This window comes from Tursiops truncatus, chromosome 11 (genome assembly GCF_011762595.2).
Source record: "Tursiops truncatus isolate mTurTru1 chromosome 11, mTurTru1.mat.Y, whole genome shotgun sequence".
Classification (NCBI taxonomy): domain Eukaryota; kingdom Metazoa; phylum Chordata; class Mammalia; order Artiodactyla; family Delphinidae; genus Tursiops; species Tursiops truncatus.
In genome coordinates, this window is record NC_047044.1 from 97007206 (window position 1) to 97150997 (window position 143792).

The following is a 143792-nucleotide window of genomic DNA, read 5'->3' on the forward strand; positions in this document are numbered from 1 at the left end:
CCAAGGGGCAGTGAAGCTCGTTGGCTGGGTCGGCCGAGGAGCCAGAGGAGCCCAGAGGCCCCCTGCTCCCCCTCCCCGGGTCTGGGGTCTGTGCCTTCACCACTGCCCAGCCCACCTTCCCTGGGGCGGTGCAGCCCTCCCGCCCGGCCTCTCCTCTCACCACCCCCTTCTGGCTCTCCAAGAACCTGGTGATGTTCCTGAGTGTCCTTGTGGATTGGGTGATCCCTGACATCCCCACCGACATCAGTGACCAGATCAAGAGGGAGAAGAGCCTGTTTGTGGACTTCTTCCTGAAAGAGGAGCAGGAGACGCTCAGGCCGACGGAGGAGCCTGCCTGGAGGAGCCAGGGCGCCGGCCGTCGCAGTGGGGGCAGCCCGGCAGCCAGCCCGGTGCCCTCGGGCCGGAGCCAGCTGGGCAGCAGCTCGTCCCTGGGGTCCCAGCACACCAGTGTGTGAGCAGCTGAGACCAGCCCGGGGCTGCGCACCCGCATGGGTGCGGTGTCCGTCCTTCCGCAGGATCTGGCCTGAGGGACTCTTGAAAAGGGCGTGTGTGTGCGTGTGTGTGTGTGTGTGTGTGTGTGTGTGCGCGTGTGGACAGAGGTTAGAGACAGGAGGCAGAGGATGGGCGCAGGAGGGAAGAGAATGACGCTGCTTCTCAGAAACTTCAAGCTTGGGTTTCTTTTAGGTCCTCTTTTGAGCTGTATCCTTTGGGCGATTGGTACCCCCTTTTGCATCCATTGGTGAAAGAATTGGGTCTCTCCAGCCCAGAGTCCCAGGCACCGCGAGCCCTGCCCTGTGCCCCCTCGGATACCGTCCCTGAATTTCGGTGGCCGCGGGCCATGAGAAGCACAGTCCGGGCCCTGTTTCAGCCCCATCATAAGTGATCACCACCCCCACTTCCTACCATCACCCTGAGAAAACCCTCTGCATCACTGTCACAGCCTCAGTGGATGCAAATTAAGTTCCGTGGCTGATTGCTGTGGCCTCTGGACCTAATGGTGAGCAAAGGTCCAGACCTGGGCTTGTCTCCCGTTCATGTCATGGGGATGCTTTGAGCTGAATGCAGCTAGCCATCATTTTATGCAGGTTCAGGTTTAAAATAATAAATGGAAACATTCTTTATAAAGATGCATCTCCTTGTCTGCGGTTCTCTCTCTCCTGCTTCCTACTGATATTTTTGGAGCCCCTACTGGGTGCCAGGCATCGTCCTCAGACCAGAGATGCAGCAGAGGACAAAAGACAAAATCCCACTGCGCCGAGTTATGTTCTGGGGACGGTTCCATCAGACAGCTGATGAATGCACAGCATTTCAGGCGATCGTAAGAAATATAAAACAGGATAAGGGAGACAGGAAATGTGAGGGCATGGGAGGAAGGGTTTGCCACTTTATACATGAATTAATGACAAACCCAGGATGGTTCGGAGATCACCGCTTGCAAAGCTATCGTCATGGATCGGTAGCGGCCTCCCGAGCTCTGCGGGGAGATTTTCTAGTTGGAAGCAAAGGCCAGACGTCATTTATCATTGCCTTTCACACACCTCCACCCACCTGCTGACAAGAACCAGTGCACTGGCCCTTCCCTGGGGACCTGGCCCCAGTTCCCTGCAGGTCAGTCTGACTAGCGTACAACTTGGTCACAGTGGAAGCTGCCAGGAAGGCCACACCCCAGAGGAGGTGTTGGTTACTTTAAGGACATGCTGAAGTTTTAGGTGGGTTTTCCAGTTTTTGATTTTCACGCCCACCATCTTTTCTCAACATTTTCCCTCCTTGTCCAAATCCTTTATACTTTAGGAACATGCTCTTCCCGAATAATACGTTACTCTCCCCCCACCCCTCCATCCATTTATAATCTACGGTGTTTGAATCCATCAGCTTCTAAACTCTTATATGAATCTGTCACGGATAATCTGGAAGAGAGGTGAAGGCTCCCACCAGCCCCCTGTAAGCTTACTCTCTTGAATTTCCTGTGCTGCTGAAGGCTGTACCTTTTCCTGTAGTGTGTGTTTTCTGAGATAAATTTCTTGCTGGTAAATGAAGTTGGACTGGGTTTTCTGGGATACATTTTTTGCTAGTAACTGAGGTTGGACTCGTCCATTCCTCCCCTGACAAGTACAGTTCTGCAGCTCCCAACAGCACGGCACAAATGAAGGGTATGGCTCAGTGTGGATGACTGAGCTTACCTTCCACGGATCCATTCTACTCACCTTTTGCACGGTTGGCCCTGGGCAACCGTGCCTCGGATCTCCTAAACCCCTTCAGCCCAGGTAAGCGGTGTCCACATTTCCACTCCTGCCCCGACCCACGGGGGTATCCGCTCTGCTCCTCCACAGCAGAGGGCGCCAGAGAGCAGAGCCCACCCTTCAAGGCTGAGCCACGCGTTCTGGAAAACAAAGCAGATGTTTCTTACACACGCAGCCCTGTTTGCACATCTGGCTCCCCTCCTACTCCCCTTCCTCCTCTGCCCTGTCCCCTGCACAGCAGCAGATGGCAGTGCCCGCAAAGCCACCTCCCTTCAGGACCAGCCGAGAAGACGTTCTGCCCAGGACTCTCACCCAGACACAGTGGATCCCACCGACCCTTCCGGCCTCCCCGGGGCTCCTGCAGTTTTATCTGCAGAAAGGAAGTGCAAGGCGAAAGCCAGATGGGAATTCCAAAAGACAGCTCCGCATACGAGTTCAGGAACCTTCATGTTTCATGAAGCTTCTTTCTCTCCCTTCCTCACGGAGGCCCGAGGCTTCCCAGCCAGGATGTCTTCCTCAATTAGGGGGATGAAGCCACAGGCCGTAAGGGAAAGAGGCAGACTTTTGACATGGGTCCCACATCATAACCTGCTCTTCGTTTTCCCCCAGCACAGTGGACGCTGGTTGGCCTGTCTCAGGTTCCTCAGAGAGTATGTGTCATCTTCTATCAAGAACCACATCTGCCTGGTCTGAGTGAGGCTGCGTGTTGGGGAACAGGTGAGGCCCCTGAAATAGGCCTTGTCAGCCCTGTCCCCCGGGCCACCTTCCTGCTACGCTCTCAAGAACTTTGCTGGGTGTCTCCCTTATCAACTTCAAACTTGGTTTTCTCAGCTGTCAACCCCAGGCTTTCCTCCACCTGCCTCTTCTGATTCTTTTCTTCTTGCTTCCATTAATGGCCCACTGTCTTTTCACGGGGCTGAGTTTTTCCATTTTATCTGTCTTCTCAGTGGCCCCTATCTCTTTTCAGAAACCCCTCGGAAGCTCCTCTCCACGTAACTGGGCCACATATGTGCAGTACTTTTCCATATCATTATGTCAAAAGCAGGTGGTGTTATTAACATGGGCAGATCCTGGCTTTGTGGGACCATAAGCTTCTACAATTTTAGGGACCCTCTTTAAGAAAAAAGTACCCCAGATTATGAAAGAAACTTAGGTACAAAGGTGACTATTTATTTAGCATGAAGAGAGAAATCATTAAAAAATTATACATTTTAGGCTAACACGAGAAACACCACAAAAGGGACTTCCCTGGGAGCCCAGTGGTTGAGACTTCGCCTTCCAGTGCAGGGGGTACGGGTTCGATCCCCGGTCGGGAGCTAAGATCCCACATGCCTCGTGGCCAAAAAACCAAAACATAAAACAGAAGCAATATTGTAACAAATTCAATAAAGACTTTTAAAAAAATGGTCCACAGCAAAGAATCTTTAAAAAAAATCTTAAAAAAAACCCCAAACACCACAAAAGCTGTAACAAATAACTTCATTTTTTATTAACTAACCAACTCGCTCACCCTTATAATAATACTGCTCCCTCCACACCATTGGCTGCAGGTTCTTTAATTGCCTTTTCATACCAATATTTCCAATAAGGAGAAGAGAAAGGAATCCAGTCTTTTCCTCTAGCAAGTTTGATATACACTTACTTTCTATTTTGGTTAGAAACTTAAACATTTTTCTTTCAGTTCCACAACTCACTGTTGGTCATTTCATGTGAATTTTAAGATTACGGTCAAATTTGGGAAAGCGTCTATCAAGTTCCTTTCATCGATAAGCTCTAAGATTGAAAAAATGTTCCAGACATTTTGAAAGCAGGTCCACCTCTATTCTCTGTACATCCTTCTAGTGCTGGGCACCCGTGGAAGGGGCCTTGGAGCTAAACTTGCATTAGCTTTCATGTCAGTGTGCCTCTCATCATTAGCCCTGTTTTGATAGCCACTGAAACTGAAGCCTGCAGTTCACACAGCTGTAAGGACTTCAGCACCAGGGTACAGGCTTCTGTTTCTTGGATATCATGACCACTCGCTCAGAGGCCCACTGCCCCTGGGTGCTCTCCCGGCGGCCCATGGCCTAAGGCCAGTGACAGGACCAGTACTAGTAATGATATAAGGACAGTCACCACCCACAGAGCAATTACTAGGAGCTAGTTCTTCTGCTAAGAACTGAACACTCTTCACAGTCTTTAATCCGCACAACCTCCTGCGAAGTGTCTTTAGTGCCTGTCTTACTAAAGAGCCCTACCACCAGCTTGGATTGCAGGCCCTCCTTTTCCTGTGAATGACTGGAGCGCCCACATGCTGATCAAGGAAGCTGGATCAAGATGCCATCGGCGTCTCCTTCTTGAGGCCTCCTGCCTTGGGTTCCCCCAAGTTCTCCAGGGCCTACCCATCCCAAGGGGGCTTCCAGAGACCCCCTGAGGAGACAGCGGGGGGTATTCTGTGCTCTTTGGCGAGTGTCACACGTGTGCTAGAGGGGTCATCTGCCACTGCACCTGGACACCCTCGCTGACCTGACTTGTGACCCCAGCAAAGTCGTGTGTCCCACACGTGGGCTCCACGATTATCCCCCGGGGATCTCGGCCTCACCACACAAGTACCAAATTCAGCCCCTCCTTGGAACTCCCAGATCTTTGTATCAAGCCAGTTTCCCCAGCCTGAACCCAGCTTCCAGGTGGGGACCTCCGTTCTGAGGCCTGGGGGTCTCTCCCGTCACACTGACCCACTCGCATAGATACTGATTTGGGATTATGAGCTGGGGGTCTCCGAGTGTCGAGAAGAATCGGTCCACTCCCTTCCCTCCAGACCAAGCTGAATCTAAGCGTTTGCCTCCCAAGCTGCAGAAGCTTCCGTGCTTACCCTGCTCTGGGCAATCCCTCATTTACCCAGAAGGAAAGCTCTGTGTCAATCTTCCCTGAGCCCAGCGCCTCTAAGCTCACTGGGCAGAGCTGGCGAGAGCAGTGGGGCAAGGGGTGCTAACACACACAGGAACACGGGGCTCCAAGAAGCTCTGTCTCTGCTCAGCTAGGAGGAGGCTGCACCTGCCTCGCCCCCGAGCCTGTGCCTTCACCTCTCCCTGGAGAAAAGGAAAAGGCACATTCCTGAGCTGTCTGTTTGGGTACAGCCTCATGGGACAGTGACCCCCACTGTTTGGACAGGAGCGTTGCTCCAGGCTAGCTGCGGCTCCCAGCTGCCCAGCCCCAGCCCGACCCTTCTCCTCGCCTTCTCCTTCATTGCCACTCCACAGTTCCCTCTTCTCAGTTCTCATGCCCAGGACTCCTCCTGCAAGCTTCCATCAGCCTGGCCCCTTGTCCCTGGGCATGCCCTTCTGTGATGCTTGTCAGGACAGAGAGGGAGACTCCTGGCCCACCGGGGTCATGCCCCCTGGGCTCAGGCTTAGAGATCTACCAGCTCCCTCCCAGTTCCCTCTTTTGTTCCGCAAGGGGAACCGCATATACATTGTGAGTCTGGGCTTGGAAGGGGTGTGGAGAGTGAGGGACATGGACATGTAGGCATGTAACGGCCGCTCATGGGGACCTGTTTCAGACCAGACGCATCATCTTCGTTATCTGTGATCCTTACAATGACCTGTAACAATGAGCCCATTTCCTGTATGAAAACTTGGTGCTTTAAGATAGTCTCCAAGCTGCTCAAGGACACCTAGCAAATCCATTCACGAGCCAAAGGTGAAACCTCGGTCTGTCCCGGAGGCCATGCTGTTTCCTCTATGCCAGCCTGCCATCCATCTTCCCCCCAGCCTTTCCTCCCGTGACTAAGTTATATAAACTCTCTACTTCTCCAGACTTATTCGTTGTCATCTCTTCTGTATTCCCGTGTTCCTTTCCTGGGCTTTTGCTACATCAGGATGCTCGTTTCTGGTTTGCCACCAGAAAACCCATGGTCTTACCCTTGCCCTCTGGTTCCTGCTCAAGGCGACACACCTTGACCAGCCAGCCTTTTCTTCCTGCTGTATTTCATGGATGCAATCCACTCTCCCACGCCCAGGTCCTCACTCTTCCATCACCAAACCCCTGCACCTCTGCTGGAGACTGGCAGGCTTAATGTTTGAGGACCCACCCCACGGAAAGGTACGCACGCTCGCCCGTGAGGACACACCAGCGAGGGCCAGGCCAGAGATGAAAATATTAAAATAACTTTTTTTGTTTGTTTTTTAACGAAAAAGAAACTAATATAAGTGACAGTAGCATTGCTATTTTCCAGAAAAATATCAAGGCCAAAGATATAAACAGACAACTGATAGAAAGAGACTAAAAACATACAAAGGAGTAAAGCTCACTTTTGCTGGTATTTGTAACAAACTTGAGGCATTGACACCATTTAGTTTGGCAAAATATTTTACAGTGTGGCTAAAACTGTTGTATAAACCTTTTTTTCTATGATATATCAGCTTTATTAAAATATATATATATATATATATATATATATGTATATCTGTTCTTTGCCCCCAGTTCCTGGGGAAAAAAAATTGAAGTGTAGTTGACTTACAATGTTGTGTTAGTTTCAGATATACAGCAAAGTGATTCAGTTATACATATATGTATATATATATTCTTTTTCAGATTCTTTTCCCTTATAGGTTATTACAAAATATTGAGTATAGTTCCCTGTGCTGTAATATTGAAATAACTTTGGACTCGATTATTAATAACCACTGCTCCCCCCAAGTTCCCCAGGTGTCCTTTCAGGCCACCCCAGTACTTCCTCCAGGCCCCCTGGTCTTTACGGTGATCCTGGAAGTAAATAAAAGAGAGACGCTTGTCACAGCAGGGCACCTGGGGACCCTGTAATCGGTAGGCATCCAGGCTGTACCGTGTGGAAAACGTCCAAATATGTCTGCATAAAATCACCAATTCCTGAATGCCTAATCCTGGAAGTCTCTTCAGTTCCTGCTCGCCTGCCATCCTACCCACCCAGAGATTCCCCTTCAGCAGCTTAGAATCCTTGGATTTGCTCAGAGCCTCTGACTGAAGGTTGCCCTCTCTTGTCTCAAGGCTCTTAAGCCACAGCGGGCGGCCAACGGAAACAAACCCAAGAGCAACTGGCTGAGTTCACACCAAAGGAGACAAGCTGGGTAGCTGCCTACCCTTGCCTTGATTCCAGAACACAATCTAGATTCAAGATGGGAAAAGCTTTGGCGTCCGTCACTTTGGCTTCTCTGTGGAAATCTCATCACAAATTTTTGGACCTTCCAGATTTCCTGACAAGTCTGTAGCAAAGGCAAAGATGTGCATGTCTCCAGTTCCCTAGGTACCCCCTTCTTCCTCCTCCCCACCTCCCCCAATCCTAGTCTCTTCCTGAAGGAGAGGTGATTATCATTTCTAATCTGATCCCGAGGGAATATATTAATCACAGCCAACCCTTTTCCACATCCCCAAAGCCCTGGAGATCCTCTGCCTTTATTATGTTCTGGTGAATATACTCTGAGCCATTTTGGGGGCCTTTCCAGTTGGCTCAGAGTGTGGGGTCTAAGACCCATCTTCACTAAGGTAGCTTATGTTTTCTCAACAACATTATGATGGGCTAAAGTACCAAGAAGCCCATGTTCATGAACACCTACTGTCTTCTCCCTGCGACACATCTTTTCCAGGAGAGAGGGAACAGTGCTCACTATTTTCCCTGCCTACATTTAATTCAAGTCCATCCCCTCTCTCCCTCCTGCTGAAAAAGGACTCCAAGATGCAAAAATGTACCAAACTCTGGTCCCGATGGTGGTGACATGACTCAGAGACACACTGATAACCCCTGTGGCTTGCGGGTCCCTCCAGAGGTCACCTCACTCATCCCACTGCCTCCAGGCCAGGAACCATATCAAACTCATCCCAGACTGTATGCCAAAGACCAAATGGGCAAATGAACCCGGGTCCTGGAATCAGTCGGAGATGAAAGGAAACCATGTTCCGGGAAAAAGAGAGAATGGCAACTGGGGCAGTCATGCAGACCAGCCTTCCAATGCCATATTGCCCATGGCCAGAGGTGGCCACAGGCCAGTATCTTTGCAGCCTAGGTCACCATTGATTGGCGTACGGAACACGCAAGAGGGGGCAATGGATTAATTAAGGAGGAATTAAATGTGGAATTTATCTAATTCAAAGTTGCTTTTAGGGAGTGGAATTGCACAGTCACTGGGAAGGATGCCCCAGTGACCTGGGGTGGCTTTGGTGGGAATTTTGAGGAGTGGGTTCCTGGGGGTGGGGGGCAGCTCCACAGCTTCAATCTTTTCTCACCCGAGGCCTCTGTGCTTGAGGTTCCTTTGCCTGAGGTTCTCATATCATTAGTTCCCTCTCTTTGAGTCTCTGCTCAAATATTACTTCTTCAGAGTGGCCTTCCCTCACCATCTCCCAGGGGTGCCTCTGGACTTGGGGTGGGCACACCCATGTGGTGTGGTCTGCTGTTGGGAGGACAGACCCAGGAAAGGACACACCCAGCTCTGGGAATGGCCTTGGGCCACTTGGTCAGAAAACTCTGGGGTCCCAACATCTGCAAGGTGGTCTAGAGGGGGTGCTCCTCACTGAATGGGGAGGGGCGAGGCTGGGAGACCACGGAGCAGACCCAAGTCTCCTCCTGACAGATGGAGAGGATGGCATTGCTTCTCTCCTCAAGGCCACAGAGCTGCAAGATGGCCTCTGCTCCAGCCATCACTTCGTTCTAGGGCAAAAGGAGGGAGGGGAGGTAACAAAGACCCAGCAACATAGCCTCCCTGTACCTGCAGTGTGCACATTGCTGCCTGGCACTTACTCACAGGCCACCCTATCTGAAGGGGAGCCTGGGAGATGCGGTTTTCTTTGCTGGCACATTGCCCACCTCCCACCAGAGTCAGGGTTCCACTGGTCATGGAAAAGAGGAAAGTATTTCTGCACAGGTTGTTAGTACTCTCTGCCCCGCCCTTCCACATGCTCCTCCTGGGCCTTTGAATAAGGAAGGAGAAGGTCTAGCTTGAAGCTGAGAGTGACCCATGGACCCTCATCCGGGTCTCCCACCCCCCCCCCCTTCCCTTCCTCTCCCCTCTCCTCCCATTTCTATGGGGTGAGGTCGGGAGGGTATGGCTGAGGATAGCTCTATGTTGACCTCATCCCAATTTTGTGACCGCAGAAGGAAGCGGAAGTCATTTTCCTGGCATTTATACATGAAAACCAGGGGAAAACTCTGGTTGGGTGACAAGCCTATCCCTGGGCCACTGCCAGCCATCATGGGCATGATTTTCTATATTAGTCAAGTCTGGTCACAGAGGGATTCAGTCTGGCCCACAGGAAGCTGGCATGTGGTCCCCAAGCGTTGCATTTCTTCCAGGTGGCCTGAGGGTCCTCATGTAAGCTTGGTTCCTGGTGGCCGTTCCTGACAGCCCCAAGTTCCACAGGCAGAGATGCACCACGGCCCTCTGCAACCCCAGCCCATGACCCCACGTGCTCAGAAATGAGATGTGCTTCATCTAGAAAATGAGGAGGTGGTTCCAGATTGACCTTTCAGGTGCCTCCTGACATTCACAATCTGTGGATTCAGGATGCTGAAATCTTGGGGAGAGTAGGTTACAATAATCCCAGGTATTAGCTTGGAATATGCTTAGTATAAAGCCCCTTGCTGGCAAGCCTGATCACTGCATCCTGGAAGCAGCCGCCCTCCAGGCTTCTCTGGATCCAGTGGTGGCAGAAAGTCATCATCTCCATTTTATAGATGAGGTGCAGAGACTAACTTCGTTCTAGTAGGTGGGAAGTTGGCCCCCTAGACCAGCACGTCCAGTGTTTTCTCCTCTCCAGCACATGGGCTCATGCTCTTAGCCAGGTGGCTACAGCATCCAGCAAAGGGCTCTTGCTGACTAGCTAAGATCCCTGGAGAAGGGGGTCAGCCCTCTCCCCAACCTCAGAGACACCCATCCTGGGGTCAGCTGGTTTCCTCTGACACTTAAGATTGGGTGTAGCATGAGGGCTCTTTCCTCAGATCTCTCCCATTTACACACACACACACACACACACACACATACACACACACACACACACACATGAGCTCATGCCGTGGGGATCATAAATTCCTTCTTCCCAATGTTCTCTCTCCTCCTGTTCTTTCCTGGGTTGTACTTGTGATGACAAGAGGGAGATAAAGGGAGTGCGATGGAGATAAAATTACCTTCTAATCTTGTTGTCTGTGCTGCCTGGATGTGTCAGAAGAGTTCCACTTTTGTTGAGTTCCCTGCTGATGCAGGCATGTAGGGGATCACTGGTCCGGGGGATACTTTTTCATGAGTGTTGGAATCTCATCTCGCTAACCTATTAGTTGACAAGTCTGCACTGAGCATCTGCTCTGTGCGTGGTTTGGAGCAAAGTGTTAAGGGGGTACAGAGGCATGAAGGTACTGGAATTTAGATGGGCAGTTAGACAGATGCATTTGAGGTGGCAACATTATCAGGGAGCAACACCAAGTGCTCAATTTGTGAATAAGAAAAATCTTGGTGGGCAAGGAAAGTTTAGCTGTTGAGGTGCCATTTGAACTGAGCTAAGGAGGGTGACTGGATTTTCTACAGATGGAAAAGTGGTGGGAAGTTTCCAGCTGCCCATCCAGCTAGCTGGGCCGGGTGGGGCAGTAACTGTGGAGGCAGAGAGGGAGCTGTAGATAGACAATGAATAAGATATGAATTAGGGCTTGGTGCTTTGTAAAACTCTAGAAATCTCCGAGAAAGGGCTGTAAATCAACCAACCAATCAGTTGGCATTTACAGAGTCCCACCATGTGCTAGTTGCTGGTGGTTGAGAAATGTGTAAGACGTGATCTGGGCTCTGATATGAAAAATAGAGTCATTGGAGAGGACATTTGGCATAATGAAGCGAATCTGGATAAATCAAATGGGAAGCTGTGAGCCTTGGTGTTGAAATGTCTGTGGTAGACCAAGCCATGCTCCCCCCTTACCCCACTTGCAGTCAGGTGAGGCTAAATAACAAATTTTCCTTAGTGGATTAACGTGAGTGACTCCCAGGTCAAGGTTTTAAAAGGAGGGTGTGCCTTCTCCACTTGGATATAGGGCCACAAGCAGAAGGAGGCTGACTCCCCGAGTTGGAGTCCCGCTGTAATCAGGAGCGCCTTTGCTGGACTGTTACGAGACTCAGAGATATGGTTCTATTGTGTCCAGCTACTGAAGTCTTAGGGTTGATTTATTAGAGCAGCTAGTACTTTCTTAGCTCTTTTCATTACGCACCACCTGCAAGGAGATCAGACAATCCCTTCGCAGCATTTTCTGGGACCCTGTTCTAGGGCTGAGGACACACAAATGGGCTGACGTGACAAGTGTGTGGAGAATCGGAGCTTAGGTTGAAATGACTGCATCTGTCTCTCAGGGCGTTCTGACTCTTCCCTGCTCCCTCCCATGTGCCCAGGGGGGAACGCACGCTCCTGCCCATCTCTTTCCCCTTAGCGCTCAGAATAACCCAGACAGATCACGTGTTCCTCCTCCTGTTTCCCACACACCTGCTCATGGGAGAGTCTGGTCGATTACAGAAGGAGAGTCTCTAATCTTTTATTTTCTGCCAGTTGACTATTAGAAGATCCTTGATTATGTATAAATTTACTACCGGGTCATAAATACACTGAATACAGTTTCATAATTTAAGATGCTACTTGCACTATGCAGCTTTCCGAAACGATTTGCGCCATTTCCCAAAACGGACATAATGAATGAATTATGATGATTAATTATTACTAATTATTCATAATTAATGAACCAGAAGTAGACCACAAGGAGAAGGGAAATAAAGGATGTGGGTGAGTGAGTAGAGGGTGAGTGTGCTCAGGCTTGAAGGGCCTTCCCTACCCCACAGGCAGAGGGTCTGCGGGCCTCTCTGCGGGGCCAGCCTTGGTGGAATGGGGCAGCGTGTCTCTGGTACCCTTTCCCTTCCCCATCCCAAGCAACCCTCTGGACCATCCCTGGTCCAGCTGCTCCCCACTGCCACCCAGAGCCCATAATATCCTATTCCTGGTCCCAGGTAAGTATGCTGACGATGGTAACTGTCCCAGGCTTAAATTATTTCTTTTCTCAAGATGAAAAAAGTTGTGTATAAAAGGGCCTTGTGAATTCTGAAAAATAGGTAAGGCTCAAAAGAAGGAACTACTGTATAATTCAACAGTGTGATTTAATACAACATAAAATGGTATAACCACTTTAGGAAATTGTGCACTGTTGGTTCAAAAGCTAAAATACACATTCCCTAGGGGTCACTCCTAAGAGTCCACTCCTCAGAATATACCCAACAGATATGCATATATTTGTGCAACAAAAGACAGTTAAAAGAACACTCGTACCAGCATGATTCATAATAACCCTGAACTGGAAACAAACCTCGTGTCCATCAACAGTACATGGATAAATAAACTGTGGTAAACTCGCCAATGGAATACTATACAGCAAAGAAAAATACAAACTCTGATACATGCAACAACAGGGATGAATCCCTTGGGTGTGACACTGAGCAAAACAAGACAGACATGCTAGATATTTACAGTTTAATTCCATTTACAACAAGATCAAAGACGGTAAAAAAAATATTTTTATGAAAAACAAGAGTACTGGCTATTTTTGGAGGTCAGTGACTGGGAGAGCAGGAGGGATGCTTCTGAGGGCATGCAGGTGTATTCTCGGGGCCCAGAATGTTCTATGCCCCTGACTTGGGGGGTGGTTTCATGTGCTTCAGATTAATGTACCTTATTGTATGTATGTTGTATGTATTATAATTTTTCAATGTTAAGATAAAAGAAAGTTTTGATAGTAGGGTTGCAGTCACTGTGGTGGGGGCGGCTGAGGGATCTCAGGGCTGGGGGTCACCAGTGGAGCAGCAGACACTGGTCTGCACGCTGAGCTCTGGGCCCATGCAGCAGCTGGGGGCTCCATCATCCTAGTCTTCAAGGAGCTTTGCACACCACATGAGAAGCTCTATGCTTTACCCTCTGTTCCTTCTGTGTGAGAACTCACCACATCTCCAAAGGAACCAGATGTGTGAAGACTTGGACCAGCCCATCCCGGACAGGGTGGCTGTGCTGTTTGCCTGATGTATTCTCCTGGTCCATTCACTCTCCCACTTTGCTGAGTAACTATTTTATTTTCTCTTTTTTCCCCTCAAACCTTCAGTGGCTGCTCCCTCATCCTCACCCTCCTTCACTGAGAAGGTAGGAGCCATTGGAGGATAACCTCTACCCCACTCCTGCCCCACATCCTCCAGCCCCGGGCCTCCAGCACTCTCCCAGCTGGTCACACCCCTTCATACCAGACCCCACCCTCTCTTCTGCTCAAGTGGGCAATTGCTTAGATGAAAAGCGTTTCCTTTTCTCAACCCTCGAGTACCTTTCTCAGTCCAAAGAGTCCGTCTTTTATCCAAATGCCGGGCAAAGACTGAAAGGCCACCCACAGCCTTTCTCATCTCTGCTGATGGAAACACCATCTTCCCAGTTACTCAGATCAAAAACTTTGGCCTCGTCCTTACCTCCTCTCTTTCTTTCATGATCCACATTTGCACCATCAGCAAATACCGTCAGCTCTACTTTCCAGAACCTGCTCGCTTCTTGCCAGCTCTGCCACTTCTAAACCGCTGTCCCCTCTGCAGGATTGTGACAACAGCCTCCCAGGCTCCCTGCTTCGGTGCATTCTCCCCCTCGCAGCTGGATCAGGCATTTAAACCTGGAAACTGTCCATGCCTTTCCTCTGCTCAGAACTTCCAAGGGGCCTCCCTTCTCATTCAAAGTGAAGAACAAAGTCCTTACCGCCAGATCTGGAACCTGCTTCCTCTCTGACTTTGTCTGCTGCACAGGGTGATATTCAGAATGCTAAATAGCACAAAAGATACCACGTGGGCACTAACTAACCTGAACAGGTGCCCACCACAGGGCTGGAGGAAGGACCAGAAGGTGTCCTGCTCTGCCGGCCCCCATAGCGGCTGGATATGGGCATTCCAAGGGGGAGGGCTTTGTTTCTAAGGTCGTGGTGGGTGGTATTTAAGAGTTTGGAAAAGCGGCCATTTAACCAACCAGTCTGGAAGGTTTTCAATATTTGAATGATCAGGACTCCTGTATATAGGTGCACGCTGGCTGAATATCAGCTTTGCGGCTCCCATTTTCTTCTCTTGGCTGTGCTCCTGCCCCGCTGGCCTCCTTCCTGCCATGTGCCAAGCATCTGTGTGTGGGATGCTCTTCTGCACGTGTCTCTCCCCTCAGTCCTGCAGACCTCTGCTCAAATTTCATCTCCCTGGTCAGTATCGTTCTCCAGAGTTTTCTCCACAACCTGATCTGCCCTCTATCTACTTGCTTATTTTTTATTTTCTGTCTTCTGCACTGGAATGTGGATTTCTGGAGAGAAGGAGCTTTGTCTTTCTGCTGCAGCTCTAGTGCCTGCTCCATAGGAGGTACTCAATAAAATTGTTGAAGAATGAATAAACGATCACTCTGTCATTAAATAAAACTAATCATCAGTACCAACTGTCCCTCTTGCTAGGTAGGCTAAAGCTCGGAACAAGGAAGAACTTCTTGAGAATCGGAGCTACCCACAGGTGGCATGAGCAGTTTCAAAGAGATGGTGTGCTTACAGTTTTGGGAATCTGTGCGTTAAGTTGGGAAATCGGGCTTCACCCATCTGGGCTTCAAGTGATGCAGCTTAAACTCTCGGGGCCTCTGTGGCCACATCTGCAAGATGGGGGAATAACCCCTGTCAAAGGGTTGCGGTGACAGGGTGTGCTAAGCCCATATCATAATGTCGCACACGTATTAGATGTGTACAGTTTGTTCCTTTCCTCTTCCTTCTCCAATCCTTGCAGGGGTGTGGTGGTCCTCGGGTGGACATATCCTTGCTTCAAGGATGCGAGGGTAGGTGGGGGAAGTGGAGTCAGGCAGGGGCTGGAGACGGGGGTGGGAGCAGGGGTTGGTACCATGGCTCCTGCTGGGATGGCTTCCAGGCCTGCTGAGTCGGAGGACACAGAGCCTTCTGTGATGATCTGGGAGAAGTGACAAGCACGACCCCAGATCACGCACATTCAAAGCCCGCTCTGGTTCCCTGGCACAACAGGGCAGAACAACCCAGCAGGTAACAGCTTGGGTCCTTGAGTCAAGCACAGAGTAACTGGGTCGTTTAGGTCTGAAATGATGGGGATCCCAAACACTACATCTTTTCTTTGAATTCAGGTGAACTGTCTCTAAACAAAGGGTTCTTATCCAGGGTTCCATGACTCCCAAGGTATGTTTGAATAGAACTCACCGAAGAACTTGGATGGGAAAAATACTTCTTTCTTTTACTAACCTCTAGCTGAATTGGAGCACATCCTTCTATTTTGAGTCCAGGCAACAATCCACATTACTGTTAGTGGTACTGGTGACTATGTCACCAACAGAATTCAGTTCCATGTCACACTCTAGTTGTTGCAACTGTCACAAAGTATCAACATACTCATCATTACTTTGAAACAATGATAGTTTTTAGAACTGTTATTTAATGCATTACTAAAGACATTGTTTATCATATTTTTTTTTTATGGTACGCGGCCCTCTCACAGTTGTGGCCTCTCCCGTTGCGGAGCACAGGCTCCGGACGCGCAGACTCAGCGGCCATGGCTCACGGGCCCAGCCGCTCCGCGGCATGTGGGATCTTCCCGGACCGGGGCATGAACCCGCATCCCCTGCATCGGCAGGCGGACTCTCAACCGCTGTGCCACCAGGGAAGCCCTATCATATTTTTTCATCATATCTTGGTAACTGCGTTTCAATATCTTTGGTTTCATTTGTAATCCTTTGTGTTTCATTATATTCTTTGTTTTGTAAAAGGTCTACTCTGAGAAGTGTCTGTGGATTTCAAGACACTGCCAGAATGATCTATAGCTCAGAACCCTTCTCTAAACCATCTGGAAGAGATGGATGTATGTTGTGCCAAGTCGTGTGTGTGGGTGTCCATGTACCACATTCACACATAGATGTGTTTGTGTTCCTGACTCAGAATCAACCTTCAATCTAATTTCAGAACTTTGATCCTTTCCTTCTGACACAAAAACAGGTTGCCCTGACAGCAGGCCTGGAGAAGAGCTACCTGGTCTTCCCCTTACCACGATGAAGTCACCTGGAGCCATCTCCTCTTGCAGGTGATTGGCTGGGTCAATGGACCCCTTATTCCTGAGCCCCATTTCCCTGCCATCATCCATCCACCCAGGACCCCACTGGCACTGATGATCTTCCTGAGCTGTCTCCTCTTCCCCCATCTGTTATTCACAGAAGGTTTGAACTTCTATTTAGGTTCCAAAACTTCTAAGAAAAACAGAACACAGTACCCTTAGCTGAGAATTAGTGAATTGTCAGGCCCCCATATAAAGAGGCGGGAGCTTCAGAGGAGCCTAGAAAACTGCTGTCGCACACGTATTAGATGTATACATTTACAACAAGATCAAAGATGGTAAAAAAAAAAAAGAAGTATTTTTATGAAAAACAAGAGTACTGGCTGTTTTTGGAGGTCAGTGACTGGGAGAGCAGGAGGGATGCTTCTGACTTTATCAAAATTGCAGCAAAAACTAGAATTAGCTTTAAGTAAAGATTCATAAGATCTTTATGTAGATAAGTTAAAAACTCAAATAATAAGAAAGCATTGAAATAAATGAAGAAATGTATTTTATTCATGAATGATCAACCTAACTTTGTAAATATGTCAATTCTCTCTAAAATAATCTATAAATTTACTGCAATCCCAGTTTAAATGACATAAGGATTTTTTTGAGGAACATAAGCTTATTCCAAATATGTATCAAATAAGATAGACCCACAAATAGCTAATTAAATTTTGTGTAAGAAAAATAACTCAGGAGAGTCATTATACTCAATAGGAAAATATGAAAATACTACAAACCCACAGTAATGTAATAATAAAAGAAATATAGTTTTGGTTCAGAGATAGGCAAAGGGACCAACACAGTAGAGTTCAATTCTAAAAAAGCCTGATCACATTCATATTGTATATTCTTTTCCTAAATATATAGGTATGAATCACCACAAAATCTTAAAGAAAACAATAACATTGGAGAAAAATAAAATTGTATGCCTATCTCACCAAGAGTAAATGTGAACTTTTGAAGATTAATGATATACATTTGAGAAGTAAAATTACAACACCATAAAAGAAATATATAATATATTTATTCTTTTATTTTTATTCTTTTATTTTATGCTTTTATTTTTTTAATTAATTTTATTGGCGGATAGATGTAGAGTTGCTTTACAATGTTGTTATAATATATTTATAGTTTTGGGGTGGGGAAGGATATATTAAATAACACTTCCAAAGCACAAACTACAAGGAAATAAGAAAAGGCAAATTTGACTTTGTCAGAATTTTGTTTAATCAGAGGCATCACTGTCAAAGATAACAAACCAGTAACAGACTGGGAGAAGATATATGAAACAATAAAAAAATAAACATGAGATTAGTATCTAGGTTGTTCAAAAAACACAAATCAGCAACAAAAACACGGGTGCCCAATGGAATAATGGGAAAAAGATATGAATAAGCAATCCACAACGGGGAAAACCCAAATGGCCAACGAGTATATGAAGAGATGTTAAACCTCTGTAGAAGTGGTAGTACTAGTAGCCGCAGCAGCAAGTAATACTATTACTAGTAGTAATAGTAGTAGAAGTAACTACTAAACAAATATGCACCACACCTCATTAGTTTATTTACTCCTCATGATAACCCCATGAGGTAATTATATTATTACTCCCATTTTATAAATGCAAAAACAGGCACAGAGAAGTGTCTTACCCAAGGTCATATAGCTAGTAAGTGTTGGAGTGAAGATCTGAACCCACAATCTTAACTACCACAAAACCCAATGACAATTTGCTTTCATCAGATTGTCAAGGATGCTGGTGAGGACCAGGGAACAGAAAACTTTGACACTTCATGCACTGCTGGCAGGACGGTAGACCAGGGCAGGGACTCTGCAGAGAAATCTGGGAATAGTGAGCACAAAGTATGCTTTTACCTAATGACTCAAGCCCTGGTCACAGGAGGGATGGAGTCCAGATCTACATCCCCAGGGGCCTGGACCAGTGAAAAGGGTGGGGCACCATGGAACACAATGCCGTGGTAGTCAGAACCAAGACTTGAAAGGACATACAGCATCCCGGGCAGATCTTTTTTTTTTTTTTTTTTGGTGGTATGCGGGCCTCTCACTGTTGTGGCCTCTCCCGTTGCGGAGCACAGGCTCCGGACGCGCAGGCTCAGTGGCCGTGGCTCACGGGTCCAGCCGCTGCAGGGCATGTGGGATCTTCCCGGACCAGGGCACGAACCTGCGTCCCCTGCATCGGCAGGCGGACTCTCAACCACTGCACCACCAGGGAAGCCCAAGTGTGGCATTTTTTGACGTCCTCTTAATTTTTTTTTTAATTTATTTATTTTATTTATTTATTTTTGGCTGCATTGGGTCTTCGTTGCTGTGCAAGGGGTTTCTCTAGTTGCGGCGAGCAGGGGCTACTCTTTGTTGCAGTGCTTCTCATTGTGGTGGCTTCTTTTATTGCAGAGCACGGGCTCTAGAACGCAGGCCCAGTAGTTGTGGCGCACGGGCTTAGTTGCTCCGCGGCATGAGGGATCTTCCCCGACCAGGGCGCGAACCCGTGTCCCCTGCATTGGCAGGCAGATTCTTAACCACAGTGCCACCAGGGAAGCCCAGATATTGGGGGGGTTTTTTGGTTTTTTTTTTTGCGCTACGCGGGCCTCTCACTATTGTGGACTCTCCCGTTGGGGAGCACAGGCTCCGGACGCGCAGGCTCAGTGGCCATGGCTTATGGGCCCAGCCGCTCCGCGGCATGTGGGATCTTCCTGGACCGGGGCACGAACCCGCGTCCCCTGCATCGGCAGGCGGACTCTCAACCACTGTGCCACCAGGGAAGCCCCAGATATTGGGGCTTAAGAGACCCTGAAAAATAAAATTACATCATGTAGGCACTTGCATGTGTGCCTTGATGTATACTTACAGGAGGGAGGTTGTATTTTTAAGAAATAATTAGGCAGTGCAGAATTAGGAAGGGCAGGCCATGGGCAAGGGTGCTCCAGGGTGCAAGATAAGGGAGGGCTGGGATGCCATGGGGGAAGACACAGGGAATTTCATCAGCCAGCTACTGCTGTGTAACAAGCAGCCCAAGAACAACCACTTAGCATCCCTCACAAGTTTGTGGGGTGATGCACTGTTCTGCTGGTCTGATCCAGGCTTGACTGATCGTGGCTGAGCTGTTGGCTGATCTAGAATGGCCTTGGCTGGCCCGCTCGCACTGTGCCATGTGTCCCATCCTCCAACAGGCTAGCCTAGGGCTACCTTCATGTCAGTGACAGGGACCTAAGAAGGAGAAAGGATTGTGCAAGGCCTTTTGTAACCCGGGCTCCAGATCCACACATTGATACCTCGAGAGCATCCTTTTGACCAAAGGCACCACCAAGCCGGTCCAAATTTAAGGAGTAGGAGGCTAGGCTCCACCTCTTGAAATAGGTGTGTGAATTTATAGTACATTGCAAAGGACTTGGATACAGGATTGGGTGAACTGGGGCTGTTTTTGCAGTCAATCTACCTTGGGCGGTAACTCTGTTTTTCCTCACTTGTCAAACAGGGTCCTCATGATGTGTTGTAGCAACAGGGGATGGACTAGCCCCAGGGGACAAGCAGGGGCCTGGACACCAGGAAGAAGGCCCTCTGCTTCCTGTAATTCCTGAGGGTGCTGTGTCCTGGGGCTTCTCCTCCCTTTGTGGATGTTCCCTGGGCGTGGGCATGAGAAACTCACAGCCCTCTGGATGGACTCTGGACACCAGCCAGCAGCGTCTCCTCGCTTTACAGAAAACTGAGGCCCAGAGAAGGGAAGTGAGTTGATCAAGGTCACACAGCTACTGTTCCCTGCAGGAGAACCTAGAGATTTTTGGAGGGATGGGAAGTCTCTTCTTTTTGACTTTTTTTTGTTTGTTTTTGTTTCTTTTGCGGTATGCGGGCCTCTCACTGCTGTGGCCTCTCCCGTTGCAGAGCACAGGCTCCGGCCACACAGGCTCAGCGGCCATGGCTCACGGGCCCAGCCGCTCCGTGGCATGTGGGATCTTCCCGGACCGGGGCACGAACCCATGTCCCCTGCATCGGCAGGCGGACTGTCAACCACTGCGCACCAGGGAAGCCCTCTTTTTGACTTGTAAAGTGACACCCCCTTACAAAGTGAGGAAGGAAGTCAAACTTACTAGGTTGTAGGAAAACATTTTAGAAATGAGGCACAGATTTCAGGACTGCATAGGGTACGGATGTGATTTACAAAGGGAGAGAAAACTAAGGTCACGGATGTTGGGAGCCCATCCCAGTGTCCCCGAGCTACCTGCCTGGCAGGAACCCTAATGGCATCTGATCTCAAAGTACTTATTTTTCAGCAGGTTATACTTGAAGGAAAAAAATGGCATGATTTTTCTTTCCTGATCCAGGTCCCTTCCTTAAGGCCCCCCTCCACTCCACCATGTTACATTTTCTCCATCTCTTCCTCAAAGAAAATACACAGCCCAGGTCTTCAACATCATTCATTTGTTCAACATAATAAAACGTATTTATTGAACGCCTGCGATGTGCTGGACAGTCTTCGAGGTGCTGGTAATAATGCGGCCAAAAGAGCAGACACAGTCCCTGTTCCCAAAGTGCCTGCATTGTCACCGGCAGAAAGATATCGGAAGGGGGAACAGCGGGACGGTGGCAGTGACATTGGGTGGTCAGGGAAGCCCCCAGGGGAAGGTGACCTTGAAAGGTGCAATCTGAAAGACAGGAAGGAGATGGCTCCGTGGAAATCCGAGGAGAGAGATTCCAGGTGGACAGACCAGCCAGCGCCCGCCTCCCTAACAAACCCAGGAGGGGAAGATTCCATCCGCATCTCAGCCTAACCTGTCACCTCTAACACGGAGCAGGTTTTGCTCTCCAAACAAAGAGGTGTTTTTTTTTTTTTTTCAACTTTGCCCTATATGAAAACAGACTGTCAGAATTGGCTTCGAAACCATTTGCTAGGCTCATGGGCATTAAATAGAAGGTCCCGGTGTCCTGATGGCCGTGAGTGGGGCCAGCGCCCTGGTGTGTGGGGCAAGAACGAGTTGGGACCTGGGACCGCATCTAATTTCCCCTCCACCCCAGTAACAAGATCTCAGCTACTTGACAAGCGGTCCCTCTCCCCGCCCCATCGTCCCTGCCCCATGGAATTCTTGGGCAGAACAGCTGCGCTGGGGTCTCAGTTTTCAATGAAACCATAAAATACTCCTGCGGGTCCTTAAGAGGATGGCATTTATGACTGGGGTGGGCCAGCTTCCCTGCTCAGACACCCCCTCCCCAATTCCCAGGCTCACCAGACGCCCACGTGTCCCCCAGCCTGCTCTTAAACCTCTGGGAACGGCAGCATGGGTGCCTCAGAAAGTCCGAGCCCAGAGCACGCTGGCGGAGGAAAATGACAGGCAGATCCAGGGAATAGGAGGACCTTTGCCAAGAAGCACAAGAAGCCATCCAGCAGGGCACCCGCTTTTGTCCTGCACCTCAACTAGAACGCCCACCACCTACCCCAGGCACACAGCTGCCTCGGGGAGGCTGCTCTCTGGCTTGAGGACGGGAGAGCCCTCACTGGCTCTAAGAGGGGGAGCGGGTGTGACCCACGTTCCTCTCACCCTCCCTGCCCCTGCCCTGGGCTCTTCTTTTAACGGAGCCTTCAACCTTGGCCAGGGCTGATTTACCAGGAAGCTAAGACGCTTCAAATCCCCTCACTTGCTCCAGCCCCTTCCAAAGGTTGAGAGGGGCCTTAGCAAATGATTGACGTGTTACATGGTTTCAAAAACCTTGTAAAAGTAAGATGAAAATTATTCGGATATTAAGAAACAAAGAGTAACAAAAAATTTCAGATCACACTAAAGTATTAATTCATTAAGAGGAAGAAATAAATTTCCAATAGAAATGATACATTTCCTATAGAAGTGATGAGTAGGCTCTTAGATTGTTATATAATCCAATTAAAGGAAAGGAATTAATTATATGTTCATATTGGAAAAAGGATTTTCCTTCTTTTGCTGATTCAACATAAACTGCTATCACTGATAAAGATAACATAATCTTACAGTAGGAACAACGATGGCAGACTGGTTAATGAGCATTTAAGATTAATCACCACATTAAAAAAAAAAAAAGAGACATCCTGACATTTTTCAGCTGCTATGTGGAAGAACCTTAAGAGAGGTTTTCCTAAATTTGGTAACAATTCTGAAAATGTACTGTTATTACCAAGGATACAACCTGAAAAGAACTTTCCTGAAATATTAATATTAAAAAACAAATTTTGATCAGTCATGTTACAGGAGAAGCTCAATTCTCTTTCTCTCTATAGAAAAGAATATTATAAAACTATTGTCAGATATGAAGAATATGCAGACAAAAAATAGGGGAAATAAAGTATTATAGATGTATTGCCAGGCAGTTAATGAAACTCTTAGTATTTGGTTTTCTATATTTTCTGATTTTTAATTGTACCTGTAAGATTTTAACATTTATAATTTCTCTGATTTATTTTTCTTCAAGTACCTGTATTCATTTGCTAAGGCTGCCATAACAAAGGGCTTGACTTGGGGGCTTAATTTAGGGAATGTATTGTTTTACAATCCTGGAGGCTAGAAGCCCAAGATCAACGTGTTGACTGGGTTGGTTTCTTCTAAGGGCCATGAGGGAAGGATGAGGCCTTTCTCCTTGGCTTGTAGACGGCTGCTTTCCCCCCATGTCTTTAAATGGTTCATTCCCTCTCTCTCTCTCTCTCTCTCTCTCTCTCTCTTAACTTCCTCTTCTTATAAGGGTACCACTCAGATTGGATTAGGGCCCACACTAATAACCTCATTTTAACTAAATCACTTCTTTAAAGACCCTATGTCCAAATACAGTCTCATCCTGAAGTACAGGGCGTTAGGACTTGAACACTTGAAATAGAGGAGGGGGCACAGTTCAGTCCAGAACAGTAATCCCATCTTGTGTTATTTATTCAGGGGAATCCACATATTTTTCTCAAGTTTTAAGCACCAGAAAAATCTGGATCCAGACACATGGGTGTCTCTTGTTCTTAGAATCACCTCTTCTGAAGTTCATAACCTCTTGCATACGAGAAGTCTTTGCAATTCAACAGACATTGTTGAGGACCGAACACTGCTCACACTGTGACCTCAGCAAGGATGGCCACGCCCTGTTTCCCCAATGCCCAGGTGTGCTGAGTGCAGGAGCCGGGTCAGCTTCACAGGAGCGGGACATGGGCGGTGACACCGGGCCCTGCATGCAGGAGGGCTCTGCACTTGGGGTTTAAGGTTTGCTGTCACCATCTTGAAATTCTTAATTATTTGCCTTTTGCATGGGTCCCTGCAAATTCTGCAGCCAATCCTGGGGCAGGAAACTTCTGCAGCTTCTGGTTACAGCCAGGTTAGCTCTAGAAGGCTGGTTAGGGTTTTCCCTTGCAAAAAAGTAGGAAATGAGCACCCTAGGAAGGAGAATCAGCGTGTGCCAAGACATGGGCAAGAGCCAGAGAGCACTGCGTGTGTAATCTAGAGTCCTCCCTCCTCGTGGGTCAGAGGAAACGAGCTGTGTGTGGAGAGCGTTCTGGTTTGAGTGCCTGCGTTCACTCTCCCCGGGGTTCAGCATCTTCCTCTGCCAAAGGGGGAAATTCACAAATCCAAGAGTCCAGACGTCACACACGCCTTCTCTTCTTTTCTGGCATCACTTTCGAGTCAGAGCAGGGAGAGATCCTGTGTGTGATGAAGGTTGTGGTCAGGGAAGGATCCAGAAGGGCAGGGGAGCAGAAGGGCGTGGAGGTGAGCAGGTCTGAGAAATAGGAATTCCATCAGTGGGGCCGCCCTCAGCGTTCCCGAGAGAGGGACGTGGCCAGAAAAGGGGTTGTGGGACACTGTCAATGACCCCAAGTACCCAGCCAGAGGGCTTGGGACTCTGAACAGTGGGGGCTCCTGGAAGCATATGGGTGGGACCTGATGAAAGTGGCATCTGATGAAAATTCGTGTCTGGGAGAACTCCCACACAGCTCCTTTCAAGGCTGGATCACAGAGAGGAAAGCCAGCTCCGCTGAGGGCTCCTTAGGGTGGGGTGAGACCCTGCCTCATCTGCCCCTGAGCACAGGACACACCATGCAGAGGAATCCACGGGGAGCCAGGAGCCTCATGCTCCCAAGGCCACCGGAGCCGAGCTCTGTCTTCTTCCCCCTGCCCTCCGGAGGAGCTGCAGCCCGGCTGCCCTGGGGTGAGAAGGGAAGCCGAGGTTGCCAGCCCGGAACAGGGCCTGTGGGTTCCAGAGGCTGAGCAAGGTTGCACAGCCCACCCCAAGGAGGCTGACTCCACTGTGCTGACAGTCACACTGACACACGAAGCAGGGTTATGTCAAAAGTTCCGGAGGAAGGATGACAGGATGAGGGGGAGAGGAAGCAATGCGGACAGCGCAGCTACCCCTGGACTGAGACCCAGCATCGGACTTCCAGCTGCAGGAAACCAGGAAGGGTAGTGACTAGAGCTGGCCCTCCCACCCGGCCAAGGGGACCAGGGAGTGGGCAGAGTGATGCTGAGTGATGGGTCAAGCCCAGATGAGCGATGCAGTGGCCCCACTGCGTCCTGAGTCTCTCATCTTCCTTCTCCAAACCTGCCAGGATGCCCCCACCCCACGTCTTCCCCTTCACTGTGACTCCAAGCAAGTCCATCCTCCAGAGAGGATGTAACAGAGCATCCTCGAATCTGCAGTGGGACCACCGCAGGGCTGTTCCCACTCCAGGCAGGCCTGGGTCTGCACAGATGCAGCAGGGCAGCCAGTGCCAGTGGTCCAGGGCAGCAGGGCACCAAAGCGTGGAGAGACGAAGCTTGGAGTCCTTGCTGACAGATGAGGCACATCTGTTGAAGGCCCTTCTCCTGAGTTAACTCCCACAGGACACAGGTACTCCTCTTCTGTAGGACTAGGTCCAAGCTGCCATGGTTTGGCCCTTGATGTCCTCAATCTTTATATCCCAACAACACAAACCTATCAGTTGGCTTGAGGCAAAGAGTCCTTTATCTGTGCCCTAATGCCAAGCTGTCATGGAAGCTGTTGGAACCCTGATCACATTGCATCACGGCTGTATGTGTCCATCTCTCCAGGAGGCTGCACTGCATCTGTATCCCCAGGCGGGGGTCCAATATGGAGCTGGTGCTGGGGAGGAGGGAAGGGACATAGCCCATCTGAGGCTGCGCAGTGGGACTGGGGCTCCAGGGTTCATACCCGCAGCTCCTGACGGGCATGCTGGGCTCTGCTTTTCTGCTCTCCGTCTGTCTCGCCTCTTGCTAAACTGAAAGCACCAGGCTGGGGTAGTTCCTCGCCAGCAGCTGGAGCACGGGCAGAGGAAGGGGGATGCAGCAAAGGAAGGCCTGGGACATCAGGACTCCTCCGCTTCACGACCTCCCTACCCATCCCATTGGACTGCGCTTTCAGAGCCTAGGGTATTTTTTTTTTTTTTTTGCGGTACGCGGGCCTCTCACTGTTGTGGCCTCTCCCGTTGCGGAGCACAGGCTCCGGACGCGCAGGCTCAGCGGCCATGGCTCACGGGCCCAGCCGCTCCGCGGCATGTGGGATCTTCCTGGACCGGGGCACGAACCCGTGTCCCAAACCCGTGTCCCCTGCATCGGCAGGTGGACTCTCAACCACTGCGCCACCAGGGAAGCCCCCTAGGGTATTTTTATAAGGCTTTAGTAAGCTTCCAGATTCGGTCTGCACTTAAAAATCAAACGTGCTAGAAGATTGACTTAGACTGCAGCGTGAGGGATTTGGGCAAGAAAAAGAGGCTTTTCCCTCAAATGGGGTTGGTGGTGAGCAGCCAGGCGTGTGCGTCTGTGTGTTGGGGCCAGCTGGCTGGGTCCCATCTCTCCGGGGGTTGGGACGGGGGAGCCAGTGTCAGGGGAGCTTCCGGGATGCCACGTGGGCCGCCAAGTGCCTTTCGTGTGTGTTTGCCTTCCATCCTGATGACACCCCGTGAGGTGGGCAGAGCAGGTGTCGGGCTCAAAGGTTTTATGAAAATACCCAACAACTGCTATGCCGGTTACTAATAACTGCAGTCCCAAGCCCCCGAGGGATCTCCCACTACCCATTCCGTTCCCTGGGGGTCTGCAGGAACTCTCTATTCTCAGACTCTCAAAGAAGGCCCAGCGGATGCCCCCACGACCCTGCTCTAGCCGATCGCTCTCCACTGGCCCACGCTGCCGGTTCCAGCTACAATTTTCACTATCACCCTGAGAGGTAGTTCCTATCATCAGCATCATTTTATAGGAAACTGGAGACTGAATGAAATCAGGACACTTGCCCGCATGATGACGGGTCACATGATTATGAAGGAAGGTGGAGTAAAGGAGGATGCTCTCGACTGGATGACAGAAGATCTGGTTCTCATCCCCATTCTGCCCTACATATTAGCTGTGTGTCGTTGGCGGGCTTGCCTAACCTCTCTGAATCTAGCTGGTTTTAGTGGGTTGGGGTGGGAAGCGGTTCTAATGGCCTTTTTGGAGCTTCTCAGAGACCACTCTGCTTGCCTCTCCTTCCATAGTATTTCAAAGCTGGCCCCCCTTCCACATCTATAAGGTAGGCTGGGTCTGCTCCCACGACACTGTGTAACTGATTAGGAATGTTTTTAGACCCACTTTTCAGGAAGCAAAACTGAGGGTTGTGCAGTACAAATGACTCAACTATAGTCCCAAGAAAAATCACTGTGATGGGATCTCAGGGTTAGTTTTCTTGAAGCACGTCTTAGCTGAAAAGAAAGTTCTTTTAGAGTATCAGAACCAGAAACCTAGCCTTGGGGTGGGCAAACCTCCCCACCTACCCTGGTTGGGGAGCTGCCAGCAGGAGCCAGAGGCACAGGAATTCAGGGGGAGTGGCCCTGACCTTGCTGCCCCCCTTGCGCCCACCTTTCAGCATCTGGAGGGCACCAGGGCAGCAGGAGGGAGGGACCAGTCTTGTTTCTCTGGAATGAAACAGGTTTGACAGGGAGAAAAGTCCCTCTGAGGGCGGGGGGGCTGGTGAAGCAGCACTGCAACATGCTGGTCTCTTAGGGGAGAAGGGGGGACTGAGGTCCCGAGAGAAAGCTTCACCCTGAGAAACAGAGGGATGGTTCATGGACTGGGCCCTGTTTGTGCTTTTACTGGCAAAGCTTGACTTATGATTTTTTGTTAGAGATCCTTTGCTTTAATGAGGGCCGTTCATTGCTCAGGGTATACGAACACGTTTGACTCCCCTTAGGCACACTGACATTTCGCATCTTGAATTTCACAGCAGCAACCATTTTAATCATGAAAATATATAGTGTCTCACCCCTCCCCCATCGCCCTGCCCCCAACTGCCTGTCTACCCCACGTTCCTTCTCGATCCTTTTCACTGTTTTCCATCAATGTCTGCTGAGTGGTTAGCGTTCCCTGAAATTATTTTATACGCAGATTTGCTTGTGTCTTTCTAATTTTTTTCTGTTACACCCTCTAGACAAGAAGCTGCATGAAGGTGCGAGCCTCACCTACCGGTTTGTCACTATACTGACCAACATCTAGGATGAGAGTGGGCACTTAGTAGGTCTCTATCGACATTGGCTGAATGAACGTGAGCTTGAATGGATGACAAATGCTCAACCAGTACATGGTGTTCTTTATCTAAGAGGCGTAAACACAGCCCTGACTCCTGGCCTTGTGTTTCGTTTCCCTTCACTCATGTGTAAAAGCTGTTTTCTTCCCAGTCGAGTCCTCCCCCCCAACAATTCATCAGTGTAATAACGGTGTCTCGAATGTTTGCACTGAAAAGGACGTTATGATTCTAGATTGTTGAGCTTCCTGTCTCCCAGAAATACTCATCACCTCGTCATGCCCATCCACGTAACTACAGAGCCAGGCAACCTTCCATCCTGACCCGTTCTCCCTGAGGGTGACCCAAACCCTTCCTGTGGTAGCTCCCGTTTATTAAGGTATATCACTGATACTGCCTACTGAGAGCTTAGCGCCCAGCGTCCGGGATATGATTCTGACAAAACCACCATGATAGCCCCCTAGGGATGTCAAAGCCAAATGGGGTGACATATCAAACAAGGACTTACACCAATACCCAGACACCTGTCATTTCAGTCGTGTTATGTGATAGAAATGTTGTGCGCCAGGACGACATAAAAGGATGGGGAAGGCTAGACTCTAATGAACACAGGAAGAGATGTCAGGAAAGGACCCCCACGGAAAAGGGACGGATGAACTGAGGTCTGGATCTACAAACTGAAGACTTTGTAAACTGAGCAGGGGGCAGCCAGACAAAGGGAGCGGGGGACAGAGGACCAGCACCCAGGCGTGTCTGAAAGCCCCGGAGCAGAGTGGGGCTTGGCTCCTTCCAGGATTCTGCTAAGAGAGAAGGATCTTTTCTTCTCCTGATTGACCAATAAGCTTTCAAGGAGCCCGCCAACAACTGGCAAAGGTCCTAGCCCGGAAAATAGAACCCCATTGGGTCCTTTTGGGCCAGAATCTTCAGTTTGGCTTCCCAACATCTGATTTTTCCTTTAAAATGTAACCTGACATGTCTCCAACAGCCGCATCCTAGAGCTGACCACTGAGCCACACCGCCACGGAGTGATGCTGGCGACGCGTATTGTTTCAGTCTTCCGTGTCATCTCCAGTGGAGGTCTGACCGCAAATCCCTAGCGGAGTCCGGATTCCACAACCCGATTTGCTTCCACTAGGCTTAGGCTAGACCCATTTGTACATGGAGAGGGCTCACCTGTGCTGGGGTATTTCGAGATGAGTAAGAGACGTTCTTTGATCATTTCAAGCATGCTTCTGTCTTGACAATGAGTTGCCTATTGGATATCTCTACTTTACTATCCCATGGGTACCTCAAACTCCTTACCTATCATTCCTGTCCTCAAACCCACTCGTCTTGCAGTCTTCCTGACTTTGATCTAGAATCATCACGCCTCCAGAACACAGTGGCCATCCTCCTTCTGTCTTCCCCTCTCATCTTCCACGTCCAACTGGTTACCAAATCCGATTGATGCCATCTGAAAAGCGCTCCTCTTATCCCGAGTTCCTCCCTGCTCCCTCTGCCTTATCCTAGTCTGGATCCTCCCCTTTATAATTTTTTTTTTTTTTTTTTCTGTATGCGGGCCTCTCACTGTTGTGGTCTCTCCCATTGCAGAGCACAGGCTCCGGACGCACAGGCTCAGTGGCCATGGCTCACGGGCCCAGCCGCTCCGCAGCATGTGGGATCTTCCTGGACCGGGGCACGAACCCATGTCCCCTGCATCGGCAGGCGGACTCCCAACCACTGCACCACCAGGGAAGCCCCCTCCCTTTTACAATTTATTGCTCATCTTCCAGCTCTCACTCCATCAATCTGCCTCCAGTCCATCCGTCAGTTATTCTACCACCAAAATCATCTTAAAAAATCAAGGAAAAAACCCTTGTTGATTCCTCATTACTTAATAAACTAGTGATTCTCAAAGTGCACAAAAGCACCTCCAGGAAACTTGTTAGAAATGCAAAATCTCAGGCCCCACCCAAACCTAATCAGTCAGAGGCTCAGGTGATGGACCCTTCAGGTGATTCTGATGCTAAAGTCGAGGGTCCTCAAGCAATCAAATCCAAACTTTACAGCCTTTCACACATGGCCTTGAATTATTTGGTCCCAGCTTCTCTCTCCAGCTTCCTACCGCCATAAAATTCTCCTTACCCCAAACCTTTTACTTTTCTCTGCATGTGTTAGACCCCTTCACCACCCTGCACTTTTGAAGGCTGTTCCTCCATCTGGAATATCTTTCCCCTCAATCTTCCCTGTCAGACTCCTACTCATCCCTAAGAGCCAGCTCAGAGTTGCCTCCTCAGGGAAGTCTTCCGTGACTGCTCCCAGCAGCATTTAGGTGCTCATCTTGTGGGTTCCTGGAGCCCTTTTGCTGACAATCTAGTTATATCTGTTTTATCTGTAGATTTGGCTTCACCATAGGGAGTGGATTTCTTTCAGATAATTAGAGCTGTTATAAAATAGCACCAACTCCTTGTGAGCAGGTGCTTATGGAGAGCACGTGAACGTTATCAAGGGTACTCTCAGCGGTATACCTGAAGGTCGCATCTTTTCTACTCATTGTTCTTCCAGGAGGGATGACATCTCTCGTGCTGAGTCCATACAGTTGAGCTGGGTGCCAGACACCTAATAGGCATTCAACGGATTAAAGAATGTACTGAATGGATAAAAGATGGATCTCTGATTGTAAGGGAGGATGAAAAGTTCCGTCCAAATTTGAAGTTCCTGTCTTCTATCCTTTTGCAAAAGCCCCCAAAGGATATTATAGCCATGTTGATCTTTATGTTTCAGGGCAAAGCTACAAGCACCAATCCAGCTAGTACAGCAGTTGATAAGTTACTGGGTGGGGGATGGGTTTGGGGGGTTTGGGTGGGAGACACGCTCCTCTTTCCCACCTACTGAAAGTCCCTGCTGCAGGGAGCCTCCGTGCTGGTGAGTCTGGCATCTCCCCCAGGTAGATCGATTGCTGTGAGTCCCTGCTGTGTTGACCCTTTAATTGTTGCTTGTGCCACATGCCTGCCACCCTCCTCACTCCCCCACCTCACTGAAATTCAGGTCAAGGTCCCCTGAGGCACTCAGCATTCTCCCCATTGCTGTCTTCCTCAAAGAGTGCAGAGCATGTGCTTCCAGACCACCCAGACCTCCCGGGCTCCCATCTGGACACGTCCCCTTACCAGCTGTACCACCTTGGGTAAGTTACTTAACTTTCCTTGGCCAATGTCCTCAACGGCACAAAAGAGTTAGAACTACTGGGGTGTGCACGGAGCCTTACAGGGAAGAAGCAGCCAGGACATGATAACCATCACTACGATTATTTATTCTTCAGTCTGACCTTACCTTTCCACCCCTAACCCCAGCACCAGCTTCCAGCACTTTCCTCCCCAGTCAGAAGGCCCACACCTTCAGCCCCTTCGGTTTTGGCTGCTGGAATCCGCCTGATGCCTTTTCTGCCTGTAAATCCTCAACCCCGACCAGCCTGTTTTCCAGCCCCAGTTTGTGTTCCATATGCTCCCCAGCTGGCTACCAGCTCAGTCTCCTAAAGGTTAAACTCGTGTTCTAGAACATTCTTTTCAAGCATGACCTTTCCTTAAAAAAAGGCAATACATCAATGGCTGGGAAATCAAAGCAGCTACACACACACACACACACACACACACACACACACACACACGCACGACTACGTGCAAACATGCTCATGGGCGCCCACCCACCTCCCTACAACTCCGCGTGAAAAGCCATCTAACTCATTAAGCTCTGCTTCACCATTTCCCAGTAAACTTTTCTGTTTTCTTGCCACAGAGGTTTCTGTCACAGCACACACAATGTCATTACTGACCCCTGCACCAGTTCAACTCAGCCAAACTCCTCAGCGGTAGCCCGCCTCTAGAAAATTCTCTCGATATCTTTGGGCCTTCGCTTCTCCACCTCGTGGGCCTTCCCCACCCCTGGCCCCCACCCCAGCCCTTCTCTGCTCATTTTGTCGGCCTTTCGTACCAAATACAGGTCCAGGATGGAAGGCAACAAACCCGTGGTCCTTCAGAGGGCCTGCGTCCTCGCCGTGGTTCAGCTCGTCCGAGCCGGGCCACCCACCATCTGGAACCAAACAAAAGCCCCGGGCGTCCCCGTCAACCCAGAGGCGCTTGCCTTTCAGCGTGTGGTGAAACATTTGTGCCTCGTGAGCAGACCACTGGCCTGCTGTAACTTGAGAAGCGAGTGCAAGGAGTTTGGGAGGTCTCCTTAGATCTGGGGCTGGGAACCTGGAGGACGAGGGTTAGGCTGGAGAAGAAGGGTCCGGGTCAGAGAATCAGTCCTCGGGGGCTGCGGCTCTTCGTGGGTTTGTGGAAGCAGAGCAAGGCCAGGCCTCACGGGGCAGCCGGCATGGCTTTGCACGGCCGGGGCCATCTGAGTTTGAAGCCTGGGGGATGCGTCTTCCTGGTGAAGTCAGACCAATCTCCAGGTAGCTGGGAGGTGACGACATGAATTTCATTCCTGCACACATGTTCGGAGGTGATAACATACACGCATATGTTTTCTCCAAGCCCTGCTGGAGGGTTTCCACGCCGACTAAATGAACTAAAAAGCTGACGTACACACACAGACGCTCTCATGCATGGATGGGGGAGGGGAAAACAACCAAGATCTTCAAAAATGCCAAACCCTAAACACCAACCTGGAGAAAGCGTTGCTGGACGTGAGAGACAGACAGACAGAAAGACCTATAATACAAGAACAAAGCTGCCCCGTAAATTTGCAAGAAGGAACAAACCCCGTAGCCACCCACACACACACTCTTCAGAAAATCACGTGCGTTGCCAGTAGTTCTGCTGAGAAGGGTTCAAGAGATCTGTGGAAGGGAAGTGGGTGAACTGGGGACTGACTCCCTTGGGGTAGGTGATTAAGACTCTTTAATTAGGATCAATCCTCCACCGTGAAGTTGGGAAATTCCTACCGGAATTCCAGAGTGAAGGCTCCTGAAAATTTCCCCAAACCTAACCACCAGAGGTAACCCGAAAGGGGCCAGGAACTGGATATTTTCATTACATTGCAAAATGATCTTATGCAGTAGGCACTATCCTCATTTTATAGACAAGGAAACAAAGGCTCAGAGAGGTTAAGTAACTTGGTCAAGTTCACACAGCCTGTAGAGGGGGGCATCCTTATGAAAGGGCAGAGAGAAGCCCGCACCAATGGCCAACAGAGCTTCTGAACGTGGCATCCATCCAGGAAGAGAGGACTGGCAGCCTGGACACTGCCCCTCTCTGCAGTTGGAGCTCGGGATGCTGAAATGCCCACTCTGGGACAGGTGACTTAGCTAAGGTCATGCCGCCACTGGCAATAAAGTCGGGCCAGAACCTGCCTTCCCTCCAGCCAGGCTCCTTACCCGGCAACACACCTCTCTGTTTAGCGAAGGTCCAGCAAGAAGCCAGGCGACAAGGGAAGGTGACGGAGAGCAAGTACATCTCCAGGAGCCAGACACCTGCCCTCCAAGGCCCTCCTGTCCCAGAGGTGAGTCGAACTGCCAATCAGCTCAATGGCAAATGTGTGCAGCAGATGCAAAAGGCCTCCCGCGGACCTTGTGGAAGGCTCTGCCCTGGCCCGTGAGTCTAACACGTTGGCTTTGGCAGACCTTGGATGCCCTCTTATGCCAGTATAGCTGCTGAAAGGGAACTGTGTTCCCCAGCACGGGGACGGAAACAGAGCTGCCCCACAGCCTGAAGCCCGGAGCTCCTTTCAGGCCTGTTTTCATCATCCCCGGGTTCAGCTCTCCCCTGAGCTGCACTTACCCCGGAAGCAAGGTGCTCCAGACTTGCTCTCGACATGTAGGGAAATGCCTTCCATTCCAGGTGGGGCCCAGGACTCAGCCCTGCTGTTTAGGAACTATGTCTTCCCAGGCTGGACTCTGGGGTCTCCGTCACCCAAGCCCGTCTCCCCAGGCAGCCAGACCGTCCAGACAGGCCCTAAACTCATTTGGAGTAGAAGTTCCAGAAGAGGAACATGAAGGTTCCTTAAGTCCAACCTGAGAACGGGGCTTGGGTCCATCATAAGACTCCCAGTAGCCTCCTGGCAGGTTTACTGTGTTCTTGACATAGGCTCATGAAGCAGGAGCTTCCAAAGGTTTCCACACAGAGAACGAAGCTTTCCATTTCCCTAGGCCTGTGTGGTTCATTCTGAAATGCGAGGCTGCAGGAAGGGGATGGGAAGGTACTAGAGAGGAGGAGACAGGACAGCGTCAGCACTCAAACGGGGATTTCCACCCTCCTTCTGCCACTTACCTGCTCAGTGGCCACGGGCAGGTTAAATCCTCAACCCTCAGTTTCGCCACCTGTAAACCGGAGATGACAATTGCTACCTCAAAGGATCTGTGACAACTTACGGTGGGTGGCAGCATTTGAAAGTGCCCAGCATGGGGTGGGTACGTGGTAAATTCCTCATTTCCTGCCCTCGTGTTTTGGGCATGCAGAACCGAGTGCGATCTGACTATATGCTCATCACCAAAGCCACGGCTGTTTGCTGAGCCTGTTTCGAAAGGGTCACATCCCATAAGGGACACAGACACTATTAGGCATGTGTGTCCTTTATGGGGGGCCAGATCGCGGGCACAGGCTGCTCCAGATATCGAGGGCACACACGGGCCTCGGATGGAGGCAGGGCAATCCAGAGAAGCCAACAGACAGGGTTTCAGGGCAGTAATGCAGGGTCCATAGTGATATGGTGGGTACCTCGCGTCTCCGACCAGATGGGAGATGGGAGTCCTTAGGCTCCAGACCCTGGAGGGTGAACTGCTTCCCAGGGGAAAAACACTTCGAGGGCATCACTGGGGTCTGCCTTGGCAGGACAGGTGTGGCCATCATCAAGTGACCCCTCGGCAGTGGTGGACCCCTCCTGGGATCAGTAGGCGCCCGGAAATTTCCCTCCAATTGGGGTTTTTACATCTAAGGGGATGAATCAACCAAACATGATACAGAGCTCATGTATAGTAGACTCTAAAAGAGCTGAAGCAAAGAGTAGAACTCTGGTTGCCAGGCGCTGGGGATGGGGGAAGAGGAGATGCTGTACAAAGAGTACAAATTTCAAATTTTAAGAGGAATAGGTTTGGGGGAGCTAAGGTACAGCAGGGGGGCTATAGACAACAATACTGTACCGTACACTTGAAAGTTGCCTTGAGGGTAGCTTCTGAATGTTCTCATAAGAACAACAATGGCACGTGTGTGAGGTGAAGGATGTGCTAACTAACCTTATTGGGGTAAACATTTCGCAATATATATGCGTGTCAAATCATCACACTGTACACCTTGAACTTATGCAATGCTATACGTCAATTATATCTTAATAAAGCTGGGGGGCGGGAGAACAAAAAAACCCACCAAAACCCAAAAATTGTACAGAGGAACACAATACCTAAGTAAGGAGAGGGAGGGAAGGGATGAGGAACTTCCATTCTTGAATGTCTACCCTCTGTTGGGACGCCTACTGCAGTAATATAGCTGAATCACGTCGACCTGTGGGGTAGGCAAGACCCATACCCACATCTGAATCTCTGACTCCAGGAAACCTGGGCTCAGGGAGCCTTCGAAACGCTGCCCACAGTCACAGGGGGTAGCTGGAATTGGAACCTAGGTCTGACTCCAAAGCACCAGCTTTTTTCAGTTCCCCCTGTAGCACGAAGAGGGACCAGCAGAGGAAGGGGAGGCGGGGCTCCCAGAGAATCTCTCAGGAGCACATTTCTCTTCTGTGCGCGGGTGACTCATGATCCGTTTCTGCTTCCGGGCACCCATACAATTATTTCTTTTTTTTGCTTTTTGTTTTTGCGGTACGCGGGCCTCTCACTGTCGTGGCCTCTCCCGTTGCGGAGCACAGGCTCCGGACGCGCAGGCTCAGCGGCCATGGCTCACGGGCCCAGCCGCTCCGCGGCATGTGGGATCTTCCCGGACCGGGGCACGAACCCGTGTCCCCTGCAACGGCAGGCGGACTCTCAACCACTGCGCCACCAGGGAAGCCCCCATACAATTATTTCTGTTACAAATAGTTAAAAAATGTTTCCTATGTGCCTCAGAAAACCACTTACAAAAAACAAAACAAAAACCGAAGCCAAAAAAAAAAAAAAAAATTCAACCCTTAACAATCTCAAATCCCCAAACAACAAATGTGCTGAAAAGAAACTTCCCAAACGAAAATTGCCAGGTTCATTGTTATTGTTTCAGGACTGTAACATTGTAACTCTAATTGGCAAAACTGACAGCAGAGAAAGGCAAGTAGGTTCTGGGCAGTGAGCTTGTTGGTCAGAATGAAGGGTGCGGCTCCAAGCTGCCCAGCATCACTGCAACGGAGGCGGTAACAGTTCTTTTAGGTAATGAACCAACCGTGAGGCATCCGGGAAGGGGAGATATAACTGTGTCTACACACAACTCTGACATCAGCCGATTTTAACAAGTTTACTAAAACGACAGTCATGGCCTTGACAATACTGAATGCAAAATACTGGTGTACACAGATTTTACAAGAGCCAACTTACAAGGATCAGGTTTAACAGATGGGAGAGGCCTGAGGGAAGGCAAGCACACGGATTTTATTGAGAAAAAAAGCTTATATACTGTAGGGTTGCTGAAGTTTAATAAATAAAGGTCAACTTATAATATATAAAAACAATATAAACATTTATATGCTACGTGCATATTGTATAATTTAAAGTAATAATTTATATATGGGGAGAGATGCCAATTTATGTTCTTCCGATCTTTCTCGACAAGGCACACACACAGGATGTGTCTATCCGTATCCACCGCCAGCCGACCAGCTTGTTGTTTTCTGACGTCAGTGCCCGGACGTAGGTTTGGGAGGTTTTGCACTGAGAGTTCCAGTGTTTGTCGTCAATGCCTCTGCAACCGTTCTTGACAGGCCTGGCCTCTTTACATCTCGTCTCATAAAAATATTGTTTGACGGGAGAGTTGCCGGTTTTGATCTCCCCCAGCACCGTGACCTGGTGTCCCCGAATGTCGATGGCCGATGACTTGTCGGTCACCCACAAGCTCTCGCTGTCACACACGGAGTACTCCCCTCGGTGACTCTTGTGTTCCGCGTACCTCTTCCTCCGCGCCGTTCTGTTGGTCGCCACGGGGTTGCCCACGTAATCCTCCATGAGGTACAGGGGAGGGGGCTCCAAGGGGGTGCTGTCACTCAGCAGGACCCGGGGGGAGTTGTAGCGTCTCTGATGCCGCAGCAGTTCGGGGCCCATGGCCGTCATGGGCTGGAATTCCGACTTGGCAGGCTCCCGGGGGGCCTCTGCTTTGGGCAGCGTGCTCTGGTAGTTTTCCTTAACGTCCACCATCTGCTTGGAGAGCTTGTTTTTTAAAATATCTGCCTGGATCAGCTTAATAATCAGGGAATTGAGCGAGTCTTCCGGCAAACTCCTTTGATCCATGCTGTTACCTTGGATGCCACGGAGATAAGCGAGAAATATCACATAAAACAAGATGGACATCACCTTGTTCACCTGTAAGATCTGAAAAGGAAACATAGGTGTTAACAGGAGGTGGTGGCCGCTGGGTCTTTGTCATCCTGAACCAGAGGCTGAGGATCCCTGTGAGGCAAGAGAGACAGCAGGGTACCACCATCCTAGGGGAGCATCAAAACGCCCCTGTACTGGCCAGATACAGAGGCTGTCTATTTCTCTCCCCTTCCCCTGGGAAATACTGCCTTTTACGAGCCCTCCTTTCTCTCCTAGATGTCCAAGTGCCTTCACCACTACAATCTTTCCTCCAGCATCGTGGCTGTGTGAGAGGGAAAGAGGGGTGTGTATGTGTGTGTGTGTGTGTGTGCGTGTCTGTGTCTGTGTGTGTAAGAGAGAGAGGGCAAGATCATCTTTTTCACAAGGAAACCAAGAACATCAATGGAAGGACTACAGCCTAGAAGAGTCAGGTCTTTCCCGAAGACCCAGGTCGCCAAGAGGCAGGTGTGCTTGACTCCAGGCTTTCAACCTCCATCTCTTTCCTGGACAGATAGCACCTGTCACCTTTGCACCTGACGTCTACCATCTGCAGCCCTTCTGCTGTGTGTAGATGACGTCCTGCCACTTCTTTATTTTATTTACTTATTCAATTTCTTTTCTTGACTGTGCCATGCAGCATGTGGAATCCTAGCTCCCCAAGCAGAGATGGAACCTGTGTCCCCTGCAGTGGAAGCGTGGAGTCTTAACAACTGGACCGCCAGGGACGTCTCCAGCCACTCCTTTAAAGGTCCCTTAAGCCTGAAAAGATCACATCCCGCTCCACCTCGGCAAAATGCGAAGAAATGGAACCTGAAAATTATAAATACGCACATACATTTTTAATTAAAAAAATATCAGCGGCGGTAGCTTTGCAATTGCCTCGAGAATCATAGCTCTCTTGCCCCCTCCACTGCAGCCCCTGAGATCTCTCAAAGGAACAGATACCCCAAGGCTGGGGGTTGGGCCAGTTGCTTCTATATCCATAGCATCAAAGGTGGCTCGTTCTTGGCCAGCCTGGCAGAGCCGTTCTCTTGCCCTTGTAAATGACCATGTGGGCTGCGACCTGTGCTGTAAGAGGGCCTGAGTGTCAGGTGCTCTGCCGACCTCTCCAATGGACACGCTCGCCAAGATGCCCACCTGATCCCCAGGGACCCTCTTCACAAGACAGCAGGGTCCCCAAAGCACCACCTGTAGAAGATGGAGACACAGCTCAAAGCAATGGGCTACACTTGCCCTGAAGTGCAAGATTCCCTGTTAATTTTTCATGTTTGACTTTTTAAGTTTCCACTATGAAACGTTCCTTTTAATGGTTCTGTTTCTAACTCTGCTGTCTCCTTGTTTCAATGGCATCTTCACCTATCAACGCTCTCATTCTGTTGCCATAGTAGAGCCTCGACCTGGGGTTTCTGCTGAGTCCTTGGGGAATTAGAGGGCTGGTCCTGACATACCTTCATTGCTGGCCTCTCCCTCACTAGAGCACAGCCCTGATTTTCCGAGGGTTGGCACGGGACGGAGATTTTTCCGGTGGGGAGGGCTGGCTGCACTAGTGACCCCTCCTGTGCTCCCTGCTTCCCACCACTCGCCTCGAGGTGCTCATTCTGTAACCACCACTGAAGCCACCTTACGGTCCCCAGGCCTTTCTCGTTCCCTCTTTAAAGCTCTAAGCATGGAAAATAAAATCCTTCCCTTGGTTCACCTTTGGTATTTCGAGAAACCCAGGGGGAGAAGAAAAGGGAAATAAACAAATGTGGCACAAGACATAGAAAGTCAGCCCTGCTTACCAAGTACCCGTGTCTGAGCCTGCCCGAGCTAACTCGCTCCCGGGACTCAGAGGCATCCCTTTCCCCATCTCGGTGGAAGAACTGCGCTCTTGTCCCCAAAGGCCAACAGCACTGCTGTCACTTTATTCCAACTTCCTCCTCCTGGCGCCCAGCCTGTCTCTCTGATAAGGGGACCGTCTTCCTTGCATGGGAACTACTCTCTGGACAACTGACTCCTTCAAGGTCAGGGCTGAGAGAAAGATTCTAGCCGTGCTGCCCACCTCTAGAGATTGCCTCCAGGAATTGTATTATCCTGGGAAAAAGGTTCCCACAGGATAACTGATCTCCCCCCCCCAACTCTGCGTAAGAGTGACATTCCCTTCAATCTTGCAGGCCCAACAAAATCAACCATGAACACAAAAAGTGTGGTGTACATGCAACTAGAATTACACCCCCTTCTCCCTTCCAAAATAGAGTACAGCTGCAATAAAATAATTTGGGATGGAGAGGCTATTGGAAAACAATTTATGAAACCCCCCAAAAGCCCAGCCACTATCAACTAAGAATAAGCAGGCTACCTGCTCACAGGGAGATCAATCAAGTGTGGTGAGTGGAGGGAGGTCCCAGGTCCAGTAAGAGTCACACCTAGATTAGTAAGGTCATTGCAAGGGTGAGTCGGTAGGGAGAACGTTGATGGATTGAGCTGCTATATGGGAGGTGGCCTGTATATGGAACCAAAGGACGGAAGAAGGAGAAGGGTATTTAATCCAAGTCCTTCATTTTATAGATGAGGAAAACCCAAACTGCAGTTTAAAGAAGAGGAGAGGCACACAAGGGCAGAGAGGGGGGCTCTGCACTCCGGGTCCAGCATTCCTTTTCATCACATCATGATCGGGCTCCCACGCCCCACCCTTAAGCCCTGTTCACTGTTGGCGAACCGCTTGAATAAGCTTTAAGGACCATGTGACCCTTCACCTTGCACACTGTCATAGCCTCCTCTCCTGCTGAAATTTTGCTCATTCTTCAGTGCCTGGTTCGGAAGCTAATGTTTCCACGATGCTCCCCTGAGAGCGGCAGCCCGGCCTCCTCTGCATCTCCGTGGCACGCTGGCAGGTGTCACGGCCCTCATGGCATGACGTGGTTTACTCCCTAGATTCTCTCCCCCAAGGCCAGGAGCCCCTTCCTTCCTGTCTGTGTCTGCCTCTCCTCTGAGTCCACACCACAGTGAACACAAAGTGGGTGCAGGGAGTCAGAGATGGACCGAGGGTGGCTGGAATGCCTACCCTCCACGCACAGAACTGGCTTCCTAGTCTGCAGGGCCCAGGGCAAACATTTCTCACAGGCGGGATGGCGGCAGGAGGCGTGACCACGTTTGAGGCAATGCTCAGAGCCCCCAGGTGCCTGCTCCATGGTCCTATGGGACCTCACTTAGAAAACCCACAGTCAAAAATAAAATTCTTCCGAATTTCAAGATGGTAACCACAGAGCGTTACAGCTTGAGTTTGAGGTCCCCTCTCTGAGCGCCAGACTCTGTGTGATGCCCCGGCTAGCAGGAACGAAGACAGTTCGTCCTGGTGAAATTGTTTGAAAGTAAGGGTGGAAAGTTATCATTGGTCAAACGGGATGTGCAAAGCCCACAGGGCGCTGCGAGGAAGGGTGCAGCGTGCAGGGCCATGGACGGGAGCTGTGACTTTAGTGCAACCCGGCAGGGAGGGCCCGGGGTTGTGGACAATGAGAAAGGCTCCTGAGACCGCCTTCCTTGCTCCCCTGGGTAGGGTTGGGGCAGAGGTCAGGATTGTCAGAGAGGAAGGCTTCATCACTGATATTGCAAAGAATCGCCAAAGCACAGTGATCAGATCGTACAAAGCAGACTGACTTGTAGTTGATTTATTATTGCTTTTCAATTCTCTACAGAGAAGTGTAGAGGTTGGACTGTTCCTACCCTCCCATCTACCTGTGGGAGCCCCAAGGCAAACCCCAGTAACCCCTCGGGTCCCAAGCACGCAAGTTCAGCACAGAGGCATCCGGCCAGCACTGCTGGTGGTGCGGTGGGACGAATGAACAAAATGAAGTATATCAAAATTCCCAGGGCTTCCCTGGTGGCGCGGTGGTTGGGAGTCCGCCTGCCGATGCGGGGGACGCGGGTTCGTGCCCCGGTCCGGGAAGATCCCACGTGCTGCGGAGCGGCTGGGCCCATGAGCCATGGCCGCTGAGCCTGTGCGTCCGGAGCCTGTGCTCCGCAACGGGAGAGGCCACAACAGTGAGAGGTCCGCGTATCGCAAAAGAAAAAAAAAAAATTCCCAAATGCCCCTTAGCCTGGGTCCTACTCATTTCTGGATCTGGATGGTTGCTTACCATCAAGTCCAAAAACTCGTCATGATACTTTGGAATAAGTCCTGGGAGTAAATCATCTGCTGGCTGGTAAGAGTTTCTAGATATCTGCAAGGCTGCGATAAAACCCAGCAGGCTTCCTGCGGACTCCACTTTGATAATCTGCTTTCTGGTTTTCAGAGCAAGCCCAAGAATGTCGCTAATAAAATTCGCCCAAACGCAGATGTTGAAGTTGGAAGGGGCCATAGGGAACCACCTCATTTTTACCACTAAGGGCACTGAGACCCGGAGCAGTGTAAAGCGAGCTGTGAGGTCTGACTGCTACATGACACAGAGAGCGACAGGGGACCCTCGGTGATTAAATGTAACGGAGATCGCATGGCCGGTGCAAAATCAAGGTCATTGTCAGGGGTGAGAAGTCATATCATTATGAAAGCACTTAGCACCGTGCCTGGCACATTGTGATCCACTGGACAGGTTAGATGAACATGAACCTCAGTTATCTGTGGCAGCAGAAGACACTGCACACCTGCCCTCCGTGCACACACACCAGGTAGCAGAGGACTGGTTCCCTGGAGTGGGGTGTGGAAGAGGAAAGGCAGTACCAGGAAGGCGCATCAGTGAATGTTTCAATTTCGAGAGACTTCTATGCTCCTTCGCCGGTGGTGACTGCAGTTTATAGAGACCCCCGTTTAAGCAACGACCCTACTGAGTTAGCATTGTCTGAATGGCTCCTCCCGCATGACCAGGCCACGTCTTTCTCATCCCCCCATCTCTGACGTCCGGCACAGGGCTGCGCTGTTGTCGAGTCTCCAGGTCCGTTTACTGAATGAGCACCTACTACAAGCAAGACCTACCGAGACTCAGCTTCCTGGCCTCGGATTCTGTCTGGGTTTCTGCCAAGCCTGGTTTGGAAGCCAATCAACTCTGCCTCTTCTCCCAAAGAAAATACAGGCCTGGCTCTGAAGCAGGCCAGGGTCCCCAGGCTCTTCTCGGCTATAATTGGAAAAAGACCTGTTAAAGACCTCCGTTGGACCCCGTCCTGCACTCTCCCCAGTGCCCGCTTTCCCCGCTCAGAGTTGTCCAAGATCCTGACCAGCTTGCAGATGCTACTTTGCTCGCTTAGAAATGCTTTCCCACATATGGTGCTTTCCCAGTCCCTGGAGCAACATTCCTACAAGGTTTCACCATCCCTCAAAATACTCAAAAGAGAGCAATTTCTGATTCCTCCTTTTTGGCTCAGTGTACAATCCACACAGAGGGTTTGGGGTCTGGGAGGAACAGCTGAAATGGAAGAGAAGCTGGTGAGGACGGTGGTACAGGGTCTGAGGCCACAGCAACCAGGGTCTGTCCTGCCGCACGCAGGAGACGGGGGCCGTCACCGCTGAGTTCCACAAGTCACCTCTCTAGGACTAGCTCCCTGGCACGTGTGAGCCACCGCCTGGCCACGAACCCCCAGCCCTTTCTTCTTGCACGTGTACCGAGTGAATTTTGTAGCCTGGGCAGAGTGGGGTCGCCAAGCACAAAAATGTTCTTGCCGGGAAATGACATACATTGCGTCTTTCATCTTGGTAACAACACCTCGAAGGTAGGTAGTTACATTTCCCATTTCAGATGAGGAAACCAAGGCATGGGGAGGTTTAATAATTAGCTAACAAGCAGCAGAGCCCAGACTGGATGGCCGTCTGCCTCTGGAGCAGATGTCCTGTGCTGTCTCTCTGTCCCGGCTCTCACACCGTCCAGAGGAAACTCAGGTTCTAAGCCTGGAGCCGGGACAGCTGAAGCCGGCCGGCTGAGCATCTCCCCAAGAAGCCTCTAGGCACCTCTCAGCAGTTTCCAGGGGCTTGAGGTCACCACTCCTGTTTCCTCCTCTCAGATCCCCCATGAAAGGAAACACAATTCCGTTTCCTCCCGTCCTTCCTGGGCCTGATGCCCTCCAAGGTCAGGCCCCTGCAGGTGCCTGTCCCACGCGTTGCTTCATACAGAGCACAGAATGTACCACCTCAGACCCTGGGTTTGGCCCCAGCGCTGGAGAATGGGGTGAATAGCACAGAGGGCGTAAAGGCTCTGTTCTAGCTTTCCTAGGGGAGGAGGTGTGAGAGCAAAGGTGGAAGCACTTTTTAATTTGCCAAGTGTTGAATATGCAAATTCTAGAGATTTCATTATGTCCAGGGCAGCCACATCCGCCGGGGGCAAGTGCACTCGAGGACACTGGCCAGTTGTAGCCATAAGGACCTAATTCTTTGGAGAATTTCTGCAGCGATGACCTGGTCTCTGATGAATGCTAAGATGTCCAAAGACCACATCCTGCCAGATAACCCTAATATCTTGTTCAGGGAATGGAAAGAGTGAGAGGTGGGGAGGCAAAGGATTTAAAGCAGAATGACCAAAAGGAGAGGAAAGCGGTGGAAACGTTAAACCAAGGCCATATAAAAGGACTGGCCAGGCTTGTTCTCCTGTCTTAATTGCAAAATTAATTCAAATTGGCTTTGTTCTCAATATGGGTCCTGAGGCCTCAAAATGAGTCCGTTGGGGCCACATGAAGATGTTCTGACCCCTGACAAGGCTGGGGGCTGGGAGAGACAGGTCCCGGTGGAGCCGCCGCTGGGGACTGCTCTGGTTTTGGTTAATCTCTTTAATAATGATCCGGAAGCAGGAGAGAGGAAAAAGTGGCAGGTTAATTGAAACGCACAGATGACGCTTGAAGGGAAGGCGCTACAAACACCGATGAGGACAAACCAATTACTCCCCAGCCCCCGTGTGGGCGGGCAGCCTGGAAGAAGCAGGGTGAGATTAGACTGGAAACACGTAGCTTAACTCACTGGTGGATCCAAAACCAACAAGGGAGGGAAACGCTTGTGAAAGGATGGAGGGAAGGAGCGACTTGGGGTGTCTGGAAGGAGCGGATTAGAAATGAACTCACCAGAACTGGGCTGTGTGGGTGTTCGTGGCGCCCTTCCCCCGACGGCCCTGCATGCATCCCTCAAACACACCTCACTCACTCTCATTGCACCTCTGAGGGTGGCCACTCTTCCCTGTCTTAGGCAGAACAAGGACACATACATTGAGCTTTAGAGAGGGTAAGAAATCGAGCTGAGATCAGAGAACTAGTCAACGACTGTCATCAAAGATGCCGGCGAGCATGGTCTCAATTCCCCCCCAACCAAAAAGCATCACCTCGCTGCTGTACTTGGTGAGACCTCATCTGAGATCCCTGATCCCTGGGCAGGTCTGCATCACATAGAGTCCATACAGGTGACAGCAGAGGCAGGGAGATGGATTCCTTCCCTGTTCTCTGAAAGCCCCTCATTCTGCATAGTTCCTCTTAGTGAAACTTACTTAACTCAGGGGTCTGAAACCGACTGACACAGACCGCTTGGCCCAAGATCTGAAATAGGACAAGGTCCTCGGTTTTCAGGGGATGCTGGCTTCCCAGTGGAAACAAGACAACCTATCAACAAGGAAGGTGTGTTCTAGGATGAAACACAATGACATAGAGACCTCAGAAGGGTGACTCACCTCCCTCAGAAAGGAGCTGCTGAAACTGGTTCCTCTTGGAGGCCAGAAAATGAAGACAAGAGACCCCTGAAATGACAAGGAGCCGGTCTCCCCAAAGCAAGCTAAACACCGTGAGCTGGAAGTAAAAAGCTGGGAGTTTCTTTTTCACAGCTGTTGGAAGAGGAATTTTACATTGTTCAAAGCATCCACTCATCGGGCCCTAAGGTAGTGAGAGACAGAAGGTACGGCACATGTCAAAACAACGTGCACCACAGCTCCCAGAAGAAGGTAGCGCAGTTACTCCCCAGGCCAGGGAACCCTCTGGCTTGGCCCCATCTTGGCAGAGAGATCTGAAAGGAGCTTGGTATGACGACACAAGCCCCAGGAAACCCAGATTTACTTTATCCTTTACATGCTATCAACTCTCATTTCATGGCCAGAGGGTAGACAAGGAAGGATCTGCAGAGAGAATCTGAGTCAATCCAGCTACTGGCCATAACTGTGTTTATCTAGTAAATTCCGTTTTCTTTGTTCTGGGCACCGACGCTCATTCACCACTGTGCTTGAAGATGTACGTGTATGGGTTTGTGGTGGGCTTGTGTGTGCGTGCGTGCACACACACACACCCCTCACACACACTGTAGCCTCCCCAAATGAGGATGGGTTACGGTCGAGTTATTTCCAAATTATGATAGCATTTAATATTCTGAGACGTCTTGATGTTGGTTTCATTTTCTGCATCTGGGTTAACTCCATTTTTCCAAGTGTGGAAACACACAAGGGAAGGCTGCTTCCATTACACAGACAGTTGCGGGTATGGCTGGCGTTCAACTCTTAGCGTCAGAGAATAACCTCCCCAAGCAAGTGAAACTTCTTGTCCTAGATGTACTCCTAGTGTCTGAGTTGGGTTGATGGGTTGATGGGTCAAGCATATGTATTACCCGTAAAGTGCTACCCAGCTGTAAGTTAACTGTATCAGAAGGCTGCTGACCTTCCATCTTCAATAATTATAATAAATAATGATGAGGACGATCGATTATCTACTTTGTCCACCCAGCCAAGGATGGCTCTCAAGATGGCAGAATAAGGAAGCTGGCTTTATCTTGAGAGCTGGGAGCGAAGGGAAATCCCAAATCAGGACTCCCATTCACTCTGCAGATGCCTCTTCCAAACCAAGACCACAGCTGGCTTGGCAACGCCCAGACCTGGGACTGCACCTCCAGGGCAGCGGCAGCGAGGCGGGGTCAACCCAAACCACTCTGGTTTGGCCCCACGAGGACTTGGCCACGGTGAATGTGGGCAGGTGGCAGCCTTTCTCCTCCAGGCTTGGCGATGGGGCCTGTGTCTCCCGCTCACTCTTCCCCCAGCCCACAGCCAGCCTCCTTCCACAAGGATGAGGGACTAGCAGATGGTCCATGGCTGCCTTTGGTCTGGACACCCTCTCCAGGAAACCATGCTGTCTGGGGACTCGGAGGGCCAAAGCCTCCTTCCACGGCTCACCCAGCCACCGTCCTTCACCTGAATCCCCTGCCACACCGGGAAAGCAAGGCAGGAGAGGCGTCTGCACGGGAGATTTCCTGAGCCTCTTTGCGCCCCCTTGCAAAGGGAGCCTGGAATGGACACACAGGAAGAAAATCCATCTTCCACCCGAACCCAGGTGTGTGGAAGACACTTCATAAACATTATGGTCCAATCCCAAACCATCTACCGACTCTCGCTCTGGGCAGCTGGGCAAGACGAGAAACCAACCCAGAGTTTGTCCTCTGAATTTTGGCACCAACACTGTGGACCCAGAGCTGTCATTCATCACAGACACAGTCATCCTAACCGCTTGTAATAACAGCGAGTATTTACTGAGCCGCACCATATGCTGAGGACTTCTCCAGACTTTACATGGATTGTCTCAATTAATCTTCATGGATGCGATTATCATGCCCACTTGTCAGCTCAGGAAACTGAGGCTCAGAGGGATTAAGTTCTTTTGTCCGAGATCACGCACCATTTGAGAGGTGGAGCCAGGATGCAGACCCCTGTGTGGCCCCCAGGCTGTACTTTTAGCCAGTACTGCAGACCACCTCCCAACTCGTTCCAGAGAGCTGAAGGCACCTCTGACTTGCTTGTAGGGAGCGAGGCACCAAGCCCCACATTGATACGTTAATGCTTCTTTCCTTGTTCTGAGAAAGAGATCTCCAAGACAGGTGCTCTGAAGTGCAAAGGGAACATTTCCCCGTCCAAGGCTGGGCATCGCCAATTCACAGTGGCTGAGAAGCATATCTATGCAACACGGGGCTGACGGGCTCACTTATCTATGCCTTAGTTTCCCCAAATGTCACACATTCCTTTCCTCTGTCCTTATTGGATGGTAAAGAAGACCAAGAACCCAGGGCTCCTTTTTGAAATTTGTTGGAATTTTGAAGGCGAGACAGATTTCTGATTCTTTGGTTTTCATAGATTTTTAGCGTATTGACAAGGAGAAATAAAATAATGCGGACTCTCGGCACGTCTCCCTCTTTGATTTATGAATGAAAAGCATCTCTGCCACTGATCAGTTTTGCGGCTACGGGAGAATCACTGCTCGTCCTGGGGTCTCAATTCCTAACGGGCTTTCTCCATAGGGCTGATGCTGGTATTTTGGGCAGGAGAGTTAGTTCTTCATTATTCAGTTTTGTCTCCCACACATGAAGCTCTGCCCCCAACCTACTAAATGTCAATCATGTCCCCAGTCATGGTGACGACCAAAAAAAGGCACTCACACTTTTCCAAATACCATCTGGGGAGCCCTTATCCCTCCTGGTTAAGAATCACATAACATAATGCTGGTGGACTAAAGTGGTTCTCAGCCGTTTTTGACCCTTTTTAGAATGTGATAAAAACTAAAGAAAGTTTCCCCTAAAAAAACGCATGTGCACATATCGGAAACAGTTTGCAAAAAAATTCGAGGCAATTCACCAGCTCCCCAAAGCCTCACCCAGAGACCCATAGATCCTCGGTGAAGAACTCTTGAACTAAACAGTTTTTCACAGCTTCTTCCCAGCTTTAATATCCTGTGCTTCTATGACCCTCTGCTAACCCTGGGCCATTTCTTCACCAGACAGATGATCCTCAATACTGGTCTCGTTTTCTGGTCCTTCCTACTTTTCTGTGTCCTATTTTTTTTTTTTTTTTTTTTGCGGTACGCGGGCCTCTCACCACCGTGGCCTCTCCCGCTGCGGAGCACAGGCTCCGGACGCGCAGGCTCAGCGGCCATGGCTCACAGGCCCAGCCGCTCCGCGGCACGTGGGATCCTCCTGGAACGGGGCGCGAACCCATGTCCCCTGCATCGGCAGGCGGACTCTCAACCGCTGCACCACCAGGGAAGCCCTTCCGTGTCCTTTTGAAGCTACAGAGCCAGGCACTGGCATTCTCATCACCTAGAATTCTCAGACAATGGGAAGGTTACAGCAGGAAAGTGACCTCTGCCTCAAATGCAACAATCAATTAACGAAACAGCCAGAACCAGAAGCCGGCTCTCCAGAGGCGCAGAGCTGTGCTGCCCATCTGGAACCAACGCAGAGCCATAAATATAAGGACACCCAGAGGGAAACCTGCCCACAAGGTTGCAGAAGGGCTTCTCCGGGAGGTGCAGCGGAATCAGGACCGGCACGGCATGTGGAACGCTACGCTGTGAGAGGGCTGGAGCCCTCGCAGCCTGACTCGGCTCAAACGGTAGCCCATGAGGCAGAACACTTCCCTTCCTTTTACAAATATTTGTGTGGCGTCAGCACCATTGTCTAGTGACATCTGCACTCCTCAAGAGCTTTGGAATGTCATGCCTTTTCTCTTCCATCTCTGGTCCTGCCACCACGCTGGATGACTCCACCTCCAACCTGATGGCTTTCCCATCCCTTTGGTTTCCCTTTCCCCAGCGTACTCAAGACCAATGCTCTCCCTTGTCTTTGAAAACCTTGCCGTTTCTGAAGAGCTTCTCTGCGTTCCAGCCGACTGGCGTGATGAGTGTGGGCGTGGCTGCACGCTGTCTCAGGAGGAGAAGCTGGAGGAGGGAGGGGTGCAGGACAGTCACAGAACATGGCCCAGGGGGACACCCCGGAAGCCTGAGAGAGGAGGCTTAAGCACCAGTAGAGGCTCTCTTTTATATCAGAGGGCAAAAGTGCCTAAGTTCATTGCTCTGGAAGAGACTGTAGCCAGAAGATACACTGGGATCAGATACTGTGCACAGGCAGGTTGCTAGTTTAAAACACGCTGATTTCTGACACGCCTCCCACGTAGTGGTGGGTCCATGTGCCCTTCTCTTGTAGGTGGGTGGCCTGTGCCCATTTTGATCAATGCAGTATAGAGGAAGTAACATTATGCGACTTCCAAAGCTAGGCTGTAAGCGGCCGTGTGGCTTCTGCCTGTTCTTGGGGCCCCGAGCTGCCATGGGAGGCACTGACATTCAAGGCCACCATGTTGGAGCCCCCCCTCACCATGGCCTTCCAGCCAGTGCTGCCAAGGCACTCGTCTTGCGGGTGAACTGGCCTGGGTGACCCATGCCAGCCCGTCAGTCAACTGAAAACCACCAAGGACCTCTGTCAAGGCCACCTGACCCACCCAGCTCGACTCGATTCCCTGAGCCACAGCGTCATGAGAAATGAGAAAACAGTGGGTTTTTTTTTACGCCACCAAGTTTGGGGGAGCTTGTTACACAGTGAAAGATGGACAAACACCCAGAGCTGGAAAAAGTACAGAGGATGAGAGGGGTCACCTTTTAGTGCCAGTGATGACGTCTCACTAAGTTTGCTCGAAGAGTCTGAGTACATTCCCGGAGGATGGTCTAAAATGGACCTCGGGAACCACGAAGAATAGGACCGTCCCCACGGAAGAGGCGAGCCGTCAGGCACCTGAGGGCCTGCAGCCGAGGGTCTGACTACAAAGGGGCGACACAGAGCCACCTCTGCTCCTGGGGACCTCAGGGCAAGTGATTGTGGGGGGTGGGGAGGAGGAGGGAGGGAGGGAGACACAGAGAGAAAGAGAGGACGGAGGGAGGAAGGCAGACAAGGCTTTTTTTTTTTTTTTTTTTTTTGCGGTACGCGGGCCTCTCACTGCTGTGGCCTCTCCCGTTGCGGAGCACAGGCTCCGGACGCGCAGGCTCAGCGGCCATGGCTCACGGGCTCAGCTGCTCAGATCCTCCCGGAACAGGGCACGAACCCATGTCCCCTACATCAGCAGGCGGACTCTCAACCACTGCACCACCAGGGAAGCCCTGACAAGGCTTTCTTGAACAGGGTTTCAGCTGAGTCCAAGGCCCCTGCATGGTGGCTTTTGGAAAAACGGCTAGGGAAAAACGGGGGAGGAGAGACTGTCCCCCCAAACCACCACGACTGCCACCCAGAGGGTGTCTGCATCTAGATCCATCCGTGTTAGGAGCCACTCCACCGCGCCAGCAGCCAGAGCTGGCTAACCCCACCCCAGCTGACATTTTCTTCCTAGCAGCCAGGGACACGGACACAAGAACGAGGGTATGAGCACTCAGGGTCAAAGAGGGCTTCCTGGTGGTGACACAGAATAGGCCACGCCCCTGCGGCCACTGGGACCGTGTCGCAGAGTGGGCGGGGCAGTGCCTACGGCTCTCTGCCATCCGAGCAGAGTAGAAGGAGGAGGAATTCCAACCTGGACACGAGCTGCTGGGAAACAGGCCAGCAGAGCGTGTGAGTGTGAGGATGTCTATGAGTGTGCCTGTGTGTGTGTCCGTGTGAGTATGTGTGTACGTGTGCATGTATGTCTGTGTCTGAGTGTGTGTGTGTGAGAGTATAACGTGTTTATTTGTGTGTGTGGTGTGTGTGTGAATATCTGTGAATGTGCCTGTGTGTGAATGTGTATGTCTGTGTGTGAATGAGTATATTTCTGTGTCTGTGTGTGTATGTATGTCTGTGTGTGCAAGTGTATATAGCTGTGTCTGTGTGTATATGTATGTCTGTGTATGACTGTGTGTGTCTGTGTGTGTGTATGTCTGTGTCTGTATGTCTGTGTCTGAGTGTGTGTCTATGCGTGTGTCCATGTTTATCTGTGTGTGTGTGTCTGTATGTATGTATGTCTGAGTGCATGTGTGTGTCTGAGTGCGTCTTAGTGTGTGTGTCTGTGCGTGTGTCTATGTGTATCTGTGTGTGTGTCTATATGTGTGTATGTCTGAGTGTGTGTGTGTATGTCTGCATCTTAGTGTGTGTGTCTGTGCGTGTATCTATGTGTATCTGTGTGTGTGTGTCTGTATGTATGTTTGAGTGTGTATGTGTATGTCTGTGTGTCTGCATCTTAGTGTGTGTGTCTGTGTGTGTCTGTGCGTGTATCTATGTGTATCTGTGTGTGTGCCTGTGTGTATGTCTGAGTGTGTGTGTGTGTATGTCTGTGTGTCTGCGTCTTAGTGTGTGTGTCTGTGCGTGTGTCCATGTTTATCTGTGTGTGTGTGTATGTGTGTATGTCTGAGTGCGTGTGTGTATGTCTGCATCTTAGTGTGTGTGTCTGTATCTATGTGTATCTGTGTGTGTGTGTCTGTATGTGTGTATGTCTGAGTGTGTGTGTGTATGTCTGTGTGTCTGCATCTTAGTGTGTGTGTCTGTGTGTGTCCATGTTTATCTGTGTGTGTGTCTGTATGTGATTGTGTATGTCTGAGTGTGTGTGTATGTCTGTGTGTCTGCGTCTTAGTGTGTGTGTCTGTGCGTGTGTCCATGTTTATCTGTGTGTGTGTCTGTGTGTCTGTGTGTATGTCTGGGTCTGTATGTCTGTGTCTGAGTGTGTGTCTATGCGTGTGTCCATGTTTATCTGTGTGTGTGTGTCTGTATGTGAGTGTGTATGTCTGAGTGTGTGTGTGCGTCTGTCTGAGTGCGTCTTAGTGTGTGTGTCTGTGCGTGTGTCTGTGTATCTGTGTGTGTGTATCTGTGTGCACGTGTGTGCAGTGTGTTGGGAGAGGGATGCCGAGGAGGGGAGACAGCCCTAGGGTTGGAGGAGCGCAGGCTGGGTGCGCCTTGCAGCTTTCCCAGTCAGTCTCCACGGGACCTCGGACAAGCCTTGTTTCTACCTCCCAGGCATCAGTTTGCTCTTCTACAAAGTGAGGGAATCCGGGTAAATCATCCTAAGATCTTCGCAGTGTCTGCAGTCTGCCTACCCACAGAGGGGCAGAGACAAGGCTCTGGGCTCCCTGCTCTCTCTCTGGTCCCCAGGGACAAGGGGGGTGGGGTGGGAGACGGCTCTGGGGTCCTGCTGACCCCGTTCCCACCCCCCGCCAGCTCTGCCCATGTAAGGAGGGAGGCACATGGCCCCAGTGGCCCTCTCGGGTCCCCAGGAATTGGAAACATGTAAGGACAGGCTGGGGAGAAGCCCGGGAGATAGAAAGAGAAACTCTGGGTCAAGTTTGCATTTCTCATTATTCCTCCAACCCTTCTCAAATTCCTTTTGTTTAGAAACCTCCTTGGGTTTCTGAAGGCTGTCCCCTCCCCCATCCCACCCCTGGAAAAGTCTAGGAGCTCCTCCAGCCTGTAACCCTTCCGGATAACATGTTCCATATGTCGGTCACTCTCTGCATGCGATGTGAGCACTCCCTTTCCTGGTCACCTCCTCTGTGGTCTCCCCACAAGCCTCCCTAGAACAAGAGGTAGCGAGGGTTTCCAGCAGGTCGGAGCCCGCTGAACCTGGGGATTCCTGCAGCTTTGCCTCCGAGTGCCTGGAGGGGGCCTGCCTTGGCCCCAGCCTGCCCACCACCACTGACAGCTGCACCAGACCCTCCTTTAAGCTCTGGGGCCAACTGAGCAGCGCTGACCCACGTTACTTGGTGAGAGCGCGCTTCTGCAGCAAAGCACACAGCCCTCTATTGTTTTCCTTTCCCACCCAGCTCCCCCTCTCCTGTGGCTACCCACCGTGGTAAACAAAAGCTGAGGATTTTTCCAACACAACTTCCAATGCTTTTTGGGGGGGATGTGAGCACACCTTCCATACCTCCTCCTCTGACCTCTACCCCACACCCCCCGGCCCCTCTGATGCATCTTTTGGTGATTGAGTTTGACTCTTGAAAAATGCAATGCATGGCTTCACACTAGTTCTGGTGGATTTCCCAAAAGACAGAAGAAGGTGGGTCTTCACCCCTCTGGAGGGGTTGAGTTGGAAAGGCTGAAGATGACCTCAAATAAGCACCGGGGAGCCTGAGAACTGTGTGGAGCTCCTCTTCCTCAAAAGCACAATTGTACTTAAAGGCTCCAGGCCCCCATGGGTGTCCTGGAGAGCAAGCAGAGGCTACCTTGAGACAGGCAGTGAGGCAACCCTTTAATCTAACAAACACAGCCAGGAGAAGTGGGCAAAGCATCCAACAAGAGGCTCGAAGCTTTCACAGACACAGGGCGCGGGCAGAAAACATCTGGGGACATGGCAGAATCCCCTGATCTCTTCAAGGAAGGAAGGATGCTACACTAAGCACCTACTATATGCCAAGGACTGCAACTTAAAACTTGCATCCTACTGTCTTTAGCTTTTTGAGTGGACATGAAGTTAGGAAAATTATAAAGAGAGGGTATTGCTATTTTAAAGCTGAGAAATTTAGGGCATAGCGTAAGTGAGTGATGGGCTCAAAGCTGTCACAGCCAGGACCAGAACCGTGCTTCCTGACTCCTGATCCAGCACTCTTCCTAAAAGATAACCTCTCTATTCTCAAAGCCCTGAAGGGCTTCCCTGGTGGCGCGGAGCGGCTGGGCCCGTGAGCCATGGCTGCTGAGCCTGCGCGTCCGGAGCCTGTGCTCCGCAACGGGAGAGGCCACAACAGTGAGAGGCCCGCGTACCACACACACAAAAAAAAGCCCTGAAGAATCCAGAGGACAGACCATATGCCTGGGACTGCCCAGGACGTACAGATCCCCCAGCTCTCTGTGAATCTTGGGAGAGTCCCTACAGCTACAAAATGCAGACTGCACCTTTCTCTAGGCCCACTGCCTCTTTGATGCGCCAATGTATACGAAGTGGATCGTTTCCAAAGGTGGGCCACCTCTGGCTGTGCAGGGAGCCGGGTGGGGCCCGTCCTTGGCTCAGGTTCTGCACCTGCTTCTTTCTAAGCCTCCCCCCGTCGCCCCTCCCCCATTCCTGGCTCTATTTCATCTGAAGATTTATTGTATTCTGCAGATCAAACAACCGGTTAAGCAAAAGTCTGTGTTAAAAACAATCTTTCTCAACAATACCTGCTTTAAGAAAATGACAACAATCGTGAAGGAAAATGTGTTTGATGATGGGCATGAGACTAATGAGACAACTGAACTAATATAATTGGGGGATCTCACTTCAGAAGCTCCAATTAGGCTTGAAGGGCTTTGGCAAGGAACCCTGCAATTTGGTGCTAATGAATGCATTAACATAGAGGGTAAGTTGGAACCCAAGAATGTGCAGGAATGTGTCCTGACACTGTGCTGGGCACACAGTAGGAGGGCCACCGAGGACCTGATGAGCTGAAGTGGAAAAGGGTTGGAGACCTTAGGACAGGCCGGCATTTCTAGCCAACAGACCAGCTCTTCTGCCTCTGGACCAATTTGCAGAGTTTGAGCCGTCTACTTCAGGGAGATCTATTTTGGTTTACTAGAAAGAAGGCTCTGGTGAGTTTCCAGGCATGCCGTCGAAATGGCCAGATTCACTGGATTGAATAGAGAGGATTGCAAAACAGTTCTTTCCAGACCTGAGGCTCTGTGATTCTATGTAAAGGCAAAACGCTCCACCATGGGGACGTTGATGGGGCCATAGCGATGTGTGGGAACAGGCAATGACCTCCACCCTGAAGTGGATGAGTCACATGGTGGAGAGGAGGGGATGGCTGCAGATTGTAGTCAAACTGAAGGGTCTGGAAATATACTGGCATTGATTCAGAATGTGGAACTTTTGATCCTATAACATTTTATGTTTTAATTCCCCTTGGTGATGTTAATAACGCAGTTGGCTAGTGCCACACCGACAGAATTTATGAAGCAAAACTCATCCAAGAACAGGAAGGAATGACCTCAGTTTATGCCCTACTTATGCCTCTGAAAATGTTGAGTGCAAATCACATTTCTGTGAATTGATTTGTGTTTTAAAGATACTAGGAGGGTTTGCAACAAAAAATCTTACTGTGACTTCCTATGGAAAGCAGTAAATAACCACTCTTCCATTAAAATATATATATATCAGACTAGTTTTAGCTTAAAGCAAAGTACATCTTTCAATGTAGAGCGACTATGCTGTGAATGTATCACAATTCCACAATGAACACATGTGCTTTGCCATTAAATTCTTCACCAAGAGAATAAGACTTAATCCTTTGATGAGCTCTTCAACTATCTGGGTGCCCTGTTAACACGCATTATTCCTTATGGCTTATTCTTCAGGAAACTAGGAACTGGGAAGAAGGAAAGAGGCAGGAGAATTTTCTGCTGGAAGTTCCCATTTTTTCCACTCCCGTGTCCTAAACAATGTCAACCTAAGTGCCCATAAAAAATGACACGTCTGTCTTCTTCTCAAAGATGCCAATAAGGAAAGGAACGGAAGGAAGAGAAAGCAAGCAGAAATTAAGCATTCTGTACGTAGCGAAGGCTCAAGAATAATGATGATATCAATCATGATGATAGCATTTGCTCCTGCCTGGAACTTCGCTAAGATTTAATTCTGCAACAACCCTCTGAGGCAGGTCCCACAGTCGACAGTCACTTATCTGAAACCCTGTGTATTACTGTACATTACCTAGCACTCTGCATGGGTCTGGAGCAGCTCCCGTGATTACACAAGGTAATATTTCTATTGCAAAATTATAAATACTCACTTAAGAGAGATAAAGATTATGCCAATGCAGGTCATATTTTGCGGCCAAATAAATCTGCTGAAACTTTAAGAAGGGACTCTGGGTTTTCAGAGCTTTGTGGGTTTTGGAATTGTACAGAAGAGACTGCGGGAGTGCGTTATTCTCTCTACTTCGTAAATAAAGAAAGAGGGCCCCAGAGAAAACAACTCACCTCAGATCACACCACTGCTGTACTAGAGCTGGGGTTCAAACCCAGGTGTGTCTGACACCAAAACTCATTTCTCAAACACCATGCTATCTGGGTGATGCTGCCCATCTAAGAGATCAAGAGAATACGGATTAACTCGTGGTTGCATACACCCTTTTTATGTTTAAAGAATTTTAAATAAATTTCTCTAGAGATTCTTCTTCCGTGTTATAAAAGTAATAAGAGCATATTGGAGAGCATTCTAAAAATACAAAAATACATAAAGAAATCTATCAACTCCCACAGTACCCAGCCTTTTCTAAACACGTGCAAAGTTTTTCTATGCATTACAAAGTTGAGATTGTTGCATACACATCCTTCTTCGACTGACTTACTTAATCTTATAATCTAAGCATTCTCCCATCATATTAAAATTGTGCATAAACAAAGTTTTGATGGCTACATAATTAATATTCCATCCCAGAAAGTGCTGCAATTTACTGGATTACACCCCCTTTGTAGGAAATGTATTATTTCCAATTCTCCATTCTCATAAATAATGCTGCAATAGACATCTTCCTGTGCAGAGGAGACTGTAGGTCTGAGTTGTTCCCACGGTCCTTTGCTTCAGCCCTTCTTCTACCCCACCCACCCCCACCCTGGTCACAGCTGCCCTGCACCTCCCCAGCCTCAGGTCAATCAAGCACCCATTTCTCTGGCTGATACTCGGGCTGTGGAGACGGGGAAGGGCGGCATGGGCACTGTTTGGTGCCAAGCAAATTTATGTTCTCAAGTTTGTCTCAGCCCTTGCTGCAGATCAATTTTTTGCTATTCTTCCTATGTCAGGTCTTTCTTCTGTTCCTCACAACAGCTCTCTCAAAACCACATTTATCTCCTGAAGTCTCAGAGCACAGAAAGCTTGCTTCCTACTTCAGAGAAAAAAAAAAGAGAGGGTCCCCCAGGTAAGAACTCCTCACTCTGTACACACATCTCCTTGAACGCACACAGCTGAAGTGGCCAGATGCTTTATCACCCTAACCAGTAAACTTGTGAAAGTGAAAGGGGGTGCTATTGATCATTTGGTTGGGGTAATGGTTACACGGCAGGCCTGCCCTGGATCAACCAGGACTCCACACTCACACTGAGTCCAGCCGTAATTTCCTCTGAGTGTCTGGGTTGTCCTGGTCACATTGTCTCTCCAATAGCATCTACAGTGACACGCTGGCCCCACCGCCTCCCATTCACTCAGAAGCCTCCTTCCATCAGGACCTCCATCCCAATCCTGTCTTCAACCTGCCCCTCTCTGCAGGTTTCCTTTCCTCAGTAGACACAGACAGAACTCAGAGATTGCTTGCCCTGCGGGTCCAGTTCCAGACCACTTGCAATAAAGCAAATACCATGATAAAGCAAGTCACATGATTCTTTTGCCTTCCCAGTACATATAAAATCTATGTGTACACTATACTGTAGCCCATGAAATACGCAGTAGCATTGTGTCTAAAAAAAATGTACATGCTTTAATTAGAAAATACCTTCTTGCTAAAAAATGCTAAGCATCATCTGAGCCTTCAGCGAGTTGTAATCTTTTTGCAATCGTCAAATCAAACATCACTGATCACAGATCTCCATCACAAATAATAATGAGGAAGTCTGAAATACTGCCAGAATTACCCACATGTGACACAGAGACATGAACAAACGTGGACAGAAAAATGGCACCGATGGACTTGCTCCAGGCCGGGTTGCCACAAACCTTCAAATGTAAAAAAGGCAATGTCTGGGAAGTGCGATAAAGCGAAGCCCGATAAAACGAGGTGTGCCCGTAATGTTCGCATGTTACCAACCCTAAACAAGGAAAAGAAAATAGTGCTCCCCTAAGGACGACTAGCTGGTCCCAGTCCAGCTTCGTATAAAAGCACCTGCACTGGTTACTTCCCCTTCCTCCACCCCCTCGAAAAGGGCAGAATTCCGTCCATCCATCCTCACCACCAGCACCGGGCCCTCCCGAAGCAACCCTCCCAGAAGAGCCCTGGGTCCCTCATTTGAAAATCAGGTAGATGCCTTGCAGCTCTTCCTTCCTTAGCCTCCTGGCCCGCCTCCTTCAGCTTCTGTGGCTCTCCCACGGTTTTCTTCTAGCCGTTACTAAAAGGGATCTTAGCTCCCAGACCAGGGATTGAACCCGTGCCCCCTGCAGTGGAAGCACGGAGTCTTAACCACTGGACCACCAGGGAAGTCCCATTAAATTCCGGTTGATTCTGCCTCCTACTTCTCCCAATGAACGCCCCTTTTCCCTACGGCCCGTACTACCTCTCCTGCCGGGATTACTCCTGGGGACCCTCAGGTGGTCTCTGAGACCCCACTTTCACCCTCTCCCAGACTCCCTCTCATTTCCTCTCCACACGGGAACAGAAGGATCTTCTAAAGTGGAGCCTAACTGCATCACTCCCCAGCTGGAGAAATTTCTGTTCTTTTCTAAAACCTTCGAGGTGAAGCCCAAATTCCTCAGCCTTGCATGAGGCCCTTCCCAGTCTGGTCCTGGGTGCGTGTCTCACCAGGAAGGGCTGCAGTTCTGCAAACCCGCCAAGTGCTCTCACCTCTTCAAGGATCTCTGATGACCCCCTTTGCCGGCAGTATCCCTCCCACCCCCGCCCTTTACCTGGTTGATTCCTGTGTGTCCCTCCGACCCTGCTCCTACACCACCTTCCTAAAGACACTGCCTTTCAGCACATTCTTTTATAACCCTCCGCTTCCTTGTCTTCCTCCTGCACCGGACTGTAAGCTTTCCTTCTAAGTCTGATGTCCTGAGTATCTATAATGGTGCCAGGCTCACAGTCGGTGTTCAGTAAAAGGCTCCAAGAAACATAGTCAGTGGATCAAAGGGATGGACCTCTTGAGAAGTGTGATCGTTGATGATTTTGTCCTGGTATAATTATTATTAGTTCTCCCTTTCATGCTCACTTGTCTCCAAAGGCCCTTAACATGGACTAATTGCACCCTCTAAAGATAATTATTGAGTCAAGAGCAACAGAGTGGCTAGTACGACTCAGCTGAGGATGCTGTGAGGGTAGTGAGAAGGAGTTCCTGGGCGTCCTGGGAGCTGATGACACAGGTGATCTCTCACACTACCTGTGTGCCAGCCGCTGCAAAGGAAGGATTTGGATGCCGAAGAGGAAAATCAGTTTCATTTCCAGCAGTCCCGGCCCCCTGCCCGGAAGCAGCACTGCAGCCCCTCTTTAGGAAGGAGAGGTGAGCAGGAAGGTACAGAGAAGGGCTCCTGCACCGAGACGGGAAGGGACGCAAGTCCGAAGCCCCTCTGGACCTGCGTCTCCTCTCTCACACTCCACCTACAGTTCCGGCAGGATCAGGATTAGATTGGGAATTCCTGGGGCTTGGAGAGAATGCACGAGACTGGAGAACCTGCAAATAAAAACACGTGGGAACCAGCACCCAACAGGACTCATGAAGGTGAGACTAGGGCTGGCCCCAAGTGCCCCTAAGCTGCTGCCACGGAGGCCAAGTCCCGGCTGGGGCAAGGCTCTGGGAGGCGCTCCGACCAGGTCAGGGGCCCCCGTGGGGCTCTACATGACCACTGGCTTGCACTGTGCCGGAGGGCAGGGCCCATCTCATTCAGCTCTGCAGCTCCAGCCCCTAACACAGTGCCTGCAACAATGTGGGCTACAGGATGCCATGCGTGGATCAGAAAGAACTTACTCCCAAAAGACACATAAGGATCTGGGGAGAGCTGGCCAAGCAAAAGGGAAAGAGGAAGCAGGCTTGACTCCGTCACGGTGACAAAAAGAAGGTTCAGGGTCATGTCTTTAGCAAGAGCTCTGAGGGGAGGGGAGACCGTTTTTGAACTAAGCAGGACAGGAACTCTGCTGGACCCTCCCAGGAATACATACACCTGATAAGTGAACCTCAGAGAGGGTGCTCTCGCCACCCAGAGGAAAACAAAGCTGGAGAACTTTTTTTTTAAGTTCACTGAATAACAGCTCCGGGGGTAAATTAACACAGGCATCAACATAGAAATCTGAGGTCACTGATCCTCTAGAACAGAAAGCAAAAGCCTGCTTCTGAGACCGACTCCTGGTCTCTGATGCCGCCCCTTCCCACTGCCGTGGCTCTCTCCCTCAACATCAGCCTCCCAGGAACCCTGGGACCAGCGGGGAAAAGACAGGTACAAATGGGGAAAGAGACCAGCCATGATGGTCACGCTGGCCTTGAAAAACTGCCCAGTCGCCAGGCATCATGGGAGAGCGGCACCTCCCCTCCCCAACCCCAGGCAGGTTCAAATGATAGTAACGGAAGAACGGACCAGAAAGAGGGGCAGAGAGTAAGTAACCACAAAAGGGAAAAAGTGAGGGCGTTGGCATTGGTGCCTCCAGATGTCACAATAACAATTCCGAACATATACACTGTTCTGTAGTAGCTCAATGAGATATAAGGAGCAATACTTTCTTTATTTGCCGTTGAAGAAAACTGAATCTTAGGAAGATGAAATGATTTGTCCAATGGCAAACAGCCACTAAGTGACAGAGCTAGGCCTCCATCCGCATCCTCTGACACTTATTCTTTTTCCTAAATACTTACACACACTCTGTGCCCGATCGTGTGTGGCCTTCAGACCACACCAAGCCCCAGCTCTCTTTCCGTCAACACAGTCCTGGGATTCTTACCTATTACATGATATTAAAAAATACTTTCGGGCTTCCCTGGTGGCGCAGTGGTTGGGAGTCCGCCTGCCGATGCAGGGGACGCGGGTTCGTGCCCCAGTCCGGGAAGATCCCACATGCCGCGGAGCGGTTGGGCCCGTGAGCCATGGCCGCTGAGCCTGCGCGTCCGGAGCCTGTGCTCCGCAAGGGGAGAGGCACCAACAATGAGAGGCCCGCGTACCGCAAAAAAAATAAAATAAAATAAAATAATCAGTCTAATTTAAAAAAAAAAATACTTTCAAGTTATTCCCTCTTTAGAGCCTGATTACGTATAGAGGGCAACCTGACCCTTAAGTAATCACATACCTCTTGCGAGGTGATGCTTTCTGGACAGGATCTCAGAGATCACATTTATCAAACTGATACCAGGTGAACATTGACAATATGCAGACAAAGCTCCCGGCCCCCAGCTCGGTTTTCTGCCTTGTACATAACGCTTTCTTGCACCAGACTTGCAGGGTTCGTGTGCTGCACTGGGGAGAGGGTTTCCCCATCTTTCCGACACTGCAGGATGCCTAATGCTCACTTTTTTCTTTCCACTAGGAGGCAGAGACTTTCCCACCAGGTGATCCATCCTGGAATTCTATAGAGATCCAGAGATCTATCCCCAGGGAGCAAATCCAAGTCTCATGCAACACTATTCCCCTCTCTACAACGCCTCTTTGGGCAGACTTCCTACCCTCTCCACCAGCCTCCATCAGACGCTCTTCCGTATCTCCAAGAAGAGCTCCCAAGGAGTCCGGCCACAGAAGGAAACACACGTAATAACCAGCCGATACCGAAGCTGACTCTTCTGAAAGGCCTCCGGAAAGGGCCACAGCTACCATCAGCCACCCATGCCCCTGTGCACCGAGGTTTCCCCCATCCTCTATCCCAAATCTTCCGACTGCAACTTTTAGTCCCTTTTCTTTGGGTACGGTCTTGGTGGGAAAAGAGTGCCCACACTATCATGCTTCTGTATTTCAGCGTTAGTTTCTAATCTCAATACACGATTTCATGAGTTTCCCAAACTCACATTGGTCCTCTGGGCGAGAGATGAGGAAGCCCAATAAGAAGGTGACCCATTTAAGGTCCCTCCCCAGGTGATGAATCCAGGTGTCCTGAACCCTTGTGAATTGCTGTTTCCGAAGGCCGTCTGCTCCACATTAATAACCTGTGAAACAGTCTATAAAAACCAGAGGAAGTTTTAGTGCCTTCAAGTCAGTGAGTCTCGACCCAGACTATACCAGTGGCGGAATAACTATTTAATTGTCGATTGCAGGACACAGTCACAGGGTGGTGAGGAGCCTGGGGATGGAGGAAATGAACTGCAACTCACGTTGCCAGAAGGAAGGGTGGGGACGGAAGCGGCTCTAAGCAGGTGTTGACAACATGCCTGGCTCCCGTGAACCCCCGCAGCCAGAGACGCGCACTCTGCACTTCAAAATAACAGCCTTTATCAGAAGTCATCTGGGCGACACGCTCATCTTACAGCCAGACTTGCGGGGGCAGAAGCCTCCAGGCTGGGTGGCGTGCTCGCAGGATGTCTGGGGCTTCGCCTGGGAGGGGAAGATGAGGCTTCTGGTCTCACAGCGCGGCTGGTCGGGTGGGGGTGGGCAGAGGCAGGGGAAGGAGGGACGGTGTCAAGATGAATCTCTGGCCCCGGCTCCCCCTTCTCCAGCCATTGCACCGGGGACCCTGGAGAAGGCAGGGCGTGCTCTCCAGGACAGGCGTAAAGAGGAGAGCACAGCCCCTGCCCTGCAGCTAAGGGAGGGTGGGTGGTGATGGAGGTTCATCCGCTGCGCAAATGGCCACTCAGGCTCCAGGAACCTCATGCCCCAGGAACCAGGATGACCCTGCTTCCACCTGGGCATCCAGATGCGACACAGGATTCAGCAATTAAACTGCAGGCTGAGGGGGTGTTTTCCGGCTGCAAAACTGGAATGTACTAGCTGCTCACTCTTGGAGCCCGTGGCCGTCAATCCAGTTTCCTGCTCACAGTAGAGATAAGAAAGAGCTCTTGTCCCCGTATCGGAGGAGAGGAAGAATCCCAGCCATGTGATTCTCCCCCATGAAAACCTCTACAAGTCTCCCCTTAAAATGAACTTGTGAACAAGTAACAGCGCCAAAGGGAAATGGGGTTCCTCTCATTCTGGTTTTTAAATACGGGGGGTCTCAATAAATCAAAGACAGGGATAATTAAAAAAATAATCGATGTTATCTCAACATTTAAAAAGAAATTACATGCACGGTTCCAAAATTATTTTTATATTTTTATATTTTTTTATATTTTATATTTTGGAGTGTGAAAGAGACACACATTCAGCAAGTTCTGTGACCTTCAAGATGAGTCTGGCCAATGTCTCCACATGTTGCCTTGTTGGTCAGGGTTAGTTCTAGATTAATTGTAGAATCCCACTCTATGTTCATGCCTAAGCCAGAGAAGAAGTGCAAGCTTCCCCTTTGTCCTGTGCACTCTAAGATGATCGCTGCACCCGGAAGCATCCCTGACTCCACCACAGTGAAGCCTCCCCCTCCCTAGGCCTCTGAAGACCCCAGCCTCTCCCCGTCTAAGCCTTGCCCCTTCCCCTCCAAACCCTCCCCTCCCAGCCTGCTGTCTGGGAAAGTGGCTCTGATGTCCTTACGCTCTGAATCTTCTAAACTGTGGCTCTAAGAGGGTACAGTTAAATTTTCAGTATTCACAGAAACTTTTCTCCCTTGAGTAGCCGCTACTCTGGCAATGAAAAGCCATGGCTTGCCATTATTGTCTGTTATGGATTTACAACATTGATTCAGCGATTCAATAGACTTCTCTTTTCTAGGTGGCCTCCACCCTCCTCTCTGAGGTTGATGACCCAATAGGTTTTGTTTTGTTTTGTTCTGGGGAGGGGGGCTTCGCCATGACCCAGACTAGTGTCCCGTTTCATTGCCTCCTGGAATTCACAGGGCAGTGTAATTAGCAGAATTCAGTATGTGAGGGGTATTGAGCTTCTACTGAGCTGCCAGTTCTGAGCTCCTGTGTTGTTTCCTACGGTCTCCGTGCGTCACGCCTTCCCAGGACTTCCTCACCTCTCTTCCTCCAGATACAGAAAGGACTTATAACAGAAACACGAATGAAGACTTAGGAGAAAATGCTCGGTGGTATCGGGGAGGTGTGTGTCAAACGGACGAGCACATCTCCCACCTCACTCTTCACGACTCCGTTACGCGGATGGGATTTACACTGGCAGATAAAAGAAGTCTGCCCTCGGTTTGTAACTCGTTTGTGACCCAGGTTTACAGAGCTGTTCTTAAAAAATAAAAAAGAGCCCCTAGCGTTCTCACAATGAGTCCAGCTGAGGTGACGTGCATTAAGATATTGACTTGGAGGAGGATGAAAAGAAATTACAGGCCTGATGGAAAATGTATCCCTCTTTCAATACACGATATCCATACATTATATGTAATATATACATATATATATGCCTTTGAGTGTGTGTATATAAAACAGCCTGAGGGGTGGAGGCCAGAGCGTGAATTACATGAGCAAATCAAGGCAGAGTTGATATCACCGAACAGACTGTGATTATGTTGATTGAAACCAGATTTAAAGAACCAGGGGAATTTGTTTGGGAACAGAGAACGGGACCAAAATATTCCCTCAGAGAGGAAATCTCATCAGAGGAAACCGTGGTTGGGGGCTGGGGAGCAGGCTTGGGAGGAGGGGGCAGTGGCTTCACGGCAGAGTTTGGGAAAGTGGAAAGGAAAGGGCGCACGCATCTCTCCACTTTCACGGTGTACGGCATACCCGGCATGCTGGAGCCGGCAGAGAGGGTGGCGGACAAAGAGAATCTGGGCAGGGAGGGAGGGGGAGGGGAGGAAAGGCAGCCAAGAAGGACCGGCCAGTCTATCCCTCTGCAGCCGCGGGCTGGGAAATAAATTCACTCCAATTGGGTGATTGAACTGTGAAACATACCTCATCTCAAACTGTCGGAATTTAAGGATGGACATTCATCACATGCAGGTTTGAAAGAAGCGAGATTAATGGACAGGTCTAGCAGGAAGGATCAAAAGAATCTTTTTCGGAGGAGGGGTGAGAGAGGGAAGAGTCTGGCACCTGGCCAGTCCCTTGAAGAATTCAGAATTCTACCTTCTGAATGAGCCCAGGCTCCCGTAGCAGCAGGTGACCACAGCCGGACCGAATGACAACCCCCTTCAGATACAACACAAGGCCATGCTCACCTGGGGGACCTCCCCAAATACATGCTTTGAAATGATGGTGACATTTAAACAAGGTCCTCAGGAGCAGGATTTTAGCATTCAGAGGAACTTGGAAATCATCTAAGCCCTCAGGCTTCATTTCACGGATGAAAAAACCAAGGCCAAGGAGTTATGAGCTGCCCAAGGCTACACACCCAGTTAATGGTAGAGCCAGAACTGGGGTTTGTGCCCCCAATTATAAGATTCTACGTTTTTTTAAAGTTTTTTTTCCCAAATTTTGTGCTGCTCTTGTGACAACTTTGCAACCCCCAATAGATCGATTAAACCATGGAAGACACTCAAGGAAATACGGCCTAAGAATAGGAGAGTTAAATATGGAGGAGGACCCACCAGCACATGAAAGGCTTCTTCCTTCCAGGCACTAGGATGCTGACACTTGGAGAACAAAACTCTTCTCTTTGGCTACAATGCTCTTATCCCCATCACAGGGAAGGACAAGTGACATGATCTGAGGAAGATCACAGACCCCAAACCCAGGACCAACTCTTCCTAACACTTCCCAATGCTCCAAAAAGGGAGCCTGGTGGACAGCACCCCACGCCTGGCCCCCGTCCCGTTCAAGGGCACAGAGGAAAAGTGCAGTCATGCTGCTCTCTCCCCTCCCCCATGCTTCCCATGAACAAAACAAACAAGTACAGAGAGTTCAAGTTCCCTGTTCTGTCCCAGGGCAGACAGCCGCCAGTCCTCCTGGGAAATCCCAACCTGCAGGCTTTCTCCCCTGTTCATTTTGAAGTGGAGGAATTCCACGTTCAAGTCTGAACAAGAGACTACTCCGAGAACAAAAAAAGGCAAATAACATTCCGGTGAGCAGTCAGCACTCTCTGGATAGGTTTCTCTACCACATTTGAGCAGATTTGGAGCCCCTGTTTCTCCTCTTATCCCCTTTCCTGGATCCCCCTCAAGCATGTGTGCACACACGTCACTTCTGGAATGAACTGATGGCTAAAAAAGTCTGGATCAAAAGGAGCATTTGTCAGAAGAATTACGAGGGAACCAGAAGTTGTTGTAAAAGGCCCTCCTGGGGCTGGCAGTACATTCTTCTGGCATTATCCTTGCAGGCTGGGTTCTGAAGCACAGGGAGGGCAGCGGGAAAGATTACCCAGAGCTGGCCTCACCACGTGCATCTCACCACTGGCCAGGACAGAGCTGGGCGGGCCTTTCGGAAGAACTCACTTCAAGACGTATAAAGCTCTAGTATCAACCCCTGCCTGGGGAAGGCTAGAGGCAGCTCAGCCTGGAGACTGGGGCACGGTCCCCGTGATGCCCACAGATCCCCACCAGGCCCTGCTTCTGGCTACCTTGGCTGGGAGACAGCCTGCCACGCTCAGCATCCTTTAGGCAGACCGAGCTGCATACGATGGGCCAACCGCTGAGTCAGGGACCTGCCTTTGAATCCCAGCCGTGCCACTTACAAGTCAGATGGTCTTGAGCAACTCCTGTCACCTCAACAGGGAGCTAAGTTTCCAGCAGCCCCACCTGGTGCACAGCTCCTAATGGATAAGCAGGGACGCTGGCCTGAGCGACACGGCCGGCGTACCACGAGGGTTCCCTTGATGGAGAAGTTCAGTGGGGCCACTGGTCCAAGACTCAGCTCAGTTCCACTAGGTGAGTGGTACAGAGGGGACTCTGGGGCAAGCGGGTGGTCTGGGAGGTCAGACAGACCCTCACTCAGAGCCTGGCTCTGCCATCTCCCTGCCGTCTGACAGTGAGTAATTCACACACTTTCTGTAAAAGCCTCAGTTTTTCCAACCGTAAAATCAGGCTGACGATGCCTATCCCACAGAGCAGTTACGGGAATCGATGAGGCATCGCATGACATGCGCCCAGAGGGCACATGGTAGGCGTTCGATAAATAGTCTTTCCATTCATTTAGGAAAATGTCTGTCTTCAACCTAAACTTTCCCACTGGTACGGGGTAACAGGCCCTGCCTTCTTTCTGCCTCACATGAATTCTGCGCAGATGAAATAACATAAACATACGTTGTCACGGTGTTATTGCCTTACAAGGCGGATGGAAAGAGCTGCCACTCTCAGCAGCCTGGACCATCCCAGATCGAAGCTGTGTCAACCCCCCTGCTCCCGGGACAGGCTCCAGCCAGAGTCCTCCGCCACCTTGAATCCAGCTCTCCCTGAACCTTTCCCCAGCCATCCCAGCCCACGCTGGCCTCCCCCAGCTCCAGGATCCAGTGCTCTGGGGGGAGAGGATATAGTTCTCAGTGGGGAGTGGGGAGCGGCAGTGAACTGAGGGAGGAGTTTAGCTTTGCATCCTGGGTCTTACACTTGCTACTTCTGTGAGTCTGGATATATCGATTCACCTCTCAGAGCCTTGGTCTCCATATTGAAAAGAAAGAGATAAAACACCTAACCTGTCCACCCTAGGGGGGCTCTTTCCAATCTCAACTGATTAATCTCATGAGTTTTATACGAATACTCAAGAGAATGGTGAGCATGGGAATGATGACATCACTTCATGTGAATGACCTGCCTTCCTAATGAGGTCGTCAGCTGGGTAGGAGCTCAGAAGTGGAGGTCTCACAATAGTCTAACTTAGAGTGTCCTTCTACACCCCCCACCTCTGGGGATGTGGAGGTCCGTATCAAGTACATAGGAAAAAATCAACAAATACTCAATAAATACAAGTACGGTAGAGCACGGTCATTCTGGGTAGCAACAGCTGAGCATCTTCCTTGGACTGGAGCTCCCTAAACTTGGTCCAGCATCACAGTCACCTGGAAGCAGCTAATATTACAGATTCTCAGGCCCTACCCCAGGCTTGCTGAGGCAATACCATTAGTGAATGGGCCCAAGAATCTACGCTTAAGAAAACTCCTCCATGGTGACTCTGATAAGCATGAGGTCTGGGACCCACTGCTCCCTCCAGGCTGACCTGTCTGCCTTGAGATCGGCAGGAATCTCTATCCCACGCAACTCCACACAACGCCTAGCATGGGTACTGCTCAGAAAGTGTCTGCTGAACTGAGCAGAAATTCCAAGTTGGTGGACCTGCCATAGAGACCCCACTGGGACCTCCCATGGGGAAGAAGTAGCTGTGCTGACTACCTGTGTCAGAGCAGGAAAAAACCAAGCCCAGCTCAGACCAAGCCCAGACCTGGACCCCTGACTTCCTTGTGGGATCGAATGTCACTTTGTTCCCACTCCCATCTCAAAGAGGCATGACTGACAAAGAAAGAAGGGTAGAAAGGGAGAAGAGAAGGAAGGAAGGGAGGAGGAAAGGAAGGAAAGAGGGAGGGAAGGAAGGAAGGAAAGCAGGAAGGCAGGAAGGAGGGAAGGGAGGAGGAAAGAAGGAAAAGATGCTCCCATCAGCTTTTCATTATCGTCACAACATCATACATGTCAGATCTAGAATCGGCTAAATCAATCTCCTGATTTTACGGGTGTGGAAACTGAAGCCCAGAGAAAGGCAGTAGCTTGACAAGTCCTCACAGCAAGTTGGTTCCCTGGGAGCACGGTATAATGGAAAAGGGACTAAGCCAGCTCTGCAATTATCCAAGCATCTGCAGACCTGCCAAGATCCCACACAGGACTTGTCCTAGAGCCATACATACGTATGCTTCTGAAAGCATGTGTACCGACTGCTGCTTCTGAAACCCGACCTCAGCAAAAGAAAGAGTCCCCTCTCTTAGGCCACGCCCCTTACGTAAACCCTTCCTCACTACAACCTGCACCCTTCAGGGCTCTTATGGCCGCATCCTCATGCTGGTGCCTTCTCCTGCCTCTCAGGTCTACTGCCCCACCCCTGCCCCATCCCAGCCCATTCATCTAGAGCTGCTGCAAGACTGATCTCAAGGGCTACAATTGCCGCCTCCTCCATGAAGCCTTTGGGGATCTGCCTCCTTCAAACTCCCAGGACATTCTGACGATCTTCTATTTTGCCACACCCTTTGTGTATTTCTTTATCCCTCATGACAGTTTTTAAGCTGTATAGGGGCAGGGACTACGTTTTGCACTTTTCAATGCCTCCCATATTGTCCGGCATACACGCAGGTAATCAGTATCTATTTGTTTAATTACAATGAATCTTGCCTTGATGCAGGGATCTGGATCCTGGCCCTTTCATTCCAGAAAAAGAAGGACCTGATGGCCTTGACTAATCCTTGGTATGAACTGTTCACATTTGAGTGGAAAGATAAACAAGGAAAAGTCCAAAGAGAATCTGAAGCCACATGGAAGAGCTCTATTCCACTCGCCTTTTTCATTGCAAATCAGTAGGATGGGAAGTAAAATGCACTACGTATAATATATATAATGCGAAAGGCATTTGGAAGTCACTGACATCTCAGGATGTGTGAATTTATGACCCTAAGGGTTCAGTTTGCTCAAAGAATGTCCCCTGAGGTTGCTGCTCTGAAAATAACGCCTCCCCAGTCTGAAGGCGGCATCCAGTGCCAGTCTGACATCACGTTGGAAAAGGCAGTCCTTGGGATGCCCTACACACCTCTCTGCAGTCTTCTGACCTTGGAATTGTTGAAGTACAGTGAAACCTCTTCCAAAAAAGCCTGTCCTACCACCTCCATGGGTCCCTTGTTCTCCGTCACCACCACCAGCCAGAACACTAGGACAATGAGTTGTACAAATATCTCAACCAAGATCTCTTCCAGGGCTTTCCTTAGTCACAGTGAGGATGCCCTGCACAGCCAAGGTCTAAAGCAGGCCCGGCGTCGGCACACAGCTACACATGCAGCATGGCAGGTCCTGACACCGGGTGTGAACTCTGTCCTCCCAGCGTATCAAGGGACCATTATATTAGTTCTCAAAAGAGAGATTTAATAGGAGTCTTGACGATGTGAAGTTAAAGGTGGCAGACAGAGCCCCGGCTGTTCCCCATCTGCCTTCACCGAGGACATTCAAAGTAGCAGCAAGGGTGGGAGAAGTACTATCTATTGTCCTCCACATGGGAGAGGGGGCATGTCCCACTGCAAACTCATATTTGGTCATCTCTTGTTGAGCTGTTACAATGTGCCAGGCTCTGTCCTAGACACAACCACCTACATTATCTTGTAAGTTACATGTTACCTTAATTAACCCTTATCTCAGACCTCTGTGATAGCCATTGTTTTCTTACTAGAGAGGAAGAAACTAAAATTAGATAATCATTACTAATAATTACCAACAAGTAGTAGGTTGCAGAGTAGAATTCAGATATTCTAACTCTAAGCCTAATGTTCTTTCCATTAAATGAGAGGTGCCAAATGGGTTTCAGTCTAAGTTCCAAATCCAACTGATTGATATATGGCTCCCTAGAGACCTGTGCTGAGGATTAAAAGGCCTTGGGAAGCTCAGTGGGAATGAGTGTAATGATTGATTAGTGATGTCTGCTATGGGGAAAGAACTGACAGTGGGAAGGAGTGCTGTGATTGATTAGTGATGTCTGCTCTGGGCAAAGTGTAGAATGGTAGTACATGTGCTGAATTTGTCACCCTCACATTAAAGCACACTTCGGTGAAAGAACAGGTTACTCTGTTACAAAGTTTTACCACAAATCTAATTCTCCACCACAGCCTTTAAAGTGTTCCCATGCACATACACCTCAAACATTTTCAACATTCTCTCAATTTTTTTCCCCCAGGTCTTCTGAGTTCTCCACATGTCTCTTTAAGTGACTTGCCCAAAAAATAAGTTTTGGATCAGCATGGCTTATGGACACAGATTTCCCTCAGGCTTCTTCCTGTAGGCTGCCCCAGTTCGACCTTCCTGATTATCCAGAAAGGCCCTTTGGGGATGGAAAACTTTCTCAAAACACAGAGGGGGGGATGCTTTACATGACCCTTGACAACTATTCCCTGGGATGACCATTACTGATGCAGGGCTGCAGCTGCCAGGACACGAGGAATGGAGGCTGGGAGAGTGGGTGTGCCGACAGGGCAGGGGGGTGATGAGAAGGCAGCCTCGGGGGTCAAAAGGCTGAATGTGGGCAGCTGAGAAGTGGCTTTCAGAGCTTGGGCAAAACAGCACTGCCTGTTTTGAGCGGGGAGCTGATGAAGGCAGAGGGAAAGTTTAACGATCAATAGCATACAGCCTAGAAGTGACGCAGTGCCTTGTGCAGCCAACCATGAAAAAAATCAGCAGGAAAAGAGAGGGAGAAAACGCCTCTTCTTCATTTTAACTCCTTTGTCTTAATCGTCAAAGTCATGTGGACATCACGCTGCAGGCAGAACTGACCGCAGCAGAGAACTGGGAGAAACCAGATCCCACCCTGGGCCCCCTTTAAAATGATTAAACTTCTATCAGACCAGGCCGGACACCCTGACAGCAACGACGTCATGCCTGGAGCAGCAACCCTGGGAAAGCTCATTGGGCAAATCAAGACCTTAAAAAACAATTACGGTTCACACATCCTGAAGCAATAATGACTTCAAAACTGCCTTCACGTGTGATTTATATATAAGCATATTTCCCCCTTGAACCTTCCCCACCCCCCTTCCCCTTCTGCTCACTCCACCCAAAGCCAAGTGGTTAGAAAGTCAATATTCTTAGGTCCTGCTAAAAAGTCCAGATGGAAAAACCCTGGTCATATCAGGAGGAAAAGAACTGCTCACACCACCTGCCATTAAAATTCTTCTACACCCAATTGTGCATGAATGTGAGTATGTGTGTGTATTCCAAGAGGTTCAAAGGGAAAAATTAATTAAGCCTCCCTGTCTCTGCCAAGGAATCAAATGCTCTCTGGGGCCTGGTTTTGAGGCAAAGAAATGTACTTCTACAGGGCTGTTGGTTCTGGTCCAGTTTATTGTAGAAAGAGGGAATGAGGTTAAATCAGGGGCGGGGCACTGGAATCGACCTTGCCCTCTTTTGTCGTCCTTGGGAAGGTGGCCCCAATCGTGGGAGGGAATGATCGCTAAATGTGCCTCTGTTATCTGCCGGGCACTGGCCCACGGGGAGGTAGAAAGGAACACGTAAAGATGGAGAAATCCCTGGGATCATAGGCCTTGTGGTGGCAAAAGAACAAAACGGAGACCAGTTCTGTTTTCAGGAGGTCCCAAAGGGGAACTGACAGGTGGGATCAGGAAAAGGCAAAAAGCCAGAGGATAAGCTGGCCCCTCAGGACAAACTGCAACTTGAAATGAGCATCTGGAACAGCGAATCAAATATCTTTTCAACATCAGCCTTAAAGACGGAAACCAAGAGCTCATGCCTGGGCAGGAAGAAGAATTAGAGGCCAAGACCCCAAAGGGAAAAAAGGTGGCCCTGCAAGCGCCCTGCTGATGAAATCAGCTCTCAGACCGCAGCCCCTTCTGGGAAACAACAACCAAAGCACCTTGATTTTAAAAAAAAAAAGCACCTTGTCTGGGACATCAGCTGGGCTCTGTCTTCTCATGCTGCAACTGCAGGTGTAAAGAAATGGAAATGAGGGCTTCCCTGGTGGCGCAGTGGTTGGGAGTCTGCCTGCCAATGCAGGGGACACGGGTTCGAGCCCTGGTCTGGGAGGATCCCACATGCCGCGGAGCAACTGGCCCCATGAGCCACAACTACTGAGCTTGCGCGTCTGGAGCCTGTGCTCCGCAACGGGAGAGGCCGCGACAGTGAGAGGCACGCACACCGCGATGAAGAGTGGCCCCTGCTCACCGCAACTGGAGAAAGCCCTCACACAGAAACGAAGACGCAACACAGCCAAAAATAAATAAATTAATTAATTAAAAAAAAAAAAAAAAAAGAAATGGAAATGAAATTTCACAGCCAGGCAAAGATCCCAGACATACGCTCCTCCCTGAAGATAACTGAACTACGAAACAGCTCCAAAGAGGATGGAATCACTTCTAGGAGGTCCGGGAAATAGCCACTTGCTGGAGTGTGTACAGGCAAGAGCCAGTGCCCACGTGCCACTCAAGCAGGGGGATAACAGCAAGGTCTTTGAGAATGAAGGACAGACCCATCCTTAACAGGGCCTGGGGGCTTCCCAAGGCCTCTTGTCAGATGCTCCTTCCCCAGCAGGAACTGGCTGCCTCTGGGGAGCCTCCAAGAAATTTTATGGGGGTTGAAGAGGAAGGGCGTGGCCAGTCTCCATCCTCTGATTTCATCCCATCTGAGAATCCAGAAGAGGACGCAAAGATGAATTCTAAGCACAGAGAGCCAGTTTTGGGGGCGCCAAATCAGGTGCTAACTCTGGGGGGAAGGACAGTGTAACAGCAGCGCTCACCAAGTGAGAAGTGGGGGGCATAAAGGGAACCAGCAAACCTGACCTCCAGCCTCACTGCCATGGTCACAGCTGCTTCCCCGGCTTGCGGGCTGATGGGATGTTCCCTGGCATGCCAAGAGCCCAGACAGAAGAGTGAGCACTGTCTCACCAAGGAGAGGAAGGGCTTGGGCACGCGCACGTGTGTGGGCACGATGGCTGTGTGCGTCTGCGTGTGTCTGCGTGTGTCTGCGTGTGTGTATGCCGCACACTCCCTTTTTCTCCATCGCTGGTCACAGAGAAAGAAGGAACCAGTCTGTCTACTGCCAAAATCATTTCAGAGCTTGTTTTCAGAGGTTTTCAAAAAAAGGAATAAGCTCCTTGTGGGCAGAGATTAAACCTCATTCAACATTGTACTTGGCTGTGTGGCATGGACGGACTGTTGCTAAAGTGAATGGGGTCAGTCACCTGTGCTGGGAATGCCTAATGCCACGCTGAGGAAGTTGGTTTCTTAATCCCAGGTCTGATCTCTGATCCCATTCCAGGTTTCTGCCGGGCAACCCTTTTGTTCATTCACCCTTTCATTCGACAACTGTGTATTGACTGTTTATTTGAAGCCAAGCCCTGTGTTCAGTGCGGATGGAAATGATGTTACGAAGAGTTCCTGCCCTCAAGGAGTCTATAGGAAGAATGATGTGGAACCAGGAGTTAGAATAGGAAACATGGGGTGTTACGAAAAGTCGAGGGTGCTTTGGGAGCACGTGGCCGGGAGCCCTTGTGAAAGACAGGGGATTAGGGACACCCTCTCAGAGGAAGTGGTGCTGAAGCTGACACCAGAAGGGTGACAAGAGTAGGCAAGAGGCATGGTGGGCAGAGAGATTGTTCCAGGTGGCAGGAACCAATACCTAAGTCCTGGGGCTCAGAGGCAAGACGGCACATGGTGTATCCTCAGAAACCACTACAAAATCCAGTAAGGCTGAAGGAGAGACAGGGAGAAGGAGAGAGGGGAAGGGAGGGGAGAGGACTGGAGAGGGAGAGAAGGCAGTACAAAGAGGATGGAGGTCATGTCAAGGGGACCCTTGATAAGATTCCAATAGGAAAAAATGACCCAATTAGCTTTGCAAAGTGTGGGGAATTGGCAAGAGGTGAAGACGGTTTGGATTGGGGTTGTGGTATGGAGATGAATTCAGATGGCGTGGAGGCTGCCTGATCGTGGGAATCAGCAGCGAGACGAGCTGAGGACGGTGCCCAGGCTCTGACTCGACCAAACGCAGCAGGAGGCGGTTTCACTGACTAAGCTGGGAAACACGGATAACATTCCCTGGAGGTAGGGCGGTTTGTAGCACAGAGGGACCCCATGTGGAGTTTGGGACACACCGAGCTTTCGGTACCCGCGAGACATCTGGGTGGCGTATCTACCAGGCAGCAGGGTATATGGGTCTGTAGCTTACAAGAAAACCCCTGTATGTTTGCAGATGTGAGAGACCAGTGGAATGCTTGAGAGAGACCATTGCCTATGGAGAGCACGCAGAGGGCAGAGCCCAAGGCAGAGGAGAAAAAGTCAGCTAAGAAAAGTGGGAAGAGACTGCCAGAGGCAGGGTGGAAAGCAGGACCGTGTGGGAGATCCAGGGAAGAGAGAATTTCAAGAAGGTGACAACACGGAAAGGTGCTCGGAGGCCCAGCAGGAGGAGGCCAGCCTCTCTGGCTTTAGAGACGAGGCCATGGGCCGTGGAGGCTCTGGGGCATGTGGGTGGTAAGAGCGAGGTTGCAGGGCGCCTGAGCATCACGGAGATGACACCTTTGTGAAAGAAGTTTGGTCGTGAAGAGGACAGAGGCAGGAGCGGGAAGGGAGGCCTCCCAGGGTGGCGAGAGGGGCACCGGGTTCGCAGACCCCTGGATCTTCCTGGCAATGACACTCACGACTGGATTAGGTTCATTTCCACCTTCTGACCGTGCCTACGTCACATCCTAATATGCCATGGATGGGTGCAGTGCCTGTTCTCTCTGGAGTTCAAAACGTTTCATAAATACTTCCCCTTTGCCCCCATTCCATGCCTGTGTAGCAAAAGTGGCAAGACGACCATCTTCCCCATTCTGCAGGTGAGCAAAGCCAGGCAGAGGCAGTGCTGTGCCCCATGGGTGGGTGGCAGGGCTGGATGGCAGCTCAGTGCCCTCTTCCCGCAGCACCCATCTCTCCGACTAGCAGCTGCGGGGTGCTCGGCACACGGGGCCACCAGCAGGGTCATTCGGGGACTCTGGGGAACTTGGGTCCAAATCACTTGACCTCAAGGAACTCACTCTGTTTCCCTGTCTGTTCCGGGAAGCCTGGTAAAAAGGCTGGGGAGTATCCGAAACTGAATCTGGTCCTCGCCAAGCCATCTGTGCCGAGCTGCTGAGAGGGAATCTTACACAAACCTCTCTTCCAATAGCCAGACACTTCGCAGAATAATGCTGGGGCTCCCACCCCGAATCACCGTTCCAAGAGGGAGGGGTGGAGGTGGAGGTGGGTCCCCAGAGCTCCCAGCTGGACCGAAGCAGAAGTAGGGCCACCTCTGCCCAGCGAGCGAGTTCTCTGCAGAGCACGCACAGCCCTGCCTGGGGCGGTGGGGTGCAGTTGGCCCCAGCAGCGGGGAGATAGATTCAATAATGGTGGCGAGGCTCCACCTGGGGCAGAGGAAGCTGGAGTTTGCTGCAAAATCACAAAAGGAGGATATCATTCGTTCCTTCTCGACTCGCTTAATCCACGTGGGTCTATGTGATTCTCAGAAACGGCTGGTACTGCCTCTCCTAAAGGGCATTTGGAAATCGGGGGAGGCGTTCCTGGTTTTCATGGTGATTGATGGGGGAAGAGCCTACTAGAAGTTAATGCCTGCGGGCATCCCGAGCCCCTGAGAGAACCATCCTGTGCAAGAGATCACAGTATCCCTGCTAAGAAAAACACAGCACCCCCTGAACACCTGAGACCGCCCACTGACTGCAGAATTCCCAGGATACTTGAAGGAAGACGTCATCGATAAGCAAAGAGCTTGCCTGCCCTGTGCCACCCTCTTTTTCTCCACTGGACCCTGCAGCACTGAGCCTTATCCGGTGGGCCACTATGACCCCCAGCTTGCCACAGATGGTGCTTGCCTAGACTTTGTGGACCGTGTGATTCTTACCATTGACCTTTATGCCTGAACCTTCTCCCAGGGTACCCTTCACCCTCTCTGTCAATCATGGAAAGGACTTCAGCAGAAGGATGAACAGAGACAGCCTCCTGCCCATCAACATCTCTGAGTCAGCAGAGTTCCCAGCTCAGCTGCTGCATGCTCTGAGTAAGACTTCACCTCCCTGAGCCACACCTACCATCCCCTTCCACACCATCCATTTAAACAGGATGCAGACCTGGGCCTCCGCTGCCCGGGGTGCAGGCAGACTAAACCGGAGGGCATGAGCAGGGCTTGGGCTCCTCTGAATACAGGGGAGGGTGTGTGTGTGTGTGTGTGTGCGTGTGTGTGTGTTTGGTGAGTCTGTGTGTGTGTTCGGTATTGAGGCGATCACAGGCGACCAGGACCCAAAGGTTCATTTAATCTGTTAAGGCAGCACTTGTAGAGTCAGAGCCCAGGCCCTCGGCCCCCTGCCCCAGCTGCAGGCATCTTCCTCCCTGCTCCCAGCTCACTCACGGGGTCCAGCCCAGGTAGGCATGGGCTGTGTACCAGAAGCTCGTAATAGCCTCCCAGGGCTGACAACGATGGAAGGCAGAAGTGTGCAGCCCAAGAGTAATAGGAATCATGAAAAGGAGTAGCCGGCTTCCATGTGGGAAGAGACGGGGGTTGGACGGGGCGTGAGGGGGGTGTGTGTGGAGTGGGAATTAGGAGCCAGATGTGTGCCGGGTGACCCTGGGCCGGGGTCCCACGCAGAAGATATTTCCACAGGAAGATGGGTTGCTCTCCCTGCAGGGGCCCGGCCCCAGAGCTCCCATCTGCTCCACACATCAGGCTCTAGCTAATTCTGTTCTGGAGGGAAAGGTGGCCTAGAGAGCAGCCATCGGCCTCCCAGCCTCACCCGTGGAGGTGCTGAGGTCCAGAGAAGCTACATGCCCAGGTCATGGGCACACAGCCGAGGGGCAGAGCTGGGGCATGACTCGCGGCTGTGGAGGAAGCTCCTGTAGCCTCCCCACCACCCTGGTGCTCTATCACATCCCTTCCCGATTCCACCACCCCTTCCACTCTGCCCTCCCAGACGCCATCCCTTTCCTCCGTTCCTGACCAGCTGGCCTCCGGCTGGGCTGCTTTCTCTCCGGATCCCAGGACCCCAGAAATTCCCAATGTGTTGGGAGACAGAGGCAGAGGTCACGTGGGATATACAAATGTCTGGGTTGAGACAAGGAAGGCAAGACATCGTCCTCCTTGGCCATCACTGCTGCTACAGAGACCCCACTCAAAGTCTTGGCCCCATTCATCTTAATCCTGAAAAGAGCTGACTGCATGTTTGCACACAGCCTGCACTGCCCAGGGTGAGTGCACAGAGGGGTTACAGACCCCCAGTGTCTTGCCTTCCTGCCCTGGGTTCCACTGTGTCTCCCAAAAAAAGACATGTTGACGTCCTAGCCACCCCCGCCCTGCCAAGGACCTCAGAATGTGAGCTTACTTGGAAATAGAGTCTTTACAGAGATAATCAAGTTAAAATGAGGTCATTAATGTGAGTCCCAATCCAGTACGACTGGTGACCTTATGAAAACGGGAAACCTGGGCCAAGACAGGCGCTCAGAAGACGATGTGAAAACACTCATGGAGGGAGGCAGGTGAGGCGGCAGGTTCCAGGGATTTGTCTACAAGCCAAGGAGCACCTCACGCTGCCAGAAGCCGGGAGGAAAGCATGACACGGCTTCTTCCCTAGAGCCTTCTGATGGAGTGTGGCCCTGCCAACACCTTGATCTTGGATTTCTGGCCTCCTGAACCGCGAGACAATAAATTCCCCATGTTTTTACCCACCCAGGGTGTTATGGAAGCCCCAGGAAACTCACATGCTTCCCCACCCTTGTGGTCTTCCTGGGCTGCCTGCCATACCCGAAGCTTCGTGTCCACAGCAGATGACGGAAGGTTGAGTTTTGTTAACAAGACACAGAGGATGAGCTGAGTCATGTATCTTGTGCATCGAAAATGCTCCCGGACCGTGTCTAGGAACTCAAACTGGACCCTGCAGGGTCCCCAGCATCCCCCCCGCAACTCCTCCTGTCAAGAAGGCTCCCCAGAAAGTCTCAGTCATCATGCAACTCTCAGTGTTGCTGGGCAAGGGAGACCTTCTGGACTGATGTCCCTGGTCTGTGGTCAGCCGGGTAAAGATTCCAAACAAGCAGGACAGCTTGAAGGGGCAGGAGGCTTCCTCCAACCACCCCAAACATTTGTTAGGAGAACAAATACCAGCTCAACAAGGATCGAAGAGATTGCTAAGTCACGGAGAGAACAGTTTGACAACGCAGCACACGGATAAAGCCAACTGGAAAGCTGAGGCCGGGCTCCAATTCCTCCTAAATGGAATAAATAAACTGACAAGGAGGGAAAGTCCAAATGGGATGGGAGAGCAAAGCAAACACGTGTGGGCAGATCGGGGAGGCTGAGAAAAGCCACACTCTGTAAAACAACAGTGTCTCAGGGAAGCGGAGAGGGAAGGATAGAAGGACAGGAAAGGAGAGAGAGAGAGCTGTCCTGGGACTGGAGGAAACGTCTGGCCAGTAAGTCCACACGTGCCAGAGTGCTGACAACCTTGCGACACTTTAGACATCAAAACAATAGGAATATAAATAGGAATCATAATAATCTGTTGTCGATTTATCCAGCTTAAAATTTATTTCCTTAAAGCTGCCTTTTATTAAAGGTTTCCCCTGTGCCATGCATTGTTTAAAGCATTCTGCATGATATGATCATTTCATCCTGTACAATTCGATGAATTAGATTTTTACTCCCATTCCACAGGAATCTGAGGATGATAGATGACTTGCTCAAGGTCACCCCACTAGTAAGTGAGGGAGCTGGGATTCAAAGCCAAGCTGGCCTGGTTCCCACACCCAAGCGCTTTCCCACTGCACCACGTGACACATGCGCTTTGCTGAAACGTACCTTCTAGAAATCTCCTCTAAGAAAGTAACCACATCTGTGCATAAACATTTACATCAAAGGATGCCTAACTGCAGTATAAAAACAGTGGCCAAAAGGCAAACGTGCCACAGTCATGAAACAGTTAAAGGGTGGCCCATGACGGAATATTACTCAGTGAAAATGATCTTCTATAAGTAAACTTAAAGACACGGAAGAAAACATCCAAAGCGACATTAAGTGGAAAATTCCAGTTAAAAACTGTTCATCAAGTATGATGAACCCCCTTATTTAAAAAAGGGAACACACACACAGAGTCACATACACATGAAAACACACTCAAACACACACACACGGGAAAGAACTTCAGGGGATATATCCTAAAATGTTGATGGGATTTCTGGTAACTGTCTTCCTCTATTCTAATAGTTTCCTAATTCTCTAAAATGGACATATTTTAGAACAGCTACTTATTTCATAATCGTACAACAATGTCGTACGTTATAACTACTTCTGAAAGGACCCCCAAAGCTTCAGCTGTCATCTTTTCTGTTTCCCACTGACCAGACGCAGGAAAGAGCAGACTTTGAGTAACCCCAGCCAGCAATGTGGTACTTCTTTGGCCCTGATCTTAACCTAGGAAAAGCCCAAACTCTTGAATTAAGGAGACGAATGGTTTGCATTTCTGATTAGATAAAATGACCAGATATGTGAACTAAGCCTGGTGATTTAAGAGAGGATGAAACAAGGACCATGTTTAGAAGCAGAGGGGGATGAGGACACCAGGCAGAGGGGGACTGCCACTTACTGCGTCTCGTAAATGACAACTGTGCTGTTCAATTCCAGCAAGAAAGGTGAAAAGCACTGAAAAGAGGGGTAGAGGGGGAGAAGGGGAATTGTTTATAAATAAACAAGAAGGCAGTGTGAAGTAGTGGTTAGGAACACAGACTCCAGAACCAGAAAAGAGTGATTCCAAGCTCGGCCACCACTTCCTAGCCATTTAACCTTGGGCACCTTAGGTGGTCATTCCACAGGTACTAACCGAGCAAGCGCCACGTGCTGCAGAGCATCTCAGGTGCTAGAGATACGGCAGTGCAGCAAGGATACAGAAAAGCCCTACACTCCATGGGATCTGTTAATACTAGGGAGAGTAAGAAAATACATTAGAAAAACAAGTGAAATATACAGTTTCTCAGATGATCTTAGGAGCAATGTAGGAAAACCTGTCCGAGCCTCAGCTGCCTTGTCTGCAAAATGGAATGGAAGTAAAGCAGCTATTTCCTGAACTTGGGAGATTTCCTGAGATCGCGCGTAAAGTACTGAGCGTGGTTCCCAGTTCAATCAACATTAACGGTCCCCATTCTTTTGAGATTAAGAGTCAAATCTACTCTTCTACTCTGAGTGACGACACAAGAGTATCATGAGAAATGATTGCTACCATTCAGAAATTGCAGAAGCAAAGGGGATTCAACCCCATGTGACGAGGGAAAATTAAACCAACCACATGGTGGTATTGGGTTTCCTAATGGCTAAAACAAAGAGCAAAATTCTCCTTGCCTTTGGTTGTATCCAACCTCGTAAGAAGTCAGAGGAATCCCTGACCTTCTTTTGATAAAGGTAATATCTGTTCTTTGGTTTCTCCTACTTCAGGATAGAGTTTAACGAAAGACACAAGATCTGGGGAGTTTCACCTGCTCCTGTGTCTCCTAAGGATGCTACATAGCAAACTGTTCTTGCAGAGGCCAGGACGAAAGGAGGCTGTTTGCTCCTCTAAGCGCACACATTCCCAGGGCCATTTGGGAGTCATGAGATCATTAAAGACTCAAATGGGGTTCTCCAAAAGCCAGGTGGAGGCCTTTCCTGGTGGCGCAGTCGTTGAGAGTCCGCCTGCCGATGCAGGGGACACGTGTTCGTGCCCCGGTCTGGGAAGATCCCACATGCCGCGGAGCGGCTGTGCCCGTGAGCCATGGCCACTGAGCCTGCGCGTCTGGAGCCTGTGCTCCGCAACGCGAGAGGCCACAACAGTGAGAGGCCCGCGTACCGCAAAAAACAAACAAACAAACAAACAAAAAAAACAAAAGCCAGGTGGAGCCAGATGACAGAGCACAATGCAGCCTCCCACCCAGGTGTTAGGGATGAACCCCCAGAAATCAAGGGTGCTTCTGATCCATGCCCTGACCACTGTCCAATGGCCAATGATTCCCCAGGAGAAGAAGGAAAGAGATGCCATCTTGGTTAGGCAGAAGGAAAAGCTTTCCAGAAGTCATGCTTCAGAAGCCGCGGACTCCAGCCTCCTGGAGAGGAAAGAAGTCATCAGAGGCCAGAAAAGGGCGCGAAGAGATAGATGTGTGAATTTGTACGTGCACATGCCAGCCAATGCTTGTGCGAGAATGTTTTAAGTAATGGGATGCAAGGCTTTAATCAGATGGATTATCCTGGGGCTTCACAAACCAATGGTTTATTTTTTGTGCCCCTCAGAGGGGCTCAGGGATTTGTTCGCACTTGACACCAAAGAAGGTAACTTGCGATGCTTTTCCTCATCTGTACGAAACCAGGTTTGGCACAGCCCTGTAAACTCAGGAGCTGGAAGTGTTAGGTTTTTCTCGGAAGCCCCGCTCCTATACCGAAGGGAGTCCTTCCTTTCCTGAGTAATGGGATGGCAACAAAACAGCAGAACAGGTACCCGATGCTAATTCAGAGAAACACTTCAGGAAGGCAGCATCTCAAACACTACAACCTACAAAGCAGTACCCATGAGATGGAGCAAAGGGTTAAACTGGGAACAGATGAGGAGACCGCCAAGGGGAGTTTCCAGAAAGTTCAAAGAATGCTCTGAAGGGGAAATAACATAAACCAAAAACAGCAAAAGGGAAGAGGAGCCATGAGGGGACGTAATAGAGCCTTTCCCCCAAACCACGATGCCCTGGAGTGGGGGAGGAAGCTGCTGAGTTGCAGCTTCTGTTACTGCTCTGCATAGACTTTCTCCCTCCCAGGCATCAGTCAAGCCCCCAAGGCTCCGTGTCTTTCCCAGCTCTGTGCCTCCGTCTGCGCCATCCAGAGCTACCTGCTAACTCTCTTGCCCAATCCAGGGGGTTTCCTCATCACCCACCAGCAGTCTTTGGGACTCCAACTGCCCTCTGTGGGTAACAGTCCCATGGCCTTAATCATTTCTAGCTTGAGTTGTGTTTAGTTGGGGATGTCTTATCTCCCCAGATATAACATGAGTTCATGGAGGTGAGGAACCGTGAATTTCTGTATTTCCCATCAGCAAGGACATGATGCCTTACGACATCAGGTGCTCGCGAGCTATGGCTGGATGAGTGGTCTTTTCAGCACCGGAGTTTATGCCCATTTAGGTCACCGACCTGAGTTCGTTTTTCAGCTTAGATAAAAGAAGTATAGTGAACATTCTAGTTTTCTTTCTCTTGTGCTCTTGGCCACAGCACACACAGAGTTCAGGCTGGAAAGTCAGCTCTTTCTGAGGGTCTTAGGAACCCAACAAGGTCAATGGCATGTCTCCCTTCCCAGGTCTTAGGAACCCAGCAAGGTCAATGGCATGTCTCCCTTCCCGGGTCTTAGGAACCCAACAAGGTCAATGGCATGTCTCCCTTCCCGGGTCTTAGGAACCCAACAAGGTCAATGGCGTGTCTCCCTTCCCGGACTTGGATTGTTCCTTCTATTGACAGGTTTCTTTTTCTTACACTTTCTTCTCTCACTTGTCCATCAATTCTTTCCAGTCCTACTTCCAAAACAGATCCCAAATCTTCTGGCTCCTTAGCACCCCCTCACGACCACAGAATCTAGGCCTCCATTCTCTCTTGCCCGCTGTATTGGCAACTGACTTGTCTCACTGTCTTTGCAGCCTGCCCCTGACAAAGCACGCAGAGCAGCCTTTTACAAATGTTGAGCAGATGACACTATTCCCTGCTCCAAAACGTCCAATGGCTTCCCAATACTCTCGCAGGGGAAAAGCTCTGGCTTCCCACCATATTTGGAGGGGGGCGTGGCTTCTAATTACACACCTCAACTCATCACAGGAATACATTCTGTAAGTGGTCTACCAGGCCTTACACGATCTAGCGGGCCTCTCTCACTCTCTGTCCCAGCCACACAAGCCTTCTGCTGTGTCATGAACATAACGATCTAAAACACCCTCTCCCAAAAGAATTTGAAAAAGAATAGATACATGTACGTGTATGACTGAGTCATTTTGCTGTACCCTGAAACTAATGCAACATTGTTGATCAGCTATGCTCCAATATAAAATAAAAAAGTAAAAAAAAAATACCCTCTCCCACTGTCTATCACATCACTTGATTTTATTATCCATCCTGGCACTAATCCCCATAGGAAAATTTCATTTGCCTATCTATCTATCTATCTATCTATCTATCTATCTATCTATCTATCCATCCATCTATCCATCCATCCACTTGTTCGTTTCTGCATTGAAGACTGTTTCCAGTGGAATCTAAGCTCCTTGAGAGCAGAGGGTTGACCTTTCTCGTTCTGTGCTCTGTCTCCTGCACCAACAACAGTGTCCCAGCACATAGCAGGAGCTAACTAAATATTTCTGGATAGAATGCTCTTTTTGGACACTGATGTAAGAATCACCTGCCGGCAGAGCCAAGACTTTATAGTTCTGGCCAGGAATGAAGCAGCTGCTTTTTCAAGTTACCCAGCTGAAATTTCCCATGGAAAAAAAACGCAGCTTTAAAGATACACTCAACCGAGACAGATCCATCAGTGCTGGAAAAGCCTTGCCAAATTCTGGGACCCCTCATGCCGCTGGCGTTCAGTTCAGTGTGACCAACGTTTCTTACGCACTGTATTAGTTCCTGGTGGATACAGTTAGAATCTTTAAAGGCACCTGGGCAGATGAGGAAAGGTGGTGTCTGTGGGCAACACATGAGTTGTAGAGTTAGGGAGCTCTGGTTGCTGATCAAGGCTCTGTTGGGCAAGCGGCTGAACTTCCCTGAGCCTCAGTTTCCTCATCTGTGAAATGGGGGAAATTATGTCTATCTTGCCGAGTGGCTAAGGGGATGGGATTGTGCACTAAAGCAACAAGCACAGTATAATACCCAGTGTCATGACCCCACATGCAAACAAACAAGCCAATAAATCCTGAACAAATCTTCAAAAATCATCACATTCAGAACCTCCTCTTGGATCAGAAACTTGTTCTCTATCTGCCTAGGATTTAAGGATCTGAATCTTCACCATTTCAGATATTCCTAAGGCCTTCATTGTTTAAACTTGGGTTCAGCTTGGAAAAGGCAGAGAATTAAAGGGAAAAAGCTCACACAAACCAGGACCTGCATGTGTACCATGAGGATCTCACCTTCTGAATGTAAGAGGCACAGCTTGGGGGGTGCGTTCTTAGAGAAGAGCCTCAGATCTGCACTTGGGGAAAAGAGCTGAGCCAGGGATGGTCGCCTTTCCACGGCAGGCATGCTCCGGGCTCCCTGAGCTACACAGGGCATGTGGGGAAGGTGAGAGTACCCCAACCAGACCTCACCATGCTTCCCCAAACTGCGTGCAGAATTCATCTCATGCCCGTCTACTCTGGTGAAGACCCTCACTGGATTGTTACCCAAAGACAAAGACCAGGGATGGTGCCGAACGTGCCCTAAACTCAGCAAGACACAGAGTCTCGTGGGGACACGTAAACCTGTCCTCTTCATCCTAAGGGGGTGCTCCGTGAGGCCTGCTTATTTGTCACTCATGAGTCTGCCCTTTGATCACTGCTTCTCTACCACCCCGCCACACACACACTCACAGAAGCTCGATAATTTGGGGCTGAATGCTCAGCCCACAGGCCTGTGCTCTGAGAAGGGCCGCACCTTTGTTGAAAGGGTAGTGCTCTGAAGTTACGTGCCGCGTGACATGACCATACTCAACGGTCCCCAACTAATGAACTAGCATGAACTTCTGACTCCAGTTGGGCCAATCAGATCTCACCCTAAGGAATCTGAAACGGGAGCCCTGGGAGAGTCCGTTGGTAGGCCTAGAATGAGAAGTGGGGAAGCGGGGTTCAGAGGCAGAGAGAACAGGGCCATGTGGTCCTGTAGACAGAGGAGTGCCTCCAGGCTCCTGGGTTAGTCTCTTATGAAGCGTGGCTACAGTTCCTGCCCTTGGATTCCCTAAGATGGCACAGTATCTGGTTATTTCCCCCTTTGGGTTAATTAATAATATCATGATAGTGTCAGCTAACATGTATTGAACCTTGACCATGTTCCAGACTCTCTGAGTCTACATGCTGTAACTTAGTTAGTCTTTCCAAACAATGTAATATCTTTTTACACTTAAGGGAACTGACTGAATCTTAGCAATACTGTCGAGATCTCACAGCTAAGACGAAGCGGAGATGGGATTTAAAACCAGGCTGAGGCCCTATTTTAATTACAATAATATGCAGCTAACAGAACAGTTCTATCTACAATAAGCCCTTGCTATGGGGCAGGCACTGTGCCAAGTGGTCTGAGTTATATTACCATTATCTCCACCGAGGCTTAAATGTTTCACTTGGATTCTTAAGAACTTTGAAGGGATTCCCATTTCAGGATGGCGGACTGAGTACCCACTTCAATTCTCCTCCTCCTCCTGTATCAAGTCCATCCATACAACAGAAAACACATTAAAACTCCCTTCCTGTTTTCCAGCCTAGGCAGTTATACATTGCCTAGGCTGGAAAACAGGAAGAGAGGCTTTCATTGGCTAGGAACTGTAAGGAATCCCTAAAAGAAGGTACACGTTCACAAAGCCACAGATAATGTAAGAAGCTGAAGCCAAGCACTGAATCCACGTGCAAGGAACGTAGAAGAATCTGCCCGGGAAGATAACCTGGCAGTAAGAATAACCAACCACCCTCCGAGGAAAACCAGCACCACGGAAAGAAACAGCAAACTCTACTACCGGAACAACTCAACCCCCAGGAGGCAGTTAAGAGAGTGAAGAGAAAAGGACCTTGAACATTGCATAATCTCAAAGATATAAGGCGATGCATCCACACAACAAGAACAGGGGTGTTTCAAGGGTATTTGCATAATGATGAGACAGTAAACGATAAGGCAGGGGAGGTCATCTATGAGCTCTGCAACCAGATCCACGACGCTGCTGGGAGGGAAGTTCCGTTTCGCAGATGCAGATATAATGGTGTAGACAGAGGAGAATGAGAGCAAGTAGCTGGAGGCAAACTCGGGGGATGGCCTTGCAGGAGGGATGAGGAACCCACATCAACGTAACCTCAAGTTTCCTGTACCACATCTTGAATGCCTCATGCCTGTCCGCTCCCAGCATGCTGTCCCATCCGCCCCTCACGTGAGCTTACACCCCAGACGACGTCATCAGAAACAGGTAAAGGAACACACTGATGCTTCCAAGATACAGCTGTAACATTTCTTCCCACGGTGCCCCTGAAGGCTCCCTCCCCAACTCTCAGTGCTGTAGCGTGTCTTTTTTTTTTTTTTTTTTGTAGCATGTCTTTTAAGGAACATTTTCCCAGACTGACTTGGAGGAGAGCTGCCTACCAAAAAGGACAATGTGCTATTAGCATCAGAATATACCAGCTTCAAACCTAACACATAGAAAAGAAACTTACAGTTACCAAAGGAGAAGGGGGAGGAGGGATAAATTAGGAGTTTGGGATTAAAATATACACACTATTATATATAAAATAGATAAGCAACAAGGACCTACTGAACAGCACAGGGAACTATACTCAATATTTTGTAATAACCTATAAGGGAAAAGGATCTGGAATTGAATATATATATATATATATATATATATATATATATATATATATATATATACACACATATTTATATACGTATAACTGAATCACTTTGCTGTACACCTGAAACTAACACAACACTGTAAATCAACTGTATTTCAATAAAAAATTTAAAAAAGAACCCAGATATAAATGCTTCAGCTCATCTCTTGCCCCACTCCTTGAGTTAAAAGCAGAAGCCATTGCTGAGGGTGACGGCTGTGTGATGCAGGGTCGGGGGATGGGGGATGGAGCCTACCTGTTGTCAGGAATGACTTCAGTTCCACCTGTAGGATATGAACAGAGAGCCCTGTGGGTTTCTGCTTCCACTGCTTTTTGCAGGGCTTGTCTCTGTCTCCGACGGGGAATCCCCAACAGTGACTCGTGCAGAACGAGACCCCCCCACACCTGCCCACACCACCATCCAGCCCCCCCCCCCCACACCCCGCCCCGGGGAACCACCATCCCGGGCCCTACGTCTGGTCGGCACGGCTCTCTCCATCATAGCTTCCAACCGCACTCAGGGCACTCAGCAGTCCGGAGAATCCCAAACCCAAAGGCTTAGAGGCACACGCACTTAGCCACGGGCACTGGACATCCAGCCCCAGCACGACTGCCAGCATCCACAGGGATAACTTCTTGTAACGAGAAACCCAGGGACTGCGACCGTTCCGCATGGTCCACTTTACGATTTGGGAACATGTGGTTGGCAATACAACTGTTTCAGACCTCACTAGTTTCTTCAGACCTTGATTTTCAGCTTCCTTCTCTGACCCCCACTCCTCTGCCCTCCTGCAAGCCCTGGCTCCCTAACAGGAAAACAGCAAGGAAACAACTGCCTTCTGCCAAGGAGGCCCATTGGTTGAAGCGGGTCCTCAGGGTGGGCCTCTTGGGAGCACTGTCGTCCTAAGCCTGGCGCTTGGGTGGATCCCCGGACCCGAGAGGGAAGAAAGGTGCTGACTTTCCCATGGAGCCATCGGTGCTGGACATCAACGGCAGACCTGCTCCGTAACTGCACCAAGAGCAGGGCCTCTTACTGGTACGCAAGTTCCCAGGGAGAACCAGGGCAGGAAATCTGATCACGCATAGACCACAAACACTTCCGCACTCTGCAAGCACTGTGGATGCCATGCCCTGCAGCCTGGGATGGAGCTGTCTCTTGGGGGCAGTTGGGGGGGAATTCATGAGATGACCTGTACAAAGGTACCTGCACAGGGACTTCCCTGCCAATCCAGTGGTTAGGACTCCGCACTTCCACTGCAGGGGGTGAGGGTTCGATCCCTGGTCGGGGAACTAAGATCCCACATGCCACACGGTGTGGCCAAAATAAAATAAAAAATTAAAAGGTACCTGCACAGCATTCAGGCCCTAGGAATACTGGTCTCTGTCCCTCTCTCTCTGCCCTGCTCCCTGCCCTCACCCTCAACACCGCCTTCAGGAGATGGAGTTGAGCTGCACCTAGGAATCTGCTGAGCACCTGTGATCTGCCTTCCTGGTCTCCACTTTCCGAGGCAGATGCCGGATGAGTAGGGAGAAGGAGATTCAGCTCAGATGAGCTGAGCAGCCCTCAGAGCAAGGGCCGACAGCCCCCGCCTCATGACAGTTAGACTTCCTGGACTTTACGATGATGTGAAAGTGATACGCGTTCAGTAGAAACCGTACTTGGTGGATCTCAAATTTTGATCGTTTTCCCTGGCCAGGCTATGTGCGTAGAGCCTCTCTCGTGATGCCGCCCGCAATCACGATACGCTTTCAGCCATTCTGTGCTCAGATGGCCATTCGGTTTTTCACTTGCGGTACAGTATTCAATACATTACATGAGATATTCGACACTTTATTATAAAGCAGGCTTTGTGTGAGAGAATTCTGCTCCCCTGCAGGCTGATGGAAGTGTTCTGAGCACATTTCAGGTAGGCGGGGCTAAGCTGTGATGTTTGCTAGGTGAGGTGTATTCAATGCATTTTCGACCAACAATATTTTCAACTTATAATGGGTTTATGGGGACCTCACTGAATGGGACAGATGCCACGGCAAAGCCACAGAGGGGCAGGGACAGTGCAGAGGGGGGTTCCACAGTGAGGTCTTTGTTGAGCAGAGACCTTCGAGATGACACAGAATGTTCTCTTTGGTTCCCTTGCCTCCACCAAGGGGGATTCCTGCATTCTACCAGGCCAAGTCGCTGGAGGGCATGCCAGGCGTCTGTCTAGGTCACTGTCACACACACTCTTCTTATCTGTGCTAACCTTCGTGACCTTGCACGTGACTCTCTATAGGGGTCCACTACAAGCAAAAGAGGGTCTGTGGAATCTGGTAATTTTCAGGAGACTTTGAAATACACACACACACACACACACACACACACACACACACACACACAATCCATAGGAATCATCAATAGATGGATCTGATGCCCAGAATCTGGGACCCGCCAGGTGCCTCAGAAAACTCAGCATCTGTCCACAACCCGCTTTGAGCCAATGAAAACGTCTGTGAGCAAGCAGCCCCCTCTGGAGAAAGTCACCATCACAGTTTTAAATTTTCTGGGGTACAACTCCAAAAGCCACTTTCATTTTTGATCCGGAATGAAATCAAGTTTCGATGGAAATGTATAGAAAATGCAAACAGGTTGGGAGATCCTCCCACGGCCAACTGATCTCTCAGCATTGTTGCTATGCTGGTCCCTGTTTCCCTACAGCCAGAGCCACGCTAATCCATGACCTGTCACCTATCCCCCCAGCCCGTCCTGTCCTTCATCTCCCCTGGAGCCAGCACTGGTCAGAGTAACCAGTGACCAAGTCTGGCTTGATCAAGTCCCCCCTGCATTTCATTCATTTATTCGCTCATTAATTCATTCTTCCATCCATCCAACCAACAGTCTTTTTCCCATTGAACAACTATTTCGGAAAAGCTACCTCCCATATTGAACCAGAGTGATTTTTTTTTTTTTTTTTTTTTTTTGCGGTACGTGGGTCTCTCACTGTTGTGGCCCCTCTCGTTGCGGAGCACAGGCTCCGGACGCGCAGGCCCAGTGGCCATGGCTCACGGGCCCAGCCGCTCCGTGGCATGTGGGATCTTCCCGGACCGGGGCATGAACCTGCGTCCCCTGCATCGGCAGGCGGACTCTCAACCACTGCGCCACCAGGGAAGCCCCAGAGTGATCTTTTTTTAAAACAAAAGACTGACTGTACCCTCCCCTGTGCCACCTCCACTGGCTCCTGCTGCCCTTGAGGTTGGGAGGGGGCTCAGTGTGGGCCCTCCTTCCTCCCATCTCCCTGGACACATCACTCCACGCGGCTCCCCGTGAACCACAACCTGGGCGGCTTTCGGTTCTTTTACCCCCGGTTTCCCTCACCTGGGACCCTCTTTCCATCTGCACCTTCACCTGGAACTCTCTTCCCCCCATCTCCTCCTACTTTCACCCACGATTACAAATCACGTCACAGGCCATCAGAAAACCTCCCACGAAATTGCTGGGAACTGAGTCTCTCCCTCCACATTGGCTGCTCTTGGAAGAATTTCCCTTTCCATCTCTGTCCCAGCCTCTGCTCGCTCTCTCTCTTTAGGCAGGAGTCACAGACATCACTGTACCACAGGAAAACACATGATAAACAACCCCTAACCCTTTTAGTAAAAGGGTTTAGTTCCCCCCATAGTAAAAAATCAGACCTTCTCTAATGGCTCCATCCTTGACTGTGCCTCTGTTGAGAGGTCCCCCAAGAATTCAGGAGACTTTCTGCAGACAGACGGTAACTTAATACAGCAGCCCCAAAAGGAGATGTAAACACGGAAGGGGGACTGGGAAGAGACATTCCTGATTCGTACAAGAGCCAAAAAGTAAAAGGGAAATGTCAGAGGTTTAGAGTGACAATCTGAGGTCTCTCTACCAGTAACCCAACTCCAATTCAACTTGATTTCCTAGACTCGCGAATAGACCACAGTCTACAATAGCTTTCTCTCTTGTTCTTGCTGTCTCTCTTTCTTCTTCTCTCTCTTTTTCCCTCCTTTTCTCTCTCTTTTCCCCTCCCTCTCTCTCTCTTTCTCTCTCTCTCTCTCACACACACACAAACACACACATACACATGCACCATAAGACAAGTACATGGAATAAATACACTGAAGGTTTCCTTGATGGTCATTTAAATGCTAAGAAAGAGAGAGAAAAAGAAAGAATGGGAGTGAGTTATGAAAAGCAACGTTTCCCCCATTTTAATCCCCAGTCATCAAAAGTCTTAGATACTTTTTTAAAAAGCTCCACAAAAGCAATGGTAGAATGAATTCGAACATGAAGGCATCCTAGACCTGAGCTATAATCTACACTAGGATACTAATGCAGTTCCTTTTGGAAAAACTATCCTCGACTCAAGCACTATGCAGATGTATTTTGGAAGGAAGGTCCAGGGGGAGATACGGAGAGAAGCAGCAGGCAGACACCTCCTCATAGCTGTACAGCACCTGAGGTTACTCTGGGGACATTCCCTCCCTCCCACTGTGTGTGGGGTTGTCAGGACAGGACACACCTTGAGATGCCCTCCCTGCAGTGGATGCAAGAGGGACTCCGGCTCTACTGGTCCTTGACAAGATGGAAACAAGGAACCACCTCCCTCTGCATGCAGATGTGGGATGCGATGCCGGGTCAGGGATGGGTGGGCCCTAGGACGTTGAAACCAGCCCCCCTGGGTCACAGGGACCTTCTAGGTCCCTGAACTCCCAGCTCAGAGCCTGTTCCACGATACCACACAGCGATTTTAGGAGGTGCTCACCAAACCCTGGGGCTGCTAAAAGCAGACCCAGTCAAGCTGCCCATACTTGTCTTTCCCAATCACTCTGTCTACAAGGACTCCTCCTTCCCCAAACCCCCAAAGCCTCTGGGGTCCCTGCCACTCACGTGCCACATACCAGACATATCTTGCCACATCCTACGGTCTATTTCCTTGCAGGTCTGTCCCGACTTCCAACTGCAAGGCTCTTGAAGACAGGACTTAGCCTTCTTGGTCTTCGCACTCTATACGGTACCCGGGTACCCAGCATGGTAATTAAGAAGAGTCAAGAGAGGCAGGAGGCCCCCTTCAAATAACACTTTCGTTAAGCAGATAAGAAAAACATCTAACAGATGTGTTATGTTTTTTAAAGGCCCCCTTCTAAATTCCAACGAAGTTACTTAACAAGGACCTGATGTCTATTCTCTTTCTGCTGGTATCTGGGCCCATCGAAAACAGGATGTGAAAAAAATGCCGAGGAGCTCACTGAGCAGGAGGGACTCATAGAGGACAAGAGTGGACAGTAGATGGCAGTCTGTCCCTGTGTCAGGAGTGGTCACAGACACAACACACAGTGCAGCGGGGAGAAGCAGCGCTTAAAAGCCTCGGGCAGACGCACCTCCCCCCTTTGGGCTGACTACAGCCAAGAGCAGGGCTACTTCTGGAAAGCACACACACCTGCACATCCGCCCAGACCTAACACCTGTACATCACGCCCCTTCCCCAAACTCTCTCTGGGAAGAACCAATGGCTCCCATCACAACGGGCTCTGAGCATCCTTCACAAGAGGCTTGGTCAGGCCTTGGGAACTCAGGGATGAGAAAAAGTGAAGGCAGTTCATGGACCCTCCAGCCTGCTTCTGGTCCAGAGGATTCCCCAGCATTATTCACACCAACACACAACATTCCATCCAGGAACCCTGTGCTTGAACTTCCGTGCTCACACGGCCCCTCCCTAGAGCACAATGATGTAACTGGCCCATTGCCCTCACCAGCTCCTAGACCCTGGAGCTCAGAGCTCAGCGTTCATCTCTGCATCTTCTCCAGCATCGAGCACAGGGCCTGAGACTTGGCAGCACCAATAGGATGCTTAATGAACAATCTTTAAACATGTGTTTTCTGAATGTCTAGAGATAGGTGGCCCTAATTCATGTGCAGTGACACCCAATTTTCCCATGACCAAAACCCACATTTGCAGAAGGACCTGGCAGACTAAGACACAGGGGAGAAGGGGGTCTCTAAAGAGATCAAGAACAGGCTTTCCTAGTGGGCCGGCAGTGAGCTTCATGACATCAGCCTCGGGACAGGCCGAAATGGGACACAGAGAACACGTATGGCTCTGGACCCTTGGGAAGGAGTATCACTTCTCTGAGCCCAGCCTCTCACCGCTGGACTCCCTGATAACTCACCTGTCATGCATTCACTCACCCAACACATATCAAGGTGTTGAGGACACAGAGATGAAAAGACCAGGTCCCTTTCTCTGCAGAGCCCGTCTTCTAGCGAGAAGACAGAATACCTGGTGGTGTAACACAGGGATACCGAGAGGGAGCCCCAGGCTCCCTGGAGGATGCAGAGAGGCTTCCAGGAGAAGGTAATGGTGAAGCAAAGATGTGAAGGATGCTTTCAATATCCCTGGTGAAGAAGGGAGAGCTTTCTAAGCCCAATATACACACAGAATAAGCCCTCCGTGACCATCTCAAATTCAAGAACAGATGTATATTTCTGCTACTCCTACCCTCTTGCAATCAGAGGACGTTGCCCTCTACATTCAAGCCCCTTATCAATCCATCCATCCAGGCTTTTCTACTAGCCCTCGATTCCCATAATTCCTGATGAGTCAGGAAATTACTGATGGGGGATCATCTAAGCCAGGAGCCTTTCACTCTCCATGGAGCAGAGACTCCCCAAATTGCACAGTGAGGCTCTGGGACAGTCTGGGGTGGAGCCTGGTATCTCTGTTCATAGTTCAGGATCCTTCTGATTTCACTCACCAAATTCAGCTACCCAAAGGGAATTTTATCCCACATAAACCTTTCCCTGTGCTTTCAACTCCCAATCCGAGACCTGCCACCAATCTGGCAAGCTTGCTTCTTCAGCACTTCATGAACATGCACTCCTCCATGTGTTCAAGAACTTATCTGGCATCATGTAACTTCATTTCCTCCTCCACCCCCTCCACATCTCTGCACATAAGTCCTCCAGAGGAGCAGGGATACCCAGAAATGCCAGGCATGGGCCACGGTGAGGCTTAGGGAGCAGCAGAGTCATGGAATATGTGAACTGGCAGGGTCCTTTTGACTTTCCAGTGAATCCCATTCCCTCTTTTTCCGGAAGAGGAAACAGAGGCCCGTGGAGGGAGAAGGCTTTGCTCAAGGTCGCACAGCTAGTTTGAGTCCTTTGCAAAGAGTGGTGAGGTGAGCAGTTTGGGGAGCAAAAGCTGGGTGTCAGGAGAGCTGGGCTCCTTCCCAATTACAGGACGCACATGTTGGGAAACAGCTGATTTCCAGAGCTGCACTTTCCCTCTTGGACCCAGTGGAAGCAGGGGATGGATGTCCCCCATGATCCATCAGGAGTAGATCTGCTAGACACAGAATGGAAATAATCCCAGACTGAGATCTTGAACTATATTCCCTGAGGGATGGTTTGGAGCCAGAGGGGGAGGATATTTTTAAATGCCAGGGGCTCAGACCTAAAAACAGAGGGGGGGCAGGGCAAGACCGGTCTATCATAAAAAAAAAATGATAATAATAGGGCTATGTCCTCTTACAAAGAAGGAAAGCATCACCCTACACGTGGAATGTTGTTTTAAACAAAGCAAACACATATCTTTTGAGCACAATTTCACAGGCATGAGGTTAATGCTGTCCATTTATTAGCACATTGCAAATACTTTCCAGCAACAGAACCAAGTCATTCTCATTCATTGCTTTGAAGATGTATGTGTGGTAGTGGTGACGGGAAAGTCAGTGGAGGGAGAAAAAACAAGAGCCTTCAGTCACACGCTTCAGAGATGGTGGCAACATGCACCCAACACCTCTGGCTTCCCTACTTCTGGTATTGCCCAGAAGGGCATGCAGCTAGCAAGTGCCAGGACTGGAAGACTCTAAAACTGCTCTGCTTTGCATCAAACAGAGCCTGGGGACCCCAGTCCTTGGTAGCAACTCCTGCCTTCAACCTCTCAGCAAGAAATACATGGCCCCTGTATACATGGAGGGAGTTCCCTAGCCTTTCAAGGAAAGCCATTTTCCAAATTCTGAAGAGCCCTCACATTCTCCATTCTCTTTTACTTTGATTCTGTGCAACCCTCACCACAGGACTCAAGAACCCTGGGACCCACCACCTCTCGTGGGCAAGTGCATCAAAACCAGATGTCCAGCTCCAATCTTACAGAGTTTACAAGGAGGCAATTGTGACTTAAATCAACACCCCCATTCTGGAAGGGCAGATTCCCTTGTCAACAGGACGGGAAGTAAAGGGGGAGGGCGTTGGGAGCTAAGACAGATCTGACACATGCTTTCCAGCAGGTGGCCAGAAAGCCTCAGCATTTGTCTTGCACGTGAAAATGAACCTTCCGGTGGAGCAGGTTACCCTGTGGGGTGACAGACTTTGGAGAGGGCTATCAAGCAATCTCCCATCTGGATGACATCACAGAATGCAGAAACAGAACCTGATTGGCAGGTGATGGACTTGGGATAGTCACAGGCTTCAGGCTAGAATGTCAGCACATCGAGATCTAGCTGTGTACCCGTAAACATCCCCCTTAACCTCACATAACCTCAGTCTCCCCACCTGCAAAAGAGATTATTTGGGGCACTGGGATAACACCATGTGATATTTACAGTAATGCCTGGCGCCCAGTAAGTACTCAAATACTAACTATCATCATCATCAGTCATCTTCAAGGGGGGTCCTTCTCTTAGTCAGAAACACTAATAGGCGTTCATGTGGAAGCTGGATGACTAGCATCGGGTCTACCAGAAAGCCAAACCCCACCCCTTAGAACTCTGTACACACTGTGCAGGCGAAGCCAACTTCAAGAGTATTCTTGGCCAAAAACAAAACTCTATGGCAAATTCTTTGCATGCCTTTCTGCCTTTGACTCAGCCATTCCCCAAAGATAAAAACAGGAGCTCATTGAGGGTGTGCCAAGATGCACTCCAAGCAAAGCATATTAGCGCTGAGCGAGTAGGAGGATGGGGCTACTGGAGAATCCTCAGATGGCGCAGTTGGAATGGAACTTTGAGATCCTCTAGTTCAAGGTCTTCATTTACAGATGGGTACGTCAGGGCCTGGAGAGACCATCCAGGGTCACACAACAGCAACCTATTAGTGACAGAACTCAGGGGCAAGCTTGGTGCCCCACCTCTAAGTCAGCAGGCTTTCTGCTGCCCCAGGCTGTTGAAGATGACCTGGGCCTGGGATCTTTTGAGATCAGTAAGCTGCCATGTATGCCTACAGCTCTGGTCTTGAATGAGAAAGAAGCTCAACCCTCTCAAAAAATCTCTGACTGAACAAGATCCATAGAAGACCGGGGGCTCAACCAAAGTCTCTCCTGGAGACGCTGCTGAAAAGTGAGCAATCACAACAGACCACACCAAAGCTCGCGTCAAAATCCTTCTCCAGCGAAACCACACGGACAGGCAGAGGTTAGTCCTGCAGGGATGCCCAGAGCCACAGACAGCCTCTGGTGGTTCCCAGTTAGGACTGCTTGAGAAGGACCATGGCGCAGATGTGGACACGAGACAGCCAACGCATCCTCACCACCCAGAGGTGCGTGCACACTTAGCCCCTTGGTATTTTTAGGTAGAAGGAAAGGCTGACTTACGGAAAACTGTCAACAACACGAGAAGACTTTAAAGATCTTGGTCCCTCTACATGTGCGTTCATAGGTGCTAAAATGAGTCCTCTGAAAAGCTGCCTTTGCCCAGCCTTGATTTTAATAGAAATCTGCTCAGGCAAGAATGGGGTTCTATCTGCACTGGCCTCAGACTTCCTAAAAGCTCACACATCCTCCATCCCCAAACACAAACGGTCTGAAAAAAAGCTGCTCCCAATTTCTTCCACAGGCTGGCTCTTCCTCAAGACACAATACGGCGGCGGTCCAGTCTGAACCAGGTGCCCATATACCTGCCGCCCACAACACAAGCTCTAGGAATGCCTCCTGCCCAGCCAGGGCCCCTCCTGTGCTCTTGTGTCCCCCAGCACACACACAGCCCTGCTCTCCTCTCTCTCTGCACACACCTATCCACGCACAAAGTACATCCACAGAGCTTATCAACAGCACCACACGGGTCTTAGGCTGGTCTCCGGTAGATTTGGTCCTTCTCCAACAAACTCAATTTTAAAGAAAACTAAATGGAAAACCCTAGCAAGGGTCATGAGTTCAGCATCCCCCCCCCCGAAACTGCCTCATTAAAGAGCAGCTGGTGGGGTTGGGAAGCAGGGTGGGGGGTTTGAAGGATCTTCTGTGTCGGCCCGACTCCCCGCTCTCATTCCCGCCAACACTGGATTTACATTCCTCACAGTTGGGGTGGGAGTACTGGAACTGCTCAGGAAACAGTCTGGAGAAGCCCGAAGCAGGGGCTGCCTGCTGCATTCGCCGTCCTGGATGGAGGGGGAGGCCTGCACATCTGATCTGTCTGGGAGGGGAGCTGCGGAGATGGGAAATGTTATGTAATTAAATTCTGCTGGCCTGTCCCGCCTGGGGAATGTGAGAGCCATCAACAGTGACCTCTTCCAATCAACTTAATTGGCCCAATCTCGCCAAGAAAAGCAGCAGAATTGGTTTAGTGCCTCATGGAAATAGCTTAGCGCCTGACTATTTATGGCCAGTGAACTCAAGGATGGATGGGAGCCTGACTCTGAGCCAGCAGTTCACAGCATGTGCTGACTTCTGGGAGGACTCGGAGGCTTGGGTGGGTTTCCTGGTCCCTCTTTTTTGTTTGGTCTCCACTTTTGTCTCTGGGGAAGCGGCTGCACCCACTTGCTGCATTGGGTGTCTGCAAAGACCCAAAGCCCATGCCCTCTTCTCACGGGCAGGCTCTTGCCTGCCAAGGACGCGTAGCCCAGAGAAAAACAGACCTTCGTAGTAACCCGGGCTGGCTGGACTTTGTTCTTCTTTTATTCTAACACGCCGAAGACATGACTATTTTCTCTGTCCTCAAATCACATTTCTTTAGGCGTTGTGGCCTGCAGAAAAGGGAAACGTCTGCGTTGGATAGTTACTAATATTGATTTGTGGACCACCTTTCTTCTGAATGGTTCAAAGACCTGTTAGGAAAACAGGTTGCCATCAACAGTAATCCAGGCTTGGCTGCCTCCATTTTATGGGTGAGTAAACTGAGGCAGTTCTAGAAAGTTCTGTTTGCACCACGGGTGAGCAGTAGACACTCAGCGGGCATCCAGACTGTTTTCCCAACTTGCCCTGTAAAGAGAAGGAGGTCCAGGACCCATTTCTACAACGGTTCACATCCATGCTAGCTCCTGTGTTCAACTTGGCGTCACCTTCGAGTAAAGCTTTGTACCCCTAAACACACCAAGCTTTGAAGGGGAGGGAAGCAGAGTGAATTTTCCTTCTCATTGAGTCATGGCAGACAACGCCATTTTACACAGAGAAACAATGGAGGATCAGAGAGATTAAAAAATTTTCCTGAGGTCACCCTGCTCCAAAGTGGCAGAACTGGACTAGAACCGAGCCATTCCCAATGGGAAACCTTCCATCTCCACCACGCCATCCTCTGAGACACTGCCGCAAGATCCTCTGACCAAGGGTCAGACCCTCCATCAACACTCTTACACAGATGAATCTCCCCTACAAATAAGGCAGAACCTCAAAATGGCACAGACATCATTTCAGGAAATCAAAAGTGTCATGGGTCAAACAGATGAGGTTTCTTCCCCCCAGACATATGCCCTCACACGAACAGACCTAATAAAGGAGGTTCCTGGTCAGCAGGTGTGTGTGGCCAACGCATACCCCTCCCCCTGCTCTGTCCCAGTTACCTCCCCAGCTCTTGCTGGTATGAACCCAACCAACATCACATGCCCCTCCCTCCCCAAATGCTTCCTAATAAACCTGCAACCCTTCTTTTATCTGTACCTTTTAAACTTTGATACACATCTTAGCATCCAAGATGATTTTCATCCTTCCTCGGCCACAAAGAATTCCTGCAAAAACATACATTCCACTTCCTGTCCTCCAAGCTAGAGACAGCATACACGTCCTTCCAGTCCTCCAAGCTAGCCTCCCCCCAGTCACTTCACTCCAGACCCACGGCGTGTCTGCATGCATACACGCATACACGCACGCGCACACACACACGTTAGCTTTAAACTCACAGCCCAGAAGTCATCAAAGATTAACAAACACTCCCAACCTGCATCTTCCTGGCATCTTCCTGATCACTGCCTCGCCCCTTCTCCAGCTCCATGTATGAAGCCGTGTCCCTGCCATGCTCTCAGAAACTCGAGCCTCTAGTGTATGCGCACCTGCATTCTGACCTGGCTTGCTGCACCCCCCATTCCCAGCCCACACCCCCTACAAGAAACAGGAACAGCCCTCAGCTCCCTTCCCAACACACAAAACTACCCATCACCCCTATCTTTCTGCGCCCTTTTTACAAAACCACAGGTACATTTCAAATCAGCTTCCCTTTGGCCTCCGAGATCCATAAACATCTCTAGAAACTGAATTATAGTTCTTGAAAAAACCTCGACTAGCACCGAGCTCTCCTCGTTTCTCCTGGCAAAACTGCGGCAGTCCGCTGAGCCCTGGGAAGAAATTGTTCCAGGGCACCATGCCACGCCCCAGTACCCAGCAATGGGCTGAGCGTCCAGTGGGCATTCCAGTTCTTATTTCTTAAATAAGAAACCCATTATACAATATAATACTATGTGCATCCCTGCCACTTGGCATGCAAAACACATTTCTCCACTCTCTCAGATCTCACTCGCACACATCCCCAGCCGGTACCAACACACAGAGGACTTTTCCCCTTAAATGTACATCCCTCATCCTAAGCCTTCTCCAATTCCCTCCCCTCTGGTGAGGGGCCGGGGTGGGGCGGGGGGAGGGGGGGAGTATCCTTCTCTGCAGATGCCCCATCTCTCTGTAATGCGTCTGAGCCCACACTTTTCTGTTCCCCACGTACCCCAATGCCCTCCTGGCCAAATTTCCTAGCACTCACTCATAAAGTTCACACTCTGCTCTTTGCAGATAATCTTCCCTCCCCATCCTTCGGTAATCCGCAGGCGCCTAGGCTAACCTTCCACACACGCCCCCCACACGGGCGCCCTCCCATGCCACACCCACTCCGTGTGTCAGTGCCGGCGCGCACAAGCCATCTGCTGCAACACACCGTACCTCTCCCGCTCCGACACCCTTCGCAGGCACAGATTTCTCATCAGCTACACCTCTGTTCCCACATGCTCTCACCTGCTGCCCGTGCTAGAGAGCCTCAGAAACACACACCTCCACCTGTCCACAGAGCAGGGGGCGCTCCCGCACTCTGGCCGTCCCCCTTGCACACCCTCATGCAGACACTTTCCAAAAAACCTCTTTCCCTGACCAAACAGAGCGCCCAGGGGTCCTGATCGCCCTCCTCAGGCCGGCAGACCCGTTCACACAGAGCCACAGCCTCCACTTCCAGCTACAAAACAGTCCACACCAGCACAGAGCCCTACACGCTCCTTCCTGCAACCCCGCAGACTTCCTACTCTCCCCCAACACCGTTCAGAGCTTGGTTTCTTTTCATCTCCTCCTCTCCCAACGCCAAACCCAGGTCTGAGCATTTGAGCCCAAGGCAGAGGCGGTTGGATTTGATCCCCTGAATCCCACCCTTCCACCTTCTTTGTGTCGGGGGCGGGAGGGGGGCAGGCTGAGGACACGGGAGGACTTCTCAGTGCCGGGAAAACAGAACCGATTGCAAAGTTCCTTCCCGTTCCAACTTTCTCCATCCTGACATTGGGGGCAGAGGGTTTAGATGTGTCCCTGGCTCTCCGTTCTGCAGAGCGGGAGAGGACATCTCCTCATTAAAGAGCACTTGCCCAGCACAGCCCTTAAGCGACTAGGGTCTCGGGGTGACACCCACCCCCTTTTAGCCCGCCCTCCCCCCCGCCAGCTCCCGCCCCCTGCTCCTCGGCGCACATAAACAAGTCCAAGACGTGTAGTCGCCAGCTCTCCAACTCCGAGCTCAGCGCTAGGGCTGCGTCCAGGCAGCTGCCTGCACTGAGACTCTGAACGTGCCGCCCGCCGCCAGAGGTCGAGACCGGGCTGTCTAGTTCGGTGTTTCCTCCACCTGGAAGCCCCCGGCCACGGATCCAACGAGACGGATCCTTACTAGTCAGCAGCCCTCACCCGGTGCGGCTCGGGGGTCTCAGTGCTGTACCTTTGAGGAACGCAGCAGCCAAAGTCCCCCAAAGAAGCAGCGTCTCCTCGCCGCGCACCCACTCGCGCCCGAAAGCCACAAGCAGAGTCCCCTCCCCCACCCCAGGCCCGCCTTTCCCGAACCTTCAACTCCCAGGCGTTCCAAATTCCCTTGGCAGTGTGAGTCAACTACCCCGAGCTCTAGCTCAGGGGCCACGGAGAAATTGGGTCCTTGAGGGTCCTCTGAAGTCCGACCTAGCTACGCCGGGCCCCGGGCCTCCCAGCCTCCCGGTACCTCCGATTCCTAGAGCTGGCCCGGAGGAACCGCGAGGAGCTCCCCAGGGACCGCTCGGCCCCCGTGTCCGCCGCTCCCGGCGGCGACCCAGACGCGCGGGCCGCGCGCACGGCTCCAGCATCTGCGCAGAGACCCAGGGTGGGGTGGCCGCCGGCCAGGATGAGCCCGGGGTGCGGGGCTGCTTCCGAGAAAGCTTTGAGCGGCGGCAGGGGGACTCCAGCAGGTAGCCACTCCACGCACGGAGTCTCAACTCCCGAAACTGGGAAGCGACTCTCCGCGGGGGCCGGAGCTCTGCGTCCCCTCCCCCCGCAGCTCCCGCCCGGCCCGGGAGGGGGAGGAGAGCGGAGAGCTTGGCGAGGTGGCGAGCGGGGCGCGGGGGGCGCGTGCGGGGAACGGCGGCGGCACCCTCGCTTCCCCGCCGCCCCGGATACGACAGCCACCCCCTTTTGTTACGGGATGCGCGAGGAGCCTTCTCTGCGGGAGTAGACGGCTGCGTTGGTGAGGGGCCGGCGGTTTTCCGAAGCCCTTTCCTGCCCTTCCGTCGTCCTCCTTTCCCCTCGCCTCCGCGCGCCCCCCCCCCGCCCTTTCCAATCCCGGTCCCTTAAACCTGATCACTTTCCCAGATATTGGGCGGTTTCTCCAGCAGCCGAGGCACGGGAGGGAGGAGGTGGGGAGGAGTGTCCGTTCGCGGGGGCGGGCGGGTGGCTGTGATCGCACCTCGGCCTGGGCAGATCCGGGCGCAAACTTCGGGAAGGCACGAGCGGGGGAAGAGTGCGGGAGCGCGGCGCGATGGGGTGAGGGCGGGGTGCGGACCGGGCTGCGCGCAGGTCCCCGGCCCCGAACCTGCCCGCCCAGCGTGCCCGCCTCCGCTTACCGTGGCAGAAGTGACCATGGCATCCGTGTGACTGTTTCCAGGGACGTCGACATGAAGAGAAAGGTGGACGCGAGCTCGGTCATTCAAAGTCTCTCCCACCCCGCCGCCGCCGCCAGCCCCCAGCAGGGGACAAAAAGAGAAGGAGAAAGGAGAGGGAAGAAAGTAGTTGCGCCGGGCTCTCTCGGGGGCCTCGCGCGGAGCTGCTACGGTGGGGAGAGGAGCGTTCAACTCTGAGTCCCGTGAACAGAATCTGCGCGGTTATAACCAGCCAACCCGGCCAGATGGCTCCGCGCTCAGCGCCTTAACCCCTTCGGCGCCGCGCCGCCCGCCCCCGCGCCCGGCCGGCCGCGCAAGCCTGCGCCCCAGCGCCCCTCCGGCTGGGGCCGGGGGCCACTGGGGGCACCGGGTCATTTCCCCTGTCCTTTCTTAAATAAAAATATCCCCAACCTCCAAGTTGGTAGTATGCTTCAGTTTGCCCCTCCATCTCCGATTTTTCCATCTCCAAGAAAAAACGAAATGTTTAACTTTTCACGGCGCTTTACACATTCATGCCTTTAGTCTGTCTTATTTGTTCTTCTCCTTAAAAAATCTCTTTTTGATCTTCTTTTTGCTTTTCATTTAAGGTTTTTCTTTACAAAGAAGAAGGGCCTTTCTTGCCCCTTGCCTCGGGAGGCTTGGGTCGAATGTGCAAACTCCTCCGAACCTTCGACCCTTTCACCTCCAGATCTCTCCCCACCCGCCGCTCCCAAGAGCACCCGTCCGTCCTTCCCTCTCCCCACTACCCGAGCACGCCCCGGGACACCGTTCCCAGGCTGCCCGCCGCTCCGGGACCAGCACCCAAGGCGCTGCTGGCGGTCCAGGCGGATCAAGCCAGAGAGGTATGGGGTGGGGGGGGGGGCACGGGTCGGGGGGGGAGGGCGGGTGTGTGTGCGCGCTTGTGTGTGAGCTGGAAGGGAGAGGAGGGTGATGAATCGGAGCCTCCCACCCCACGCAGCCTTCAACTTCTCCTAAGCCCCTTCCTTCCAAATGAGGGTCGGGCCCTGCAGCCGAGCTCCCGCCCAGCACCCACCAGTCTGCACGCGGGGACAGCGCGGGAAGCAGAAAGGCAAGCGACAGACCAACCTTTCTAAGCGCTCCGAAAGGAGTGACGCCCACTTCCCCACCCTTAGATTATTCGAGGAAAGGACGGGGGAGTGCAGGGGGCAAAATCTCTTATTTCGAGATAACTTTAGCCGCCCATTAGACCCCGCTTGTGGTGAGCTCGGTCTCTCTAAATTTACCCTAGTTAATGCATTTTGCTTTCGCCCATTTGCCGTCAAGAGAAGTGGGGGGGGGGGGGAATGTCACTGAGGGGTCAATGAGAAATCCAGAGCCTCGGAACGGAGTTTTGCCCTCCTGTCCTCCTCCTACCCGCTCCCCGGGTCGTGGCGTGGGGGGATCTCATCGCCGATCCCCCTCCCCCCCCACTTCTTCCTCGCTGCCACCTCAGTCACCCCTAACCCCATCTCTTTCCAGGACCTTTGGACGCGCGCGCGCTTGGGAGAGGGGAGTGAGTAGGTATCGCTTCTCCCCGCGGCCCTGCCGTTCCGGGCGTCTAATAAGCAGTTCAGTTGGTGGCGTCCAAGTACAAAAACATCCAAATTCCTTTGACTTGTTTGAGAATTTAGGCAAACACCAAGAAATAAGGGCACCGCACCTACCAGATCAGGCCGAACCCGACGCAGAGAGGAGGCTGCCGGTCCGAGGGGAGGTGGGAAGGGATGGGGAGGCTGGGGGCTGCGTACTAGGTAGATTGTACCTGCCTCATCATTATCCTGGCTGCTGGAGATTGCCACATGGAAAACGGCCAGAAGCGCCTACTGAGGCCCAGGGGCGGCACCTCCCGTGGTCCCTGGGGAGAGTAGGGTCCTCCTTCCGTGCTGCCCTCGCGCCAAAAGGTTCAGGTCCTCCTCCGGGCCAGATTAGGCTGCGGAGATGTCCCCTCCACCCGGAGCACGGCACCATGAAGGTCTGGATTGGGCGTGCTCTGCTGGGTCCCGGTTTTCTCGCTCTGCTCTGGCCCGCCCCCCTGCCCTCCCCCACTGCCCGCACTTGCGCCCCAATCCCCCCACCCCACCCCCGCTGCCGCGCAGTCAAAGGCGGGATTCAGGCCCACTGGCCACGTTCTAGGGGCTCTTCTCTGGAGCTCCAGGTCCTCCGGTAACCCAAAGACTGCAAGGAAAGAGGGGGTTGGCTCCCGCTGCAGCGAGGAATGGGTTAAAAACCTGTCCCGGCTGATCTGTCTGCGGCTTTTCGGTCACCAGCAGGATGGAGGGAGGCGGGGAAGGGAGAGGGGCAAGCTTAAATGTGAAAAAAGTCAGAAGGAAAAAAAAAAAAAAAGACGAGGCAGCGTGGAGTTTAAGACCGATTTGTTCTGCAGATGCCAGGCGCTGACTGTCTGTCTCGTTTTGCCAGGACCTAGGCGACCCCAGGAAAAGTTTGTGCCTTTCCCAGCTCGAGGGGGTTTTGTCCTGAGCTGGTGGGTCTGTCTTTGCGTGCAATCAACACGCCTTGTAATATGAGAGGTGACACCTTAATCTTGCCAAATATGCGTGGTGCCTTGGGAGGGAGGGGGAGGGAAGGGAGGAAGGGGCTGAGGGAGGAGAGAGGAAGAGGAGAGAACTGGCAGAGGCCGAAAGATGCCCTTTGCTCACTTTTTCCCAAATGGAGAGCCACTTCCTTTGTGGAAGGCCCTTTTCAAACAATCTTCCTGGAGCAGGCAATCTGCCTTTTCCTTACTGCTATCCTTTCTAGTTCAGAGTTAAGTGTCCTCTTCCCCCGCTCTAAAGACTGATATCCAGGTCCTCCCTCTGGCTTCCAAGAGAGTGACCAGGTGATGGAGAAATAGGGTGGCCAGAAAAAGGAGTAGAAAGGTGTATTTTTTTAAAAGATAGAGTAAAAGATTATTGCATATAATATGGAATCGTGTTAGAACTGCGGAGCATTGTGACTTCTAAGCAAATCCATTTTTCGAAATAGAGACAGATCTGAGTGTTGCAGACACAGCTAAGGCAAAAAACAGAGCTAGGAAGTAAGCTGGGGAGTTCGTGCCCCAAAGGCGGTGCTGGGTCCAGGGCAGTCCATCCAGAACTAGGTCTTTTTGGATCCCTTTCTCCAAGTTGAGCCTGTGGTCGCAGCCCGGGCCTTGGCTGTCCATCTGTTGACTGTATTTTTAGGTTGCTGAACTTTCTTTTTCTCCTGGCTGCATCTGGGTGTCAGGCCCTCCTCCTGAAAGTGGTTTGTGAGAGTGGGGACTGGATCTGGTGTTTGGAGGTCGTTTTAAAACTCTCTCCTAAAGCAAATTTCTAGAGCCAGCCTCCTGCCCACTCTTCTCTTTTGCAACAGCACCACTCTGTGGTTGAAACACTGAATAGAAACAGAATGAAAACGTTGGCCTGAAGTGTGCCTTTCCCCTGTAAAAAGCAGCACTTATGGCCTTGATGTTTGAGTCAAGCAGACTGTGTGTTGGGGGGCGTGGGATGCCCAGCGTGTGGTCTTGTGCTCTAGCTGCCTGTGGTTAATTCACTGTGACATGTTGACCCAGGAAATAAGAGAATTGGGCTGAGTGGCCTCCAAGGACCCTTTCCTCTGTGACCCTTCGTGGCAAAGACAAGCAGGGTGATTTTCCCCATGATCAGCTAGCTAGCCTTGAACATTTGTCTCCTCTCATTGTTTTTTGTTTTATTTTGTTTTGTTTGTTTGTTTTGCGTCCTGCCTTGCTGATCCCTCCTCCACACCTCATCTGATCCTCAACTATTTGCAGGTTGTATGGTCTGCGGCTGGAGGGCACTGCGGAGAATTTGGCAGGATGCCCATGACTCCTTTCTTGGGCCCTACCCTGTCCCTCCCCACCCGGACTCACTCAGACTGCTTTGCCAAGGGAGCCTGAAAGTCTCTGTTTGTGAAACAATTAAGTGAATGCAAAAGGTGCTTGCACAGGGACTGGGAATTTAAGGGTCAACCGTGCACTCCCTTGGCTCCTGGCACTCAAAAGATTCCCCGTGGGCTTCCCTGGTGGCGCAGTGGTTGGGAGTCCGCCTGCCGATGCAGGGGACACGGGTTCGTGCCCCGGTCCGGGAAGATCCCACATGCCGCGGAGCGGCTGGGCCCGTGAGCCATGGCCGTTGAGCCTGTGCGTCCGGAGCCTGTGCTCTGCAACGGGAGAGGCCGCAACAGTGAGAGGCCCGCTTACTGCAAAAAAAAAAAAAAGATTCCCCGCTGCCCAACCATTACGGCACAGGTCCTAACCACAGCGTTGTTAACATCACACCCATATGAACATCACGCCCATTAGCAACCCTGCCCAAAGGCCCTGAAGAGTCCTGTGTGAGGCGTTACTCTTTTGTGAAGTAGGTGCAGCTGTCCACAGGAGCCGTGTGCCCAGGTCTTCCCTCAAATTTCTATCTCGAGAGAGTGCGGCTCTGCTGTTATCAGTCTGGCGGAGCAGGGATCCCAGAGGTCATGTTCGCTGAGCCTCTGTGTGTCCTCACCCCGCATTGAATAGTTGAGGAAACTGAGGCTCCAACCTGACAATGACTCTCCCCAGGGAAATAAAAAAAGCCTGGTGACAGATCAGGAGCTACGACTCATCGGAAGAGGGGATTTTGGACGCATCCAAACCCAGGTCTCATGCGTCCTTCTTCACTTCACAGCTGTGTGTCTTTGGGCAGGTGCTGAGCGTCTCAGTGCCAGCCTCACTGGAGTGTTATGAGGATCAAATGAACTTATTTATTTAAGACACTCAGCACAGTGCCTGGTACCATGTAAGCCCCAGCTCCCAATCTAATGGTACTTGCACTGAAATCCTGCCACCCCACTGGTGGCGGATCAGCCTTTAGAAAGACTGTCCTGTTTTTCGTAAGCTGTCTTTAAACATTTCATTAACATAACTCCATGGGTATATATTCTCCCCTTTGTACGAAGACAGAAAGAAATCAGCAGAACGAAGTAGCGGACGTATTTAGAATTTTAATAGCTTCTTAATATGGACCTCAATGAGCAGGGAAGACATAGCTGAAGAATTTAAAAATCTCATCTTTTCATTCTTTGCCTCTAAAACAGAATCACCTCATTTTAAAGGAAATTCCACAGTGTCCTTTAACTCTCAACAGCTTGCCTAGTGTGTTCTCGGTTTGTTGTTCTTGCTAATTATGTTCTAGAGCTCACGCTGAACAATATAATGAGTTACACTGAACAATAATTGATCAACTCATTTTGTGAAATAGCCTGCAGATTCATAATTATGCTTCAAAAAATTACCCAGAAGAATAGAGGGAAGGTATGGATTCCTACTACGCAGGTGGATATAGAAATCATAATAAAGTCTCCTATTTCACCAGTCATGACATGAATCCCTCACCACCCTATGAATTAGCTTTATGTTGCACCAAACTCCATGCATAAAAAAAATTGACTCGAAGGTTTCCTAGGTAACTAATGCACTTCCAGAGGGCATAGGCCTCAGGAGACAAAGGGGGCAGGGAAGGGGGCGGGGGCAGGGAAGCGAAGAAAGAGAAAAGAAACCCTTCGGTTAGACCCATGTGACATAAACAAAATATTTCCTGGGTAAGAACTCATAAGGTTTTATTAGCTGGGTTTGACATAGCTGTGGCACTGTCATTAATTCCATCTTCAGACAATAAAATACTCGCTAGACTATCCCCTCATTATGTGAGCCAGCATCTTCTGGTCCAGGTACAGAGTTACAGATTCTGAGAGTAATTATGCATCTGCTGAGCTATGTCCACTCACCAGCCCGCTGTTTCTTGAGCCCTCCAAGGGGTATTTAGACATCGCCAAATGCTGGAAGTGAAAACCAGGGTCAATGTGGATGTTTCAAGAGATGGAGACGCATATGTGACAGTATAGACTCTGAGCCCCTTGGAGCAGGGCTGTGAGCCTCAGGGGAAGGCTGGGGTCCACGGGTTGAATGGACAGCGTCCACGTCCGATTTGCAAACCTCCAGCCTGGTGGTCTTTTCACTGCTGCTGCATCTGGGGAAGGCTCTGGATGCTAAAGATCCCTTGAACGCTTAGGAGGACATGGAAGGTTGTAGGAGGAGCTTAGGTTTCCATTTCTGCTGAAAGAATGTTGGTTCATCCTGAAAGACATCCAATCCAGGGACAACAGAGAGAGAGCAACACTGTCACTGACTTTGTGAGCTCAGGGAATTCACTGAACTTTTCAGCTCCTTGGTTTTACCGTGTATGCGAGGGACTTGGCCTCACTTTCTTGTATAATGGGGAATAGAAATAAGAAAATTAAAAAAACACACTGACTGGGGTACAGTGGAAGTTTTGTATTATCTGCTCTCCTCTACCTTCAGTAATTCGAGTGACAGTGAGACTCCGGCTGGTTCCAAGCCACAACCAGGTGACTCCTCTCTGCAAAGCTCGGCGAGTTGCTGATTCCTGTGGCTGCAGTGTTCCTGCCCATTGCTACAGCGTAGAGTGAAGCTTGCTTTTTGCACTTTCCGTGGCTTGCTGACCAAAGGGCACAAAATGCAGGTTCTTGTCTAGAAAGACGGCTAGAAAACCAGAGCCCTTTCCATCACACGATCCCTTCCACTGGGTGTTGAAGTCATTTGGAGATATACCTCTGGCTGGGGACTGGAATGGGATTAGGAATTAGACAAGTCTTCTGGCCACACCCTTCGTTTACTATGCTTACTGGGTAGTCAGGGGCGGGGAAAGTCTAGGAGGCAAATCTATAGCAATACCAAGGTACAGCTTTCCCAAGGATTTCAGGCTAAGCAGGGCAGGGACCCAGGTCTCCTTACGCCTAAGCAGGGCAGGGACCCAGGTCTCCTTACGCCTAAGTAGGAGCCCCGTCCGGACCAGCCATGAGTATGACAGCGACATACAATAAAATGTCCTACGAGTACTCTCTTCCTGTACGTCTCTCCTCAGAATTCCAGGCTGGGTGACCCAGCAAAGGTCACCTCATCCACTTTCCCACCCCCAAGGCCAGTCCTCATTCACCACCGAAAGGACAGGCTCAAACTGTGCAGGATGGGGTGGGGGGCAAGGAAGGTTCATGCTGCTGTCCACGTCTCCTTGAAAACATTCTTCTCTCCAGCAGTCTACAAAACCAAGGACAGGGAACTAATCACTGAGCCCCTTCCTTTAAAGACCTTGTGCCCAGACTTCCCACGAAACACTCAGAAGGGATGTTAGCCGTTCTTGGGGGCCAAGGAAAGCCGAGTTCAAGTTAAAATAAGCTTACAAACCACTTCTCTCGTCAACACACACAAATATATACAGACACACCCCTGCAGGCACGCATCCGATGCTTTGCTATATTTGCCAGTCCATTCACCGTAAGGTCTGCCCCTGTTCCCACCCTGAGAGCAGGCTGTCCTCAGGCCCCCATTCAGAATGCAAGGAACACTCCAGCCACAAAGAATACCCAAGCTGGGGTCCCATAGAGCCAATAAACTCCCAGCGCAGGGAGAAATGTAGCAGGTGGGAACCTTCTTTACAGATTGTCATCAACATCATCATCATCATCTTATTATTATTATTAACAATAGATTATTGAGTGCTTAATGGGTACCAGGTACTGTTAATAATATTAGCATTATATACCAGGTACTTTTTTTTTTTTTGCAGTACGCGGGCCTCTCACTGCTCTGGCCTCTCCTGTTGCAGAGCACAGGCTCCGGACGTGCAGGCTGAGTGGCCATGGCTCACGGGCCCAGCCGCTCCGCGGCATGTGGGATCTTCCCGGACCGGGGCACGAACCCACGTCCCCTGCATCGGCAGGCGGACTCTCAACCACTGCGCCACCAGGGAAGCCCCCAGGTACTTTTTTAAGCACTGTGTGTGTGTATGTGTGTGTGTGTATATATATGTACATATACGTGCGTGTACCTGTACCAGCATATATTCATATGTTATAGATATATGTATATCACATGTCCTGGAACTGGACAAGGAGACAGAAAACCTGGTTCATGTCTGAGCTCCTGTGTGATCTTAGGCAAGTTACTTATCCCTTCCTACTCCTCATTTGTAAAAGATCTGTTAAGTGGAGATAATAATCGTGCCAACCTGTAGGGTTTTTCTAAGGATTAAATAATATATAAGTAGGTACGATTATTATCTCCATTTTATTGATTTAAAATATTCAGGTGTAAAGAATAACCTGCCCAAGTATACCTGGGTAGTGAAAGAGTTGCAAAACAGAAGTTTGAACCCTAACCGCTCGTCACCTCTACACCATCCGACCTTGAGAGGGTGGTGTTTTTACAGATGAGGAAACAGGCCTAGAAGAAGATGAGCAACTTCCCTATAGGGTCATCCAGAGGAGCTCAGATGTGAGTGAGGTGTCCTGCCTCTGGTCCAGGGCCTAGACCCGCAGTATCAGGGTTGCAATATCTGTAGGGTTAATTCTCCTGGGCTCAAGGTCATCCTAGGGCAGCGAGAGAAGGAAGGAGACGGATGATAGGGTACAGTAGGGTCAAGTCCATCCATGGCCCGGCCCTTCGTGAGCCTTTGTAGATGGAGAGAACTCATTCCAGAACAGTGACTTGGTACCTGGAAGAAAGACTGATTTCAGCACCCTCCCAGCTCCTCAGCAGGTCTCTTTGCCAGGACACAGCCTAGATAACAACATGCCAGCCTTGGGTAAGAGAAATCCCCCAAGTAAGCAGGACAAACCCACGCAGTGCCGGGTTACTATGAAATTCTTCCAAGGGGGCAGGGCACTGGCTTTGCTCCAAAGATTAAAAGGCCTCTAATCCAAACTACTAGTGCTGACAGCATCAAGACATACAGGAAAAAAGTTGAGCCTTGAGTCTCTAATAAGTACTAAGTCTGTAAATTCCCACTCCAAACCCATAGAATGCTGGATTAGAACATTATGGACAACTGATGTATTGTTACATATGTTTCCTTTGAATCCCATCCAGTCACAAGTACACTCATGCAAACATCTCCTCCTTTAGTTTAGACCCAGGCTTGAATGCCACTCAGAGCTCAGACACAGCAGGCAAGCCAGCAGTCAAAACCTGCCTGTGAATGAGCTTTAAAGTCTGGAGCTGCTGCCAACAAAGGAATCATGAGGCATCAGATTTGTATTTTACTGCTCCACCATGTCCAGCCTCTCTGCCTCCAAACAAGGATAAGAGAATTCCCCTGGTCCTTCTCCCACTGCTTCAAAGGTCCTTTGCCAAAAGTTTTCAACGATGAGTCCAAAAGTTAGAAAGAAGTTCCTGTGGCGCAAAGAGAAAGAATAACTTTGCAAATGATGACTGTGATTATCTTTCCACCTGTATCGATCTCCCCCCACTGACTTTATGGACAGTTTAAAAATAAAGTTAACAAAAGAGATATATGACAAAGTTGGAAATAGCCTTCTTTCTATACATGAATATTAATAAACCTCAAACCATGGATTTTTCCCAGGGTAAGCAGGGAATCCGTGGTTAAGATAGGAATGGACTCATAAGTGGCAGGAGATTTACAGTATGAATCACTGGTCCACACTCTGTATCTCAAACTGGAAAACAGACTGGCTGCAACGTAGCATCAATGCATGAATGACTTAAGTTCTTTCAGAGTTGCGAGGTGCCTGAGATTCCCCTAGTGCAATTGCTCATTTTACAGAGAACATTATCAAGACTCAGGATAATGAAGGGACCAGCCAGAGAGCACACAAAAAACAAGATTTGTCAGTGAGAGTGTGGAACCCAAACTCATGACTGCTAGGAGGCTGTTCTCCATCTGCTCTGTCTATACAACCCCCAGGAAATAGACACAACTCCTGCTTTCCTTCTGAAAATGCCCCTTTTCCCTCTAATTCCTTACCTTTACTTCTTTCCTCTATTTCATTATTTACTTCCACTTATTCTAATATTTCATTGTCTTTGTTTTGTTCCCATTGTGCACTACTGGCAAGACAAGAGAAAATTAACTTAACATGCAGCAGGCAAGGTTTCAGTAGGAAATGGAAAAGAGTTTTAATCACATAGAGGTTAAAAGACAGCTTCAGAAGTGGAATGGACACTTTCCTATTTTTGATGACATAAGGTCAGTCCTTTCTGAAGAGAGGATTAATTAGACCAACTCTATTTTTCAGTAACATTATAAATAACCTTTTAAGATTCTCACCTGAATGAATCTTTTTAAAAAATCTTCTTTCCTTTGTATGAATGACAGCAAAAGTATCTATCTTTGCTAAGGGAATGTTTCTTTGGTAGAATTTTTAATTTTATTTTTTTCTTGCAATAAAGCTATCAGTAAAATGTAGGGTCAAGTACTTTGCTCTCCTATTTACATCCTAATTCCTTCTTTGTAAAAGAGCTGACACCAATATCTGTTATTGGCATTACGGACCTCAGGAGCTTAGGGCCATCCAAAAACCAGGAGTTGCAAAGACCCCAATATCTAGAAGGTCATGATGTAAATTTTAAAGATGTGTCTGTTGTGGAAGACCCCAAAGGATAGAACTAGGATGGATGAATGGAACTTGCAGGGGTGCAAATTTTAAGTCAAGAGAAAGTGATAGTTCTGACACACAGAATTTCCAGAATTAGAATCAACTGCCTCCATAGCTATAAGTCACTGGACAAATTCAGGCATAAGACTACCTTGAAACAATGTTGTGGAGGATGTAAGAACATATGATACACAGAGAAAAGATCTAATACACATATGATTAGTGTCCCATAAAGAGAGGAAATAGAAAATGGTGCAGTAGCAATGTCTGAAGATTTAAGGGTCCAGAATTTTTGAAAATTGATGAAAGACACCAACCCACATATTCAAGAAGTTCAGCGTACCTGAACAAGATAAATAGAAAGGAAACCACACTTGGCACACTGCAATAAATCTGTGGAAGTCGAAGACAAACAGAAAAAAGTAAAAGTACCAGAGGGAGAAAAGACACATTACCTTCGATTGCAATGAGACTTATCAATGACTTTTTAACAGAAACTGTGGGGCTCAGAAGACAAGAGAATATCAAAGTACAGAAGGAAAGAACGGTCAATCTTGAATTCCTTAGCTAGTAAAAGCATCCTTGAAAAATATGTGAAGTTATTTTCAGAAAATGAAAATTTGAGATAATTCATTACTGGAAGATCTGCACTAAAGGAAATATTAAAGAGACTTATTCTTGAATGAGGGAGAAGACTGCATATGAAAGTGAGGAAATATAGGAAAAGTTAAATGTGTGGCAAATGTGAATGAATACTAACACTACGGAACCACAAAATATCTTGTAGAATTAAAGTCATGGCAGAAACAGCGCAAAAGGCAGGACATTGTAACTAGGTATAATTTCCAAGGTTCTTGTGTTCTTTGGAAAGCCATATTAGTACTTATGTACATTAAACTTTAATAAGTCAGAGTGACCTGTTGTAGTTTCTCTGATAACCACAAAATGAATATAGCAAATGAAGAGGCTAATGTGGTGTTTGGGAAAAACATTAATTCCAAAAAAGGCCAGAAAAGAGAAAAAAAAGGAACATGGCCCAGGTGAGAGAGAACTAATAGTAAGGTAGTAGGGTATTAGACCCAAATATGTCTATTTATATATTTATGAATGAATATATTGAAATAAAGTAATCTAACTACCTCAATTAAAGAGAACAAACTGGATTAAAAAAAAACAGTACATGGCAATTACACCAAGAGACTTTAAAAGCAAGATGATTATAAAACATATACCATGAAAATATTTTCAGAATGAAAGTAGTGTAACTCTATTAATATCAGGTAAAATAGAGAATAAGGTAAGACTCATTACTGGAAATAAAGAGGGACATCTAAAAATACTGAGTTTCCATACACTAAAATCTAAACTTCCATGCACCTAGTAACATGTATATATTATACATGTATAATAGAGCACACACACACATGCACACACACAAGGGAGAAGTAGACATATCCACAATCATAGTGAGAGATTTTAATACGTCTTTCTCCATAAGTGGTAGATCAAATAGACAAAAAAATTATTAAGGTTATATAAGATTTGTGTAACATGGTAAACAAACTTGAACTTACTGACAACAAATATTTAAAACTCTGCACCCATAAATTTTTCCCAAGTGCACATGTAGTAATTAACAGAATTAACAACATGCCGATTCGTAAAGTAAGTCTCAAAAAGTTTGTGAGGTTTAAAATCATACAGAATATTTTCCCTAACTACAGCCCAGTAAAGCTAAGAAATCAGTAACAGTGAGAAAACACCTAAATATTTGGATATTAAGGAACATACTTTTATATAACTCATAAATTAAATAATTGCAAGGTCTACAAAATATTTTGAACTGAATGACAGTGGAATATGATATGACAAAACTTGTAAGATACAGCTAAAGCCATGATTAAAGGAAAATATATGTAGCATCGAATGCACATATTAGAAAAGAATTAAAGCTAGAAATCATTTAACTGTCATCTCAAGAAGTTAGAAAATGAAGAGCTAATTATATGCAAGTAACATAGAAGAAAACAATACTCATAAGACCTGAAATTAGTGAAAGAGAAAATAAGATTACTATTGATGGAATAAATTTTAAAGTTGTTCCTTTCAAATGTCTTTATAAATGACTAATCTAATTAATAGTAGATTATAATTAATCCTAGTACAGCTAATCAATAAAATTATAGAAGGCACAAAATACTGACATCAAGAATGAAAAGCATCATAGATTCTAAGAATTTAAATAAAAATATTTAAGGAAAGAACATTATGAACAAATTATATCGATGCATTTGGAAATTTCTATAAAGTTTACAAATTCCTAGAAAAAGCACTCATTCCCCAAAATGATATAAGAATAAATAGAAAATGTGAATATTCCTGTATCTCTTAAAGCATTTGAATCTGAAATTTAAAACCTTCTTGAAAGAACTCGCTTGGCTTAGATGGCTTCACTAATAAACACTTGTAAGTATTTAATGAAGAAATAACATCGTTTTTACACACAATCTATCAGTGACTAAAATGAAGGAATACTTCCTAAATTGTTTTATGAGGCTAAAACCTGAAAAGGACACTACAAGAAGAAAAAAAAGTATAAGTCAGTCTCTCTTACCAATATAGATGCAAAAACTTTGAAATATTAGAAAGTAAAATCCCGGATATTTTAAAAGTATAAAATCATTTCCAATTTTTGTTTATTCCAGGAATGCAAAATTACCTTAATATTGAAAACCAATCAATGCAATTTACCACGTGAAGAGAACAAAAAGAAAAACCATACGATCATCTTAATAGATGCAGAAAAATTGTTTGATAAAATTCAAATCTCATTCATGATGAAACCAGCAAATGTAGCAAACTAGGAACAGAAGGAAATCTCTTGAATCTGATAAAAGGCATCTACACACACACACACACACACACACACACACACACACACACACACACACACATACACACACACACCCCTACCTACAAACCTACAGCAGACAACATAGTTAATGGTGAAAACTTGAAAGATTTTGCCTTGAGAACATTAACAAGACAAGGCTATCTGCTTAGTTGGAAGTCATACTCAGGATGATAAACAAATAAATAAAAATAAGGGTTGAAAAGGAAGAAATAAACTTGTCGTTATTCATGGATAACATTATTGTGCATGTATAAATTTCAAAAGAAAATCCTGATAATCTATTTAAATTCAAAAGTGAATTTAGTAAGATCAGTAGTTATAAGGTTGCCACATACACAAAAAATCTAATTATTTATAAGCAGCAAATGATTAGAAAATGAAATCTAAAAAATACCTTTTCAATAGAATAAAAACATTTGTATCCAAGAATAATTCTAGTAACTCTATGCAACATAAATAGGTACAATCATTTTAGAAAACTATTATATAAGTATTTATTGAAGTTGAACATATAATTACCTTTGGCCCAGCAATTGCACTTTAAAGTATATACTCAACAGAATCATGTTGCACTTTGGCCCCCAAAACATGTGCAAAAATGCAGTAGCAATATTTTAGAAACAACCTAAGTGCCCCTCAAATGTAGAAATAAATCAACTGTAGTGTATTTATACAACGGATTACTCTATAGCAAATGAAACTGATGAATTAATGCTGCATGCAAAAACAGAAAAATCTGGCTACCAAAATGTTGAACAAACAAAAAAGATACAAAAGATTGCATAATATCTAATTTCATCTTCAATAAGTTTCTAAAAGAAGCCAGACTAATTTGTGGTTTTTGAAGTTAAGATAGTGATTACCTCTGAGGACAAAAAAATGTCGTGCTTAGAAAGAGGCAGAATGAGGGCTTCTGGAGTGTTAGTGATCACTTCTTGGTTTGGGTGATAATTACATGAGTGTTTACTTTTCAAAAGTTTATTGTCATGTATTTATCATCGGGGCACTTCTCTGCATAAATATTACAGTTCAATATTATTTTGTAAAAAAGGAAACATCCATTTAATTAAATAAAACAAATTAATCAATTTAAAGAAAAATTAAGTTTATAATAGTTTCAGCGATATGCATATATGGGAAAATCATTATGTGGTTTGCAAAAGACAGACTTTGGGAAATATTGAACTTGTGGCGACTTATGTTCTGCATTTCTCATCTTTTTTTTTTGTTATCTTTTTGGTGTCTGATTAGGCTGAGGACAAAAGACAGTCTGTCCTGACTCTAGGTATTTCCAACCCCTCACTCTTCTGCTGCCTGCATGGCCACATTACACTTTAGAGATCGTCTTGTTTGATTCCTCTAATTTTGAGGGCAAATGTATTAAGAAACAGGGGAAGTTTTAAATTATATAACATCTCCAGTTGCTAGTCTAGCCTTCATTCTACTCAAATTTCAATAACGCTTGGTGAATCTGACATATACCTCCGTCCTCCTTCTGTGAGATCCCTTCAGCCATCCATCTTGGATGACCTCCATCCTAAAATGGGCTAATATGTGTGAGAGAGCTTAGGATAATTCAAGAGAGAAAAAAAGAAGAGAGGAAGAAGGGAAGAAAAAGAGGAAGGAAGGAAGGAAGGAAGGGGAAAAAAAGAAAAGAAGAAAGAAAAGGAAAAAGAAAGCAAGAGCTTTAGAAGCCAACTTGTTTCGAATCCCAACTTTCTTAGCCACTTTCTAGCTGGAGAACTTTGGCAAGATCATTAACATGTAATTGCTTCTCTGAGCCAATGTTTCCTCATCTGTAATGACTATTAAGCAGGATAACATATGCGAGGCCCTTGGCACAGTGCTTAGGATGCAGGTACCACAAAGTTATGGGTTCTGATGCTTCAGTAAGGGGTTAAGAGGGAAGAAGTGATCTCGAGGTTTTGTGTGTCTCAGACACAGGGTGTTGTTATTCATCACACACCAGGGTGATGAGGGGAAGGGCAAGGTTAAACTGTCCTGAGAAAATCTTTAATCGATCCCTCACGGGGTCCATACTCCAAAAGGGCTTGTCGAAGTAAGTTCGTGCAAAGACATCATCTCCAGAAGGGCCCTTGTCCAAAAGTACAAATTGAGAGGGGCGATTTGGGCTCATTTGGGCTCATTGGCGCTTAGTGTATCAGATCAGCTGAGTCAGTAAGGAAGGTCCAGTCTGCTGGAAAGAAGCAGTTACCCCTTTAGTGGGGCAGCGTGGTTGGTGTACCCCTAGGAGCCACAGGTGAGCAGGAGAGATAGTTTTGTCCGATGGCTAAGAACACAAATTCTGTAACCACTCTGTTTGGATTCAAATCCCTTAGCAGTTCTGCAGGTTTAGAGAAATGCCTGAACTTTTTCCCTGCCTCAGTTTCATAAAAGGGAGATGCTGGGTGGGTGCAGAGGGTGATGGGGAGTAGAGTACAAGGACCATTCTAAGGAATTTCTACAAGAGTCGTGTTTGCTTCTATTTCCGGTTCCTTACTTACAATGTCCTTCCATGAACTTGCTTAAAGTTCCATTACTGATTTGCCAAAATAATTTGCACCATTGATAACCGTTTCCTCCGAAAAGCCACTTAGAATTTAGAAAAGTGGTCCTGGAAATGGAAAGAGCATGAGATTAGGAGTCAGAAGACAGGTTTTAAGCTTGTCTCCATCATGAACACACCATGTAGTACTCATTAGGCCACTCCCTAACCCCCCACTGTGAGTTTCACTTTTTATCTGCAAGATGAGGGGCTGTGTTAGAGAATCCCCAGATTCCTCCCAGTTCTAAAATTTTATGACCCTTTTTAATTTGCCAATCAGTTTCAGGCTCTGAGGCGATGGATGGGTTTCAAACATGTCATGATCAGATGGTGCGGCCAGCTGACCTCATGGAACATTTTTCCCATTCCCCATCCTGAGTCTTGCGTGAATAACGAGAGTTTTCTCTTCTCCTTGGTAAACAGATAACGGGAGAGGTTTTCATGTGTGTATATATGGGAGAAATAAATAGATTCCAAATCTATTTGCAGCCTCTGTGGGGGAAGAGGCAAAGACACACAAAGAGGACACTCGGTCACTTTAAAGTCAAATCTTCTGGCTTCACTAAACTACATATTAACATATGAAGTGAATCAGCATTTATGATCTTAGACAATTGTTTATAACATTTGAGATTCATGGAAAAAGGGACTAGATGCTGGAAGCGGGCAAATGTGTTTATTTTCAAAATAGGTTAGAAGGATGGCTCAGGACACTATAGATGAAACTGAACATTCTAGAGATAATCAAATCGATGGCTTTGAGTTCTTAGGCTGGAAGGTGACAGTCTCTAGGATCTGGGAAGGATTCACTGAAAATGTGCTACAGGAGCTGGGCTGGTCATCAAGGAATTAGGCTGTCTCCGTGGGTTGAGGTCAAACTGCAGTCACGTCCCAGGAGGCATAAACAGAGGACTGTTGTCTGTGTTCCATATTTTCCATCAGCGACTTGGAAGAAGATAAACTTTCAAGCTTTCCAAATTTGTGTATTACTCCAATCTTGGAAATATTTCTTGATATTTCCAATGGCAGAAACAATAGTCCAAAGAATTTGGAGACCTGTAATGCTACGTGAAAACTGGCAATATCCAATTAAAGACGAAGGAAAAGGACAACAATTTCAAGTCCTGCATTTCGATGCATAGGAAATTCTACCAGGATAAGAGTTCAACGATTGGGCATGAGCATGAGTAGTTCCTGCGGACCAGAGTGGGAAGGTCAGTAGAATACAGACAGAACCAAGATGGTGATGCAACCATGGACTGCATCAAATGAACTTTAGCTCCATTTCAAGGGAGCTAATCCCAGGGAAACAGGTCAGACTTCCTGGAGGTAGAGGGGAGATCGAATTGGCAGACGTGCTCAGGGTCCAAAGTCCCTCGCAAAGGGTAGTAGCAGAATCCCTGTGAGTCCCAGTGCAGTGTTTCATCTTGGTGCCTTCTGGCTCCGAGTGCAAGGAATTTCCTTTTCTCTCCACTGAATAGTTTACCTTGTACATGATTATGTCCAGAGCACCAGCCCATTAGCATGACAAACTCCACCGAAATTTCCCCTTTTATTGAATAGTTCCGTTTAAAAGCATTCTAGCAGCAGCTCAAAAGAACTTTTAGAGGCAAAGTGCTTTATCACTCAGAGAGTGTGCTCAGGGTCTGTTTCACACCCATGAGATGAAGCTGGATTCTGGCAGGCAGTCCTCGTCTGGAGTCTGAGACAACTTTGAGAAGGAAGGCAGAAGCACAGCTCATCAAATAAGGGAGAGAGGCCAGTGGTTAAGGGCGGGGCTCTGCCAGTCAAGTCCAGGAATAGGGCCAAATCTCAGCTCAAGAACTTAAACAGCTGTGTGACCTTGGGCAAGTCACTTGATATTTCTGAGCTTTGATATTCTCATATGTTAAACTGGGTTGATAATGTTACCCACCTACAGAGCTGCTGTGAAGCTCAAGGGAGACGATGTACAGAGTTCTTATCATAGTGTCTGGCAGCTTGTATGAGCTCTAACCTTGATAGAGGTTCACCAGAGGAAACCGTACAGTTTCTCTAGTTCTTTGACACATAACCTGTTCTAAAATGAGGACCCTGGTTTCATGCCAAGAAACAAAAATGTCATCGTACCCTACACACAATAGTGACTGCCTGTCTAGTACCCATTAACTGAGAATATTCATGATGACGGAAGGATATAAAGTCAACAGTTCTTTCAAAGGGATGTTTATTTTGACAATCCTAACATGCCCATGCCCCTGAAAAATAGTAGCACGTAGGTGTGCAAAACACATGTCTTCAGCAGCCCGCAATGCTGACCCAGGAGGACCACAGGTGCAGCAGTGGAGGGTCCTATTTCCCCGTGTGCTTTGAGGCAGCCGGGAGTGTGCTCTGCCCCTGCCCCGCTGGAAGAATCAGGCAGTGGTGGGCTTTGCAATGAGTGTCCCCTCCCACTCGGATGCCAGGACTACTGCTTCATTTCACCTTAGGGCTTTCCTCGCTCCCCTTCCTTTCCTTATGAAACATACCCTGTGCACAGTTGTCAGAGTACTAGGGAGCGGTCAGTTGGACATGGGCTTTGGAATGACAATGACAATGTCCCTTGCTGTCTTTGTGAACTTGAGCAACTCATGTCACCTGTATCTTGACCCATACCATAGAGATAATAATATCTTTGTTTCAGAAATAAATAACGTACTATACGCCAAATTTCCAGTATAATGCCTGGCCGTCACCAGAGGCTAACTCCCTCACTTGCTTCCCTCTCGCCCCTTTACACGCCTTTCCATCCCCCTGCGGTACCCAAATCCAGTACATTTTAGGTAAGAGATGGCTGATAAATGTCTGCGTGACTAATGGTCTGTCAGTTGTCTGTCTTTCCATATCATTTGGGTGAATGGTTATCCTAAGTGATTGAGCTGAAATAGTAGGATATGATTAGAATGAAAACATTCTTGGATTTAAATAGGCCTTCACCCAAAGAATTAATGAATGAATGTAGGAATTCCTGGTACCCCTATAGGCCAGTGAACCATACATTTGCCTCCAGCGTCCTGGTAAATCATCACACCATGTACAACGTGGGGCGCTCTGCCTGAGGAGAGTAATCACTTGGTTGTGGCTCTTCTGTGGTCCCCTTAGCTCATAGTTAAGGTAGGGTGTATGTTATATGATGTTTTAAGTCATCCACTTGTATCTGCTTGGTCCCTATCAGATAGCACAAGACTTCTCTGGACCGGGTCGTAGTCATCTCTGTACCACCAGTGTCTGTCATGAGCCCAACATACACAAGGTACTTGACAAATGCTGAGGGAGGGAATGAAAAGATATAAGAAAAAACATCCAGTCATGTGGCCCTCTTGAAACAGGAAAATGTTCCACTCGCAGAAGGCAAGGTTTTGATCCCAGCAGTGAAGAAACCTCATCTGGTCCAGCAGGCGGACCCACCTGACTCACTTCTCAGATGGAAGGTCTCCAGCACTTTACCGGGCTAGGTCTTGACATTTACAGCGGGACACACCAGGCAGCCAGCAGAAGGTGCAGGCCTCTCTTGCAAGAATACTATGATGGGAGAGAGGAGCTAGATCTCACTTTTCCAATAAGGAATTTAATTATCCAATAGCTGACACGTCCATGGAGACTCCCCATAACATTTGGGGACCTCTGATCTCATTCCTTTCTGCCCCCAGCATGGCTTTGGCTCAAGTACAAGGGAAATCAATGGCATTGTGCCTGTAGGCCAGTGACCTTCTCCCAAATCTAACCTCACTGGCACTTGTCTGTTCCGAGAGATTAAGGAAGTGTTGAACGGATCCCATATCTTTACAATGAGGGCAACCTGGGCTCCCACCCCAGTGCCTTCCTAATTTCCTAAAATGGCCTGAATCGCTGTGGTCACTTCCTAAGTGGGCTCTCCGTCTGCACCTCTCCCCACGCTGGTCCTTTGTCCCCACTGCTGTTTCAGGAACATGCTTAAAACAACAAAGATCATCAAGTCAGAATAGCTTCCCTTCTCCAAGCATCATTCCTGCTGTTGAGGCTGCAGGATGAAATCAGGATCCACAGCACATGTACCCCAGCCTCTCTCTACCCTCTGGGCTCAACCTACCTTTTCTGTTCTATCTCCTAACCCTTCCCCATAAGACACTGTGTGCACACCCAACTGTTTCACTAGGACCTTGCCACGCTCGTGCATTTGCATCCTCTGTTCCTTCTGCCTGGAATTACGTTACATATTAGATCTCTCCTGGAATAAGAAACAGAGCCTGCAGCTGTGAGGATTTTCCCAGGTACTCAGAGGAGCTCATTTCAGCAAACTTGTAGGAAGGTCCTATTCTGGCCAGAAGATGCATTCAATCTGTTGGTCCTTTACAAAAATTGAAGTTTTTTTTTCATGTGAATTGGCTTATGATATCTGTTTTACTATGAGTACAGGGAGCTGCTTTGCTATTATGAGCTGAATTGTGTCTCTCTCAGATTCATATGTTGAAGTCACAAGTCCCAATACTTCAGAATGTGACTATATTTAAAGATAGAACCTTTAAAGAGGTGATTTAGTTAAAATGAGGCTGCTAGGGTGGACCCTAATCCAATCCAACTGGTGTCCTTATAAGAAGAGGAAATTTGGACCCACACACAGATATCAGAGTTGCACGCACACAGAGGAAAGGCCATGTGAGGACACAGCGAGAAGGTGGCCGTCTGCAAGAAAAGGAGAGAGACCTCAGGAGAAACCAGCCCTGCGGACACCTTGATCTAGAACTTCTAACCTCCAGAACTGTGAGAAAATAAATTTTGGTTGTTTAAACCCCCCAGTCTGTGGTAATTTGTTATGTGAGCCCTAGCAAACTAATACACTTGTAACAAGCAAAATGTTCTTATTCATCTTTGAATTCTTTAAATTCTTAGTGCTTAGAGCTTCTTGGAACATAGAAGATAATCAATAAAGGTATATCAAATGGCAGAAAGAATCTGGGATTGGCATCACCATACAGGGCTGGGATGTAAGCACCACATTCTGGGGGAAAGGGCATATCCAGCTGCAGAGAGATCTGGGATGTTCCCGGGAGTCTAGGGTAGTAATAAAAATGATAGGGGTCCAGGGCACTGCTGTCCATTGCATATCACCATTCGGGCACATGCTCGGGGACCCTCTGAAGACATCTCTTCCCTCCTGAAGACCTTCATATCCCTTTGGGATGACAGTGAGTTTCCAGATTCTTGGCTTGGTTTTCCTTTATCATAAGGAAACAAGAGAAGGTCTTTTTTTTTCCACGTCAGCACGTATTAGTACAACCTCCACCCCACATACTGCCTTCCACCTCTGAAAAATAGGACATTCCTGTTTAGTGAAATAACATGCCAGCCACAAAGACAAATGGAGAGCAGCAAGAAAAAGAAGCTGGGAGGCTGTAAATTGCTTTTCTTTCTTTCCCATATAAATATAGTAAGAGAATGTCCGATGCATAATTGAGCTTTGGCGAAAGATCTCAGCCCATTTGTGGGGGAAGAGTGGGGACTTTTTACGGAGCCAACTTCTTTTCTACTTGAGGAAAAATTGATGTTGGAGCCAAGTTATACCCAGCCTGACCTTTTCCCTCTCTTCCTCCTCCAATGATGACACTTCCAGACTGTTTTCTGGGATTAATGTTCCCGTTTCAACCTACCTATGGTAAAGTTCCTTTACCCATGTCCTCATAACACATTCACTTGCATAGTCTTGTGAGTGCCTCCAATTTATACTTGTTAGTATATATATATTTTTACCAAGTTCACAAAGCTTTTGCTTCAAGGTAGGACTGCCTGGCTTAGTGTCTGATGCCCATAGATGCTCTACAAATGTCTGTATGGAGGAATGAATGAGATGACCTTGTTTTCCCTACCTCTACCTTATGCCTAAACACACACACACACACACACGTACACACATGCACAAATAATTCTCTATTCTACTCCCTTTTCTTTCTTTTTTTTTTTTGCGGTACGCGGGCCTCTCACTGTTGTGGCCTCTCCCGTTGCGGAGCACAGGCTCCGGATGCGCAGGCTCAGCGGCCATGGCTCACGGACCTAGCTGCTCCGCGGCATGTGGGATCTTCCCGGACCGGGGCACGAACCCGCGTCCCCTGCATCGGCAGGCGGGCTCTCAACCACTGCACCACCAGGGAAGCCCCTCTACTCCCTTTTCTTGATAGCAGTTGTCAAGCTTGCACCTGCCTGGCAGGGTGTCTTCTCCCAAGCTTGCCTTTGAACAGGGTCTCAGGACTTCTCTGGCGGTCCAGTGGTTAAGACTCTGCACTTCCCCTGCAGGGGGCACGGGTTCGCTCTCTGGTGGGAGAACTAAGATCCCGCATGCTGCACGGTGCTGCAAATAATCAAACACACAAATAAATAAGTAAACAGGGTCTCATGCTCTGGGCTGCTAATTCTTTATCGATCCTACCAGAACTGCCCAATCTCAGCTCTTGTCATGTCAATTGCACCGATTCCAGGAAAAGAAATGTATTAGCCCAAAGAAATGAATGGTGGCATGCCAAGTCTTGCCAGAAGGCCAATGGGGAAGAGATTATTTTAAGGGGAAGGGGATTCCTTAGATGACGCCACAGGTGTTTCCTGTATTTTAAGCTGACTCTGCTTGGCACGTTGGGCTATAGACAGCTTGCTGCAGAATTTCTCCTTTGATAGGGGTTTGGCGAGAAGCCTTATTAGATTTAAGTCTTTAGTATAGTGAGGGGACATCTTATCTACTTTGGAAAACCTGTTCTCTTAGAGCTCTATGCAATGCTATAATTTACATATGGATCAATCTGACCATTACGTATCCAGTCGATAACTCATTTAGATTCTGATTCCCAGCACCTCAGTGTACAACTCTGCAAGAAAGCAACACTGTGTCTCTGCTCGTCTTTCGGTGCATGGAGACTAACAACCTCAAACCCATGTAAGCCATCCAGAGCTGAAGACAGCGGGTCCCCTATTGGACAATGCAGCTGATGAATGAGGTGGCATTAATTAATAAGCCTAGAATGAATGGCTTATGGTCATTCATTCACTCAGCATATATTTATTCACAAAGCAGCTTGGTTTTGAGTTTCTCAAGGAGCTTCTGACATCTTCTTGGAGGTATAGAAAAGTCCAAATCTGTTATTCTTAGACATAAATGGCTAGAGAAGAAAGAATCAAATTTAGGCTCCAATGTGAAGTCTCCTGGGTCAAAGCATGCCTTACGTCATGTAGGTCTTATACTCCACTTCCGTACTTCTTGCCACTTTCTCACCTGGGCTCAGGAAGCCCTGTTTGTGTTTTCTTGTTTGGGGTTTTTTTTGCACAGCTAATACAAGGATCCTGCAGTTCCTCCAGATTCATGGGTCCCAAGCATTAGTGGTAGGACTGATTTTTAAAAACCTAGCATCCTATAGACGTGCAAAGAAAAAGGGCAATATTTTAAAGGGTCTCTCCCCAACTCAGGCAATTTGGAAACCACTGGTTTTTTGAACAACTCAAACTTCCGAATTAGTAAGACTTGGATTTCAGTGTTCTAGTCTGAGTAAACTCCCTCACCTCTCTAAGGCCTGTTTCCCACCGTCTCTGAAATGGAGATAATTACACCTACTTCAAAGAGTTGGTGTGTACCTATGTGTGTTTTGTAAAAAAAGAGAAAATACCTATGAAGTGTTTATCACAGAACATAGTAGGTTTTCAGTAACTATCAGTTCCTGTATCTTCCACGTTTCAGTCCTGAGAATTGACTTAAGCCACACCGACCTCTCCTTCTTTACATCATGTCTGCCTCTTTGGGTTCTCAAAGGCCATTGCCAAGTGTGCCTATGCGGCCTCTAGCACGTACACTCTGAACTACTGATCGGTGCCCGGTGAACCTTGAGACATTGTTCAGATTTGCTTTATGTAATTCAAACATGATTATGGAGTTGGAAAAAAATGAGTCAAAGAGTCAGTGCACGTCCTTGCATCAAATAGTAAAAGAGCCCTTAGTTGAGAAGCATTTTCTGTCAAGGGAAGCTTCAGGCTTGTTCTCTCCATAGCTGGACTTCTTTACTTCATGCTTAATCACAACTCAGAGAACAATCCGGAGGGCTGCAGAATCCAGCCAAGGGTGATGATGGGCTCATCATCTTGGAAATGCACTTGGAAATCTCCCCCATCAGTTTCCCTCCAGTGAGGGCTGCACGGCCTCACTAATTTAATGAGCCAGGCGGGGGGAACAGAGGTGTTGCATTGGGCTCTGGGGGTCTTCATTGTGCCGTGTCATGAGAAGGGAATAAACACTACTTTATGGAATAGTCGGGGACAGACTAGGGCAACATCGGACCGAGGAGAGTCACTGGTGACAATCCAGTTCAACCCTAGTCTTTAAAGAAGGGGAAACGAAGGCTCGGAGAGGGCAGGCTCTTTGCTCAAAGTGACACGGATACTGCAGCTGGTGACGGATCTCAGGCAGCAGCTCCCATTTCTAGTTTGTGCTGCTGCCTGTTACGCTCCTGGCACAACAATTCTGTGGTCTTTGGAATTCCATAGGGTGAGGTTTGTCTTCATTGTTTATTTTCAAACTTTGGTGATTCTCCTCATGACCCTTATCTCAGCTACCATTGCTTAAAGGTCGCATTGAAAAGCAGGGAGAAGTGAATGAATGAGTCAGCGAATGCAGCTCTCAGCCCTCTGTCTGGCTGCTGCCAGCTCCGCCCTAAGTTAACTACACGGTGCACACTATTTGGCTTCATTGGGTGCCAGACAGATAGTGCTCCTCCCAGCTCAAGACTTAGGACAGCAGGCAGTTCTGTCTTTCTGGTCTCCATAGTGCCCCTCCTGGAGCAGGGGTTCGGTGACATCTTGCTGAAAGAAGGAATAAAGGTGCAAAGGAACCAATTGATTCCTACCTGTTGGAGTTCCTCTCTCTTCACCCTCACTCCCTGGTGTCCTTGTCCTTTGGTCCACAGTGCCTAGAATCACAGATTTTGAGAAAGGACTTTTCAGAAAGGCAATGCTGGATAACCAGATCCAACCCAGTCCCTTTCCAGAACGGATGACGTGCCCAAGGAAGGGTCACAGAGTGACTCCGTGTCGGGGCTGGGACTGAATTCCAGCTTTTGTGATTCCTGGTGCAGGAGCTAAGCTTTCCCTGCCCCTCTGTTCCTTCTATTCGCTTGTCCTCCCCAGGAACATCTCAGACCTTGGCTCTTAACCTGGAAGATGTGTTCCAGGAGCGGCTTTACATGCTCACCGTACGATGCGCTCCGAGACGACATCCTCATTAAGAAAGTTGGCATAACAGTAAGTGTGCAAACATGGCTTATCCCCTACACTGAAGGATAAACATTGCCTTTCCTCTATCCTGAAGGACCACCCAGCTCAGCTGAGACTGGTTTAGAAACATGGGGCTCCACAAGCGTCTCTGAGGACTGGGGCCAAGGACTGGGTGACAAGTGTCGCATCATGCCTCACACTTGGTACGTCTCAGTTTACTGTTCTCATATGATGCTCGTACATCTCCTGTTATCTAAGAATATACTGCACGCTCTTAAAGACGTGCAGACAGAGGGTCAGAAATTGGACGACTTGGCCAAGGTCTTGCAGTGGCTATGATGGAGTGAGGACTCCGGTACCTGGTGATGGATCGATGAGAGGATATTAAAGTGGATAGATATTCTTTAGGCCGACCTCAGCAGGAACATCGCCTGCCTTCCACGTCAGTCACCACAATTGGAGAGTGAGAATTAGGTTGACAGAATTGTGAGTCTCAGCACTGATGTTCTTAGCTCTCTTCCTAACAAGCCACATACGTTAGGACATTTGCTATCACAAGGCAACCTGAAAACACATCTCTTAAATGAGATAGAAGTTTGTTCTCTCTTTCCTAACAGTCTGAGGTGAGCAGCTCAGACAGGCAGGAAGCCTTGCTCTTAGAGGTCGTACAGGAACCTAGATTCCCTTCATGCTGTGGCTCTATTCCCTAGGGTGTGAGAAGCAAGCAATTGCCTTTAAGCAAGTGACATGCAATTCACAACCTGTCACTTTTTCTTACTGGCAAGAATGTAAGTCATAAGGCTCCCTCGATCTGTGAAATCCTGAGAAATATAGTTTGTAAATGAGTGGGTGTGCGTGTAGTTAATTTTGTTTGCGAGTTGAGGAGTGGTTCTATTATTAAAAGAAAGAAGGGAAAATAAATGCTGGGGACAGTTAGCAGTCTTGGGCACAAGGGCTAAAAAACCAGGTTCCACTCTGAGCCTTGCTATGAAGAAGAGAAATCAGAATAGTGCACCTTGATCGACTACATACTGAAGGGCAAAGTCTAGGCTAAGTCGTTGATGCCTATTGTCCTATTTAATGCTCATAAGAACCTACAACATATGTCCTATTATTATTCCTGCATTCTGCATAAGGAAACAGGCTGGGATTACATTAGCTGGTAAGGGAGAGCCAAGACTGGTGCTCAAATCTAGCTGACACTTAAAGTTCGTGATCTTAATTTTTATGCTATACTTCCTTCTTCCCTACCATTTGAATTCCAAGCTGGGAACTCCTATGTGACAGGACGGCCCAGGCAACCTAAAACACTCAGTCAAACAAGGAATATATCCACTCCCCACCGTTCTGTTAATTATACTTAATGTACGAGCAATCCAAGGCGGCATTCACGGAGAGATTATTCAGTCATTCATTCACGAAGGAAGAAAAGATTGGACACCTTCTAGGGAGCAGGTTTGAGGTTACTCACTTGCTTATTCGATCCTGAGAGAATTGGACATAGTGTCTGATTTTTAAGGAGCTTATAAACTAGAGAAGGAGATGATCCTTAACTCTGTAACGACAACCTATAATTCCACAACTAAGACTGGTAGTAAATATATACTATAAAGAAAATGCCATAAGAGAAAACGACGGGAGGAAGCACTTACTTTAGACACAGTGACCTGGGAAGACTTCTCAGAATAAGCATCATCTCAGCTGTGCTATGAAATGTGAACAGGAGGCATGAAAAGAGTGTGGGCTGAAGTCTCCAGGGAGAGGGACCAGCCTGGAAAGGCCTTGACGCAAGCAGGAACTTGGCATGTTCAAGGCACGGGCAGGGGACCAGCTTAGCTGGAGTTTGGCGGGTGGGGAAATCCCATAGGAGATAAGGATGCTCTGGAAGCCCCAGGTCAGACCCGGGAGAGCCTTGGAGACTGTGTTAAGGAGGTTGGAGCTCTATCTTACTCCACAGGGACATTGGCAGGAGTGAAATGAATTATTTGTATTTTACTAAGACCCCTGTTGTGGAAAATGGAGGGGGAGCATCAAGAGAGAAAAAGGTTGAGAAGCTATTGTAATGGTTCAGGTGAGAAATGATGGTGGCTTGGACGACGGAGTGGGGAGTGGGGGTGGAGTGTTGTGGATTTGTGATCCATTTGGGGTTGAGTGATGGATTGGATTGGAGATGGTGGAGGGGACGGGATCCTGAACTGAGTTAAGAAAGAAATGACTCTCCCAGGTTTCTGGTTGAGAGACTTGGTGGATGGTGGTACCTGCAACTGACATGGGAGAGACGAAGAGAAGGACTAGTTGAAGCGATGAACTAAGGTGATCAGCAGAACGGGCGAAGATTTTGAAACAAGTATGGTGGCCAAGGGGCAACAAAATTAGGTCAGACCCACCCTGGGGCTCTGGGTGATCGTTCTACATGCAGGTTACGCAGGCACATTGAGAATCCCTCGGTGAGGGGCTCTTTGGGGGTGCAAGTCTGTTCACCAGATCAATACAGGGATACTGTGGGCAGAGCTGCTTAAATTATACTCATCAAGGAATGACCCTAAGTCCGGGGAGAGTGATAGGGTACCCCAGGGGACACATACGATAGGGAAAACAGGCTCGAAATTACTCTGTCCTTTGTTTTCTCATAAAAGCTAATGTGAATTTTTTTTCTAGTCCATAATATATACCTGTATTTATGTGTAATATACATGTATGTGTATATAATGTCTATTGTAATGAGATTAATAGTATTAATATTAAATTATGTCTCCAATTACTTATAATCAAGTGAAATTGACCATCCAGGAAAACATGTCTCATTTATACCTTGGTTTCATTTACCTCCTGGCATAAAGCCAGGCACTTTCTGAGGTATGTGTCTCCCTTTCTGAGAAATATGACTGTCAATGAATAAAAATCAGAGTAGGAACATGTAGGTACGCCTTCACCATCATCTCCAGTCTTGGGTGAGATTGTTCCCATCCCTCGAACAACGATAATACTGTCCATATGCCCACCTGCAGTGGCCAACTTCACCGTGTCACGTGCACACAGGTCATTTTAGTCTTTATCTGAGCTGGACAAGAGGCACTGTGGCTTTCTGCCCCAAGACCTCGTGGTGTGTGAAGATCAAAGTAAGGTGATCAGGGACAGCAGAGCTCTGACGATACCCCATGCTCCTGGAACTGAGCCGGGGCGCACACCATGGACAGGCACACACGGCTTCTTGTCTGAGGACAAAGCTCTGTCCCCAGTCCTGGGCTCCTTGCATAGAAATGGGAGTGGGAGGCCTGCCTGAGAATGACCTTCATTAGCTCTGAACCAGCTTTTCCTCCTCTCCCTTTCCCCCCTCGGAGATTTATTTATTCATTTGCTTTGGCAGAGTTAATGGGGACTGAGGCTGGGATGGCGGGTAGCCAATAGTGGATGGAGAGTGTTATATATTGCTTCCTGCAGGGTGACACTGGGGGCGGGCAGGGCGGGAGGAAGGGAGGGAGGGAGGGATGGGGCTAGACGGGTGGCTGAGGTCTGCTCTAATTGAATACCTAGAGAACAAGATGGATGGTTCCCCCCAGGGAGCAATTAGAACTTGAGGTAGCAGGAAGAAAGAGGAAGGAAAAAGCTGGGTGGGGACCGAGAAAAGGAGTCAGGGAGAGAAAACCCCTGGTGGTGTTGGATCTCAGCATAAGGCAGATACACCAGGCAACAGAGACGGAGGTGAGGTGGGGGGAGTCCCTGTAGCACACACATCCCAACAGCAGGTCCAGCCCAGGGCAGAGGCGCTGGTGTCATTTAAGAAAGTCCTTCCAGTCTCCCCCTTGGACCTGGCATCTCCACGTTTGATGACGCGTGAAATTCATTACTTAGGCTTAGGATTTTGAGTCCCTTGTGGGAAGCAATAATTTAAACTGTGATCATTGTTTTACGCCACAATGTGAATGAGCTGTGTGGTGGTGTGGTGGGTGGAGGGGAGGTGTTAAGAGTAAATTAATACCTGGAAAAAGCAAGTTAGGGGATATGAGTGGAGGATGATGAGGAACGAATGGGGTTGAGGACCCCAGAAGCTGATCACTGTTGTCTTCTCTATCATCCCAAGCTTAGTGCTCTGTGGCTGGATTTGGAGGGTTCAGTGCCCTGGCCCAGAAACACAGGAAGAGATGCAGGAAGGATGCTTGAGGGAGGGTGGGTGGAGCTGGCTTGGGGTAGGCATGGGTAGAGAGCGTGCATAAAGATTTGGGGAGTCAGGCAGAAGACTGCTTCAGGGAAAAGTTATTACCAAGAGTGGAGGTTTTTAGGGAGAATTTGATAGAAAAAAATGACTGGCAGGTGGGTGAGTAGCAGGCAAAATATGAAGGATCCTTATCATACGCTATGGAGTTTGGGCTTAATTTTACAGAACACCAGAAAGAACCACCAGCACTTTCTGAGCAGGGAGAAGAAGAGAGGTGGTTGAAGGGGACGGTGCAGAAAACTAGCCCTCTGGACCTCATTTCACTTGCTCTTCCTAACACCCCGGGAAGGGAGGTCTTACCCTCTGATTTCTGCGGCTGAGGACCTTGTGACCTGAGAGGTTATATACCTGCCCGAGACATTCAGCTGCAAAGCAGGAAAGCTGAGATTCAAATCCAGGTCTATCTGAAACCCAGATCTGTGCCATGACAGCATATAGGCATGTTGGCGGGTTTTAGTGAGACTGAAATTCTCCACCAATATGCCAGGTTTTGTTAGCATATTAGTTTCCTAGGGCTGCCATACGCATGACCACAGATTCAGTGGATTAAAAGAGCAGAAATGGATTCTCTTCTGGTTCTGGAAGCTAGAAGTCTGAAATCAAGGTTCTCTCTGAAGGTTCTAGGGAGAGTCCTTCCTTGCGTCTTCCAGCTTCCAGTGGCTCCAGGAATTCCTTGGCTCGTGGCAGCCTCCCTGGGATCTCTGCCTCCGTCTTCACGTGGCCATACCTCTGTGTCTCCACCCCTTCTCATCTCTTATAAGGACATATGTCATTGGAATTAGGGCCCATCCTAACCCAGGAAGACCTTGCCCTCAGATCTTCAACCTTATTGCATCTGTAAAAACCCTTTTTCCAAATAAGGTCACATTCACGGTTTCTGGGTGGACAGATCTTTGGAGGTCACTACTCAGCCTACTCCAGGGAGCTTGAGGAAGGAGAACGGAGACCAGAAGCTCTGAGATACATCTCCTCCCCTTTCACCCCAGTCAATAGCTGTGTGGCTCCGGCATCTCCTAGTGCGTTACCATTCACTGTCTTATTTGCTTTTCACAACAGTCTGGCAAGGGGTCGAGAAGGAAGGGATGGTCCTTGTTCTTTATAGGGATGAAGGAAAAAGGCCCGAACCCTGAAAACTTACCCCATGGTTCCACCCTCTGGAGCTAGACTTTTGGCCGGCTGGGGGGTGAGTGAGTGAGTGAGGGACCTATTTCTTTACCAATTGAAACAGTGTCTGGTTCCAGACTAACTGAAATAGTAGTGGCATCTCCTCTCCTGATTTTCAAGACCAGTTGCTGTCACCGCAGTTTGACCTAGTACCCTGTGTTCAGAAACCCTTAGCTAAAAGACCCTTAGCAGATGGCCATGGTCACATGTCTGTAAGTAAACGAAAAGTTTTAATAACCTTGGCCAAAAGAAAACTTTGGTTCCTGGCTTTCAGAGATCTAAGGGTTCAAGTGTTCCTGGCTGGCTGGTGCAATGGCTGCTGGTGGCTGGAGCCCCTCCTTGCTGGCCACCTTCCGGGCTCACCGCCAATCCCTGCGGGTAGTGATGTCTTACATTTGTGATTGGCCTAAGCAGGCCCTGAGTCCTGGGCTCTGGTGCTGCCTTCCATGTGGCCATAGGGTGGGAGGTGTCCTGAAAGCCGTGGGCAGTGGTCACTGAGTGCACCTGGGTAAGTGGACAAGAAGGCCTGCGTTAGCATAAGTGTGTTTCATGTGTCAGGAGAGGGATTCGGGGAATATTTCAGAGGCTCTGCAGTATCCAAGTGAGGTGTCCAGCCAGCCCCTCACGGCTTGGAGGAGCTGCCTCTCTGTGCTGGGACGCAGATGTCTGACATGTGTTTGTGCGGAAAGGGTGGGGGGAGGGAAAGTGGAGCTGAGAAGGGAAGCGGAGGGGGAGGGGGGAGGCGGAAGAGGGAGAGGATGAAAGAGAAATTGGTGGGGGAGTAAGGGTCAACCAGAGAAAGGCAGAGAAAGGTAAATAAAAGGAAGGGAGAGAAGAGTGAAAGGAGAGAAAAAAGTGGCTGGTTCTTGTGTGATGGGAAACGGGGTGATCCTTGACTGATTTGCTCTCAGGGATGGGTGGTCTTTGACCATCACATCCCCCTGGAAGGATGCTCTTTGAAACCTTAAGCACAAAAAATGTAGGATGTTCCCAGCCATGTCATTCCAACAATAAAGATAATAATAAAAAGTAAATTCACCCAAGTTCTGTGGTTTTTTTCATGATGAATTTTTAAAAATAGCAAACAGGATTTCATGAGGTTTTACAATAGCAAATATTATCTTTTTCCAAAAAGTACATTTCGATGGCCCTCCATTGTCAATGCTCCAGGTACAGGCTTATCAGGTAGAGCACACCGAACAGGTGGGTATCAGCAGAATGAGGGGGACGTCATTGGTGAGCGTCCTTGTGTTCCTTTGTACAAAGCTATTTCACATATGCTATAAGACTGGATTCTATGAGGAAAGATAAAGCAGGTTTTTATTTTTTAATTAGAAAAACGTATGGCTAAAGAAAAATGAATCCTCCAGTCCCAACATCCACCTACTCCAGCTGCTTACATTTCTCCAGCGTGTCTAATGACTGTGCATTCATGAGGATGTTTATACAACACGAGGAAGGACGTTCTCCTTCAAAGCTGTCCAAGAATGGAAGACCCTCTTCAGGAGGAAGGAAGTACTTGTCAGTACTGCGATTTCAAATGCCCCCCGCCATCACCACCAAAACATATATCCACATCCTAAGGCTCAGTACCCGTGAATGTGCCTTATTTGCATATAGGGTCTTTTCAGATGTAATTAAGTTAAGGATCTCAAGCTGAGATCATCCTGGCTTTAGGGAGGCCCTAAATCCAATGACTGGTGTCCTGATAAGAGAAAGGAGTGGGAGGTATGGGACACAGACATGGGGGAGAAAGCAGAGACTGGAGTGATGCGGCCACAAGCCAAGGAATGCCAGGAGCCACTAGAAGCTGGAATTGCCAAGGAAGGGTTCTCTCTAGAGCCTTCAGAGGGAGAGAGGACCTGCCTGCTGACACCTTGATTTCAGACTTCTGGCTCCAAACTGTGAGCGCATACATTTCTGTTGTTTTAAGTTTCCAAGATTGTGGTGATGTCTTGCAGCAGCTATAGGAGCCTAATACAGAGGGATCAAGCAGGGGATTACGCCTCCTTGGTGAGGATTATCTCCAGCGGAACCTGAGCATCAGAAGAGCAGGTCGTTCGGCTGTGTGACTGTCAAGGTTCTTTCTCATCCTCAGATTTTATAACTCAGAGAATGTTTACTCAACTGCATTATGTACTTATAATTTCATGTTCTGCTTTTATGTTCAATGTGATTCTCTATGACTGTGTATATGATTTCATCTATTTGTCTCTAATGACTACATACTATGCCATCAGATGAAAGTACCACAATTTCCTAACTTCTCTTACTGTTGATGCAAATGGTTTAAATATGTTTTCCTATTATAAGGAACGCTGCCTCAGGCCTCCCTACTCAAGCAGCTATTTTTCATTCGATGTCCTATGACAGTGGTTCTCAACCAGGGGTGAGACGTGTGGCGGTGTCTGAAGACTGTGATTATTACAAGCTGTTTTCAGGGTTGCTACTGTCATCTAGTGGGTAGAGGCTGGGGTTGCTGCCAAGCACCCTACTTACAGGACATCTTTCCAGCAAATACTATCCAGTCCAAAGTGTCAACAGTGGTAAGACTGAGAAAACATGCCTTCGGATAAAATCTTGGGATGGAATCAATAGGTCCTTGGGTTTGACTCTTTTTTTTTTTTTTGTGGTATGCGGGCCTCTCACTGCTGTGGCCTCTCCCGTTGTGGAGCACAGGCTCCGGTCGCGCAGGCTCAGCTCAAGCATCGTCTAGAACTCCCTCCCCACCCCACCGCTTCCTACCCTTTGGAAACCAGAGCTTGTGCCTTCTTTTTACCAAAGTAATAGAGATGGTATTAAAAAAGGTCATTGGGATTAAGAGGGTGTTTCAGGCATTAGGAGGCTGTAGAGATGGGGATTTCATTACTGTATAAGGAGGATGACACATTCTGGGCAAGAGGAGGGGGAAGAGATAGCAAAGGAAAAGGTCTTGAAGGAAAAGAGCTGCAGGAAGGGGTGCCTGTGCAGGAGGGGTCAGGAAGGGTCACCTGTGCAGGAGGGGTGCCTCCCCTCTTTGTGAGGTGGGAAGGAACCGGGGAGTGAGGCCAGGGTTTAATGTCTGAGTCCCGTGTCCCACCCTTTCCCCTAAGGCTGCATGAGTGTGACCAGATCCAGATCCTTTCAGTAGGAAGCTGCTTCATTGGGTCCCAGAGTCTGTTAGATTGGAGGAAGGCAAGAGAAGAAAGAGAAGGAAGTCTCCACCTCCACCCCAACCCTCTGGTCATCTAACAGGTGTAAACCACACCCTCTTCATGGCTTATTGGGTGACAAGAAGTACTTCCCTCAGACTGTGAACCAGCTGGAAAAAAAGTAAATAAAATGCTCCTTAATTAGCATCACTCTCTGTGGGACAGTAAACAAGGGTCTACTATGCAGGTTCTATTGAGATAAGAAAACTGAGAACCAAAAGGTCTATAAACAGCTTCATGGTAAAACAGCAATCTGGGTCCAGGACACCAAGCACGTGTTCCTCCCTGTATCTGACTATCTCTGTGCCCCTGGGAGAAGAGAGAGCACCCGCCTGTATGGTCTCTGGGAGACGGCGGTGGGTGCCAAGCAAGGGACACAGTGGTCCACACAGCCAAGGGGGAGAACGTGATGTCCCACTCTGTGCACCACACACAGTTCATACAACCCAGCATGTGATTCATTGCTCTTAACTTCTCCCCTCCATGTTGTAGTGAAACTGAGAGGGGTTTTGCCCTCCAAAAATCATCTGGAAGTCTTTGAAAGGCATTGATCATGTCAGCAGGCACGTGCCTACCTGAAGAACAGTTGGGTTGCAGTGGATCAGAGTGAAGTGTGTGACATGGGCTGCAAATAGGGAGCCCCTAGCATCTGACATGCAGTGGGACTGCATTCAGAGGGAGTCTTCTTAGCCTTAAAGGAGCAAAAATGTCTTTCCTGCAGCAAAAAAATATTCATAATCCTCTTATCCATCAAACCTCAATCAAAACTTAACCTCTTTCTTGCTGTTGTATTTATTTTTCAAGAAGTGAGCATATTGGCTCACCTTACTTCCCTTACCTTCTTTTCCTTACTTTCTTTGTGGGTTTTATCCAAAGTCGTGAAGCCTGGGAGGTGGACGTGGAGGAGGCTGTGTCCATGGCAATGAAATGGTAGACTATAAGTAGTAGTCAAACATTTAACACATGTATTCACTCATGCACTCAACAAGTAAACATACTTACTGAGCACCTGGCATACTGGCATGTGAAGGACAAGCAAGATGAATAAGACAGGATTGGTTAACAAGATACAGCATGTATCCTGATTACTACTATACCAAGAGGAAAATCATTGCCCCAAGATGTACAAATAAAATAATATAGGATTTGAGGAGAGAACGTTCAGCTTAAGAGTACATGGAAGGCTTTGTGAGGTCTCAAGATGACATTTTCGTTGGGCTTAAAGAGGATTCAGGCATGAGAGCATGGACAGTAGTAGAGATTACTGGCAAATGAACCTGATAAAACAGTGACAAGGAATTATAGGTTAAATATTGAGGATGGTAAATTATATAGGTTGAAGTTCAGGTAAAGTGTATGACGGGAAGTAGTGGAAATTGTCTTTGGAAAGATATGTTGGTATCAGATGGTGGACCATATTTGGTGGATTATGATGGCTGCAGAGGAGTAGAATATGATAAGTGTGGTCCTTCACCCAACACTCACAGACACAGGTGAGTGGAATAGTTGTAAAGAACATTTATTATACTTTTTCAGTGGCCCAGAAGAAATGATGAAGACCTGAATGACATCAATAAGAGTTGGAATGGAGAGGAGAGTTTGGCTGGATGATAAACTTCAGATACTGGGTTGGTAGGATTTATCACTGATCATTTGTCAAGCCAAGGGAGGAAGTGAAGTTCAAGATGACTTCAACGTTTCCAGATGGTGAAGGAGAAATCAGAGGAATCTATTATGAAAAATGGGAAACAAAAGAAAACTAGCTGATTTTGGAGGGAAGATCAGATATTCAGTTTTGGAAACACTGAATGTGTCAGTCCACTGGGCTACCGAGGTAGACATGTATAGCAGCTCTTTTTCTGCAATTGCAAGGTTGTAGTTTCAAAATCGGGAGTCTTCAGAATAGAGATTATAATCAGAGCAATCAAGCTGGCTGAGATTGTCAAAAACAAGTCCAGAGAAAGAAGAGGAGAAGAATGGAGTAGAAAAGAAAGGAGAGGTGGGGTCAGATCTTTAGATAAGCTATGGTTCAAAAGGCAAAAAAAGAAAAAAAAAGAAAAAGAGAAAAGTTAAAGAGAAAAGAAATTGGAGAAGATAAGAAGGAGGAGGAAGAGGTTCCAAAAGGAGTAATTTGAGAAGAGGGAGGACAAAGAGAGCACTACAGTACATTGGAAGCTGAATCAGATATGATATGATTAGGTTTGCTGTATAAAATGGAAAACCAAAATAACAGTGGTTTAAAATTTTAGAGATCTGTTTTTCTTTCAGAGAGAAGAAATCTGAGATAAACAATTAATAGGCTGGCATGACTGCCCCATGTTGTCATCAAGGACTCTGGCTCATTCTGTGCTTCTGTTCCATAAACTTTTGTATATGGCTCCCCTTTTAAAGTTTGCCTCGTGGTCCAAGATGGCTGCTGGCGCTCCAACCATTATGTCCACATTACAATAAACGAAAGGAGGAAAGGGCAAACATGCTTGTGTCTTCTTTTTGTACTACTTTTAGATATTCTTCTATAAGTCCTGTCAGACAACTTCTGCTTCCGTATTATTGGCTGCAGTTAGCAGCAGTGAAGCTGGGAAAGGTATTATTTGCCTTGTTGCCTGGAATAAACTCAGAGTCTATTTGTAAGTAAAAGGGGAAATGAATACTGGATAAGCAATCAGCAGGAGTGTCTACCATAGAAGCCAGAGGTGTTTCATATAGTCCAGAGGAGTCAATAGCAGTGGCTCTTACTTCCCCTTATAGCTTAATAAGAATTGTGAACAGATAGAAGTAGACTGATTACAGTTTTTCTCAGTTCCTATTTCCCTTACAAAGAGACAAATAAATAAGCAAATGATGTCAAAGATGGTTAGAAAATTGAGGTAGGAAAGACCACAGTTCCAGATAATCTTCTTACCAAATAATTAGCCAGAAAAGTTACTGAAGTTTATTTTCATTTATTCATTTATTTAAGCAACGTTTTCAAAGTTCCCGCTACATCAAGCATGGCATGGAACACGGGGTCAAAGCCAAGTAGACCAGCGTCTGCTCTTCAGGAGTGCACTTGTGCTCTGTAAAGAGGGGAGATGGGTCCAAGAAATACACACCATTGAGAGCTGCAGTGGTGACATGGATGCAAGCTTCCATGGGGCATAAAAGCCAATTCTTCCTGGAGAGATAGGATCCGAGATTTCACTCTTTTAATTGGTTTCTGTTCTGGATTTGGAGTTTTTCAAGGGTAGGCGTGAATTCATCTCTGTATTACAGAAAATCTTCCTCTCTTCTATTTCCAGTCAATAAGCCCTGTAAGCCTCAATTGGTGATTGTCCTGCTGCAGCCAATGAATGCACAGATAGCAATGCCTTGAGTATTCAGAACGTCCTCCATTGCGTGCTTGCTGTCGATTTGCAGACTCATACCCAAGGCTTAACCCTGAACCATAGCTATTGTTCTGGTCAAGTGTGTGTGTGTGTGTGTGTGTGTGTGACATCTGGAGATCATTAAAAAAAGTCTAAAAACCCAACCCCATCAGGCTGAAACATGTCATTTTTTTTAACATCTTTATTGGAGTATAATTGCTTTACAATGGTGTGTTAGTTTCTGTACATCATTGTTTTTAAAGCCAGCTACCACATAAAAGTTTTCTTTGACTCGGAAAGGAAATATTTGTTCCTATACCTGCTGTTGGCTGTTACCAAGTGACTTCCTATGGTCTTTGGACAGATGCATTTTCCCCCCTATTTTGACATTTTCTTCCCTAAGGTCATCCTGAACTCCTCCAAGACGTTGGTCATACACAAAACATGGCGAGACGGTGCCATGACATTGAGGGGCTGGGCAGACCATTCCCAGGAGAGGGAATCTCCACTGCTTCTTCTATTCCCATTGAAGAAATGTCTACCCAGGGTGTTGTACTTTAATCCAGTTAACCAACCTAGAAGGGGATGAAAAATAGAAGACCTGCAGGATGACAATGTTGTGTCGTGCATGGGACAGTAAAGAGTCTAGTCTACTGGAATACGGAGTGAGAGGTCGATGGAAAGACAGAAATAGTTCAAGGATCTTGTATCTTAAGCTAAAGAGTCTGGATTTCCTTTGTCCTAACCAGCCACATGACCTTGGACCAATCATGTCCCTTCTCTGGACCTCAGTTTCCTCTTCTGTAAAAGGAATGAGGTTGGATTAGAAGCCTCCTCTTACAGATGATGAAGAGGAGGCACTTAAAGCCATTCAATGGTGTGTTGGAAGGGTTTTTAGGGAAGATTCATCTGAACTGTGGAATGGATGGCGTTGAGGAAGTGTGGGATGCAGGGAGTCACATAAGAAGGTATTTCAGGAGGCCAGGCTTTCTTGCTTGGTACCTGGCTCCTGACCCTTGGGTCTGAAGCAAAAGACATTGTCTCTCTATCCCCATCACTCTGTTACCCCCCTCCACTGCTCAGAATTCCAAGTCAAAGGTAAGGCTGACTGATTGGTGGGTTCTTTCCTTGGTCCCCCGAAGAGTTCAGCGTAACTCCTCCTCCTGGACAGCTGCAGGATGGGGTCTCAGGGGTAGCGGGGTCTTCTGTACCCTGCTCTGGTTCTCCAGTAGCCAGTCAGAGCATTGGGAAGAAGCAGGCTACCACCATCAGCATGAAGGATGGACCGTAGTTTGTCACTGAACTGAGTTTCTCAGTTGCACGTGCAGCTTCAAGAGATAAGGAGAGGAGGGGGGACAGCCCTCCCCCTCTGGGCCTCTTGCCTCCTCTATGGCACAAGGTTCAGCACCCTCCCCCGCCTTTGCCATCTGTATTCACCAAACTTCTTTATAATAACATTTGCATTTGTGTTGAATTTATACTGTCCGAGCTGACCCTCCCCGCAGCTCTGAAAGTAGGTGGGACAGAGGTTGCTGGATCCATTTAACTTAAGAGGAAACTGAGATTTGGTTTCAGGGTGACCTACCCAGTTCACAGAGCTACCGAGCTGCAGAGCTGGACTCCCCTGAGTCTTCTGACTCCAAATCCATTGGTTGATTCTGGTACCAGAGCCCAGTGAATCCAGCCAACCCTGGAGAGACTCAGCTATTGGGGAAGGAACAATCCAACCTCTCTCCTGTGCTCCAGTCTCCAGACAAGGACCCTCATTGCCGGGTGCCAGTAGGAAGCTGGGTGGCAAGCGAGTCTGGGTGATGCTACAGAGAAGGACAGAGAGTGGATCTGGGGGGCAAAGAGAGGCTCCCCAGCACACCAGGCATCTCATGCTTACCTCCACCATTGCATGTATACGTGTAGCAGTTTCCACTGAAAAAATGGAATGCTCAAGCTGCCAGTATTTGGTGGCTGCTGCTCTAGGGTAGAAGTTCATAATCTTCTCATATAATTCAGGGGATCAGTGAACTTGAGTTGGTAAAAATGACATTCTTTGCTTTCACTAAACGCTAACTGAAATTCAGCATTTCCTTCAATTATGAAATAGGCAAAAAGCCAAGGTAGAATTAGCAGTAACTGTGACGTTGCCACCCATAAGATATTTTTATGTATATTCCAGATTTTGCAGATATCTGGAAAGATGATTTATGTTCTTCACTACTTCAAAATTGTAGTAATTTTTAGACCTGGCTGTAGATCGTGTTATTTAATGTGTTATTTAAAAAAAAAAAAAAGCTCATCTATTATTGTATCACACATTTGGTTTTTAAAAATTATTTTGACAACTGGTTCTCAATAAAACTGGTATCCTTTTAAATCCCACATATTGCATGCACTTAAATTTTTTTTTCTGAGTTCATAGATTCATCAGACTGCCAAGGGGGTCTATGGCACAAGTAAGTTTCAGGAACCCCTACTCTCTGGGCCACGGCAGAACTCCTGGAGCAGAGGTTCGGGAAAGTCCTGGAAGACCGTGATTCTATTAAGAAAAACTCCTTAACACATCTTTGGTTATAGGTCAGATCCTTTTCTGGAATGGAAAAGTGGTACCATTGAGCTGAACTGTTTCGCATGGATTGTCCAGAGAAGCAGACATGATCATACTGTGAAAGTGTTGCTTCTCTGGGGGTTTGAGTCCCGGGCTGGGGAATAAGGCTAGAGAAGGTGTCATCGGGTGGAAAGTCACAGCCTAGGACTGGAAGGGGGAGGTGGTGCTTGAGCGGGTGTGGTCACTGCTACCTATGTCAGGCTATCCGTTTCTGTTCTGCCCTCCAGATACGTTTGTTACAGCCCAGAGTTAGTTCTCACTTGGGGAATTAAGGGCAAAGCAGTGAGAGGAAGGGGAAATAGGCTGAGAAGCGATACTGAGCCCCGATAAGTGGAATGGGCAGAGAGAACCCAGACAGAGGTGACAAGCAGGACAGATATGCTGGTCGTATGATTCCTGGGGTGTTCCAGAGACCCTCAGGAAGAGAACCTGACAAAGCCTGGATTCCCGCAGACGCACAGCCTGGGACTTTGCTGTGTTACCATCCTACATAGACTCTAAAATCCCGAATGATTGTAAGATGACCACAGCTCTGTGCAATGCTAAGAAAGAAAAATGCTGCCAGTTACAGTTGTGAGACATCAATTGTACGATGGATTCTGATTCCAGACATCTAAATGTGAATAAATGTGTCGCTCAGAATTGCTGAAATATGGTGCTTTAATACTGAATTGAAGAGTGACTCTCCCTTGCAAGGTTGACAAGTCCAGGGAAGTGGACGTTTTCTGTTGTAGCTGTTGGTAGCCTTGATTTTCTCCCCCATCCCATGAGCCCACTCAGAGAACCGGGGCTGTGTCCTAGCCATTTCTGTGTCCCCCCACATCAAGCACAATGTCTTTCTCCTGACAGATGCTACAAAAATGTGAGTTGTGTTAATTACTGACTGGCTGAATGCACTAATGAAAGAATGAATTCATGAAGAGTGTGGTTCAGGGGCGTATCGAGGTGAGGTGGGGAGTGGAGGAAGCCACCCACCCCAGAAGGAAGGATTGTTTCATCACTGACCTTTTTGTTTTTAATTTAAACTTTTAATTTTATCTTGGGGTATAGTTGATTAACAATGCTGTGTTAGTTTCAGGTGTACAGCGAAGTGACTCAGTTATACATATACATGTATCTATTCCTTTTCAAATTCTTTTCCCATTTAGGTTGTCACATAATATTGGCAGAGTTCCCCGTACTATACAGTAGGTCCTTGTTGGTTATCCATTCTAAATATAGCAGTGTGCATCGCTGACCTTTTTAGATTGTTTAGCTCATGGCAATAATAAAAAGCAGATCAACTTTTTATCCATTTTATGATTGTGTTTAAATCCTGTGCCCACTGTGCGTCCCCGTACTGCCCACACCTAGGGCAGACCACTCCCTGCAGCCCTTTCTGTGCGCTTCATGCAAACGTATGAAGTGGTGAAGCTCCGATTCGCTGCACAATGAATCAAACCAGAATGAATGTGACCGGATGTCTCTGGTTGCCCACTTAAGCGGTCATGGCCTCCATTTATCTGAGATTTTACCCTGAAACCATGCAGACACTGGGGAGCACTGGGAAGATATACTGAACGCAAGACTGAAACACTGAATGGACAAATGAACAGTACTTGCCAAGTGGTTTCCATCATACTCCAGATGATGCCTCCCCCGCCCCCTACCCCCCATCTCACCCTGGCTGAAACAGCATTGCCATCTCCCTAAGGATGCCATCCACCTAGGGAACGGTTCTCCAAGCGAGCCGTTGAACATTTGCTCAATGAATTGTGAAGTAACCTCTGCTTGGGGCACCATGAATTGGGAAAGAAGAGCAACCCCACAGGGCGGCTGCCCCTGCGAGTGCTGTCTCCCAGCCGTGCATCCCTGGAGACCAGCCCAGTGAGCTTGGTGAAGAAGTGAGGGGATGGGGAGAGCTACTGGCTGCAGCCACGAGGCTTTTTGAGATGACTTGTGGGCTTGGGATGGCTCTGTGTTCATGAGTCACTAGGGCTAAGTTTAGTGCTGGCTTCAGTGACAGAACAGATGGGCAGTCAGAG

General features: G+C 48.9%; 2 protein-coding genes and 1 long non-coding RNA gene across 10 annotated transcripts in view; 2 read left to right on the forward strand and 1 right to left on the reverse strand.

Annotated features, from left to right (window-relative positions):
- Positions 1–1131, forward strand: part of ANO2 (anoctamin 2) — a 339121-nt gene extending 337990 nt beyond the window's left edge. For all 4 annotated transcript variants that reach the window (XM_033867162.2, XM_033867161.1, XM_033867163.1 and 1 more), the window contains one exon: positions 183–1131. In XM_033867162.2, coding sequence (XP_033723053.1) covers positions 183–455 — 273 coding nt within the window. In that variant the 3' untranslated portion in view covers positions 456–1131. The remainder of the gene's footprint in view (positions 1–182) is intronic.
- Positions 1132–36371: 35240 nt separating this feature from the next.
- Positions 36372–102213, reverse strand: NTF3 (neurotrophin 3). 5 transcript variants are annotated; one of them, XM_033867164.2, is made up of 2 exons: positions 102080–102213; positions 36372–37325 (listed from the first exon to the last, which is right to left on the reverse strand). In XM_033867164.2, exons 1-2 carry the CDS (start codon positions 102095–102097, stop codon positions 36546–36548), a joined length of 798 nt encoding a protein of 265 aa, XP_033723055.1. In that variant the 5' UTR covers positions 102098–102213; the 3' UTR covers positions 36372–36545. The 5 variants fall into 5 exon arrangements, with proteins under 5 accessions (XP_033723055.1, XP_073645230.1, XP_073645229.1 ...); XM_073789129.1 differs by lacking the exon at positions 102080–102213 and adding an exon at positions 101206–101343; XM_073789128.1 differs by lacking the exon at positions 102080–102213 and adding an exon at positions 101055–101177.
- Positions 101289–102532, forward strand: LOC117314304 (uncharacterized). The gene is made up of 2 exons (XR_004529066.2): positions 101289–101428; positions 102121–102532. It is a non-coding gene; the product is annotated as an uncharacterized lncRNA (long non-coding RNA).
- The last annotated feature ends 41260 nt before the right edge of the window (positions 102533–143792 follow it).

Excerpts from the sequence above, each read along its gene's own strand:
- NTF3 (XM_073789127.1), bottom strand. The coding sequence starts at position 40,090 with ATGAGCAAAATTTCAGCAGGAGAGGAGGCTATGACAGTGTGCAAG. Across the intron at positions 37,326-40,045 it reads AGGCTATGACAGTGTGCAAG|ATCTTACAGGTGAACAAGGT; the intron begins GTGAAGGGTCAC and ends TTTCCTTTTCAG.